Source organism: Chlorocebus sabaeus, chromosome 2 (assembly GCF_047675955.1).
Source record: "Chlorocebus sabaeus isolate Y175 chromosome 2, mChlSab1.0.hap1, whole genome shotgun sequence".
Lineage (NCBI taxonomy): Eukaryota > Metazoa > Chordata > Mammalia > Primates > Cercopithecidae > Chlorocebus > Chlorocebus sabaeus.
Genome location: NC_132905.1, coordinates 96,200,521 through 96,340,402, shown reverse-complemented (window position 1 = coordinate 96,340,402; position 139,882 = coordinate 96,200,521). Strand labels below are relative to the sequence as shown.

The window sequence follows — 139,882 nt, the reverse complement described above, 5'->3', positions numbered from 1 at the left end:
GAGCAGTGGCTGGGGGTTCTCAGAGCCCAGCTGGTGTGTGGCCTGTCCCTTCTCCCCACGGTTCCCCAGTGCCCAAAAGGCAGGCTTTCCCCATGACACCTCGTAGCCGACTGTTTCCTGGCTGTCCACCATCCATTCCTTCCCTTCTTTCTTACCTAATTTGCACTCTACAAAGGAAGGGGGAAAAGGAGTTCACTTTTCTAGCCCCGCTTTTAGCCAGAAATGGCCATGCAATTCTATGTGGCCCATGAGACGTAGGGGGCATCTACTTGAATGTGAGACAGGCTTCTCCCTTGATGATTGAAGAGCGCCCTCTGGCTTCCTGGGCCAGCCCCTACAACCTGCCTTTGGGTATTGTGGAAGGTAGGTGTGATGTAGTGTTGCAGTCAGCCATTCTGTGATAATGAGGTAAGAAGGCTAGAGCCTTAATAACTCTGAGTTGCTGATTTGAGCCCCTCAACCACCTCCAGACATCATGTTAAATAAACCTAAGTGTGCTTATGGGTTAAATCACTTCCGGTTTGGTTTCCTGTTACATTTCAGTGTATTACCAAGGCCCATATCTTCCCTGTACCATAGAGCAGTGAGCCTATGACCCAGCCACGATGGCCAGGAACAACTGCTCTCACCACGGACTGCAGGTAGAGCCAGTTAACAAGGTGAGTCACTGCCTTCCTGTGGTTTCCCTGGGCCTCCACCCAGTGGAGCCTGGGCAACAGGGCAAAACTCTGTTTCTACTAAAAATAAAAAAATTAGCTGAGTGTGCAGTGCATGCCTGTAGTCCTAGTTACTAGGGAGGCTGAAGTGGAAGGATTTCTTGAGCCCAGGAGGTGGAGGCTGCAGTGAGCTGAGATTGTGCTACTGCACTCCAGCCTGGGTGACAGAGTGAGACACTGTCTCAAAAAAAAAAAAAAAAAAAAAAAAGAGGCGCCCTTCCACTCAGATCTGCTCAATGGAGTTACATGTCAGTTTACACTTCTCTTATAAGCTGCTCCTTGGCTTGCAAGCAGCATCCTTGTGCTGCCTCTTCCCATACTTGTCTGTCTGTCTGTGTGTCTGGGGTCTGTGTGTCCAAATGTCCCCTTCTCATAAGGACACCAGTCAGGTTGGATTAGGGCCAACCCTAACAACCCCATTGTAACTTGATAAAAGAAAAACTTGACCAGACACGGTGGCTCACCCCTGTAATCCCAGCACTTTGGGAGGCTGAGGTGGGCAGATCACCTGAGGTCAGGAGTTCGAGACCAGCCTGACCAACGTGGAGAAACCCCAGCTACTAAAAATACAAAATTACCTGGGCGTGGTGGCACATTCCTGTAATCCCAGCTACTCCAGAGACTGAGGCAGGAGAATTGCTGGAATCTGGGAGGCGGAGGTTGCCATGAACCAAGATTGTGCTACTGCACTCCAGCCTGGGCAACAAGCATGAAACTCTGTCTAAAAAAAAAAAAGAAAAAGAAAAAAAAAAAAAAGAAAAGAAAAGAAAAAAAAAGAAAAACTTCAGCTGAATTAAATTTAAAGAAGTTTAATTGAGCATCGAACCATTCACGAATCGGGCAGCCTGCTGAATCAGAGTAGGCTCAGACTCCAGCATGGTCATGTGGTGGAAGCAGATTTGTGGACAGAGACAGGAAAGTGACGCACAGAAAACGGATGTGAGGCAAGGAAACAGCCGGACTGGTTACAGCTCCGCCTTTGCCTCACTTGAACTAACTTCGGACAGTTGGCTACATTTGATTGGTCAGAACTCGATGATTGGCACAAGTGTAGGCTAAGGTCAGTTTACGCCTCCACCCATTATAGTTCACGATGTACAGAGAGACCTTTAGGTCAAAGTTAAAATATGTAAGGGGGCAACTTCAGGCTAAACTTGATTTCACAATTTTAATCACCTCTTTAAAGGTGATTAAAGACCCCTTTTCCAGATATGATCCCATTCTGAGGTGCTGGGGGTTCCGGCTTCAACATAGAAGAACACAGTTGGGCCATAACAGTGGTATTTGTTACCTGCAACCAAGGAGCCCCGGCCAATGCAAATAATTAGAGTGCCGTCACCATTGTTCACCATTGTTCACCACTGTGTGAGGCGAGGCAATTCTGCTGTGGGTGACAAGAAAACAAAGTGAATTTGGGGAAACTGGAGGTGTGTTAAGTGCATACGGGGGCACACATTCGTAACGAATGTTCAAGGTGGACAGTGAGGGAGTGGTCCCCCGTGAGAAATGCTATGTGATGAGAAGGATGGAACCAACAAGAACGTCAGTAGGGAGAGAAAAGGACAAGAAGGCTGCATCACAGGGAACCGATGGTGCACTCTAGGCTGACAACTCCTTCAGCCCTGAACCAGCATCTCATGGTAACCGCCCTGTGCGCTTGGCCCTGGAAATATGCAGTAAATATGGGCTGCTCTGAGGATCATGTGGGGCTGCAGCCGGACTCAGGAGCCCTCACCCAGAATCTCTTAGAAGAAGCAAGAGCATGTGTTAGCCCCAGGCTCCCTCCACCTCCTGGTCCCCAGCTGAGATCTCCATTACCATGACCCTGGTGGAGAAGGTGGAGAGAAGAAGAGGACGCACGACTGCCTCGTGGCCAGAATTCAGGCGTGCGGTCCTTTTACCCTCCCACACCTCTATGAGGTGTTCACCTCCTCTTTCCCTCATTTTCCACTACATGCTGTCAATCAATTTAATAAATAGCAGGTTTCACACCTTAATTTGGTCTGCGCACCCCTTTGTTCTACCACTGGCCATGTACTCGGAGACCACAATTGCTTCTAGATAATTTCCCACACAATAGGGTTCTGTTCAGGGCATGTATTGAACTAAAGGTCAGACCAGGAACTAATTCTCGAAGCCAAGCTGTAGCTTAAGTTCATATTTGTAGGGTCGTTGGGAAAGATATTGTTAAGAAAACTCCCTCACCTTTCTTTGCAAGTAGAGGGAGGGATGGTTTGTTGCAATATTTTATTTTTATGAATTTGATAGGAAACATCAGCTCATAAGAAAGAAACATATGCCTGGCAAATCCCAGTCCTAGTAACGTACCAGAAGGAAGGGATACCCATGAGGCTCCCTGACTTAAAGGTCCAAGCAGACAGAAGACACCAGTTGGTAACACAAGAATAAATAGTATTATTTTTAAAGGATTTCTGACTTGTTCTCTTCAGCTCTTAACAGTGCCCTGAGCTGGACATTTTTGAGGTAGCAAACAGACTAAATTAGATCAAACCACACGTGCCCACACATGCCCACACATGCACGTGCTACAAGGGGACTCAGTGAAGCTAAAGGCAAGTATTGGAAGGATTTTCTACATTTCATCTAATCTAGTCTATCAGTGTCGAGAAGTTGGAAGGGCTGAGCTTATTTATTTATTATATCTTATGTGCAAGCTAATAGGTGAGTCTGCCACAATTTCCTGTTTCCAGAAGACAGGAAATTCCTGGTTCAAAGATAAATGACTTTATTACTCATGCTACAGCAAGCAGCATGAAGAAAGGTTACTTGTGTCGGTTCTATTTGCCTCCAAGACCCCCAAGGGACTGGGACCGGGAATGCGCTCAGATGGGTGCCTGCACACACAGTGGGTTGCCTTGTGGGAGAGAAGCCCTGGATTTAGGGATCTAAGTGTTTTATAAGGGACAGTGAGCTCACCTGCTCTTTGCTCCACAGGGAGACACCTTATCCAGTTTCCAAGATTGTTTGTGACCCAAACATCCTTGGAGAGAGAGTCTGGAAGAAAGGACTGTTTTCATTGCCTCCTGTGCATCTTGTTGGTGACGGGGGGATTTCACCCTAGGACGATGGGATGGCTGAACACGCCACCAACACCGCATAGGTGAGAACAATAGCAGTCTGTGGGTCCCATATCCTTATAGCCCAGGGGCTGAGGACCTTGTGCCATGTGGGACCACACAGAGGTGGCATTCAGGGGCAGAGAGAATAAGCAAAGGTTGTGGGAAGCAGGCTTTGTAGTATCAAGAGGGCGTGGTGGCCAGTGGCTCCCACATGAGGATGCAATTGGCTTGTTTAAATAATTCTGTGGGCTGGCAGAAAACTGAAATCTGCTGCTCATGGATAAGCAAGCACAGTGCCTAATCCCTTGATAGGCAGGGTTGTTTGGCTAGGGGACCTTATCCATGGGAGTAGAGGTGGGAGGGGAACTTTTGGTGAGGCTGCTTGAGGCCCTCCCTGTTTCACTAGATGTCAAGGCAGCACTTAATATTGTGCCTTAAGTTTAGGTCTTACGCCATAAGGATAGTTAGTTTCTTATTCACGCGATGTGCAGAAATGTGAGAAATTTATGGAGAACTGTCTCCCAACCACCAGTATACTAAATATCTTATTTTCAGGACAAGATTATAGAGGGAGGAAAAAGGATTAAGGCTCATTTCTGTAACATTGTATTAAGAAAAATAGAATGCAAATATTTCCCTCCATCGTTATTTTAAAATTTTATTTTTAGACAGCTTAAGACTATAATATAGGGGTATGTGGATTTTTTTTTTTCTTTTTTGAGAGTCTTGGTCTGTCACCCAGGCTGGAGTGCAGTGATACTATCTCGGCTCACTGCAACCTCTCTGCCTCCTGAGTTCAAGTGATTGTTCTGCTTCAGCCTCCTAAGTAGCTGGGATTGCAAGCATGAGCTACCATGCCTGGCTAATTTTTGTATTTTTAGTAGAGACAAAATTTCACCATGTTGGCCAGGCTGTTCCTGACCTCAGGTGATCTGCCTACCTAGACCTCTCTAAGTGCTGGGATTATAGGCATGAGCCACCGCACCCGGCCTGGATTTTTTAAAGGGCTACATAGTAAATATTGTAGGTTTTGGGGGCCTTGCAGTCTTTGTCACAATGAGTCAACTCTGCATTGTAGCTGGAGTAGCCATAGATAATATGTAAATGAATGGACTTAGTTATATTTCAATAGAATTTTATTTAAAAACCAGGCAATTAGACCAAGAGCCATCATTGTCCAACCCCTACTGTCGTCAACCATTTTATTTTGACATGTGATAACCTAAATGGTTAAAATACTTTTCAGGTTTAAGCCTGGTCAGATCATGTCTTGTCTGAGCATAGTCTTAAATAAACAACCCATTCAGATACTAAAGAGACATTTAAAAGTAATTTACATCTTGACTAAAGTCTTCTCAAAAAAGTGCAAAGAGGGCTGGGTGTGGTGGCTCACGCCTGTAATCCCAGCACTTCGGGAGGCCAAGATGGGTGGATCACGAGGTCAGGAGATCGAGACCATCCTGGCTAACACGGTGAAACCCCGTCTCTACTAAAAAATACAAAAAAAATTAGCTGGGCAAGGTGGCGGGTGCCTGTAGTCCCAGCTACTCGGGAGACTGAGACAGGAGAATGGTGTGAACCCGGGAGGCAGAGCTTGCAGTGAGCTGAGATTGCGCCACTGTACTCCAGCCTGGGAGACAAAGCGAGACTCCGTCTCAAAAAAAAAAAAAAAAAAAAAATTAAGCAAGATTTTTTTTCCTGGATAGGGACAACACCATTTTCATTTTAGAGTCTAGTTAGGAGACAGTTGTAGTGAACCAAGTGAGAAATCCTGCAGACTGGACAGGGTTGTAAACTCGAATGCTGACAGACACCAAGCAGGGGCCATAGCTGAACAAATTCAGCCAGGTGGGAACTGGCTGGAGCAACCTAGAGAATTCATGTTCTGTGTTAAGGGATGCCTGTAACTTCAGCCTAAAGCACTTTTTAATTTTCTTTAAAGTTCCTTGAAGAGCAGATTTGCAAGTGAGAGCTTCTCTAAACTTTTGTTCACCTGAAAAATTGTTTTGAAAGCATATATTCAGAGTGTAGAACTTTTCCCTAGCACTTACACATGTTATCCCACTGTCTTCCGGTTTGCATTATCAGATAAAAAGAAATACTTGATCAAGAATGCATATTGAGTAAATAGTACTGTGTTATCAAGTCATTATTGTCATTATGTTCTCCTCCATGCTGTATGTCTTTGTCTTAGCCCATTTTCTGTTGCTAAGTTGAAACTGGTGATTTATAAGAAATGAACTTCATCTCTTACAGTTCTGGAGACTGGGATGTCCAAGGGTGAGGGGCTGTGTCTCTTGAGCGCTTTCTTGCTGGTGGGGACTCTCAGACGTGTCCCAAGGCAGCCCAGGGTATTCCATGGAAAGGGCGAGGATGTGTCAATGTGCTAGCTCAGGTCTCTCTTCTTACAAAGCCACCAGGTCCCCTTCCACGATAACCCATGAACTCATCGTCCCATGAATCCATTAATTCACGAGTGGATTAATTCATTCATGAGAGCAGAGGTCTCATGATCTAATCACCTCTTAAAAGCCCCACCTCTCAATACGGCCACATTGGGGATTAAGTTTCGACATTAGTTTGGAGGGACATTCAAACCCTAGAAGTCTTTTTCTCCAGCTGCTTTAAGAATTTTTTAAATCACGGGGTTTTCAACAGTTGAATCATGCTGTGCCTTTATGTGATTTTTTTTTTTTTTTTTTTTGGTATTTATTTTCCTTGAAATTCTTTAAGCCTTTAAGATTTGTAGGTTTATACTTTTCATCAACTTCAGAAAAATCTAATGAATATTTACTCAATATTCATTCTTGATCAAGTATTTCTTTAAAAGATTTTTTTCTCTCCTCTCCTACTAGTACATCAATCCCATGTATGTTAGATTGCTTGAGATTGTCTTACCAGTCATTGGAATCCTGTTTATTTGTTTAGTCCTTTTTCACTTTATGCTCTAGTTTGCATAGTTTATCTTGCACTGGCTTCATTCAAGTAAACTGACCATTCCTTTGCAGTATCTAATAGTATCTAATCTAAAACCCACACAGTGTATTTTTCATTTCAGATGTTGTATTTTTTATTTCTAAAATTTATACCTGGTTTTCAGTTTCCATCTATCTATTGAGATTTCTTTTTGTTCCTTTATTATATTACGTTCTTCTTTCAATCTTTGAACATTTTATGCCACGTCTAAGTCTGTTTTTGTTCACTGATTTTTCTAATGACTATGGGCCATGTTTCCTAGTTCTCTCCACACATCTAGTAAACTTCCGAGTTTCTGTTAGACATTAGGGATGTTATGTTGTGTATTTAGGTTTTGTTGTCTCCATTAGTAAAGTGTTGGAAGCTTTGCTCTCTCAGGTAGCGTCATCAGTTGAATTATTCCTCCCAAATTCATATATGAAGCCTTAAATTCCATTACCTAAGAATGTGACTACATTTGGAGACAGTGTCTTAAAAGGGGTAATCAAGTTAAAATGAGGCTTTTAGGGTGGGCCCTGGTTCAATCTCACTGCTGTCCTTAAAAGAAGAGAGACACCAGGGATGTGCGTGCACAGAGGAAAGACCATGTGAGATATGGGAAAACACAGCCATCTGCAAGCAGAAAGAGGCCTCAGTAGAAACCAGATGTGCTGACACCCTATCTTGGACTTCTGGGCACCCGAATTATGAGAAAGTACATTTCTGTTGGTTAAGTCACGCAATCTGTAGTATTTTGTTATAGCAACCTAAGTGAACTAATACAAGCAGTTAATTTAGTTGGAGGTTAACTTGATTCTTGCAAGACTTGTTTTAAAGTTTTGTTCAAATGGGTTTAGAGTAGCTTTCCTCTAGAAAGATCAGGCTTCCTTTTACGGCATGGCCTTTACTGAATGTTTGAAGCGGTCAACACCTCTAGCTGCTCAGAGCTCAAATGCTTTCTGGCCCCACGAACCCTGCACTAGTCATTTAGTCAGCCTCCCCAGTGATTGTTCTGTCCCCAGGAGCTGTTTAGCCTGGCCTTGTGGGCACGAACAGCATAGTATTTGACGAAAAGCTTAAAGGACCCCCATTTATATTTCTGGAGCTCCCTTCTCTTACCCTGATAACCTGCCTGCCTCAGAAGCTTCCAGTTCCGGCCTCTGTGTCCTCAGCCCGGTGGGACTGTGGCACTATTCGGGTTCCCCTCCCTGTGCTGTAGTCTGGAGAGTGTCTCCGGGAAACCAAGGCAGCTGTGGGACTCCCCCTATTGTTTCCCTTCTCTCAGAGATCTGGCCCTGCCTGCTGCTCAGCAACTGCAGACAGTTACTCATGTAGTTTTAGAGTTTAGCCTCACAGTGGGAGGCTAGCCTGGTAGCCATGACTCCACAGTCAAAAGCGGAGGTCCACACGGGTGATATTTGAGGTGGTTCCCCTTTGTTGACTTTCTATGTGAACTGATAGAGAGTATCATCCCCAAAGCGTGCAGAATGGAAGTGAGCAGGGGTGGAGAAGGACAGACAGAAAGAAGGAGGGTGCCAGCCCTGAGTGCCTGGATGGCGCTGAGACCATGCATTGAGAGTGACAACAATCCAAGGCAAGCGTCGGCCATGCTGGGCAGATGGCGTAGGCACAGAGACAGTGCGAGACAGCAGTGAGGAAGACGGTGGGTGAAGAGAGCACCATGGAAATCAGGCTGGAGAAGCAAGAAGGAAGGATAGACAGGAGGGGGCTCACGTGGGGGTAGGGGATTGGAGGGCTTCAGGATTCAGACAAAGGTGTGGTGGCAGGGAGAGTGTTAGGAGATTAGGACATCCTGGGCAGAAAGGACATTTGCATACCGTCTCTCAGAGGTAGAGCTTAAGTTCTGAGTGTGGTCATGGGAGGCTGGCAGAAGTGGCAGAAGTGGAGTGGAGATGGAAGTTCCTAGAGATGAGGAAAAATAAAATCTGAGCGACTGCATTTGGATGAAACGTCCACCGCCATGTTGAAGATGTCTGGGATGTGACCAAGTCTTAGCATGACAAGGAACACGGTGAACTCAGTGCTGAAATTCTTAACAAAAGGGACAGGCTGCACCAAGGTCGGTAGATGACAGCAAGGCAGGGACTCCAGACATGGCGCCCTTCCCAGCCTGCATCTCCAAGGAGGATAGTTTTTGCATGAGGGTGAAGACTTGGGGCTCAAAGTCAATGTCCAGTTCCCCAGTCTGAGCCCATGTGATGGGGAGGTGGCCAAGTACAGTTGTGGAGGTTGTGAGCAGCTCCACTTTCAACCAGCAATGCCACTCTATTGCAGATGTCCCATCTTATGTAATGGTTTCCCAATTCTGTGGGCACTCAGTGTCCCTGCGTGGGGGCCTGAGCAGGATTCCAGGGAAGCATCCCTAGGACAACACAGGCTTCCGCCAGGGCCAGGAAAGTGTGAGAGGCTGAGAAGTGGTCTCTTTCGCATGGGTCAGGTGGTTGCAGCAGCAGGAATCCTGAAGGGGCTGCAGCGAGTAGTGGAAAGTCGGGTTGATGGGGAGGAAGCAGAGAGGAGAGGTGGGTGGGAATATGAGAGAAAACAATGACTTATGAAGGTGAGTAAAGTGACCTGCCAGAGTTTTCATGGATTGAGTCCCCGTGGCTGCCCAGTGGTGAACAGTCAGTGGCGAGCCTGGAGGCACTTGACCCGGATCCAGAGGAGACCTGGAGGACGAGGGCCTGGAGGACGGGGACCTGGAGGATGGGGGCCTGGAGGACGGGGACCTGGAGGATGGGGGCCTGGAGGACGGGGACCTGGAGAATGGGGGCCTGGAGGATGGGGGCATGGAGGACAACGGCCTGGAGGATGGGGGCCTGGAGGATGGAATCTGGAGGATGACGGCCTGGAGGATGGGGGCCTGGAGGATGGAATCTGGAGGATGACGGCCTGGAGGATGGGGGCCTGGAGGACGGCAGCATAGAGGGCGGGGCCTGGAGGAGGGGGACCTGGAGGACGGCAGCAGAGAGGGCAGGGCCTGGAGGACAGGGGCCTAGAGTATGGGGGCCTGGAAGACGGAGCCTGGGGAACGAGGGCCTGGAGGATGAAGCCTGGAGGATGGGGACCTGGAGTACGGGGCCTGCTCTCCAGACCCTGAGGACAGCCCTGTGGTGGACCAAGAATTTTGGGTTTCCTGTGTCTCTGGGCCCCTGACCACTCAGCCATCAGAAAGAGACTGGCAACCCCCTGCCACTCCCTGGGGTGCAGAACTTTGGGTCCCCCTCTGTCCTTCCCACCACAGCTTCCCCTCTTTCTTTCCAGGTGTCTCCCCTCTGGTTGCTGTCCTCGCTGTCCAGTCCACAGACTCCTTCTCCAGCACATCCTACCCCGGGGAGGCCACGGACGGGGTCCCAGGTGCCATCTTTTAGGAGATGCAGAGCGTTCCCATGGAACAAAAATAACCCATTTCAGGGGTTGGCTGAAAATGAACTTATTAAAACCTGCCTGTCACAGGCTGCTCCGCTGACCCTGTCCGTCTCATCTCCGTGGAGAGCAGCTCCTCCTGCTGAAGCTGAGACAAAGCACATGGTGCTGTGGCTGGGGAGGCTCTAACCACAACACCGGAGCAGTCTCTTCCCTCCTCTGAGATGCTTCCCTTCCTCGGGGAAGGGTCTTTTCCATGCTGCCTGCTGGCCTGTTCATTTCCCCCAGTAAACTTGGCCCTAATATTTTCTAAATTCCTGCGGTGCCGCCCACTCTATCAGCAGAAATGCATGGCTTATCCGTTCCTGGGTGTGACCCTGGGTATGCCCGGCCCCAGACCTGCACGTGGCTGGTTTTTCACGTTGGCAGCCTGGCACGACCCGACTCCCTGGCCAGGGCAGGAGGAGGCCTCACCGAGCGGGGAGTCACCCTCGCCCGGAAGCCTCGCCTGCCCGGAGCACGGCTGCCCCTTGCCTCCTCTTCGCCTCCACGGTGGAAGGGCTGGGGCCACAGGGAAGAGAAGAAAGGTTATCAAAGGGCTGGGGCTGTGGTGCAGAGAAGAAAGGTTATCTGTGCTTGTTGGACAAACAGAGAAGAGATTATAAAACACACCTGGCAGTGGGCGCCATGCATTCTGCAAGCCGTCCTGGGTTGCAGCTGAGCTGGACATGGGACCACGAGACGCCCAGCTCCTGGCAGTGCTCCTCGTCCTGGGGCTGTGTGCCCTGGCGGGGGGTGAGAAACCCTGTAAGTGAAGGAGAGGGTCTCTTTACGTGCTTGCTTTATTTCTCTTAAAGAAATGAATTTACTTGAGAGGGGAAGAAGACATAAAGGCATCTGGCCATGCGTGTTGTTCACACGGGATTTCCCGCTGCTCAAGAGGGTGGTTCCAAGAAGGATCTCCCTCCTAGGGAAAGGCTGAGTGACGGCAGGTGTCAGTGGACCCCGGGTCAGGCTAGGAGGGCATTCCCACCAAGGGTCCTTGGAGTCCCAGAGCACTCACCTGTCACCTTGATCTTAGCCTCTGTTCATCCTCCTCTAGAAGGGATTTTTATTTTTTTTGGTTTTTTAGACACGATCTGGTCTGCCACCCAGGCAGGAGTGCAGTGGTGTGATCTTGGCTCACTGCAACCTCTGCCTCCCAGGCTCAAGTGATCCTTCCACCTCAGCCTCCTGAGTAGCTGAGACCATAGGTGTGGACCACCATGCCTGGCCCTTTTTTTCTTTTTTTGGTATTGTTTGTAGAGATGGGGTTTTGACATGTTGCCCAGGATGGTCTTGAACTCCTGAGCTCAAGCAATCTGCCCATCTCGGCTTCCTAAAGTGCTGGGATTATAGGTATGAGCCACCATGCCTAGCTTTCTTTTTTTTTTTTTAAACTAATATAACAATTTCAGCAAAGCCCTACCAGTTTCTCAGGAGGAAACTGCATTGCTTAAATATGGGCAAGATAAGACTTTGTGTTTCTCTGTGTGGCAGCAAGACAGTAGAGGCATCCCCTAAAATCCCTGAGAGAAGGAGCAGTGTGGTCTGGGATACCAGCGCGGGGCTGACCGAGGGTCTTTCCACAGCCCCCTGCCAGTGCTCCAGGCTGAGCCCCCAAAAAAGGAAGAACTGCGGCTTCCCTGGCATCACCAGCGACCAGTGCTTTGACAAAGGATGCTGTTTCGACTCCAGTGTCGCTGGGGTCCCCTGGTGTTTCGAAGCCCTCCCGAAGCAAGGTAATCTTCCAGGGAAGCTGCACCCTCTTCCTGGGCTGCCATAGCTTCACAGGCAGAGATCAGAGCAGGGGCTGGAGGGAGCCCAGTTGCTAGTCTAGGGTTAGCCTGGGTGGGTTAGTCTGGAGCTAGCCCAGGTTGGTTAGTCTGGGGCTAGTCCAGGTTAGTTAGTCTGGAGCTAGCCCAGGTTGCTTAGTCTGGGGCTAGCATAGGCCGGTTAGTCTAGAGGTAGCCCAGGTTGGTTAGTCTGGTACTGGTCTGGACTGTTAGTCTAGAGGTAGCCCAGGTTTGTTAGTCTGGGGCTAGACCAGGTTGGTTAGTCTGGAGCTAGCCCAGGTTGGTTAGTCTGGAACTAGCCTGGACTGTTAGTCTCGAGGCAGCCCAGGTTGGTTAGTCTGGGACTAGCCTGGACTGTTAGTCTAGAGGTAGTCCAGGTTGGTTAATCTGGGACTAGCCTGGACTGATAGTCTAGAGGGTAGCCCAGGTCAGCCAACAGTGAGATGAAAATGTTCCACCTATCCTGTTTCTACACCGTTATTTCCTTCAGCAGACATGTATGTGTAGAGACATCAGTTTTATTTTAGTTGAAAAAAAGAAAAAAAACAATAATAGGTTTCCTCTAGCTTTTGAAGTGTGACTTCTGAGGAAGCTTCCATGCGGAAATGAAGGTTATTTAATAGGACAGTAGTAACATAAGGGCTGAGAGACCTCAGACGTTAGGGAAGGCAGTGAAGCCTTCTAGGGTTCTTTGGGAGTTAGTTTTATGTCAGCGCAAGGGATCAGGACCCAGGTCGTAACCACCGAGGATGCTCAAAGGAAGATTGCAAGTGTGCTGTGCACCCGTGTGCGTGGAACCGGGCACGTCCTCCGGAGAAGGGCGATTCTTCCCTCAGATTGTTGCTGGGAGGCTTGCTGGGCCCGGCAGGTAAACCAGGCAGATGGTGGATTGTTCACAAGCGCCCACTGAATGGCAGTGTCTTTGGGTATCAATACCGTGTCCAAACGCTTTCCATCTTTCCAAGGTGCCCACAAACCTTTTCTCATATTGGTCAGGGGGACCACCCCATTTACAGAGGATAACACTGAGTTCTGAGAGGCAAAATGATTTCCCCAAGGTGGGGGACTCCAGAGCTTCCGACTGTGACCACCCCACATGGGCCCCACCTTCGGGGAGGACAGGCCAACCAAGCGTCGCTGGGGCGGACACTTCCACAGTCCCCGGGGGCGGCCGTCCCAGGGGCCGACACTTCCACAGTCCCCGGGGGAGGCGGTCCCAGGGGATGCTGCACCTCACTATCCACGGAGGCTGCAAACCAGCGCTGCTCTCAGAGGAGGAAGAGGTGGAGCTTTCCAGGGCACGGCAGGCCTGACTGGGTCTCGGTGTCGTGCCTGTCCCGTGGCAGACTCGGAGCAGTGCGTCATGGAGGTCTCAGCCCGAAAAGACTGTGGCTACCGGGGCATCAGCCCCGAGGAATGCGCCTCTCGGAATTGCTGCTTCTCCAACCTCATCTTTGAAGTGCCCTGGTGCTTCTACCCGAAGTCTGTGGAAGGTAACGTGGCTGTGGGACGCGCCGTCTGGTTCCTGGACACCATGATTCCTCCTCCGTCCCTAGACGTGGGGTGCGGGGAGGGCAGCTGCCTCGCTGCCTCAATGCCATCGAGGCCAGGGCCCCTGCCTCCTATGGGATTCTGAAGGCAATTCCAGAATGTTCTTGGCAAAGACAGCGTCTTTTCAATAAGTTTATAACCTCCAGCATTGCCACTGTGTCATCTGTGATGGTTCTAGAAACAGCAGCTCATCCCTGTCGCCTCCCCAGGTGTTGCAACGTTCAGGGGGGTTGCCTATTTTATTGCAATCTGATCTGTGTGTGGAGGCTACTGAGTGTCTTGCGCTCTGCTGGGTACCAGAAAGGGCCCAATTCAAGCAGACCTGGCCCCTCCTCCGGTGGCCTCCCCGTTCTCCCCCACATGACCCCGAGTGACAAGTGTCCCCCACAATGTCCTGCTCCGGGCAGTCCTGGGAGGGTCCCGCCCACAGAGGGGAACGGGTCCACTTCTCCCAGCCACTTAGTGACAGCGTGTTCCTGACACAGAGTGTAACAAGATAATAAAAAGACCAAGCAGATCCAGGAAAACGGGGAAAGAGCGTGCTGGTCCTTGAAGGATGCCTTTTCTTAGGATATGAAAGTATTCCAAAGAGCAAAATATTTCATGTTCAGGATTTTCCGAGTGATTTTCTTATGTGACCTAAAGGTCATAAAAAAGGTCTGGGGAGAATGCGCCCCACAGAGGAAACTCTAGCCTGGGGTGGGGGGATTTGGTCCCCTTACATCCCCTCCCCAGGAAAGGGGCTCCTTCTTCAGTAGGAAGCTCCTGGGCAAAGTGACGTGGCCCACCCCAGCTTCACAGCCTAGGCACCCCCATTTCTGGGGTTCCCTTACCAACCGTCTTGCATTTAAATTTCTAGACTGCCATTACTAAGAGAGGCTGGTTCCAGAGGATGCATCTGGCTCACTGGGTGTTCCGAAACCAAAGAAGAAACTTCAGCTCCTTGTCAGCTTCGTGTTTCATGAAATCCTGGGTTTTCTTAATCGTCTTTTTATCATTTTCAATGGTTTAACATACCATTTCTTTAAATAAAACCCTTAAAATCTGCTAAATTTCATTCTGGTTTCATTAACGCAGAGGTGGTGATGGTGGTGTGCATGTGTACACATGTATGGGTGTGTGTACACATGTATGGGTGTGTGTACACATGTATGGGTGTGTGTACACATGTGAATGTGTACATGTGTGAGTGTATGTGCAGGGGTTTTTTGTTTGTTTTGAGACAGAGTCTTGCTCTGTTGCCCAGGCTAGAGTGCAATGGTGCGATCTTGGCTCGCTATAATCTCCTCCTCCCAGGTACAAGCTATCCTCCTGCCTCAGCCTCCCGAGTAGCCGGGATTACAGGCGCACACCATCACACTGGCTAGTTTTTGTATTTTTAGGAGAGATGGGGTTTCACCATGTTGGCCAGGCTGGTCTCGAACTCCTGACCTCGAGTGATCCACCTGCCTCGGCCTCCCAAAGTGCTGGGATTACAGGCGTGAGCCACCACGCCTGGCAGTTTTAATGTCCCTTCAGTTTTTCTAAGAGAAAAAATTCATCAAATACATTTAGGTTTCTCTAAAAGCAATAAAAAAGTATTGCACGTAAGTACATTTCAGAATTCACAATCACTTTGTACCTCCCATTCTCTGTCCTTTTTATGAAAACTCAAATGACTAGCCCTAAAACCCTCTTGGAGTGATACATGACTTCAGATTGCAATTGCAAAATCCTTTCTCTTTGACCAAAGGCATCTCAGACCCCTTGCTTTTGAGATGGGTGTGCGGCAGCCGGTCGTCTCCTATTTCTAAGGCAAGCAGGGAGGGGCCTTGGGCCAGGTAAGCCCAAAGATTCTCTCTCAACTCTTTGCTTCTGTGTTTTCTGGCCTCTGCCTGAGGGTAGCTTTGGTAATGTGCTAACATTTGAGGATACTCAAGGGAGGAAGTTCACAGCGTTTCATTAAGACAATGCCGACCGTGGGGAGATCACCGTGTGAAAGATGCTTATTTACCAATTATTATTATTATCATACCAATTTACAGGGTACATGTGCAGTTTTGTTACATGTGTGGTTTGCATAATAGTCAAGTCAGAGCTTTTAGGGTGTCCACCAACTGAATCATGTACACTGTACCCGTTAACTAACTTCTCATCATCCACCCCCTACCCCCGTCAGCCATCCACATGTCCATTGTCCACCACTCCTCTCTGTGTGCATGTGGACACATTTTTAGCATCCACTTACAAATGAGAACAGGTGATATTTGACTTTCTGTGTCTAGTTTGTTTCACTTAACATAATGACCTCCAGTTCCATCCATGTTACTGCAAAAGACATGATTTAATTCTTTTTATGGCTGAATATGATTTCATTGTGTGTGTATACCACTTTTAAAATCCATTTACCTGCTGGTGGACACTTAGGTTGATTCCTTATCTTTGCTATTGTGAATAGTGCTGCGATAAATGTACAAGAACAGGTATCTTTTTGATAAAATGATTTCATTTCCTTTGGATAGCTACCCAGTAGGGATTCCTGCATGGAATAGTGGCTCTATGTTTAGTGGAAAGATTCTTTTGCGTCTCCTTTAAGGGGTCCTGGTGTCATTTAGCTCGGTGGTGGGAGTGCAGAGTGGATGACGCTAGGCCAGCCTTTCTGTTGCATCCCCCGACATCCCTCTCCCACCCCAAGCCGATTGGCTTAGCAAATGTGTCACCCAATAGCCCACTCCTGTCACCCCAGAAAATCCAAGGCGTCGGCCCTCCAGGGTGGGGTGGGGCCAGTGCCACTAGCTTCCTATTGGAAGATGGGAGTATTAGGAGATAGGATTATAGGAGAGGGGTCGGTCAGTTTGCTGGGGGTGGGAACACCAGGCGTCGTTACCATGTGTGCGGGTTGATGGCCCAGGTGGGTCACCGCAGGGAGGTTTTTAAAAATCTCTCAGATTCTCAGGCTTTCTGTTTGTAAAATATGAGTAATGATTACTTCCCTAGCAGGAGTCTGGTGAGAATTAAAAATAATGTTTGTGGCTGTGCATGCTGGCTCAAGCCTGTAATCCCAGCACTTTGGGAAGCCAAGGGAGGAGGATTGCTCGAGCCCAGGAGTTCGAGACCAGCCTGGGCAACATGATGAGACCCCATCTCTACAAAAAATACAAAAAGTAGCCGGGCACACCTTTAGTCCCAGCTACTCAGGAGGCTGAGGTGGGAGGATTGCTTGAACCCAGGGAAGTCAAGGCTGCAGTGAGCTGTGATCACAGTACTGCTCTCTAGCCTGAGCCACAGAGCGAGACTCTGTCTCAAAAAAAAAAAAAAAAAAAAAGAGAGTCAGAATTTTTAAAAATTAAAAAAAATATAAAGTAAAAATGTTACAGTAAGTTGAGGATAATTTTATTATTGAAGAAAGAACAGTATTTTTTATAAAGGTCATGTGTTTATAAAGTCTGTGGCATGACAGTCGTATCCTGGGCCTTCGAATTCACTCCCCACTCCCTCCCTGACTCGCCCGGTCCTGCAAGCTCCATTCGTGCTAAGTGCCTACTCACTGTCCCATTCTTCATCTTTCACACCATGTTTTGACTGTATCTTTTCCTTTTTCTTTTGTTTTGGAAAGGAGTCTCACCCTGTTGCCCAGGCTGGAGTTCAATGGTACCATCTCGGCTCACTGCAACCTCTGCCTCCCGGGTTCAAGTGATTCTCCTGCCTCAACTTCCCAAGTAGCTGGGATTACAGGCACTCGCCACCACACCTGGCTAATTTTTGTACTTTTAGTAGAGATGGGGTTTCGCTGTGTTGGTCAGGCTGGTCTCAAACTCCTGACCTCATGATCTGCCCATCTCAGCCTCCCAAAGTGCTGAGATTACAGGTGTGAGTCACCGTACCCGGCTTTGGCTGTACCTTTTCTATGTTTAGATACACAAATGCTTACCACTGCGTTACAGTAGTTCCAGTGTTCAGTTCCAGTGTTCAGTCCAGTCGCTCTCTGCACAGGTTTGCAGCCTGGGAGCCAACCAGGCAGCCTGGGTATGCAGCAGGCACTGCCCTCCAGCTGTGCGTTAAGCACACTCTACCGTGTTCACACGACAAAACCCCTCATGACGCGTTTCTTGTAACATTTCCCTGTCATTCAGTGCTGCATGGATGTATGTGTACAGGCACTTTAGTGCTGATTTATAGTGGGTATCTATACAGTCTGTTCTGGCATTCATGTAGTTAAGCTCTATGAAGTCGCTGCCAGTACTCACCTAGTGAATCTGGAACCCTTGCTGCTGAGGAAGTACAGGGTCAGGCTTCTGCGAGCTTCTGGAAGCATTTCATCAACCAGCCATACGTAGCCAGGCTCGAGTGTGTTTCCTGTAGACACCCTGCGGAGGCACACAGTGGTTTCATTAACACTGAATTCCAGGCTGACATCCTGTCACCCAGTCCCACTGAGGCTGCCCTGACCCTGGTGTATTCCCCGTATCCATATCGCCTCATGCTCAGGACACCAGACAGTTCCTCACCACGGCACGTGGGGGCATTTTAAATGGGAAATCACCAACAACAGGCATAAAAACGTGGCACTACATAGACCAAGAAAAGGACACTTGTTCACAGTATGGATTGAGGCAAGAAGGCCAAGTGTGGCTGGGTGCAGTGGCTCACGCCGGTAATCCCAGCACTTTGGGAGGCTGAGGCGGGCAGATCACCTGAGGTCAGGAGTTTGAGACCAGCCTGGCCAACATGATGAAATCCTGTCTCTACTAAAAATACAAAAATTAGCCGGGTGTGGTGGCAGGTGCCTGTAATCCCAGCTACTCAGGAGGCTGAGGCAGGAGAATCACTTGAACCTGGGAGGTGGAGGTTGCCGTGAGCTGAGATCGCACATTGCACTCACCTGGATGACAAGAGCGAGACTCTGTCTCCAAAAAAAAAAAAAAAAAGAAAGAAAGAAAGAAAGAAAAAGGACTTGTGTGACTGTGTGACTTCAGTTGGGAATGTGCATGCCTGCAACCCAAATTTGTCACCACTTTGTACATTTCTGCAAATGACCTTGAAAGCACCCCAAGTATTGATTTAAGGGTTACAAATAAATTTTAATGAGTAGGTAAATTTGCAAATAGAGAATATGTAATGAGAATAGACTGCATATTCATTACATGCATTTTATATTCATTATCTTTAGTTTGGAGTTGTGGTACACGCATACATTTCTCTAGCTATTGCTTCAGAGGTCCAGCCCTGGTGTGATGTCCGCCTCAACCCACCCAGCCTTAGAAGCCCAATCTGGTCCCCCCGTGGGATGCTGGGCAGGTAATTGGAGTCAGGGGGCTGCAATGAGGGCATGTGAATCAGATCTCAAAAATACCTATCACACTTCTGCTCTACAGCAATTTCTCTCTCAGGGTCACTGTGTGGCCTTGGACAAGTTACTTAGACTTTTTGACCCTAGTTTTACTCACATGCCAAGTACAGATATTCATAACATCTTCCCTTCTGGGCTTGTGGTGAGGGTTCATGAGTTGAATCAGGATGTGCTAAGAACTGTTCTTGCTGTGATTGTTCATACATGCACATCCCCATATCCCAGGCCCATTCATCGGGTAGACGCACGTGGTCCTGGTTGTCTCACAGTGACTGTCCCAGTGGAGGGCACCCGGCTATCAGACCCTCAGCACTCCACCTGCTCACACAGGAGGCCAGTGCCTACCAAGCCCCCTCCATGAGCACATGGGGGCACCTTTCCCACGGGCTCTGCCTCGCTTCCCTGTGGCCCTGGCTAATGCTGTGGTCCTGACACACAGCCTCCCCACCCCAAGCTGGAACTCTGCTATTGCACCTCTCCCGGAAAGCCCTGGGGTCTGCCCTCACCAGTGAAATAGGTAGGGGTGGTGCCTCCTCTCTTGCTGCACTTGGCTGGGTGGGCCACGGCAAGGATGCCTGAGCCTTGGAGCCCCCGGGTGTGGAGCAAGCAGCTGTCTCTTACTTGTGGAAGCAGCATGCACTCTGCAACCCACAAGGCCACCGTTTCAGGGGCATGCATGCAGGAATATACAGCGTGTGGCTTCTGGGTATGGTATGCAGTCACTCGGCACTGGCTGGGAGGGAGCAGCCCCCTCCTTCCTCCAGCTTGTGGAGGGACCAGGCCACAGGGAGGTGCAGCCTGGGCACAGTGGTGCCCTCTCAGTAACTAGCAGAGGCCCAGCGACCTCCAGGAAGGCTGGGCCAGGGCTAGTTCCCATGTGCAGGACCGCAGCTCCCTGACAGCCTCTGTCTCCTCTGACGCCCCATCTGTCCCCCCCCCCCCCCCCCGCCATCTGTCCCTCCCCCACCTGTCCCTCCCTGCTGGCCCATTCCCCGAGTCAGCCCGTCTCTGCAACAGAGCTTCCCCCACCTCAGCCCCTACCAGGTCTGTGTAAAGAGTGGTGAGAGGTTTTCGGCACTTTCCTGGGAACTTCCTCAACTTCCAGGGAAACCAGGGGAGAGAGGAGTCGTCCCACTCCCGCTGAAGGGCTTTGATCTCAGCTCCAGCCCGGCCTCCAGCAGCGCGGACACCACGGCAGGACGGCCGCCAGCTTTCCACAGGGCCCAGTGGTTGCAGCCTCTGCGTGTGTTTTCTGTGATCCAAAGACTGCTCAGCACTTAATACTTGTGTGACTTAATGTGGCGCAACCAGAAATGCGGCTTAGAGGAAGGAAGGGCCCTCTAGTCAACCTTCTGAGAGCGCAGGGCTCATTAATTTAAGGTGTTTCCGCGTGAAGAATCTTACAGGTCAGTGATGCCCCGCAGCGCCCTCTGCTGTCCATGCTGGGGACAGACTCGCAGCCTTCCTGCAGCCTAATGGGCAAGTGGGTTCAGCTTTGGCATCTGATAACACGCAGCTTCCTGATGTCTGGAGAGAGACCTCAGTGCCTATCACACGTTGCAAATTGCCCCGTCATTTCATCAACTCACTGTCTTCACATTAGTCATGCTGATGATGGCAATGCTCACGCCTTGAGATTTTTTAAAAGTTCGTTTCTCGGAGGTATAATTCACATATAATAAAACTCACCCATTTTAAGTGAATCAGTTCGTTGAGTTTTGACAAACGTATACAATTGTGTAAACACTACCACAATCAAGATGTAGAACATTCATTCCCTCCAAGAAAATCCCCTCGTGCCCTTTGCTGTCAGTAGCCTCTCCCTAGCGCCAGAAAACCAAGAATCTGCATTCCTTTGCTTTAGTTTCATTTCTTCTAGAATTTCGAGTAAGTTTAATCACACAGGGCACACAGTTCACAGTCTTTGGAGTCTGTTTTCTTTCCCTCAGCACACAGTTTTCTTTGAGATTCTTCCAGGTTGTTGCACAGAAGGGTAGTTTGTTCCTTTTTCATGGCTGAGTAATATTCCACAGCAGGACACACTGCAATTCGCTTACCCGTTCACCAGGTGATGACATCTGGATTATTCCCAGCTTTTTACTATTATGGATAAAGTTACTATGAACAATTATGCACATGTATGTGAAGGGATTTGGGTAAATGCTTGGGGAAATGCCTTTTTTCTTGGATGTGTAGCTATGAGCAGATTTCTGGATAGTACGGTGTTATGTTTAACTTCATAAGAATCTGAAAAATTGTTTTCCAAAGTATTGAACCATTTTGCCTCCCCAGCAACAATGGAGGAGAATTCCAAATGCTTACTACATCTTTGGTTTCCTAGTCTTTCACGTTTTAGCCATTTTGGTGTGTGGAATGTGGTATCCCGTTTTCATTTTAATTTTCATTTTACTAATCACTAAGGATGTTGAACATCTTTTACGGACTTTTCACACATCTTCTCGGGTAAAGTATCTGTCTAAATCTTTAACACGTTTTAAGTCAGGTGTTTTTTTCTTCTTTGTAATGAGTTGTAAAATTCTTTATATATTCTGCATACAGCCCTTTATTAGATATATTTTGTGCAAATATTTTCTCCTAGCCTGTGACTTACCTTTTCGCTCATTTCCTTAAGAACATTTTTCAAAGAGAAAATATTTTTAATATTGATGAAATCCAATTTTTCTTTTATGATTCAAAGTTTATGTGTCCTACCTAAAAGTCTTTGCCTAATTCAAGGCCACGGACATTTTTTATTATATTCTCCTCTAGGAGTTTTATAACTATAGTGCTTATGCTTTTGTCTATGACACATTTTCAGTTAACATTTTTGTATAAATGTGTGCATTTTCCTTTGTTTTTAAGTCTCTGAAACAATTTTTGCAGCATTGGGTCTGTTAGGTACTTGACGCTTGGCTAGAATTTCCCTGTGAGATTATCTGGACATGGAGATTCGTACGGCTTTTTTTTTCTGTGAACCCCGAAAGAATCAGTCCTTCAAGGTGGATCCCGGGGAGCCAACTGGGGCTAAATTCAAAATAGAGCCTAGTGGCCATTTGCTGACCAGACGTTGCACACGTACTCTGCATTCCTGGAAACCCACACCTTTGCTTCGCTCTGGGACGTTCACAGCTGTTCCTGCTCACGCCTGTATCAAGGGCCCCCGGAGCTCACCAGAAGAATATGGCCCACATCGACCAATCAGAACTAAACAAGCGTCAACCAATCACAGCTAAGCAAGTCTGCACCCTCATTTGCATAGCAGACCAGAGTGGGAACCCAGGGGGATCTTTCTCTTTAAAAGACAACCCCTCGGCCGGGCGCGGTGGCTCACGTCTGTAATCCCAGCACTTTGGGAGGCCGAGGCGGGCTGATCAAGAGGTCAGGAGATCGAGACCATCCTGGCTAACACGGTGAAACCCCAAACCCCATCTCTATAAAAAAATTAGCCGGGCGTGGTGGCGGGCACCTGTAGTCCCAGCAACTCCGGAGGCTGAGGCAGGAGAATCGCTTGAACCCGGGAGGTAGAAGTTTCAGTGAACCGAGATCGCACCACCATACTCCAGCCTGGGCGACAGAGACTCCGTCTCAAACAAACAAAAAACACACAAAAAAGACAACCCCTCTCTTTGTTGTCTCATATCGCACCTTTGTTTTGCCCCGAAATGGGTGTCTCCCTGGTTTGCAAAATGTTTACTGGAATAAAGTCTCTTTCTTTAAAAAAAAAAAAAAAAAAAAAGCAAACTCCTTTTTAGTGATTTTGTTGACAGCTCCTTGATAACGTTTTTCATGTCTTCTATGGCTGATTTCAGCCCTACGTCTCTATTGGACGCGTTTTGTTAAACTGGCATTTTCCTAGGAACTTACGCATTTCATCGAGATGTTAAAAATTTGCATAAAGTTATTCAGGGTAGCTCTTACCGCTTTGAAAGTCTCTTCTGTTTCAACAGTTAGTTCCTTCATTGTCGATTCTTATTTTGCATATTTGCGGATTCCTTTTTCATTTTTTTTTTTTGATTGGGTTAGCCAGTGGTTTGCGTATTTTGTTTAATTTTTTGAAAGAACTGGGATTGAATTTGTGACTTAATTCCACTCTTTTTCTCTTCTGTACTTCATTGATTTCTTTCCCTTTGCTTTCTTTCAGCCTTTTTTCAACAAGCTATTCTTTTCCTAGTTTTCTGGTTTGGGAATTCAATTTATGGATTAACGGCGTGTGTTTAAAGCTAAGCACTTTCCTCTAATTACCATTTTTAAATATTGCCCACAGATTCAAAAATGTGGTATTTTTATTATCATAATTTCTAAAATATTCTATAATTTTGGTTAGTAATTTATCTTTTAGCCACAAGTATTTAATAGAAGATATTTCAATTTCCAAGAGCAATAATGTTGTTAAGATTAGAAGATATTTCAATTTCCATGTGCAATAATGTTAATATTTTTTAGTTTTGTTGCACTTGATCATAGTGATTATAACATTTTTACTTTTCTGTTTCTGAGACAGAGTGTCACTCTGTTACCCATGCTGGAGTGCAGTGGCATGATCTTGGCTCACTGCAACCTCTGCCTTCCAAGTTCAAATGACTCTCAAGCCTCAGTCTCCCAAGGAGCCGAAATTAAAGGCGTGCACCCCCACACCTGGCTACTTTTTTTGGGTAGTTTTGGTAGAGACAGGGTTTTGCCATGTTGCCCAGGCTAGTCTTGAACTCCTGGCCTCAAGTTATCCCTCCTTGGCCTCCCAAAGTGCTGGAATTACAGGCATGAGCCACAGCACCCAGCCAATACTTTTCCTTTATGGAACTTACTGCTTTTTTGCATACAAAGGTACCGTTAAATTTCGTGAATATTTCATGTGCCCTTGAGAAAAAGTTGTATTGATATTGGGAATTAAATTTTGACATACGCATATGTATATATACATACACAGTGTATATGTCTATTCATAAGATCTGCCTTATTAATTATATTCCTTAAGTTCTATTTTTTTACTGACTTTTTTCTTTGTTCACTTGACTTGTCTTATCCACAGAATGATGTTCTCATGACCAGTTATTGGTTTTGCCTATTTCTGCTTGCATCTCACTGTTTCTGGCTTATAAAATAAATATACTTTTCCTATCCCTTTCTTGGTACAAAAGTATTTATAACTGTTATTGCTTCATTGTGAACTGTGACCTGCCAAGTGTCCGTCTTCATCATGTTTGATGCCTGCTGGCCTGAATTCTATTTTGTCTGATGTTGAGATTGCAGCTCCTGCTCATAGCTCAAAGTCTTAGCAGTTGCATCAGTTTTGATCATCAAGTGATCAAAACTCTATGGTTTTAGCAATGTATTGATTAATTTTTCATCAGAATAGCTGTTGGTTAACAGCAGAAAGGAAAAGAAATACCAGCCAAGAAATGTAAGGGGCTGGGCGTGATGGCTCACACCTGTAATCCTAGCACTTAGGGAGGCTAAAGTGGATGGATCACTTGAGGTCTGGAGTTCGAGACCAGCCTGGCCAACATGGTGAAACCCTGTCTCTACTAAAAGTACAAAAATTAGCCAGGTAGTGCATGCCTGTAATGCCAGCTACTCGGGAGGCTGAGGCAGGAGAATCACTTGAGCCTGGGAGGCAGAGGTTGCAGTGAGCTGGGATTGTGCCATTGGACTCCAGCCTAGGGGACAAGAGTGAAACTCTGTCAAAAAAGAAGGAAAGAAAGAAAAAAGAAAGCGAGAGAGAGAGAAAGAGAGAAAAAGAAAGATAGAAAGAGAAGAAAGAAAGAAAGAAAGAAAGAAAGAAAGAAAGAAAGAAAGAAAGAAAGAGAAAGAAAGGAAGGAAGGAAGGAAGGAAGGAAGGAAGGAAGGAAGGGAGAGAGAGAGAGAGAGAGAGAAAGAAAGAAAGAAAGAAAGAAAGAAAGAAAGAAAGAAAGAAAGAAAGAAAGAAAGAAAGAAAGAAAGAAAGAAATAGAGAGAGAGAGGGAGGGAGGGAGGGAAACAGAAGAGAAGAGAGGTGCTAATGAGGAAGAGGATAAGAGAATAATAAAAATGACAATAGTGTCAATTCATCTTACGTTTTTCAATAGGTAAGTTATCTGATAGATTGGTTTAAAAGTCTTATAGAATACACCAAAGTTTCTCTAGAATTAAAAATAAGGTTAAAAAGGAAAAAAAAATGACCATAATCTGAATTATTGCATTTTTGATGAAATGCTTCTCTAAAATAAAATAGTTTTATATCAGTTCACCTTATCTTATGCCAGACAAGGTTTACTGCAAATAAGTTTTTGTAAAATTCCAAACAAGATGGGTAAGATGGGTTTATTTTCCCTGTGAAATGTGTTCACAAGTCAAAAAAGGTTGGGGGCTGGGCGCAGTGGCTCATGCCTGTAATCCCAGCACTTTGGGAGGCTGAGGTGGACGAATCACTTGAGGTCGCGAGTTCAAGACCAGCCTGGCCAACATGGCGAAACCCCATCTCTACTAAAAACACAAAAATTAGCTGGATGTGGTGGTGCACACCTGTAATCCCAACTACTCAGGAGGCTGAGGCAGGAGACTCACTTGAACCCTGGAGGTGGAGGTTGCAGTGAGCCAAGATCATGCCACTGCACTCCACTCTGGGCAACAGAGCGAGACTCTGTCTTAGAAAAAAAGGATGTGTGTGTGTGGTAGGGGGTTGGGAACCGCGACCCCAGTGCTTGCTTCTGCATTCCTTGTCACTCACAATAACCCCATGAGCTCTGTATTAGCTCTGGATTTCTCTGAACTCACCTGCTTTATGGCTGTGTTCTTTTGCAAACTGTACCTTGGCACTAAGTGTATTGAATTATGACCAAATAACCCTCATTATGACAAATAAACAAGCCCAGGGTCCCTGCCTCTCTTCTTACCTTTGCTTTACCTGGAATCTATAAAAGTCTGATGATCAGCAGGCACTCAGCCTCCTCTGCTGAAGGTTTTTAATCATTTAGCCACCAGAGCCATTCAATTTGCTGGAAAACTGACTTCTGGTCTCAGAGGTTAGCACTGCACTGCAAGGCTCCAAACCTGTGAGCTTCAGGCCGGGTCAAGATAGTTTATTGTCTTCATTTACCCATCCTACTTTCACACACACCCTACTGCAATCAATGACTTCCATCCTCCTGTAGCTGGGGTAGCAGGGAGCTGAGCTGAGAGCCACTCCCACCCAAGCAGAGGAGCTCGAGAGAAGAGCTGGAAGGGATGGCGAAGGCAAGGATCTGCTCCAGGAGTGAATAGTCACTCAGGTCATGAAACCCCAAGGGAGAGACAGCCCAAGAGGCTGGCCAGTGAGTTAGATCAAGTCAAACTGAACAGAATCATGAGGGACTGACTGAATATGTCTTCAGAGTTTGCATCTTGAGACGGTCACAACCACAATAAAGTAGTCATTGTGTGTTGACCTCTTATGACAGCAATGACATCTGCTAACAGCAGGGGGACAGTGCTTCACCCTTCAGGTTGCACTGCCTACCATTGCTTGAGCCTCCCACCTACCTTGGGAGGGTAGGCAAGGAAGGCATCATTATTATCCAGCAGGAAACTATGGCTGGATGTCCAATGACACCCATGAAACTTGAATTCCACTTTTCTGTCTCTAGACCCTATGGGGCATCACCTGTCAGTCTTCCTGCACCTCAGCAGAGATGAAAGCGAAGCGGATCAGAATTGCTATCCCCAAGATATGCCAGTTTGTAGTAAGAATTGTTTTGAGATGAAGACAATGAAGAAGCATCAAATGCAGAAAGAGCACTTTTCCCTCCTTAATCTGCCTCAAAGCAGGACAAAAATTTTCCTTTGTGAAGGTGTTTCTTCCTTTCTCCCCTACCAGGAGACTGAAAGTTGGCACTGCAATGGGTCTGCACAAATGAACTTTACTAAAATAACCCTCATCTTCATTAGTTTCCCTCAGATATTTACCTTCCCACAATTTCCCACCTCTAGGAGTCAAAATTTCTTTCCCTTCCCCTTATCACTTCTCCATAATTTATTACCTTTTGTTAAAATGGTATATTAACCCCTAGGTCTAACCACTTCTTGGGATCTTCACTTCTTTTCTATGAAGGTCTCTATGCACATAAAAATTAATATATCAACATCAAATCAAGTTTGTTTTCTGTTTCTCCTGTTAATCTTCCTTTTTAACAAGTTTAATTTGCAGGCCCCAGCTGAAGAACCTAAGAGGGCAGAGGAAAGTGAAGAGCCCAGGTCATGGCCACTGTGCCTTGGGTTCTTGAGCAGCTGCTATCTGGAAGCCAAGTACTCTTCTGCCCAGGGCTGTCCAGGACATCATCCACCATTTCTACTCTGAATCTCAGGACTATCTGGCCCTGCCCTGCTGCCCTGGAGAAAGGCATTTTCTTTTGCATCTCCATTTATTATCCGCTTTCTCACCTCTCAAGTAATACATCTCCAAGGACTCCGTCAGATCACCTCTGCCTGGCAGAGCCTAATTCAGAGTCTCCTTTCCCTTTAAGACTTCTTCTGTTAGGAGGAGTGTTGTGCTAACATTGAGGCCTAAACACCACATATTTTTTTCCTCCCTGTTGACTGTATGTGTATCTGTGAATTGATTTTTTAAATGACCATACTTACCTTCTCAACCCCTCTTAATATGTTGAGCTGCTAGAGGACATGCCATATTGATACGAATGTTGCATGGATTTCATAATGCTGGGGGCTGAGTTGGAGTTTATGATGCCTCCACGACCACAGTTTTCTTATCAACACTGATCATATCATCTTCTTCTTTTGTAACCTCCCACAGCACCTGGACTGAAGGCTGTGCACACAGTGGATGTTAAATAAATATTGACTGATATTCTTTGTTCAATAATATTTATATCTACAGGAATTCAACAGATTTTAACACTTTGGTAAAACTCCTTCAGACATTGAGAAACAAGATATCATGTGAGTGCCACGGAAGTATGAATAATGTATTAATGAGAGTTGGTATTTAGCTTCTTGCCATTTGATACGGAAAACAGGGCTATTATGAGTCTTGAGAACATGGGTTGCCTCTATAATGAAGAGCCAAGGGGAGGCATTGGCAATTAAGGCAGGCTCTTGCCTTAAGATGTTGCCATACTTTGTGATCTCATACTTTGCTTTCAGTTCCCGGATGGAGTAAATAGTTAATAAGGTGAATACATTACAGCAGGGAAAAAGCATCCTTTGAAACATGGAGGTGAGTAGGAAGAGTCAAGTGAGAAGCATGCCTGCCACAAACCCAAGAAATGTCCACAGGGCACTTTAGCACAAACCACCCAGAGTCCTGTGGACACCACCCCTGGAAAGGTGGCTGACTGTGAGGGGCTCCTCCTCCACACAGGAAAATCATCCTTTTCTCTGCACAAACAGGGAAGCCCCAGAGTGAGGTTCCAGAGGTCATGTGTGGTTTTCATCTGGGCCATCTCATACAGTCACTTTGTAGTTCTGATAGTCCCACCATGTTTTTGTTTTGGTAGACAACATATTTCTGAAGGGTGCGCCCTGCTTTCAATTTCTTTTGAATTACCTAAAAACTACTCTCTAGTCATCTAGGCTAACAACTGCAGAGAACGTGGTGGGATTAGGCACCAGCTATGGTTGCATTTTATGAGACGTACGATACTTTCAATTCTGACCATTCTATTTCTACATTCCCATGAAAAATCAAAGAGACCATTTCTTCTCCTCTAGTGGTGAGCAGCCAACAATGACCCTTCTTCTCTTTGAATAAAGCAATGGTCATTTTCCAGAAGTCAGAAAAATAATCTTTAGTTTATGTTCTCTGACATACTTCGAGGGGAGGGATGAGCTGGGGCACAGCATGAGTGACACACCCATGGCACATTTGATCCAGGGATTATTTGTATTAAACATCGACTCTTTCTAGTGCTTCCCCACTGGGATGCTAATTCCCTCTCTAGTTTGAGCCCCTGCTTGCCCTGAACACAGTCAGGCACTTACCCTCAGGTGGATCTGTTGGCTCTGCTAATATAGAGAGAAAGTTGAGGTTGCACTGCAGGGGTCCAAAGACCTGGGAATTAAAATTTTAAAATGTGAAAGGACTTAAGACTTTTATTTGCCATCAAGCTGGATGCTGCTGGGATTTAAAAGTGGTTGTAAGAATTAAAGAAAGATGAAAGAAACGCAAAGAGTGGCTCAACAGTCAAATACAGGTTTATTCTCCAAAATAAAGAGGGGCTTCTGGATACTTTCCGTCAGAAGTGCTCTGTCTTACAGACTAAGAGTATTTATTGGTTTTAGGATGAGAGAGAGCTTATTACAAGCTTGGAATGTTTCTGTGTTGGGGACAAGTTTATGGCAGGGTTGGAATGTCTCTGGCTGGAGGGGAGGTGCCTCTGGTCGGGGAGGGGTATATTTCTTATGGTTGGAAAGTTTCTGGTCGGAGACGTCATTTGTGGTTTATGGTCATGCTGACCTTAGCCTTAGTCATTAGGCAGTTTTTGATCAAGGAGAACTTTAAAATGGCAGTGCCTGTCCAAGACAGTGATGGTCCTGCCCTGTCAGTGGTCCCTTCCCCATCCCTGGCCAGATAAACCCCTGGGGTATTGGCCAGGCAACCAGGATGAAGCATGAGAACAGCCCCCAAACCAGGACTCATGTGCCAGTCCCAGCCTCAGGGCTGGCTTCTCCCAGCCTCTCTCACACCCAGCAGCTGGGACTTGCTGCCCCACACCACCTGCGTTATTTGGATTTCTTTAAATAAAAATTTAAACAGTCTTATGTCAAATGCCTTTCCTTGAATGATATCTAATGTAGTGTCATCTATATACGTGCTACCCAGATTCATCAACTTGTCAGTTATTCTTGCCTTGATGCCTCTCACTTTAAAAATGCCTCTCATTTTAAAAAGAAATAAAATCATAAAAGTGTTCCCTTAATCCATCCTTTTTGCTCCCTCCCCAGAATTAGCCACTCTTCCTAAATCAGTGGGAATTATTCCCGTGCACACCCATAAACAATACATGGTATTATTTTGTTGTTTTTTAAAATAATCAGAAATGGTATCCTAGTATGCAGCCTTTTCAACTTACATCTTATTTTTAACTTTTGAAATGTATTTGCATTAATACAAATAGATCTGCTTCATTCATTCTGACATGTGTATAATATTCCATGGGATTCAGTCTCCTATTGATAGGCAACTAGGTATACTGTTGCCAATTTCTTTCTATCAAAACAATATGGACTTCTTCAATTTACTGGATGTTGTCAAAATGCTTGCCAAAGAGGGTGTGTCAATTACCCTTTTGCCAGATTTGCATAAGAGTTCCTATTTCTCCATAATTTGTCGACATTTGGTGATCAGCGCAATCTGATGTTAAGTAAAGTGATATTTTAACATCGGTTTATTTGTAATTCCCTGACTTTTTGTGAGGTTGAGCTTCTTTCCATATCCTTATTGACTACCTAGCTTTTGTTTTCAGTGGCAATCCTATTTGTGTATTTTAAAAATCATGTTATTCGTCTTTTTCTCACTGGTTTGAAGGAGTTCTTTACCTATCCTGTATAGCAATCCTTTGTCAGTTATATGGGTTTCAAATATCTTTTCCTAGTTCATAACTCGACTTTTTTTTACTTCTCTGTCATGTCTTGATGAATAGATATCCTTAACTGTAATTGAGTCAGATTTATCCACTGCACCTTCATGATTTGTGCCATGTTAGAACATCCTTTATAAAATCTATTAAAAATTATTTAAAACACGGTTACAGGAAACAAAGTTAATATACAAAAATCAATGGTGTTCATATATTAGCAACAGGCAATTGAAAATAAAATGATCTTCCCTGAATAAAAACAGTTTTCCTTCTTCCTTTGTGATCTTTAGGCCTTTTATTCCTTGCTTTATTACAATTGCTAGAAGCACCATTACAATGTTAAATAGAAGTAATGAGAGTTGGAATTCTTGCCTTGGCCTAGATTTTAAGAGGAGAATATTCAACATTTCACCATTTAGTATAATGTTGTATTTTTTGTAGATTTCCCTTATTAGCTTAAGAATGGTCTCTTTATTCCTAGTTTTCTGAGAATTTTTATCATGTATCAGTGTTAATTTTGTTAAATGGTTTTTACGCATTCATTGAAATGATTACATGTTTTAAAACTTTTTCTGTTAAACTGCATTGATTATTTGATGTTAAAGTCTACTTTGTTTTTCTAAGAAAAAAATCTATATCTTGACATATTGTTGTTGTTGTATCTTGCTGGATTAAATTTGGTAATTTTTTATAAGTATTTTTCAATCTATGTTGATGTTGCTCTTTCATTATTCATATTTGTCAAGTTTTGGTATTAGGCTTATGATGGTCTAATAAAATGAGTTGGAAAATATGCCCAGCTCATTTGTTCGTAGGTTTATACAGATTAGAGTTCTTCATTTGCATTTGGTAGAATGCAACAGTGAAACCACTTAAGCCTGCAATTTTCTTTGTAGGAAGGTTTTTGATAACAACTTCAAAATTTTTAATAGACATAAGACTATTTAGGTTTCCTATCTTTTGTCTGTGTCTATTTTGGTAAATTGTGTTTTACAGGGATTTTGTTCATTTCATATTTAAGTTACCAAATTTGTTGGTATTAAGTTACTCTAAATGTTATCTAATTATCCTTTTAATGTCTGTACCATGATAGTAATAGCCTGTCTTTCATTCCTGATGTTGGTAACTTGTGTTTTCTTTATTTTTTTCCCTGACCAGTCTAGTTAGAGGTTTATCTTTTAAAAAAAAACTTCTCAAAGATTCAAAATTGTTAAATTTTTCTCTTGCTTTTTTTTTTTTTTTTTTTTTGCTTTTTTTTTTAAAGAGTCTCACTGTCACCCAGGACGGAGTGCAGCGGCATAATCTCAGCTCGCTGCAGTCTCCGCCTCCTGGGTTCAAGCGATTCTCATGCTTCAGCCTCTTGATTAGCTGAGATTGCAGGTGTGTATCCCCGTGTCTGGCTAATTTTTTGTATTTTTAGCAGAGACAGGGTTTGTTATGTTGGCCAGGCTGGTCTCGAACTCCTGGCCTCAAGTGATCCTCCCACCTCAGCCTCCCAAAGTTCTGGGATTATAGTCATGAGCCACTACGTCTGGCCGCTATCTTTTTTTTTTTTTTTTTTTTTTTCTGATTTCACTCTGTCAGACATTTTGATATTGTACCATAGGTGCTTGGGGCTATGTTCATTTCTTCAACCTTTTTTCTTTCTATTCTTCAGACTGGATAATTTAAAGTGTGCTATCTTTTATTTTAATTGACTCTTTCCTCTGTCGTCTTCATTTTACTCTAAGACTGTTCAATACATTTTACTTTCATGTACATATTTATTATTTATTAATTTACTTATTTAGTTTATATTCACTGTAGATTTATTATTCACACATACACTTCTCAGTTCTTTTTTTTTTTTTTTTTTCTTGAGACGGAGTCTTGCTCTGTTGCCCAGGCTGGAGTGCAGTGGTATGATCTTGGCTCACTACAACCTCCATCTCCTGGGTTCAAGTGATTCTCCTGCCTAAGCCTTCCAAGTAACTCAGACTACAGGTGTGCACCACCACACCCAGCCTCTCTCTCTCTATATATAGTATTTTTTAGTAGAGATGGGGTTTCGCCATGTTGGCCAGGCTGGTCTCGAACTCCTGACCTCAAGTAATCCACCCATCTCAGCCTCCCAAAGTGCTGGGATTACAGGCATGAGCCACCACATCTGACCCCCCTCAGTTCTATACTTTCTACCTGGTTATTTTTATACAGTTTTTAAATTTCCTTTTTCTGGGATTTTCTATTTTTACACACACTATAAGCATATATTTCTTTATTTCCTCAAGCATACTTTTACTAATTGTTTTAAAATCTCTATCTGATCACTGCAATGTCTGGGTCATCTCAGGTTGATGCCTTTTTTTTTTCTCTTCGGAACGCATGACACATTTGACACATTCCTGTTTGTTGTGCGTTTAGTAATTTTGGATTGTGGCCAGGACATTTTATTGTTATGTTGTGGGGAATGCAGATTCTGTTCTGTTCCTCTGAAGACAGTTATGTTTGCTCGTTTATTTGTTTTGTATGTTTGTTTGAACAGGTAAACGTCTCCGTTGGATTCAAACACCAAACTCTGCTTCTTGGGTGTCATTCAAACTTCAGTTTCTTCATCTTTAGCCAGAGTCTGTCCTGTATGTGGATCGTTCACGGGTCAGACAGAGACATGGGAAGGGTTTTCACACAGAATTTGGAGCTTCTCCTCTCTGGCTTTCTCCTTTCTGGGACTCCTGCGCTTTCCTGAAGCTGGGTTCGTGCTTTTTTCAGTACAGTGATTCTGCAACCTAGAAGGACCGCAGGTTTCCACTGGTGTTATTTTACCTGCAACTATACAACAACCACTGTGCCCTACCCTCAGGCAAAACCCCACACAGAAGTAAATTCGCAGCATTCCCTCTCCTTCTCCCAGGGTCAGCTCCCCTCCAGGAGCTCAGACAGCTGTGCTTGGTTTGTTTTTCTCACTCTCTGGCGCCATCAGGCCCTTGCTTTGTGCTTTTTCCAGAGTTTTCATTGTTATATCAAGAAGGGCACGGTCTAGTACGAGCTGTTGACTATCTCTACTTTTAGCGACTTAAAGTTTTACTTTTCCCTTTGGACCTTTAATTCACTTTGAACACTGTGGGACTTGGACAGAGGGAGGAACAGGCGCTCCCCTAGACAGAGGAACAGGCGCTCCCCCAGAGGGAGGAACGGGAGCCCCCCCAGATGGAGGAACAGGTGCCCCCCGAGATGGAGGAACAGGCGCCCCCCCAGACGGAGGAACAGGCGCTCCCCCAGAGGGGAGGAACAGGCACTCTCCCAGTTTTGGGCACAGAGACACAGACAAGCAATCCCAACACAAATGTGGCATACTGTCATGCTCTGACATACGTGGTCATGCACAGATGGTCATGCACATACATGAATGCATGTGTGTGCATCTGGCCCTGCAATGGGTCAGGAAGCTGAGCAGCCACACAGCACAAGCAGGACCGACCGCAGTACTGAATGTCCTGGCTGGGGGGCGCTGAGCACCCAGGCAGAGCTCGTCCAGCTCCCCAGGAAGCCAGGCCAGCAAGAGAGGAAAACTTGTTAAGAGGTTCTTAAATTGTGGTTCTAAATTTACCTTTCTCAATGTAGATAATTAAAAATAGCTTAGCATCATTAGGTGAGGATCTAAATTTGTCTTTTTAAAATACGGATAACTGTCGTGGTACCATTTATTCAATTGTCCTGTTTCCCCATTGATATCAAATATATTATCCACATTTTCTTACGTGTGTGGATCTATTTCTGATTTTTCTGTTCTGTTCCAGTTGTCTGATTTTATCCCGGCACCCATACTTCCCTGCTTTAAACACACTAGTTTTGTAATCAGTCTTAATGTCTGATAAGATAGATATCTTCTGACTCTTATTTTCCTCTTCCTATGAACTGTTCTTTAACCTTTTACTAGGTATTTTTGGTGCTTTATCTTTTCATTTAAATCCTAAAGTCAGTTTGTGACATTTAATCACAATCTCCCTTTGAGACTTTGATAGAAAATACGTTGAATATATAGTTTATTTTGAGAAAATTACCACCTTTAGAATCCAAGATCTTCTCATCCATGAATAGGCACGTCTCTGCTTCCTCAGTTCTTCTTTCAGGCCCTTCGGTAAAGTCCATAATTTGTCTGCACATCTAGTCTTCCCTTGTACTCCGAAGTCTCTCAGGGGAAGGAGCTACAGGTTTTTTTTGTCTTTGTTCTCTCTCACCACAGTCTGTCACAGTTATCTGCCCAGTAGGAGCCTTCAAGAAACAAATCTAGACCTCTGTCTTTGGGTTTTATATCTAAATACGGAAACCAATTGTCAGAGGCATGTGGCCCAGAGCAACTCCATCTTAAATAGGAGCTGGGTAAAATGGGGCTGAAACCTACAGGGCTGCATTCACAGACGGTTAAGACATTCTAAGTCACAGGATGAGATAGGAGGTCAGCACAAAACACAGGTCATAAAGGCCTTGCTGACAAAACAGGTTGCAGTGAAGGAGTGGGACAAAACCTGCCCAAACCAAGAAAGATGGCCACGAGAGTGACCTGTGGTCATCCTCACTGCTATACTCCCATCAGCACCATGACAGTTTACAAATGCCATGGCAACGTCAGGAAGTTACCCTAGACGATCTAAAAAGGGGAGGCATGAATAATCCACCCCTTGTTTGGCATATCATCAAGAATAACCATAAAATATGGGCAACCAGCAACCCTCAGGGCTGCTCTGTCTATGGAGTAGCCATTCTCTTATTCCTCTACTTCCTTAATAAACTTACCTTCATTTTGCATTGCGGACTTGCTGTGAATTCTTTCTTGCCCGAGATGCAAGAATCCTCTCTTGGGGTCTGGATCGGGACCCCTTTCCTGTAACACGATGAACAAATACAGTGAGAGCTCTTGGTGTACTGGTGTTGGAGTGGAGGTTTAGCTGAGACATCAAGAAACAGTAGAGGTTATGTTTCAAAGTGAGACAATAGACCATGAAACATCAAAAACAATTTGGCTGAGAATTGTTAGATGACTCTTCAATATTTTGCCTCTACTGATGCTACAAAAGGTTTAAGGGAAGGGAAGTTTGTAGAAAATGCTATGTGTGAGAATTTTTAAGGAGTTGCTGATATGCTGTGAGTCTCTCTCACTGTCATCTTGCCCCAAGGGGTGGGGGGGGGGCGTGCCTGTCTCTAGACTCAGGTCTTAGGAATGAGGTCTTAGTGGGACCACCAAGAGAGCTTGGTGTGTGTTCATCATGGTTGGAGGTTACAGGACACCAGTTTCTGACTCTTGGGGACTCTATATCTAGTAAGGAACAGGACGAACCGTTAGGATCTGCCTGCATCCAGGAGTGTGTTGGGGTGAAGGATGCACGAATGTGTCCAGTGAACCACAGGGAAGCTATGGAGCTCAAGAGAACTGTGTCCATCATCCAAGATTTTGTACAAGAAAGAGCAGACATCTTCTCAGAGAAGCCAAAGACAACACCACGTTCCCGGGATGGGAATTGATGAGCTAGTGGGAAGTGCATCCCCAGCGTTAAAGGATCTGCAGGTGAGGAATCCCCGAAGAGCCTCCGGAAGTAGCACGTGAGATAAGGCGTTTGTTTCAAGCACCTGATGGGTCCAGAGAATGTGGAGCCAGCCTGGAAAACACCAGTCCAGTATAGGAAGGGCTTCTGTTCCCTGTTCCCCTTACTCCCCCCGCCCTGCCCCTGCCCCTGCCCCTGCCCCAACCACTGTTCCTACCCCTGGAACAGCAGGCAGGGAGAGGGAGAGGGTTCAACTTATTAATTATGGCAAATTGCAAACATATATCAAAGTAGAGATAATAGTATGATGAACCCCCATCGAGTTTCAACAAGTATCAACTTACAGCCAATCTTGTTTTATCTATACTTACTATCTCTAATTATCCTTCCTGAATTATTTTGAAGGCAATCCCACACATTATATGTAATATTTCAGTCTGTACCTTGAAGAGATACTGATACATGTAAATATTTACATCCGTATGTGTGTCATATACATAGAGATATATACCCAAAGATCCACCCCATGCTAATAATGATCACTAATTCCTTTATTGCATCAAATGAAAACATCTAATTTTAAGTCAAGCTCAGAATTTTGATTGTCATGTGGGACTGGACATGTCAACTCCTAAATGGCAACTATGTTTTGTGATTTTGGAGACCATAAGATTATCTGACTTTTCTTTCCAAAAGAGAAGGAACCAATCCCTACAGAATAGGAGACAAAAATAAAGACACTCAGTGCTGCTGTTGGCCCCGTGAGTGCTGTGTGGCTCCTCAGCTCCCCAGCCTGTTGCAGGGCCAGGTGCACACACATGCATCCACGTACCTTCCCCGTCTGTGCACGACCACATATGTCAGGGCATGACGCTATGTCACATGTGTGTTGGGATCACCTGACGGTGTCTCTGTTTCCAAACCTGGGGGAGTGCCTGTTCCTCTCTCTGCCCTAGTCCCACAGTGTTCACGTCTCTGGAAATGACTGCAGCCCAGTAGAGGGCTGTGGAATGCCCTCTTGGCAGGGGGTACTGGTCCCAGCTTGCCAGGGACACTCCCTGGCCACACCTATTGTCCTGGCACCATTGTTCACAGCACCCCCACTCACTAGTCTGAAAAGTGTCCTGGCTTTGACAACCTCTCCCAGGGCTGCCTCTCTGTTCGCCTCTGCCCTGGGCATGAGCTGCCACGTGCCCTGCCCTTCACTGGGCAGAGCCCAGCCCAAGCCCCACCAGGAAGTAAGAGTCCCTCAGCCCTCACCAGCCAGTGTTGTCTTAGCCTCCCCTGAGACAAGGAAATGGGAACAAAAGACTCCACTGGGGATAATTCTGGTGACAGGGGAGTTTGGGAAGGGATCCAGTTCATGTCTGGGGATTGATGATAGCCAGGGACTTGCGGAGACCAGCAATTGGATGGGTGACCAGCAATTGGATGGGTGCCGGAAAGGACAAAGGCCGAGGCCTGGCGATGTGTGGGGTCAAAGGCATCCAGGTGGCCGAGTGGACCCATGGTCCTGGCTGGGGGGGCACTGAGCACCCGGGCAGAGCTCGTCCAGGGCCCCAGGGAGCCAGGCCAGGGCAGGAAGGGAGAGGTCATCGTGAGACAAGCCATTGGGGTCTTTCAACGTGTCCTTACTCTGCCCCTCCCCTCACACCAGAAAGCACAAGCTGAACAGACCATGCTGCCAGGTGCCCCTTGTGTGTGAGGGTCCTGGGCCACCATAACCAACACTGCAAGCTGGGTGGTTTCAACAACAGATGTTTATTCTTGTTTATTCTCTCCCAGCTTTGGAGGCCAGAAGTCCTAGGTCAAAGTGTCACAGGGCCTCCTCCCTCTGAGGGCTCCAGGGAAGGGTCCTGCCTGCCTCTTCCAGCTTCTGGGGGTGCCGCAATCCCTGGCCTCCTTACCTTGCAGGCACATCAGTTGCCATCACCACGTGGCCTCCCCCCGCGTCTGTGCTCACATCTTCACCCCTGTATGTGTCTCAGTGTTTCTTCTCTTCTTATAACGACGCTAGTGAGATTGGATTTAGGGCCCACCCTACTCCATCTAGACCAGGCCAGATGGCAAGCAGATCCGTCTAGACCAAGGTGTCCAGTCGTCTGGCTTCCCTGGGTCACACCAGAAGAAGGATTGTCTTAGGCCACCCATCAAATAGTTATGAGCCAAAAAAAAAAATTGCAAAAAATCTCATAACGTTTTAAGAAAGTTTACGGGTTTGTGTTGGGCCGTCTTCAAAGCCGTCCTGGGCTGCATGTGGCAGACAGACCTCATATTGAACAAGCTTGATCTAGACCTTATCTTAGTTTAATTACAACTGCAAAAACCTTATTTCCAAATAAGGTTACATTCCGAGGTTTCAGGAGGGACATGAATTTTGGGGAGGACACCCTTCAACTCAGTGTACTTGGGAATCACTTGGTGGCAAAGGCTTGGCTCACAGGTATGAGCCAAGTCTGAAGGCCGAGAGCGGCTGTGGCTTCCCAGCCTGGTGGTGGAAGGACCTGGATCCCCACGGGGTCTCCTGTACTGTCTGGGGCTGTTGAACTTGGCTGCCTGCACCAAAGCAATCAGGGACTGTCCGTGAGAACTGCATGCCATCAGCCCAGGTCTGGTACAAGACGGGCTCCGTTGTCAGCCCAGGACTGGCTCAGTGCAGGACTGCAGATTGGAGTGCATCACATGGAAGGTGAGGTGACACCGTACCTCTGGTGCCTGGGCGAGGGCCTTGCACCTTCCTCCCGGGCTCTGTTTCCTGGTAGAGCAGGTCTGGCTGCTCAGGAAGGGCCCGTCCGGGTCCAGCACGTGGGACTGTGGGTGAGGAGGCGCTCCTGTCCACGGCGGTCAGCTGAGTTATTTCTGGCCATCGGTCCACGCCTTTCTGGGAACCCTTCCTGTCCCTTGCATGTGGGCTGATGCAACGGTCCCAACCCCACAGACGCTCTGGGTTTAGAGTGACTCCTTCTCAAGACGAGTGGTTGAAACATCACCAAGTGCTCCTTGAGCTGCGCAAGGGAACTCTGGAGCCCACGCCCCCTCCCGAGCCCACTGGGCCACTCTGTGTTCTCACCTTCCTGTTCCACACTTGGTGGTGGGATTTGCGCTGCTCCTGGTCCCCCACCCCCATTTGTCCTCAATGGACTGTGGGTCAAGACACCCTGGAAGGCAGGGTGGGCCTCCCGTGCCATCCTCTGTTCCTGTACAGAGGTCACTGCGTTTGCCTCCCCAAAGCACCGACATTCAGGTCGTGATGACTCAGGAAGGCTCTGCGAGCCTCTCTCAGTGAGGCAGGAGGAAGTTCTGTGCAGAGGGAGGGGCGGCACCCGCGGCAGCTGCAGACCGAGAGACAGCTGGGCAGCAGGGTGCTCCTGGGAGGCGTGCGGCCTGGGGCCACCCGGGGTGCTGATTAGCACAACTTCCTACCTCCTTCCTCCATCGGACTGTCTGCTGCGTGAGTAACTGAGTGGCAATACCAGAAAACCGAGCAGTGATGCAGACCCTATAACCTGCACGTGCGACATCGACTCCGAGTTTCCCGTGGGGCGGTGAGTTAGTAGTGCTGAGTAGTCTGTGTTATGGCCTTACCTGCCCCTCTGCACTTTGGGAGGCTGAGGCGGGTGAATCACTTGAGGTCAGGAGTTCGAGACCAGCCCAGCCAACATGGTGAAACCCCGGTCCTACTAAAAATACGAAACTTAGCCAGGCGTGCTGGCGCACCTGTAATCCCAGCACTTTGGAAGGCCAAGACCGACGGGTCACCTGAAGTCAGGAGTTCGAGACCAGCTTGGCCAACATGGTGAAACCCCGGTCCTACTAAAAATACGAAACTTAGCCAGGCGTACTGGCGTGCGCCTGTAATCCCAGCTACTCGGGAGGCTGAGGCAAGAGGATCTCTTGAGGCTGAGAGGTGTAAGTTGTAATGAGCTGAGGTCGCACCACTGTACTCCAGCCTGGGTGACAGGAGTGAAACCCTGCCCCAAAATAAAATAAAATAAAATAAAATAAAATAAAATAAAATAAAACAAACCAAAATAAAATAAAACAATGTGCTGACCTTCACGCCTCCCATCTGGTGAACTTGTACTCATCCCTCAAGACCTAGTCAGATTTCAGCCCACTCTGCCAGCTCTAATCATACTGCACCACAATTCATGCTTGAAGGCTTGTGAGCTCTGAGGGCAGGGGCTCTGCCTGATGTTCCGGGGCTCCCGCATCTGCAGGCCGAGTGCCTGACCTGGGACCCAGGCTCAGCTTGTGCTCCTTCCATGCATGTGACAATGACCGTGTGTCCGGGAGGGGAAAGGTTGCAGCCCCGGCATGGGGGACCAGACTGTCCTCTTCTTGGACCCATCCAGGAGCCCCTGCCCTTCCCTCAGACACCAGTGCACAAAGCCCAGGGCTGGAGGGATTTGCAGGGTTCTCAGGACGGCCCACACCGCACACGGCTGAAGAGGCTGCTGCAGGGATGCGGGATGCAGCTCCCAAGGAGGAAGGGGAGAGTCCTGCTCACCCCCAGGTCTTGGGCTGTCCAGGGCAGCCACCTGTCTGGGTGGGGCCCGACGCCCAGTGCCCCACGGCCTACAGCTCTGACAATAGCTCTGCTTTATCTCTGGAACTTGAACTCCCCCCAGGGGAACAAGGAGGCTGGGGAAGGCGAGGGGAATGCAGGCTCTGGAAGGCAGGGTGGGCTCTCCCGTGCTATCCTCTGTTCCCGTACAGAGCCCAGGGCTCCTGGGGAGGGGCCTCCTAGAACAGAGAGAGGGGACACACACGGGCCTCTGCATCCCCCTTTCCAGAGGCCCAGCCCGAATCCCCCGTCTCTGAGAAACCTGTGCGTCTCCACCTGCCGGGACCCAGCTCTGGCCCCCTCGCCATAGCCGTTGCTTCTACCAGGAATCCGCTCCTCTGACGTCGTGGCTGATCCAGCACACCCGGCAGGCGGTCAGTGTGTGTCCCAGGCACCTGACTGGGCTGTGCAGCACCACTTCATGCTGTCCTGTGGGGTGAGCACCCTGCGACAGGTAGGGAAACTGAGGTATAGATGGGAAGTGACTTGCCCGAGGTCAGGCAGTACAGGACTTGGGACCCAGTCTCGGCTTCACCATCTTAACTCTGACATGATCCCGTCTCCCTTTGTGGGGAAGACTTTTCGAGGACAAGAATGTGTCACCTTTGTTATTCCTTCCCAAGCCCTAAACCCTGGGTGTGGGCAGTAGGGGCTCAGTCAACATTTACAGAGTTAATCCAAAGCAAACCCCAGAACGGCTCTCGGTGCTGGCCGCAGAGAAGAATCACAGGCGGCAGAACCACCCTTTGGGGCAGGGCCCAGGCATTGATATTCTCCCCATTCCTGGCAATTTTGAGTGCAGCAGGTGGAGACCACAGCACCTGCAGAAGCCCCTTGCAGGGGTCCTTCCCTGCCAGATCATGGCCCGGAGGGACAGCAGTCTGTTCCTGGGGTGTTTGCACCCTCCTGGAACTCGGCCCTGCACCACGACCTGGCCTGGCCTCTGGGTATTATGAGCAGTGGGAAGGCAGAGAGCTCTCACCAGATCCCCCAGGATTTCCCCTACAATGACCTTTTTAATAACATGAAAATCCTGCTGTCCATGGATGAACCTGGGTTCACTGTCTCCCAGAAAAAGTGAGTGCCCTGACAGCAAGGCAGACAATGCTCTTTCCTTCTTCCTCCTTCACTGGCCTCAGCAGGGGCGGCACACCAGAGGTGAGGGGCCCTCAAATCCATCCACAAAGGGCTTGCGGAACACAAGGCGGGGCCCGGGAGTCACACGGCAGGACACATCCTGGTGTCCAGCACATGCGCCTTTGGGCTCCCATGGGTCACTCAGGGAAGGGTAGTTTGTGGACGCACCCTTGGCAGCGCAGAGCCGCCCTACACACACCACCAGGGACCCCAGTTGGAGGCTGAATCCGAGCGGCCAGGCGCTCCCATTTCTCGGGGTAATAAACCAAGTCCACCCTTCAGACAGAGGCTCCTGGAAGGGTCAGTGGGGGTCATCAAAATGCCTCCCTGGAAAAGAAACACGGAGAACACAAAATCTAGGAACCCGTTTTCCTGGAATGAGATTAGTCTCTTGCCCACAACCAGCCAGTGCACTGCAGGAGGTTAGGGGGTTGGGAGGTGCTGCGGATGCCAAGGGCGGAGGCTTAGGGTCCCGGGAGTGGGTTAAATACCAGCTATACCAGGGATGCTGGAGTAACCTCTGACAGGCACCGGAAATGCTGAGTCTTAGTTTCTTCCTCTGGAAAATGGATATAATCATTGCCGTCTCATCTGATATGTTGTTATAAAACAATTCTTCAGATGTAGTCTTTAGTTTTTAAAAGAGCACGCTGGGCAAAGGTGGAGAGTCAGTTCCTGTTTGTGTTAAACATGTGGCCGGGTGCAGTGGCTCACACCTGTAACCCTGACAGTTTGGGAGGCCAAGGAAGGCAGATCACTTCACTCCAGGAGTTTGAGACCAGCCTGGCCAACATGGCGACAGCTGGTCTCTAAAAAAAACACAAAAAATGAACTGGACACATGCCTGTGGCCCAGCTACTTAGGAGGCTGAGGTGGGAGGATCACTTGAGCCCTGCGGGGGCGGGGGTCTCAGTGAGTTGAGATTGCACCACTGTACTCCAGCCCGGGTAACAGAGCAAGACCCTGTCTCCCCCCACCCCACCCCCCAAAAAAAGTGCTTAGATCCAGAGAGAAAATCTCTGGAAGGATACCTAAGAAAGTTCACAATAGATGCCTCTGGATAGGAGAGGCTGTTTTGTATTATTTGATTTTAAAAATCAATTATGTGTGCCATGTTTTTATTAACATATTTTCAATCAATTCATTTCATCCACTTATGAAAATGTAGTTAATAATTTTTAGGGGAGAAAGCAAAGAAGAAAAACAAGAAATCTCTGTGTTTCAGGAGTTGTGAGAGAGCTGTAGGGTCCTGACTCACTCAGAGTGCCGTCTCCAAGGCTGATCTGGGATGGAGCAGCCCAGGGCTCTCTTGTCGTGGGACCAGGGGTGTTCTGAGGGCTCCTGGCTGGGAGGCTGAGACGGACACCGTGCCCTGGTCCTGCGGCCCCACATGGCTCCCGCACCCTGCACCAGGCCAGGCTAGCAGGGTGATTAACACACATCTGCTCCCCAGCAGAGGACCCGTAACCTCTGGAATCCGCCCTCACTGCTTGCTGCCAAAACAGTGGAGGCTGAACTGACCTCTCCCCTTTGAGAGAGAAGAACTGTCTGGGAGCTTGACAAAGGCATGCAGGAGAGTCCAGGAGCAGCCAGAGCCAGGAGGGAGAGCCCTCCCCAAGCAAACAATCCAGAGTGGCTGTGCAAACACCGGGGCATAAATGAGGCCTCCCGGACCACGAAGTGTGTCCTGAGCTGCATCCCAGAGCCCACGGTAGTCATGGCGGCCAGAGCGCTCTGCATGCTGGGGCTGGTCCTGGCCTTGGTGTCCTCCAGCTCTGCTGAGTACGTGGGCCTGTGTGAGTACTGCTCTGACTGCCCCGGTAGCAGGGTGGGCGGGAAGGGAAGGGATCCGGGATAAGGAGGGATTCTGCATTCATGTAATAATGGCCACCTGTCACATATACACATTTTCCTGCACTAGCCTATGAAGTGGGTGTTTATTGTCCCCATTTCACAGACAAGGAAACCGAGGCTCAGAGAAAGTTAACAACTTATCTAAGGCAGCTCTGCCCAGTCTGTGTTGCAATCAGGCTTTGAGCCTGAGCCCATCCCCTATGACCCCGTAGCCATCTTTGCCGGAGATTTCTAAATTACAGTATAGGTCTTTATGCATTGTTTCCACATTTACAAAGAAAAAGGAAAGATGCAGGAGAAAAACCCTGACTTCAGAATACTGGCAATACCTACCGGCACAAGGTTCATTTAGCCATTGCATAGCAACCCTGCAGTGGGGGCGTGGCTGCTCCATTAACCCAAGTTTGAAGGAATGAGGGTACGGCTTTTATCCGGGTGTCTTCTGAGCAGGGTCAAAGGCAGGGGTTCCCGAACTTGCAGCCCATTAGAATCACCTGGAGAAAAATCCTAATGCCTGTGGCACACCAGTTACGTCAGGGCATCTGCGGGTGACAGCCAGGCCTCAGTTGTTTTCTTTCCAGACAGCCTCGCTTTGTCACTCAGGCTGGAGTGCAGTGGCACAATCTCAGCTCACTGCACCCTCTGCCTCCCAGGTTCAAGCAATTCTTGTTCCTCGGCTTCGAGCAGCTGGGATTACAGGCATGCGCCACCAGCTAATTTTTTGTATCTTTAGTAGAGACGGAGTTTCGCTATGTTGGCCAAGCTGGTCTTAAACTCCTGGCCTCAAGTGATCCTCCTACCTTGGCCTCCCAAAGTGCTGGAATTAGAGGCATAAGCCACCACGCCCAGCCAACGTCAGTCATTTCTAAAGCTCTGCAGCTGATTCTAGTGTGAGCGAAATTTGGACGCCGTGAGGATAAGCAATTACAGACTGGGAGCAATAGAAGGGAATTTAAGAGACCACATGATTTCTATTTTCCTAAGGAAATACCCAGTTCATTAATGAAACGAGGTGAACTTCTGCTGCACACACAGACATAGAGGCTTGCCTGAAAAATGAAAATATTGGGGACTGAAGGATGTCCAGGGAGGGTGGGACATGCTCAACAATTCGGGGAAGGGAGATGCAGAAAAAAATGAAAAGCAGGCAGCATGCGTTGCAATGATCTCTATGGCATGTGTGTCTCCCATCACGTTTTTCATGTAAAACAAAGGGGCAAGGTTTTGTTGGTCAAACAGTGAAGGGGAACTTTGTTTCCGGGTTCAGGGGCCCCTGGTTTCCCCAGGGGTTCCTGCCAGCTGGAAGGGACCCAGGTCCGTATGTGACTTCCTGAGAAGGTGATAAGAGCGTGCCAAGGAGAGAGACGCTTAGGCAAATGGCCCGAGTCCCCAAGTTTAGCATTTAACAGACTGCTTCTCTTTAAATATTCACAGGGAAAGCCCATCTTCCTAAAGGCAAGGGTTTCAGCTGTGGTTGAACTCAGGCGGTGGGAGCGGGAGGATGCGAATACTCACAGGAAAAGCCTGTCTTCATTGGAGTGAGGGTTTCAGCAGTGGTTGAACTCAGGAGGTGGGAGCGGGAGGATGCAAATATTCACAAGGAAAGCCCATCTTCCTAGGAGTGAGGGTTTCAGCTGTGGTTGAACTCAAGAAGGGCAGCAGGAGGATGCAAATATTCACAGGGAAAGCCCGTCTTCATTGGAGTGAGGGTTTCAGCAGTGGTTGAACTCTGGAGGTGGGAGCGGGAGGATGCAAGCTTGCAAAGTGAAGCAAATATACTCACCGCAGCCCAGTAAGGGCTCTGGCGGCTGACAAGGCTTTGTTTGGGACAGCTGCAAACCAGTGTGCCGTGCCGGCCAAGGACAGGGTGGACTGCGGCTACCCCGAGGTCACCCCCGAGCAGTGCAACAACCGGGGCTGCTGCTTTGACTCCAGCATCCATGGAGTGCCTTGGTGCTTCAAACCCCTGCAGGAACAAGGAGGTAAGGCCTGAGTGACAGCATCGTGGTCTGGGCCTGGCCCCATAAGGCCGGGGGTCTCAGGGCCTCCCTGTCCTTTCTGGGCTGGAGATGGAGGCACGAGGTCCCCGGGAAGCCACACACACCTGCACCAAGGCCTCAGAGCAGAGGCTTCAAGCCCAGGGCAGCCATGGCCAGGGGCTGTCTTCTTCTGTCCCCTTTGTGTAAAACATAAAAGCAATCATTTTAAAAAGGTGTTCAAAATGATGGCAGTACGTAGAGGAAACTAATTTCATAACGATTCTTGAGAGAGGTGGAAACACATAGGTGTGGAAAGCCAGGCCGACTTTCAGGCTGTGTTTGCAAACCGGCCCCCCACCAGAGTCCTGTCATTTGTGGCATCCCCTCCACAGATGGCAGGCAGTGCCAGCCCTGGGCGTTGGGCCTCGGTGCCACACCCCACTTCCCCCCCTCTGCCCCCCACAAGAGCCATCTCCTCTCCCTCTCTCTGCCATGGTGGAGGGCAGGTGCAGGGCAACCACCCTGGGGGTTCCCTCCCCAAGGGCGGAGAGCCTGCGTGCTGTACAGGTAACAGATGGCCCTGCACACGGGTTTGCCGCCCTGGCTCCACCAGGCTCAGCTGCCCCACGTTGTGGGTGGGGCGATCGGTTATAAGCCATCTGCCGTGTCCAAGTGCCAGCTCAGCCCCCACGAAGGCCGCACCTGCGCGAGGTACCTTCCTGGAACCAGCATCCAGAGGGGCCTCTCTTGCCCTTTGTCCCAGGGTGAAACGCGGGAGGCTGAGTCCTGCTGGCACTGGCTGCCTGATCAATGATGGACCCCTGCCCTGCCCAGGGCCTCCCTCCACCCTCCCCAGCAAGTCCAGGCTGTGGGTGGGGGTCCAGAGAAGGCCAGGAGAGAGAGGGGTCTGTCGACGGTCCACTGCCAGTCCTGTTCCTTCGGCTCCTCATCCTGGAACTACATTGTCTTCTCTGAGTGCCAGCCACGGCCCTGCCAAGGCCCATCTCACTTGTTATCTGCCTGACCCCTGGGTCCCACTATCTTGCTTAGCAACCCGAGGTGGGAATCTTGGCTATTCCCCCATGTGGTGGGGACTCAACACTCCCCGGTGACTCAGGGGAGGAGGCAGCACTAGGCACTGGCCTTGGAGCCTGCCTTGACCTTGGGAAGCTGGGCAGCGTGGGTGGAGAGAGACTGTTCACACAGGCCTTTGCTCTGTTTGCAGAATGCTCGTTCTGAGGCACCTCCAGCTGCCCCCGGCCAGGGGATGCGAAGCTCCGAGCACCCTTGCCCGGTCATGATTGTTGCCGGGCACTGTTCATCCTAGCTTTTCTGTCCATTTGCTCCCGGCAAGCGCTTCTGCTGAAAGTTCATGTTTGGAGCCTGATGTCTTAATGAATAAAGGTCTCATGCTCCGCCCGAGGACAGTTCTTGGTGCCTGAGACTTTCAGTAGTTGTGCTTTATTTCTGCTGCGTCGTGGGAGATGGTGGGAGGGTGTCAGGGGAGGGTCTGCCCAGGCCTCAAGGGCAGAAACAGACTCCCTAAGGAGATGCAGTGCATGCAAGGATATTCTGAATCCCAGACTGGCACCCACGTCACAGGAAAGCCTAGGAACACGTAGTGCCGCTTCCTCGGGAAAGCAGAAAAAATACCTTTCAAGTAGAAGTTTTCAAAAATCACAAATGTCTTTCTTGGTGAAGACAGCAAGCCAATAAAGTTTTCAAAAATCACAAATGTCTTTCTTGGTGAAGACAGCAAGCCAATAAAACCATCTTCCAAAGTCGTCCTTTATTTCACACCCGCTCTCGCTGCTGTTGGATACTCATACTGGTCCTGGGTTCTTGTTTCTTTGTCCAGTAAATTAAACTGGCACTGTTTTGTATTTGTTTGCTAATTAAGTTTAAACATCTGTGACACATTGGGTGGCCTTCTTTTCTCTTTTTCTAAAAAAATGGATGCAGCTATAGGAATGAATGAGCTGGTGGCAGTGGGGATTCCATCTCATGTCCTCATGAAACCTTATCCACCTCTGGACCTGAGTGTGGCTCTCTCCCCACCGCACTGACGTGGGACATGGCAGCTCTCCACTCCGACCTAGACGGTTTTGGATGCACAAAGGCCCGTGAGTGCTGCTGGCTGGGCCTCCTGTGCTGCTCCCACTGCTGGGGCTCTTTTAGGGGCCAGATCCACAATTCCACTGCAGTGCGGTCACAGCGGTGGGGTTCTTGTTCTGAGCTATTTCTTCCCATATGAAAAGAGACAACTGCTCCTTTAAAACAGCAGCCTTTGTTTTTCAGCTTGCACTTGGGGCCTGGTCCCTAGAGCTCACAACATCCCAAGAAGTGAGGTAGTACTGCCCTTGTCTTACAGATATGGAAAGAGATTTTCTTGAAGTAGCTTGTCCAAAAGTCCCTACGGAGAGGGGACACTGTCAGGATATCCTGGTCTCTGAATCGGAAGCCCTGGGTGTCCCTTCCAATGCCCCGAAGCATCAGCTGACCTCCCTGGAGTGAAACTTCCAGGACTATCCCAGACCTCAGAACACACGCCAAGCGTGGCCTCACCACTCCAGGGCTCTGCTACTGAGAGCTGCTCTGGCCTGGACGTCCTTCTGGGCGGGGCTCTGCATCCCTCTGCCTCACAGACCATGTCCGGTCTTTGAGGGCTAGAGGGGATGGAAAGGCTGGCCCCAGGCCCCCCGGCCTCAGCCTCGGGCCACCTTGCTGCTGGCTGGATGACCAGCTCCATTTTCCTCCTACCCTGCCTGGTGCCCTCTCCCTGGGGACAGGGCTCTGCTGCCTCCTTGCCTGGGACCTCACTCATGGGCACCACCCACCTACATTTCCAAAGAATTTCTTGACTTGCCCCACCCCTCCGTTCCCAGCATTGCCTTCTGCAGTCAGCACCTCCCACACTGCCATACCCCCTCCCAGACTCCTTCCTGCTGTACCCCTGAGAGGGAGGGCTCCCCCAACATCTGAGCCAGGTGGGACCCCTCCTTCACCCACCACAGAGCTGCTCCCTGTCTCCAGCCCGAGCCTGTGCCTTCCTCAGACAGGACAATGTTTCATGCACATTCTAGAAGCTTCACCATTGACTCCTGCTGTCCTTGTTGGGGGGGATCAAAGTCGCTTCCATCAAATGAAACAGCATCAGATGGAGAGATCTGCTGGTAGGACAGAGAACCCCCATAATTCAGCTGTGCGGGGCAGGCTCCAGTGAGGAAAGGAAAGGGGCTGAGGAGGGCTGGGGTCCTGGAATGAGCTGGACTGGACCCCCATCCTTCTCTGTCTCCGGGGTCCTGCCTCCGTCTGTCTCTGCCTCTCTTTCGCTTCGGCTTCAGTTGCTATGGGGACCTTGGAAGCTCCCTGCCTTCCTCGGGAGCCCCAGGCAGGGTCTGGGGGCTCTCAGAACCCCGGGTGGGGTTTGTGCCATGAGAAAGAGCGCACCGCCCCTGACAGCACCCACCGCCCCTGACAGCACCCACCGCCCCTGACAGCACCCACCTGTGACATTCTCATAAGAGATCACAGACACCAATGAGGGAGCAAGACCCAAGGCAGCCCACTCATCCCCCAGCCCGACGGCAGAATGGAAACCTGGTCCAAACACAAAGTGACTAAACCGCGCCCTCTGCTGACCGCTGGAGTCACTGCGCCTCGCCACCAATCACAGCTGTGCCCTGCCACTTCCAGATACAAATTAAGATACCCAGTCCCAGAATTACCCTGGGCTTCCCGTTGGTGAGGAGGATCTGGGCCCCAGGACACATGATCGAAGCCGAGGGTTCCCAGTGGAGGCTGCTGCCACGGGGATGTTTCGGAATCTGTGGCCGTGTTCATGAATCATATGAACGCGGGCGTTGAGTGGACACAGGCCAGACGTGGCAGGACCCTGTGATGTCCCCAGGTGTCCTGAACAGACCACTGCCTCCACCCGATGGACGTCCTAGCGTCCTGTTGGACACTCATGGTGGCTGCAAACCTATTCATGACGACTGAAGCCCAGAGACTACTTCTGTGTTACATCTTAACACGGTTGTTTTGGTTGTTGGTTGTTGTTTCAAATGGCTTGAACATACCTGAATTTTCCAGGAGTGTATGTCATGTAAATCAAGAAAAGACTGCATTTGTTTGGTTTGCAGCGTTAGCCGAGTCGTTCATTTCAAGCATGTCAGTGCTGGGGCTGCCTGTGTTCGTGGGTGGCCCATCCAGGGGAATTCAAGCCCTGGTCTCCTTCATCCTGTCCTGTGGTGTGGACACGGGGAGCACGATGCACTGAACAGGAGTGTACTGAACATTACTCTCCTTTTATTTCTTATATTTTCATAGGGCCTCATGCATATTTAATTTCCATCACTGGGCATCAGTTGACCACAGCTGTCCAGAACCCTAGTGGCCTCAGTGCCACCTGCTGGGCCTTCCCACCTCCTGGTCTGGGCACATCTGAAACCGACATCTGCCAGCAGCCCAGGGTGAATTCAAATAATGAATTGTGACCCATAGGACCCAGGAACCATTTTTATGTCAAACACCTTCATCACTGACTTGGAAATGGTCCATGTTTCCAGAACCTTCCAGAATGAACACTTTGATTGCCAGAAGAAGCCAGAACATGACTGGGCTCCTTTGCTGCTGGCGTGTGCTGCTGGTGGAAAGGGGAGAGAAAAACTGAACTTCTCCCCACACTGCAGCCATGACACCCCCGATGGTTTTCCGTGGCATATGCACACCTTCCCCCTCCGCTTGAGTTGGTGGTGAAGGGTGTGGCTGTGGCACTTTTCCACAGTCCCTCCGGAGTCTGCTGGAAAGTTCTACATTGTTCCATAATACATTGAATATTCACTTGTATTTATCACTGTATTCTAAGGATTCCTAAATTTCCAATGGTGAGGATTTTGGCTTCAAGCGGAGACACCCATGCAGGCTTCCATAAGCAGCAGACGTACTGGGGAACCCCTTAGGGAGGAAGAACAGGCTGAGAAGTTGCCAGCCTTGATGTGGGTCTGATGCCTCCGAACTGAGTGGGGGAAGGACTGGGGAGGAAGAGCCTCCAGCAGGCTGATGGGGAGTCCCCAAAGCAGAGTGCCCCTCAAGGGACCCTGTGTCTGGTGGGAATGCCCTGGTTGGGAGCAGCCCCAGGGAAGGTGGTCTGGCGTGGATGCCATGCCGGACGCGGGGCTCTCGGTGACCTGGGTCCCTGCAGCAGGTCCTCTCTGAGGGACAGCTGAGTGGTAGGCGCATCTCCAGGCAGCCAAGAAGCCTGCCTGCTCACTAGGTTTTTGCTCTGAGGCCCTGCAGTGCCCTGGGCTGTGACACAGCTGTGGAGGTTGGAAATTCTCCCCTCAGTCCTCCTTCATGGGGGCTCGAGGGGCACATCATGTATTGGAAAGAGTTAGAGACCCCCGGGGCCTCCAAGTTCCTATCAGCAAAATGGGACAATTGCAGTGGCTGTATTGGAGGGTTGCCGATGGCTGCGGAAGGAAGGCGTAGGCTGAGAAAGTTCATTCCTGTGTGAGCTCAGAGCCGCACCCCCTGGTTGGCCATTGTTTTCTAGTGCATTTAGAGTTCATGCTCCCTTTCTTCCTTAGGTTCTATTATTTTGTTTTCAGCAACACTGAAGTGTGTTTTATGCTAAGCGAAAGAAGCCGATCACAAAAAGCCACATGTTGTGTGATTCCATTTATATGAAACGTGCAGAATAGGGAAACCCATAGAGACAGACAGTGTTTCATAGTTGCTGGGTAGGGGTAGGGATGGGGAGGGGCGGCTCACAGGGAAGGGGTTTCCTTTTGGGGTGATGGAAACGTTCTGGAGTGGCGTATGGTACTGGCTGCACAATTCTGTGCAATATTAGATACTAAAAACAACCAAATCATACACTTTACTAAAACCCACTGAGATGTATCCTTTACAGAAGTCAATTCTGTGGCGTGCGAATAATATCTCGATTAAGTGCACATCTGTACATGTGCTGATACCTCTGCTGATTTGCCCATTTAGACAAGGCCTGAATTTTTGCCCTGAGAATTGAGTTTATTTCCAAGGCCATACCGAGCACCTAGGTGTGGCTGGCACGTCTGATCTTCAATGGGTCCTGCCAGGTGGCTGCCAGGCAGCCTTGTTCCCTTCCAGGTGGCTCCCAGGCTCAAGGGTTCTCTCCACCGTTCCAAGACCACACTCAGGCCCAGGAATCATTCGCTGCTTCTCGCTGTGCAGCTGTCTTTGCCCCTGTTGGCCTGAGCACTGCAGCCTTTCCCTCTTGGGTTTTGTGGGGTGCAGCTGACTCCCTCCGCTCCCCCATCCCACCGACCTGTCTCCCTGGCCTCTGTCCTCCGAAGGGGCAGGTGGGCAGGCCTCCTGGAGGAAGCCCCTGACACCCACATTCATTCATTCACTGCTCTGAGCCTCCCACCCTAGCCCCAGCCCTCACCAACCAGAGGAATTGTCTCAGTCCTGGGGTGTGGTGAGATCCCATTTCCCTCTGATACCTACTCTCAACTATGGCAATCTGGCTGTTTACAGATGGGGACATTAGGGAAAACGAGGTCCCAGAGCTCCCAAGATCACAGAACTTATAGGTTGCCCAGCTGTGGTCCCTGCTGTGACCATCCGGTCCCCTGGTTGTGGCTTCGTTAGTATCTGCAGAGCAGAGCAGCAGGAAGCACAGACCGACAGCTGCTTGCACTGGGGAAAGGGCAGAGAAGGGAAATAAAATAGCGGGGGTGGGCGTGAGGGGATCTGTTGGTTCATCAGGAAGAGTGCCCTGCCACAGATGTACCTGTCTGACTTCACCATCTCTCTGCAGAATGAAGTTGTTAACAAGTGGCACCTACTGCAATGCCAGCCACAGTGGTGCTGGGGGAAGATTGGCCCCCTCATGCAGGGGTGCAGTGAATTTGGCTGGCAACAGTACTGTGGCCTTCTTGTCCAAGAAGCTGCAGCCTTGGGAGGGTTCATGGCACCCCACGCACCTGATGTCCCCAAGAGTCATCTCTTTTTGTAAAACCCGGAGGCCCCAGGACTGGAGGCAGAATGTCAGTGCTGAGTGGGACGACCTGGGCACGGTGAGAGTGGGGGGTGCTCCGTGGGATTGCAGGCCCCACCATTTTTACATTTTGGATATTCTTCAGCTTGGGTTTCCAAAAAGGTTTCTACAGCTTGAATGGTGGGTTGTAAGGATATAAATAGAAGGATGTTTTCCAAATGTTCAGATTTACGAAGGCATGGCCTTTTGCAGAAATAATCTCAGGGTCCTTTGGAGGACTCTGGCCGCACAGATTCTGCAGCGCTCCAATAACCATGGGCCAGGCACTGCGTGGATTCTGGAGCGCTCCCGGTGTGGGGTGCTGCTCGCTGCATGGATTCTAGAGCACTCCGACTAAGGGGTGCTGCACGCTTCATGGATTCTGGAGCACTCCGACGAGGGGGTGCCGCGTGCTTCACGGAGTCTGGTGCACTCTGGATGTGGGGTGATGCTCTCTGCATGGATTCTGGAGTGCTCCAATGACGGGGTGCCCCGTGGCTGCATGGATGCTGGAGCGCTGGGACAAGGGGATGCCGCACAGCCGATAAGCAGGAGTGGGGAACAGTGCGCCTCTGGTCTGCAGCGCCTGCAGTGATTCCGAGCCAGGGAAGGAGAGCTGTATGGAGTGTGGGCGGTGCCCAGTCCTTTCCCAACAGTGGAGGGGATAGGTCAACAAATTGTTACCGGACACGGTGGCTGACGCCTGTAATTCCTGCACTTTGAGAGGCTGAGGCAGGCGGATCACGAGGTCAGGAGTTTGAGACCAGCCTGGCCAATATAATGAAACCCTGTCTCTACTGAAAATAAAAAAGTTAGCTGAGAATGGTGGCACGCGCCTGTGGTCCCAGCTACTCAGGACGCCGAGGCAGAAGAATGTCTTGAATCCGGGAGGTGGAGGTTGTGGTGAGCCAAGATAACACCACTGCACTCCAGCCTGGGCAACAGAGCGAGACTCCGTCCCAAAAGCAAAGCAAAACAAAACAAAAACTGTTATCTGGTTGTCAACTTGAGTGACCTCATGGGGTGGGTGGGGGCGAGATTATTGCGCTGGGTGGATGGGTTTTTGGGGCATGGGATGGCATCTAGGGATGGAGAAACCAGGGCGGGAAGGAGGGGAGTGTGGGGGACCGTGAGTACAGAGGCAGCTGTTGTCATCAGTGGATCACCGTGCAGGTGGGAGGGCCGAGTCTCCATGCCAGGTCACCAGGCAGCGACTTTTCACACTGTCCCGTTCCTACCCACACATGTACACCTTCCTCCTTGCCTACAAGTGGGGCCCAGTAGGGCCATGTCCCAGGTGATGGTCCCAGATGACACCTGGACTCAGGCCCCAGCGCTGACTCACAGGGGCCTTGACAGCATATGGACCTCAAGGCCGAGCGCTGGAGATGCTGGCACATCACCTGGATCGATGTGTCTGGGAGGAGAAGTTTCCACTGGTCATGAGGGTCAGACCTGCCACACCACTTCCTGTACCATGTGGACTCTCCTGCGCAGTCTCAATTCCTAAATGCCTCTCCCTGAGGAAGGGAGAGCCATGGAGTGGCCAGGAGCCCTGGCTCCCTGGCAGGATGGCCAGGGTCTCACTTCTGCATGCACCACCGACCAGTTCTGTGGCTTTGGGAAGTTGTGTAATCTCCCTGAGCCTTGGTGTTTTTAACCTGAAAAATGGGGCCAGTTGTGGCTCTCCAGCACTGATGATGACGGTTTGATGAGATTGCACATGGAAAGGTAGGGTACAGTGCCACTACGCGGTGCTCCATGGAATCCGGAGCTGCAGGCATCCTTACCGTCACTCTTATTTGTCTTCCTCACTGGAATCCATCACGACACTGAAGAGAGAACTGCTCCATTGAGAGCAAGGGCGGGTAGGGGGAAAATGCTAGATGCTCTACCAGAACTGACTCCCCCAGCAGGTCTGAGAGCTGGGGCTGTTGAAAGCAAAAGGAAAGAGAAGCAGAAATCTGAAAATAATGATGCTTTATTTGACTGACATCACATCATCATAAATGGCATCTAATTTCAGAAAACAAAGTTTAAGTCTGCAAAAAATGCATGTACAAATCTCAGGAGATAGGTCTACAGAAATAGACACGTGACTCTTTGGTCTGTAAGGTGGAGTCAGGAAACTCACATTCTAGGGTCTGTCCAGGTTCAATGTTCCAGTGGTGTGAAACAACCAAGGAAACAGACACCCCAAAGAGCCTATGTTATTTTTGAATATATATATATGTATACACATGTACATATGTAAAGATGTTGCCTTCATCTGTAACAGTGCAAACTTCTCACAGCGTGCAAAGCAACAGTGTTTCCTATAGTCAAGTAACTAAATCAGTGTAAAGTTATCCACACAGCATTATAAAAACATTATATAATTACATAGCAGATATACAGATATATGCAGGCGTTTGCACGCTGATTAGAGTTACTTGCATTGACTTTTGCTTTAGAAGAAATAACAAAGGAAAATCTTTAAATAGTTCTTCATCAAATAAAAGGTAACAATTCGTAACAGATTCAACTATGAATAGGTATTGCATCAATATGTCTACAAAGGAAAAATATACATATATAAAAACAAAGGCAAAGGGGTCAGCTACACATATTAACTTACCAAACATACATGTTCTATTGAAAAACTGATCCCCATTCACACCCTGCAGGTGGGAGGACAAGACTATAAAAATGGGAAGCCCCCAATGTGTGAGTGTGGTGGTCTATTTTATTATCAATTTGGATGATAGGAGGTTTTGCTACTGTTTTTAGTTGGCCAATGACGTAATAGTGAGATATTGATTATTAAGCTTGGGAAGCTGATAGGTCACGGAAAAGAGACCCCAAGATGCACAGTAACAGACATGTAAAAATGCAAAGGTGTAAACATGAAATCGCTGCCATGGTTACTATTACATTTTCAGACAAACCAAATTGTGTTACCACTCAGATTAGGTGGCATTCAGGGATCTCCAGGAGTCCATGAATATGGGGCTGTCAACCCTAAACCCACGTACTTCTTCCTAGCCTTCCCTTTCAAGGCCAGATGCATTTCAACCCACAGGAGGGGGCACATTAGGGACCCCTAAGAGGGGAGATTGTTTGGGTAACTTCCCAGAAATGGACACGTCTGCTTCTGCCTCAGCTGCAGCACTCTCATTGGGCAAACTGTTTTCTAAAGGCTTGTAGGCAAGTGCAGTGAGCAGTGAGGAGCCAACTTAATTCTGAGTGCCGGCACTCAGAGCTTCAGAAGCCTCCTTAAAGGGAGATTTGCCTGGGAAACTAGAGGACTGGCCCCCACACAGGCCACCAGGGAGGGTCCTGCCTCACTGCACGGGGGCTCGCCAGCCAGGCCTCAGCTTCTCTGCCCCACTCACCGGCCCTCATGGTAATGGACCACATGAGTCAGAGGTAACAGCAGGTGGCTTACACGTTTCCAGAGATTGGATCTCGGAACCTTAAGGACCGTAAAATAAAAAGCATTTCTTACTGTGTGCCGTGTCAGGGCCATGTTTAAAGTCATGTGCAAAGTTTAGGCCAAAGGCACCCAAAGTGATCATCCAGATTCTCTCGTATGTTTGTTCAGTGCAGACACACAGAGGATGGTGGTGCTTTATCGGCAGAAAACCGCTGAATGTAATAATTTTGAGTTTTGCTCCTTTTTAGGTTTGTGACTTGAGATCATGCCTTTCCCGAGATCTCGGGGGCTAGAAGACTGTCCCCAAAACCATGAACCCCAGTGAAACAAACACATATGTGCCCGTGGCTGTGTCCTCAACCTGGACCTGAAAGGCCGGTGGCCATGGGAGTGGCTTTCTGGAAAAGGGGAGTGGCTTGGGCAAGCTTAGCCCACAGCTGTAGAGGAGCCCTCAGCGCATCCAGTACGCCCTCAAAATGCAGAGCCCTCGTCCAGCCGGCAGCCCCTGCCTGTTTGCGATGAATCAAGGTGCTTTTGTGCTTCTGTTCCTTTCTCTTCAGCTTTACAATGGTCATTCTACATGGAAAAGCCCTCAAATGGTGCCTCTATAAACAGTAACCCTTGCCAGGCTGGAATGTGGTAGCCAGTGGCATGGACCGTTTACTCCTTTTGATGCCAGGAGACAATTTCTGAGAACAGGGAAGCCTCAGGGTCCTAACCCCAGTCTCCGCTCACATGTGTGACATTCACATCAACCCCAGGCAAAGCAGGGTGGGCCTCGGGCACACTGGGGCAGGCCACACGTGTCTGTGTGATGGGTGATGCCAGGTTGGTCTGTTCAGAGGTAACACAAAAAACTGGGCTAAGGCTAAATCCTTCTGTTTCCTCAAGTATGGAAAAAGGAGACAGGCAGGATGTAGGATATTTATTAGGAACTTTAGGCCAGCACAGCAGAAGGATGTGTGTATGTGCCCGTCCCCACATTTCCTTCCTGCCCAGGACACGTGGATTTTAAGGACAGCCTGAATTGAGCTTCTAAGTGAAAATTAGACTGTGCCATGGGGATGCAGGGTCTCCTATTTCTTCCCTGCTTCTGGTCCCAGGGAGGTTCCCTAAAAAGGTCAGCGCCACACGTGGACATCAGAAGCCCGTCTTTGCAGGGGGCGATTATCTTGGAGGAATCTCCCCGATGGGACAGGCCAAGCACAGTGGCTCGGAAAGGACCGTGACTTTAACGTTACTGGGATCCAGGGCGGCCGGGCAGTCCAGAGAAGCAGGGATTACCAAGGGGGAAGCAAAGTGTGCATTGTGAGCTTATGTGCACGCCTGGGGCAGCCTCCGATTGTGCTTGCCCGCCATGAGAGGACTGCAGGGGCCGCTGTGGGTCGATTCTGCGACCTCACCCAGCCCAGCTCTCTACTCTGCATCCCAGAGGTGGGAGGGAAGCTGGATCTGAAAGCCCAGTTCTAAGCCACCACTGTCCCAGGAAGTCCTCACTCTGAGGGTCACTGCCCGGCCGGAGCTCGGGGAGCCATGGGCTAATGCAGCACATGACACCGAGCAACTTCTAGGCCCTGCTCACCTCAGCTTCGGGACCAAAACCTCCAGAAGGGCTGCTTTCCCCACTAGCAGCCGCCTCTACAGAGCTGAGCCTGGGAAATGGGCTTCCAGCAAAACGGAGTAAGGAAGATGTGATGTCGCCCTGCCCGAGCTACCACCCCAGAGCCCGGGTTGAGGGAGCCCCTGCAAGGGTGGAGAGGACCAAAGGGAAGGTGTGGCCCAGAGCCCTCCTGCTAGCCCTGCCACGAGCCTCCTCCAGCCATATTTCGAGGTCATGGCCAATATCACGAGGCAGGAGGATATGGGTGAGGATTCTGGGAGAACAGGAAACACAAAACTTTAAGACAATTCAACATAAAACATGAACATCATTGAGAACAGGCTTATCTACAGCCAGGTCTTGGACCAGAACATAAGTGACAAATCGGTGCTCTTCCCAGAGGAACAACAAATGCATTCCAGACACAGCCTACGAATCCATCGACTTAGAAAAATGCAAGCCAATCACTTAAAGCATCTGACGCCGAACACAGGTAAAAAGTTTTATATAAAATATTTTATTAGAGTCTTTATTCCTTAAAATTATCTAACTTTATATTTATACAGTCTGCGCCTCCCCCGCCTGCCCGGTCAGGTTGTCTTGTCTAACGTTCGTCACGTTCTAATTCAGCTGGCATTTGACTAAAGCCTTAACAGGTTTTGACTACACATTTCCCATCTGCACCACAGACCTGGAAGGAGAGAGGTTTTCTTTTCTTCTTGAAGTAAAGGCTGATTGAGGATTCAGAAGCTAGTATTCTATGGAGATGAGGGAAACATCATAGAATAACACTATCAGACACACGCCTGGAGCCAAGTCTGCACACCTGCATGTATGTGTGCATGTGCGTGTGTGTGCATGTGTGCACATGTGCTTGTATGTAGACACACACACACCATACACACACACACACACATACACATCAGCCCCTCTGGAGCCTGAGCTAGTCCACAGGACTGTTGCAATAGGAGGAGCAGGCAAGGGCGGAGGACAGCCCCTCTCCATGGAGAGGTACCTGTCACGGGCGCTCCGACGCAAGGCCACTGAAGGGCGTTAGGCTTGGGTTTCCCTCTCATCTCAGCCATCTGTTTGGTGACAGAAGGAATCACTGAACAATCAGTCACTAAGCTAGTATTGCACTTTATGCCTTACAAAGCATCTCAGATACATTCATACGCCATGAACAGGAGGCAGTAAACAAAACAGGGATTTCGGGGTCCAAATGGGCGGGAATCCCAACTCTGCTCCTTCCGCGTTCTGGGGCCCCGGGGACGTCACGGAGCCTCTCCCCGCCTCCGTGTTCTACGTCTGCACCATGAGCAGGGCTAAGCCAAGTGGCCACGCGGGTCCCTCCCACCACACTGGAGGGCAAACCCATGTTGGAGTCCCCTCCGTCTCACTCCCAGGGCCTGGGACAGGACCAGGCGAGATGGGAGGGTCAGTAAGGGTTTGAGGAGTGGGCAGGGGACGGGGGATTCTGAGGGCGTTCAGCCCAGTGCCTGGAAACAGCCACAAGGGAAGGTGCTCGGTGCACCAGAGTCGTGCCTTCTCTTCTCACTGCAACAACCAAGCCCGGTGTCTGCCCCATGGGTGTGGTCTGTCCCTGATGTCGGGCTGGGGAAATGACTTTTTGTGGGTTTCTAAGATAAGTTTTCACCTCAAAGCTCCATGTCCTATTTCCTGGTCCTGAAGGCGCCTCCCCCAGTGATGTAATCCAATTCTAGCGTCGACTGTGTAAAACTTTGCACAGTCACTCCCCTTCCTGGAGACAGCTTCCCACTTCACCCAAGCAGGGACTTTGAGAGAATTCAATCTCCAGTGGATATTCAGCCAGAGGAGAAGAAAGAGAGGCACAAAATGACAAAACACTCTGGATGGGGACAAAGGCAAAAGGCCCCAGCAGTTTCACTGAAACTTTCATTTTCACCTCTATTAACCACTGGGGCAGCTGCGAATCTTTTATCCAAGGTTTAATCGTTTAATCCTTCCTTCTAATGAAAGAAACTCAATCAGAGATGAAAGGAATATCTAGGTCATTGCATTCAGGAATTACTGAAACAAATTAGATTTGGGGAGTTGGTCCGGGTTTAACGTTCAACATGTGAAAGACAGCACGTTGCCGTGCGCCTCTGAACCACAGCTAGTTAGAAAAGTAAATCAGTGAGTTGCTTGATGTTATCTTAGGTCATTGGAATAAGGCATTTTACCAAACGACCTTAACACAAAAAGCAGCGGGGAAATATCTGGAAAGCTAAACAATGGCATTTGAGTCAATGCTGCCAAAGGTTACGAGGAAAATGCCCAACCAGGGGCTCTTGCTGAACCTGGAAGAGGGAGGCCGGCTGCGCCTAGGACAGACGCATCCTCTCCTCCTTGGCGGTAGGCTTTCCTCCCGTCTACAGGGGAGGGCTGAGCACAGCCATCCTGGAGCAACGACGGCAGAATCCTCACCTACTCCAGTTCACCCTTCAAAAAATAAACCCACGTGATCTCACATATCCATTCCCTTCTTGCAGCCTAACAGCCCTCACGGTTCCCAAGCCCTTCCCCCTAGAAGTACCTCCATCAAACTCCTACAGGAGTCGTTCCGTCAGAGGGCTTAGGTGCTCTCCGAAACCGGATTTTAAATCTAGAGGCATCTCACTGTTTCCTCCTGAAACTGATGAGGTACAGCAAGCGGTCTCAGCAAACGAGACCAAGCTGCTTCTGGGGCAGGGCTGTGGGTCCACGCAGTGCAGTTCCTGGCAGACACACCCGTATTAGGGCCATGAACCCCCGACACTAATCCACAATGGGAAAGGCTCACCTGGAGGGGAAGGGCGTTTTCAACACCAACCTCACTCCATGTAGTTCTGAGCCATGAGCAAGGACTTTTGCCTTTTTCCAATTCTGCATTTCACCCAGCTATTTCTAGGTAGGTCTTCCCTATGTGCGATGTCTTACAGGAAGATCTATTTTGAAATTAAATGAGGACTTTTTATAAAGGCTAAGTTTGACTCTGGTTAAAAACTTAATCTGGAAGGCAATGCCATATTTGTATAGAACAAGTACACTTAAAATTACACTTTAATATCTATCTCAATTGTGTTTTACTAAAAAAGATCTAGCACTAAAAAAGGAATCTCTAAGAATTTGCAAACTAAATCCATGTGTAAATAAAATTCAGACCCTTTTCGTTCTTTCAAAGTGGGAATAAGAGCTTCGGGGACATCACCAAGGAATCCAACGCCCTTTGACCCCCTTTGAGCTGGCATGGCCTTGGGCATGATGTACTGTAACTATTTACAGATGACGAAAAATGTAGCTCAGAAAGGTTCACTGATTTGCCCACAAAAACACAGCCTTTCCATCGGAAGCCTGGATTCTTGGAGAATGATATTCTAGAAGGAGGAAACAACGGCATTTTCCTAAAGATGGACTTCTTTGGCCAGAATCACCTTCTCCGCGTGTAGTCAAACTGCCTCTGAGAGCTGACAAGCACACGGGCAGCCTTGTTATGAATTCAAAGGCCACTTGACCTCCAGATAGGCACCTGTTCCTGCCCTAGTGGGATTTGACCTACGTGATTCAGTCGTAAGAAAGAAGCGGTTTCCAAAATGCAAAGTTTACACAAGCCTAACACTGAGGTGGTGATGTGGCTGTGAGATCACAAAAACCAGAGATGAAATCCCCCACCACTCGAAATGCATTGTTTGATCAAGTTTCAAATGCCTCTACACACTGAAGTCTACTGACTTTGCCCTAAGCCCTTGGATTCTGATGCCATCTTGTTGGCCTCCTCCCCTCTTGCACAGTTAGCCCACCTTTCTCTGCTGGCTGCTCCTGCAGAGACAACCCTCAAAGGTCATGCCTGAATTTCCCTAAGCCCTGCTCTTCCAGGTTCAGTGGAGGTAGCTGAGGTGATATAGGAGGAAAGGGATGCTGTTTGTTTGTTTAAATCAACCTAGGCAAAATTAAGGTAGTCAGAAAGTTAGGAAGAAACAAACAATATATTTTGCTTAAAATAAGAAGCACGTGGAAAATAAAAGACTTTGAAAGAGTTGGCCAATGTCTTCTTACAATGTTTTGTATAGCTTTTAAAAATTTCTGCATGGCTCAGTGGAGAGGGTGTCCACGTCTTCCCTCCACCTGGAACCTGCATTCAATCCTTCACGAGTGCTGTCTGCGTATGAGACCAGCTAGGTGATTCAGTTAAACCCCTTGGCTCTCTAAACAAAGTACGTGATTCACCCCGAATCATTCTTCAGCAAGTACTAAAAAGGTACAGTTTCTTCAAATGAATGCAATTGATCAACTTTTGGCTTGCAAAAATGAGTTCTCACTGGAAAAGAGACACACCTTAGAAAGATGAAACTATGAAAAACAACAGTCAAAAAATGGAATCGCTCCGTGCTCGGCGCCTCTGCCCCGAGACATCTGACTGTGCAGCCAACAGCCGAGAGGTTGCTTGCGGTTCCCCATCCAGGACCCACGGTGCCTGGTACTAAGGAGCAACTGGACTGAGGAAGCCTCTCATCACCAGCTGTGTTGCAGTTTTAAATTCTGCCCCAGTTGTGGTATTTAAAATTCTGTATGTAAAAAACAAACAAAAAAAACCACCGACCTTCCTACATCTTCCTAGTTAAAGCTAGAAAGGGGAATGGAGAGAACCCAACCCAGCTGGGCGGAGCGACTGAACACGAGACACCCACAAACCCAACGCGGTTCTAGGGGTTGGATCAGAAGAGTCTCTGCATCATCGGTCGGGCACAGGCTTGCCTCCTCGATTCTAGACGTGCCCTTGGCCACAGTGTCTAATCTTCCTCTTTCCTGGCATTCGGGTGTTTTACCTCTCTGCCCGGATTTTGTACCTGAGGACAAAATAGGCAATGAGGCGCAGGGAGATGAAGAAAATCCCGAGTACAATGAAGTCCAGGTACAGCTTGGCGTTTTCCACGTCCAGCTCCCGCAGGATGGCCTCCGACTTCTGGAAGTGGCATGTCTCGTCGATGTCACAGTGCAGATCTTCTCGGTCTAAGCCGTAGATGGAGAGGATGACCCCTTCGAATCCATACCTAAGAGGAAAGGCCGGGCATGAGGGAGGACGCTCTCCCAGCCAACCACGCCGTTGGCTGAAGGTCGATGTTGTTCACCCTCCCTGCGATTCCCAGCCTGGCTGTCCTCCCGTCCCAAAGGGCTGCCTTCCCCAGAATACTTCCTCACCGCCCACCATCTTCTTAAGATAAACATGGGCAACAGCTCCACTCTGTTTTTCTTCCAATTTTGTTTCTTCCAGGGCCCCGAGCAAAAAACCAAGTTGAATGAACAGTACATATTCATTCACTGGTGAAATGCACTGAGAAATCTTTTGTTCACTTCTGAGGTTACGTGCTTTCTATCGGTTGGAGGGAATCATGGGCTGGCCAACTTGCAAGGACTTGAGAACATTTATATGAAACATTCCTGCCCCCCCCCTCTGCTCCAGCCGTGTCCTGTCAGAACAAAAGCACTCATTTTGAGAAGAAAGATGTCGGTTTCTGATTTCGTGGTGTTGGAGCACACACAGATTGTTGTAACTCTGTACAAGGGCTTTGTTTTCATTCTGTTTTCTTGAACAATATACCTGAGTCTGAACTGACATTCTAGAAAAGAAGAGCTTGTTCCAAACTTTGGATCTTTGCATCACGTGGAACTTCTGCAGCTCGGAAGATGGGTGCTGCCCCTGGTGGGGCCAGCGTGCCAACACCCCGCTCCGCAGAGGGCACGAAACCCTGTAGCTAAGGACCTGAGGCACTGGGCATTCTTGTTCCAAGATATTAGGATGTTTAAAAGCTTGTTTAAAAATAACTTGTTTCCCACCAGATTTCCTTCCTTCCTTCCTTCCTTCCTTCCTTCCTTCCTTCCTTCCTTCCTTCCTTCCTTCCTTCCTTCCTTTCTTCCTTCTTTCCCTCCCTCCCTCCCTCTTTCTTTCTTTCTCTCTCTCTGTCTCGCTGTCACCTAGGCTGGAGTACAGTGACACAATGTCGGCTCACTGCAATCTCTGCCTCCCAGGTTCAAGAGATCCTCCCACCTCAGACTCCGGAGTAGCTGGAATTACAGTTGCGTGCCACCATGCCCAGCTAATTGTTTTGGGTTTTTAGTGGAGACTGGGTTTTGCCATGTTGGCCAGGCTGGTCTCGAACTCCTGACCTCAAGCTATCTGACTGCCTCGGCCTCCCAAAGTGCTGGGATTACAGACATGAGCCACCACACCCAGCCCCCACCAGATTTCTTATAAAGGTTTTACAATCAGCATTTGTTAGGAGCACTGTTCACTTCGGGGAGGAAGAACGTTTCTAAAAAATGGAAGCGCTTCCACCAAAGGCAGCTCTTGGAAACACCCAGAACACTTGGGCCTGCCATGGCCCTTGGGGTGCGAAGCGCTGGTTTGTGTGGCCTCCTTGTTTAGTGTGTGTGTGTTGGCGAGGAGCAGGTGGAACTAGCAGGAAGATGGAAGGCATGGATCCTCAGATGTGTGATCTGCACTCGGCCGGCAGCCCAGAGTGGCTTTTGTGAGCCCCTCACACCGCTGGAGGCAGTTCTTCCCTCGTGACCCTCGGTCCCCACGCCACGTGTGCCCTGCGCCCGCTACCTGACATAGGAGATGTAGGACATCCACTGCAGGTATGTGGGGATGGTGTCGAAGCTGACGAAGAACCCCGAGAACAGGAGCACTGGGATGGCTGTCACCGGGCCCACGAAGGTGGCCACCTGGAGTTGGGGGCACATGGGACAGATGTAGCAGAACCTGTAGCATGGCCTCCTGCAGAGGAGGCTCGCCCATCCCAGCTTCCCCCGGGGCAGGGCCAGGGCACCTTCTGGGCATGGTAATGAGGGTCCTTAATGGGGCAGAAGGTGCAGCGTCCCCGAGGTGTGGGGTCACCATCTCTGAGGATCCCCCAGCTGCCCTGCTGCAATGTGGCAGCCCCAGAGCCTCCTACAGCCCAGGATGAGCTGGGACCTGGTGGATGTGCCGGGACCTGGTGGATGTGCCCAGGCCAGACAGATGGGGACACACCCTCCTCAACCGGCTGCTGCCTGCTCCTCCACAGCTGTTCCCGGGGGGCTAAGGCCAGTGCCTGGCCCATGGCAGGTATGTGATGGGCACCCCCACGGTCGGGGCCCAGTGGAAGGACTGCAGCCTCCATAGGCGGGATGGATGCCTGCCTGTCGGCCCCTCCGGGAGAGCAGCCCAGAGACGGAACAAACCGCCCTGACTCAGGGTTCACAGTGAGCACAGGTCCAGCCAGGGCGCTGTGTGTATGGGGGGGTAGGAGGTTGTGTAGAGTGTGTGTGGTGTGTGCAGTGTCTGCTGTGTGGTGTGTGGTGTGTATAGTGTGTGGTGTGGTGTGTAGTGTGTGTGGGGGGTGTGGTATGTGGTATGGACTCTGTGATGTGTGTATGTAGTATTTGTGTGTAGTGTGTAGTGTGGTGTGTCTGCAGTGTGCAGTGTGATGTGTGTGTAGTGTGTGGTGTGTAGTATGTAGTATGTAGTGTGTAGTGTGGTGTGTAGTGTGTGGTGTGTGGTGTGTAGTGTGTGTGGTGTATAGTGTGTGTGTAGTGTGGTGTGTCTGCAGTGTGTAGTGTGATGTGTGTGTAGTGCGTGGTGTGTAGTATGTAGTGTGTAGTGTGGTGTGTAGTGTGTACTGTGTGGTGTGTGTGTGGGGTGTGGTATGTGGTATGTACTCTGTGGTGTGTGTATGTAGTATTTGTGTGTAGTGTGTAGTGTGGTGTGTCTGCAGTGTGTAGCGTGATGTGTGTGTAGTGCATGGTGTGTAGTGTGTGTGGTGTGTAGTGTGTGTGGTGTGTAGTGTGGTGTGTGTAGTGTGGTGTGTCTGCAGTGTGCAGTGTGATGTGTGTGTAGTGCGTGGTGTGTAGTATGTAGTATGTAGTGTGGTGTGTCTGCAGTGTGCAGTGTGATGTGTGTGTAGTGCGTGGTGTGTAGTATGTAGTATGTAGTGTGGTGTGTCTGCAGTGTGCAGTGTGATGTGTGTGTAGTGCGTGGTGTGTAGTGTGTGTGGTGTGTAGTGTGGTGTGTGTAGTGTGGTGTGTGTAGTGTGGTGTGTGCAGTGTGATGTGTCTGCAATGTGTAGTGTGATGTGTGTGTAGTGCGTGGTATGTAGTATGTAGTGTGTAGTGTGGTGTGTCTGCAGTGTGTAGTGTGATGTGTGTGTAGTGCGTGGTGTGTAGTGTGTGTGGTGTGTAGTGTGGTGTGTGTAGTGTGGTGTGTGTAGTGTGGTGTGTGCAGTGTGATGTGTGTGTAGTGCGTGGTATGTAGTGTGTAGTGTGTAGTGTGGTGTGTCTGCAGTGTGTAATGTGGTGTGTTTGTATTGTGTGGTGTGTACTGTGTGTGGTGTGTAGTGTGTGGTGAGGTGTGTGTAGTGTGTTGTGTCTGTGTGCATGTGTGCCGTGTGTAACCGTGCAGACAGGGGCATCCCAGTCCTGCTCTGATTAGTGACCCCTGCAGAACCTGAGCGCTCTAGGCAGGAGGCCTGGGGGTGGCTGAGCAGGTGCGCTGGGGCTGGCCTTGGGGGACATGGGTTGCTGCAGCTGGTGTGGGCCCAGCACCTTCCTGCCGTGTCATCTTTGGTCCCATGGCAGCCTTGTGAGCCGGGCTCCGTGGCTATCCTCATCTAGGGTGAGGGCACCTGGGCCCTGGGGGCCAGGCAGCCGGCTCGTGGTGGACTGGAGGTGACCCGGGAATACACTGCAGCCAGCATGGGACCCTGGGGGCCTCGAGAGCAGTGCTTTTGTCCGGAAGGACAGGCTCAGGCCGAGTGTCCCGAAGCCACAGAGGTAGAGAACCTGCAGGTGCACGTGGGTGGCAGGTCGGGGGACAGGGTGGGCGATGGGAGGAGGAGGGGACCATGGACAGGCCGAGGGTCCCCGCAGAGGCAGCAATGTGTAGGTGTTGAGAGCTTGGCTCCTGAGACAGCTGTGTGACCCCCTGACAAATCACTTTGCCTTCTGGGCCTCAGTGCCCCCCTGTGAAAAATGGGGCCAGCACAGCACCTAAGCGTGGCGGTGCTTGGGGCTACAGGAGCTCAGATTTGGGAAAGGCTGGGAAGGGCGCCCAGCACGCAGTCGGCACACGTGAGGCTGCCCGCTCTGCGCACTGTGGAAGCCAGCCGATCCTGACCCCCGACAATGCGGGCCCTTCCTGTGGGAACGACCCCATCTAGGGGGGTCAGGGCAGAAGTAGGGGGAGGGGTGGCAAAGCCCCCTAGCTCAGGCCAAGATGGTGCAAGGAAGCCCAGCCCTCATGCCCTCACTCAGCGCCTCCTGGGCTGGCACCTGCAGGGACGTGGAGGCGGCTCCGATCAGCAGGCCCAGGGACTGTGCCACCAGCGAGGTCATGGTGCCCAGCGCAGCAAACAGCACGAAGCGCACAGCGTCGGACGGCTGTGATGTCATCCAGTACACGATGCTGCAGTAGGCCACTGGGAACATGATCTGGAAACAAGGGCCCATCAGCCTTGGGCTCGGCCGCTTCTCACTACCGCAGGCCAACAGCAAAGCTCCTGGGCAGCCCGCCCTTCCCTGTAGCTCCCGCCAGAGCTCCCGACGTCGGGTCCTTCCCCACTCCCCACAGCTCCTGCCAGAGCTCCCACCAGAGCTCCCGACGTTGGGCCACGCCACCCTGCATCCTGGCAGGCCCTCTTACTCAATATAAAGGGTGTACAGGAGAACTCTTGCCCTCGTTTCCTATTCCAGCCCCTGCCCTGGCTAACACACCTGAAAGGGCACGTCCGCCATGGTCTTGGCTAGGTAGTAGGCCTTCAGGCTGTACCAGTAGTTCAGGTGTTCCCGAAGAAAGACTCCCATCTCCAGGGGAACTAGGAGATAGAAAAGCAAAAAAAGAAGGGTCAGGGACCACACGCAGCGAGTCTGTTTAACATCCCAACCGGCGATCTTGAGCTGAGCGGCTCATAACCCAGCTCTGGCCTAGGGCACTGAGAGACTGAACAAGCAGAGGACGTATTTTGCTAGCCTGGAAAACTCGCCACCTATGCGGATAACCTGAAGAGTCATCGGGTGGAGAATCAGGGTGGGGAGCGTGTCTGCGAACACAAAGCATCATCTTAGTGATGAATGCAAGGATTCGTGCTTGGCCTTCCTCTTCCTGAGTCAGCCTCTTCTGAAACTCCGCATCAGCGTGGTCCCTTCCCGTGAGCAAGGCTGCGAGCTGCTCTTGGAAATCAGGGGCGGCTTGGGGAGGAGGTACCTAGGGAGGGGCTGTTTATGCTGAAGTTCCGGAGAAGCAGCAGCTGTGTTCACTGTCGCCCAAAGTGACCAAAGGCAGCCTCCTTGTGAACAAACTGGAATTGTGTGGAGATCCATCTAAGAGAGCTTCTCTGCTCCTGAAGTGGGCTGTGCAGAGCTAGCTTAACAATTGAACTAGGTAACGCTTAAGTAGTAGAGTTGGGGGGCTCCTAATCAATGAATCTTTGAGAAATCCCCCTCCCATCAGCCTTCCACCATGCTTAAAAGTCTTCCATTCGGGATTCATTCCTTTAGCTTAAGTATTATATTTTCTTATCTAACAGCAAATACAATACAACTTGCATCTGTCAACAAAGAAGATGATATTTTAAAAAACAAAAACATTGTGTTTAGAAAACTCATCCATTGGTCAAGGCATGACCTCAGGCCCCCCATGCTTGGGTAGGAATTGAAAATAAGGAAGAAGGGGTCTGTGGTCTGTCACTCACATGTCAGAACAGTGGGCATGAGGGCCGCAAACATGAGGAACAGCATGGAGAAGAAGAGGAAGCCGGAGTTGCTCAAGACCTTCTTGGCTTCGTTGCCGATCCCCAAGTACAGCAGGCCGATAAGGAGGCCGATCCCAATGTGCGAGGTGATGCGCAGGTGCGTCAGGACCTGGGGGCAGACCCGCGTCTTACCCGGTGCATGCGCAAAGCTGTCCTCAGCCCAGAGAACAATCTGGCTGCGGCCTTTGGAAGCATGGGAACCTGAACTCTGTGAGAGCAGTTCTTAGACTTTATCCTCTCTTCTCCTCCAGAAAAACAAGCCAAACCCTAAAGCAACTCACATACACACACACGCGCATGCTCGCACACACATATGCACACATGTCAGGCTTTTGTTGTGTTAAAACAGACATAATTACTATCCTTTGTTAAAGATTTAAAAATGGAGAACAAATGAAGTCTACCCTCAGAAGAGAGGAAAGGTAAAAACAATGGTGAGGGAAAAGTGGCCATATCAGAGGCTCCAATAACTCTGGCGTGGGCTGCGGTGAGCCTCTCTGTCTTTCAAATTAGGTCCCAGAAGCCATGGCAGGCATTCAGCCGTTCCTAAGCAGGTGGCCAGATTGTCCACTTCTCTGGTGGAACTATGGTTCCCGCGTATTCATCACCTCCTTCCCTATAAGGAATTGTCCAGCCCCCCACCCCAATCCTCATAATTCACAGTGCTTTCCTGAAGGAGAAATGGACTTGCCTACAGCCCTGGTTTCAGGCTCGGCCATGTGACTTGTTTCGGCCAATGGCAAGTGAGTGCAAGTGACAATTTGCCACCTCCAACTGGAAGTTTTAAGGGTTGTCATTTGGTTTCTCTCTTGCACTTTTCCTTTGACATGTTGCAGAAAGGCATGTCCAGATAGGAGCTGTCCCAGGATGAGAAGACTTATGGGACGGAGCCATGATACAACCCACCGTTGCCACCCCAACACAAGCAGGACACAAATATCAGTGGAGGGAGACACGTACGTTATGGGAGTGTTTGTTACTGCAGCATTACAGTGAACGCTGACTATTGCAAATGGAAGAAAAGTAATTTGAAAGTTTGGTGGTATGGTTTGGGTCTGTGTCCCTACCCAAATCTCATGTCAAATTGTAATCCCCAATGTTGGAGATGGGGCCTGATTGGATCATGGGGGTGGACTTCTTTGGTTCTGTGCTTGTGACAGTGGGTGACTTATTGTGAGATCTGGATGTTTAAAAGTATGTAGCGCTCCATTCCCCTTCCCAGGGGAATGCCGGCCCCTCCCCTGCCTTCCACCATGATTGAAAGTTTCCTGAGGCCTCCCGGGCTATGCTTCCTAAGGCCTGCAGAACAATGAGCCAATTAAACCTCTTTTCTTTATAAATTCCCCAGGCTCAGACCTGCCTGCCATCCTTCCTTCCTGCCTGCCTGCCTTCCTTCCTTCCTCCCTTCCTCCCTCCCTCCTTCCCTTCCTTTCAGATGGGAGTTTCGCTCTGTCACCCAGGCTGGAGTGCAGCAGCACGTTCTTGGTTCACTGCAACCTCTGCTCCCTGGGTTCAAGCAGTTCTTCTGCCTCAGCCTCCTGAGTAGCAGGGATTACAGGCATGCGCTACCAGGCCCAGCTAATTTTTGTATTTTTAGTAGAGATGGGGTTTCCCCACGTTGGCCAGGCTGGTCTGAACTCCTGGCCCCAAGTGATCCGCCTGCTTTGGCCTCCCAAAGTGCTGGGGCTACAGGCATAAGCCAGTACACCTGGCCTCAGACATTTCTTTATAGCAATGTGAGAATGAACAAACACATTCCGTCAGGATGAGTCTATGAGAAAATGACACACGACGTCCCTAGCCACGGGAGAAGATGTGGGGCAGCCTTACCGAGTCCCTCATGATGCTGAGGAAGGTCCTCTTGAAGAGGATGCAGAACTGCGTGAGGCAGCTGGCAGAGAAGCTGTGGCAGCCTTCCATGGACGAGGAGTCCTGAGGACACACGCAAGAGGGGAACGGGTGAAAGCCAGTCAGAGCCGCCGCTCCTTCTTGCTCGGAAAGAGCTCTCATGCAGCGGTGCACAGTGCCACATGCAGCCTTCCCCAGGGGGCTTCAGGATTTGCATTACCTTTCTCAACCCCTTTAATCGTTTTGCCTGCTTTACCTCTTCAGAGGGCCGGTGCCAAAGAAAAGGGTTCACCTCGGCATCACCCCCGAGGTCTCTCTTGTGGTCGGAGTCACACATGCCCTCCCGAACCGCTCTCACCAGGCGACTGTTCTGATCGCCGTACTCGCCAGATGCAACCTCCATGACTGCAGGAGACACAGACGCAGGGTCAGCCCAGGTTCCAGGAAGGACGGCCCAATCACCCAGATGCGAAAGTCGTTATTCAAGTGGGAATGTTTTAAAGTGATTCCATAGATACTGCCCGGTGGTGCTAATGGCATGATGTCAAAGTCATTTATCAACCAGCGTGCGGCTCTCAAATCCCCCAGCAAGGCCCTTTATCACGTCAGGAGACTGGAAACGCAAACACACACTGTGCTGTCGGTGGTCTGAGAGGTAATGAGCTCCTGCATCTACCGACTGCTCATCCAGCCGGTACTTACTGAATGCCTGCTCTGGGCCAGCCTCCAAGGTGGAGCTGGGGAGGGGAGCAGAACAAAGGGCTCCTCCTTGAGGGACGCCTCCTTGAGGAGCTTGTGGTTTGGCAGGGTATGATGAGAGCCACAGCAGTTCTACAAGACGGCAGAGAAGGACATGCCCATCGCCACACAAGTGGCTGGCACCCTGGGGACTTGGAGGTCCTAGGACTCCACCTGTACCTCTCAGATCCCGGTGAGTGTCTCCTGCACAGGCTCTGCCCACCTGCTCCTTCCTCCCACATCCCAATTGTCACCTCCCCACTCTGCCTGCGGACTTGCTCCCCTAAGGTCTGCCTCCACCTCGACTTCCTCTGCAGCCTGCAACTCCTTCCACACTCCCGCGGAGACTGGCCTCCTGCCCTCTGCCTACCTCTGCTTTCTCCCAACCCCTCTGCCCTCTCCTGCCTCCGTGTCCTCCTGTGCGATGCCTCGCCTCCCACTCCAGTAACGTTCTTGCTAAGGCCCAAAGCTCATCAACGCCCCTCCCTTTTCCGCACTTCCCTCTGGCAGAGCCAGCTACTTGCTTCCTCCCAGCTGGTACGGGGGCCACCACACCCCCTAGATCAAGCCACAGACCAGGACACATTGGCCCTACCAGAAAGTCACCCTCAAGGGTTCTAAACGAGCCCATAGCACCGCCAGGCAACGCTTCCAGACCCCTCTGGTCACCCACACCTGCTACAGGGGGCCACACTCCCCCCATCTCCCACTCACTGGTCAGATGACACTGAGGAAATGGAATCCCCAGAACACCCTCATCTCTCCAGGATCTCTCCGCATCCCCACGTGCCGTGTTTCCTCTCCTTCCTGCCCGCTCTTCCCTCCAGGTTCTCACCTCCATGCAGGCTTCACACTTCTCCTCCCTGCCCGCCCTTCCCTCCAGGTCCTCACCTCCATGCAGGCTTCACACCTCTCCTCCCTGCCCGCCCTTCCCTCCAGGTCCTCACCTCCATGAAGGCTTCACACCTCTCCTCCCTGCCCCACTCAGCAGCATCCGTTACTGACCCGTTCCTGATCTGTTCCTCTCCCTTGTGAGCAAGCGCGAAGCCAGAACCACAGCCCTCCCAGGTCCCGTCCCCCCTTAAACCACACTCCCTGCACCCTCTCCCTCTCTCCTCTCCATCACAGCCTACTCCTTGTGAGTGAGAGGCACTGCCCGTGAATGGCGTCCCATGGAACACAATTTGGGAAATAGTGTGGTAGAAAATACAAGTCCTGGGAATTGCACGAATCAAATATTTAAAGAAAAATGACAGATTAAGGCTGATGGCTGGAAGGCGAAGGAGGAGGGAAGTCCACCTGGACCGTCACCGTTCACCCTTATTTGAAAAAGGGTCTTTGCAGAGGTAATTAGGATCTTGAGATGAATCATCCTGGACTTAGGGCGGGCCCTGAATCCAATGACTGCTGTCCTCAGGAGAGGAGGTGATTAGGACACAGAGAGAGGAGAGAGGCAAAGATGGGCTGGTCAGATGGTTTTACCTAGAGTCTAGAGGAAAGGGTACCTATTTTTTTTTGTTCTTTAAAAGTTTTATCACTGGATGACACTTGAGCCATTTGTGGAAAAGTCAAGTGGTTTCTGAGTTGGGGGCATCTGCACTTTTCACTAAAAGTGAAACCTACAGAGGAGGAAAATCCCCTTTCCGTCCCCCGAGCTGCTCAGGGCTCCGCTTACCAAAATCTGCTGGGTTGTGGTAGGTTGGGCAGTTCAGACCCAAATCCCTCAAATATGGCACAAGATTGCAGACTTTTCCCCGGTACACACATTGTCCTTGACTCAGGACATAAAGCTGGAAAAAAGGAAGGAGAGAAAGGGATCAAGCCCTGCCTTCCACGGAAAGCAACTGGAGCTCTCAATCAATCCATCAACCATTCAATTGGTCAGCTCAATGCTCAGCCACTTCCTCTCCTGAGAGCTTTACATCACCCCCAAGGGTCCTATTAACATGTGAAGGGAAAGCCGTGATAAGCCAGGGAAGAATATCGACGGCCAGGGATGATTTGATTATATTGCTTGCTTTTTATTTTTCATGCTAACCCCCTGCTCAGAAAAAATTTTGGAGCTATACACATTTTATCCCTTTGTGACTATTTTTCCTCAGACTAATATCAAAACCTAAGTTGTTCTTTTGTTGTTGTTGTTGTTGTTGTTTGTTTTGTTTTGGATACAGGGTCTTGCTCTGTTGCCCAGGCTGGAGTGCAGTGGCACGATCTTGGCTCAGTGTAACCTCCATCTCCTGGGCTCGGGTGATCCTCCCACATCAGCCTCCTGAGTAGCTGGGACTGTAGGAGTACGCCACCACACCTGGATAATTTTTGTACTTTTTTTTTCTTTTGTAGAGACAGTGTTTTACCATGTTGCTCAGGTTGTTCTTCAACTCCTGAGCTCAAGTGATCTGCCCACCTCAGCCTCCCAAAGTGCCAGGATTATAGGGGAGAGCCACCATGCCTGGCCAAAACCTGAGATTTATAAACCAAATGATACTGTGCAAATGCTGTAACCCGTTATTAATTCTGGAAAACAAGTGTATCCCCCGCCACCCCGCTTTTTAACAGGGGAGGTGATGAAGTTCTACAATGCTGGTGACACCCAGGATCCCACGACCGACCACCAGGACCGAGAGAGGACCCTGCTCAGCATCTTCCACTCCCCACGCCCTTCGCCGCATGCGGTTCCACAAGTCTCACAAAACCTGGCACTTAAACGCTCTCAAAAATGAAGACGCCCCATGAGCTAACAGAAGGCCGAGGGTACCCAGGGCTTGGTGTCATTCCGACTGACCTGAGCGCAGCGGTGATCTGGTGGGGAGGGCCCGGGGCCCACGTACCTGGTCGAACAGCTCGAAGAGTTTGGCGCTGGGCTGGTGGATGGTGCAGATGATGGAGCGCCCCCCTTGAGCGAGCCCTTTCATCAGCGAGACCACCTGGAAGCAGGAGGCGCTGTCCAGGCCGCTGCAAGTCAAGGGGCATCGTGAGACGCCCGTGGGCGGCAGGAACAAGCCACTGCCCCAGGTCCCAGGGGCCCAGGGAGCTCCCGTCCCAGAGGGCTTGGCATCAGGGGCCTGTAGCTGCAGCTGCCCCGTCCCAGGCCGGGCTCTGCTCTTGCTGTTTGTTTTGCTGCTTAGTGTCAGGGCACACAGTGGGGCTTTGCATGTCACATTTTATTCCTGGCAAGAATGGAGGGACCCCAGCGAGCCTTCCTGCCAGAGTTCAGGACTGGGGGGGTCCCCACTCATCTAGGCGGCTGGGGAACTTCACAACTGTCCAAGCAGGACAGAGGTTGGGGGGTCCCCACTTATCTGGGCAGAGGGGACTTCACAACTGTCCAGGAAGGCAGCTGTGCTTCAGGTGGTCTAGTGCTCCGCAGTCACCACCCCCCACTCCCCACCTCCCATCTATGGGGCTGGCGATGGGGGTGTCACCCCATAGAAGGCAGCCTTGGTGCAGCCCAGGTGGGCTTTACTCCGGCAGGTAATTCACTGTACAGTAGGGTCCTTGGGGGGACCTCTCTTCTCTCTTCTCCTTTCCTGGCTCCTCACATCTACTCCTGCTCCCATCCCCTCAACTCTGAAGTGACAGGCCCAGGGGACAGTGTGTGCTGGGCAGTCCCCGAGCCCGCCCATCTCAGGGCATTCAGCCTGCAAGATGCTATTCAAGGGTTCACTGTGGTCTGTTTTCCTGAAGTATCTGACAGACACCGTGGGCTGCTGCTGTGCAGGCCCGGGAGAAGAAAACAGGTGAGCCTCCCCTCCCGACCCCAGAAGGTCACTGTCACGTTGCTGTCAAATCTAGCCGGACTTTGGAGAGGTGAGTGAGTGGCAGAAATGAGACAATGGAAAGTCTGGCTTCAGTCATTTCAGGAGCAGCCCTGTTCCTGGCCGCACATCCTCCCCGGGACAACTGAACGGGACACACACAGGAGTCAGGCGAGCTCAACCTGCGGCCGGGGGCACGAGAGCCAGGACTCCACAGCAGCAATTCCACAGGGGAGCCCCGAACGTAAAGGGCATCACCCAGGACAGGGGTCAGAGCGCCCGTGGGTATGGAGAGCTGGCGAGCAACCGAGGCAGGATTCTGTCCTGCAGGCATCTCTGAGCCTCTGATGTGCTAAACTGCAGGACGTTTCCAGAACACACCTGAGGACAGACCGTTTCCCAGGGCGTCCCATGACCTTGGCCTTCAGAGCGGCTGAGCCATGAGGAACTTGGTGTCATGGAAAAGACATGCATCATGAAAGGATGTTCCCCACTGCCCCGATGACGGGGGACCCCCCCCGACCTCTGTCCTGCCTGGACAGTTGTGAAGTTCCTCCCAAAGCCATAGCCCCAGGGTCAACACATGCCACGCAGGCCCGAGCACAGGGATGTCTCTGAGTGAGGGAGGGAGGGGGTATAAGTCAGCTCTTCTACCCAGTGGTCCCAGATGGAAGGAGGAACTGCTGGGTGAGCTCACCCGCTCTGAGGCTACATCAGGATGTCAGGGTCACCTGGAAGAACTGCTGAATAGAGGGGGTTGTTCCTGCCCCTGGACATCAGCCCAGATGCTCCTGACTTACCTGGTGGGCTCATCGAAGAACATGACTGGAGGGTTGTTCACCAGCTCCAGCGCGATGGCCAAGCGCTTGCGCTGACCACCTGACAGGCTCCCGGTCCGCGTGTTGGCACAAGACAGCAAGCCCAGCGCTGTCAGTATCTCCTTGACCTGGGGCAACAGAACCGGAGACATTGGGAACTGCCCGCCAAAGCTCACCACCTCCACAGCCCACGAAGGAAGACCTGACGGCCGCCCTCAGCCTGCTGGACACATGGTGCCCGGTCCACATGGAGGCTGCGGAAGTCGAGCCCACCCCAGGCTGCCCAGTGCCAAGTGGGGCAGGTGCCATTTCCACATCAGCAGTCCTGATGAGGGACAGAGACTGCCCAGAGGCTCTGCACTGCCCAGAGGCTGTGCAACAGTGCTGGGGTCAGACATGAGAGCCTGCGTCCTCATCAGTCATATGGCCTCTGGCACTCTGGCAGGTGCCCAAGGCACGTTCCTCACTGCTAAGCCTAGCCCAGTGCCCCATACGGAGGAGGTGTCCAGTCAGTGGCTGATGAATGGACACATGAGAGGATGCACGATTTCTGGTGGTTTCTGCCCAGAACGAAGGGGAGGGTCGCTGTGACAGTTACTTGAAAGAGTGAATGCAAAGTGCGGGGGGCAGCGTGGAGTCCGCAGGGGGCAGCGTGGAGTCCGTCGGGGGGACAACGTGGAGTGTGTGGTGGGGGGTAGGGTGGAGTCCACAGGGGGGCAACCTGGAGTCCGTCGGGGGGGGGCAACATGGAGTACGCGGTGGGGGGCAGGGTGGAGTCCGCGGGGGGCAGCGTGGAGTCCGTCGGGGGGGCAACGTGGAGTGTGTGGTGGGGGCAGGGTGGAGTCCACGGGGGGCAGTGTGGAGTCCGCGGGAGACAGCATGGAGTGCGTGGTGGGGGGCAGGGTGGAGTCCATGGGGGGCAGCATGAAGTCCGCGGGGCTGTTCCCAGCACTCCGGTCATCGGTGAGGTAGGCGTTAAGGGCAGGAACACAGTCACACATGCCAGGGCTCTCAGGAAGGGGGACAGAGTCACTTTTGTTCTTGTAAATAGGTTTGACTTGAAAACAAGGTCTCTGAGGTGCCAGGAAGGCAACAACACAGATCTGCAGTGCCCCTCAAAGCAGTTATGACCCACGGTAGCCACACCACGGCGTGGGCTCCGGGAAGCAGGCTACACACCAAGACATAAGCAGGGCACTGTGCATGGAGTTCTCCCTGTCTGCTCCGGATTATTGATCCTGTATTGACTCAGGGAACACAAAGGTCAGCAGATTTCTGTGCCGGTTTGGTGTTGCTTTCAGCCCCGGCATCGTCTCAGAAGCAGGCCCTGGGTCAGCCGCTGCCATCCCTGCCTCCCCACCCTGGGGACAGCCTGCCTGTAGCTCCCTCCAGCATTCACCCAGCTATCGTCCCCACCCCGCCAGGGCAGCCCTGTGGTGGCCGGCCCCTGGCGGCCATAGCAAGTGGACCATACTCCAGCAGCTCCTCTAGGGAGATGAAGTCATCCGAAGGGAGGAAGAACTCTCAAGGAAGAAAATTTCCACTCCGAGCTTTTGAATTATTTATACACGGTCAGTACAAAGTGCAGCTTTGGTGACAGAAAGAACCAGGGCATGGCTGCTGGACAGGCCGGGGCAGGTGGCAGTATAGGGTCAGCTGACCTGGGCTCCAGCCCTGTCCTGAACCTCCTTACTGATGCCCTCACCCCAGCCCTCGTGCCTCCCTTGGATGCCTGGCTCTGAGGGCCGCCAACCCAGAAACAGCTTCTGGGAGGCTGTCTGGAAAAGGCTGGTGTGTGGGGGGCGTGCAAGGTGGGCAGGGCCCTCTTCCTGGCCGGCATCGACTGCTGGTCTTCCCAGGACAAGGCTTCCAGGTCTTCTGGGACCACTGGGCGACGCTGCCAGCCGACTGAATGGCTCTGGTGCTTCCAGGCTCACTGTGGGGGCCCCACACATGCGGCACGTCTTCTCTCTCTCCACCCTCACGGAGGGGATGCTGGAAGCGGAGGCTGCTATGGGTGCCTTTCCCTCCGCACCCCTGCCCATGAGCTGGGTCCACCCCATTTTCTCCAGTGTCCTCTCAGGAGTGATGCCACCCAGATAGGTTCTGTTTTAAAGACTAGTCAGAAAGAACTAACAATGATCTCAGTCATTTATACATTTTTCCTAAACAAACCAACAAAAAAATTGCAAGGCTGCTTGTAGCTCCAGCCCCTCTGGGCTTCCCAGTGGGCGCTCCAGGGAGGGTCTCGGCAGCCCAGGCTGCTCCTGGAGACCTCACTCCTGAGGAAGTGGCCTTGCTGGAGGGCTCTGGGGGATTGAGGCTGCTTTGCTGAGAATCAAGGAAGGCCATGAACAACACAGCAAAATTCCACGATCTTCTAGAACATTCCATTGCATTTTGTTTCCATGAGACACAGAGAGAACGTTGACCTAGGTGCACATTGGGGGTTGGAGGGAAGTGAGTGAAGCATGAAGTTGCTGCCGTGATCTGAAGCAATCCTGATGGTGGGCCCATCAGGGAAGTGTGCACCTGCACCATGGTGGGCCCATCAGGGAGGCACCTGCGCCATGGCTGAGGAACAGATGGGTCTGCTGGTGAGAAGCATGTGCAGGATGCAGTGTGACCTCCAGCTGCGGGGAGGGCTCTCTGTGTTGTTCCATCCAGCCGAAGAGGAATCTGAGAATGGCGCCAGGGGCTCACTCCTCAGGGATGATTCAGCCACGTGAGTTGATATTTTTGCCCTTGTAAACCCAGTTGAAAATAGCTGGAGGCTCTTGTCCGGGCCGTGTCTTAGGCAGGGCCCAGGCACCATGAGGACACACACCTATGGATGCCATCTGCCTTCGAGGCACCAGGGCTGGGGTGAGGGCATAGCTACTCCTGGGAGGCACCTCCATTCTCCACCGAGATGCTGGCTTGTTCTGGGTCTTCCGGCTCTGGCAGTCCAAGGGCCTGGCTTGCTGTGTCCTCGGCATGGAGCCTGCTGAGCAGCACTCACTGTGTACCCAGCCCTCGGGGAGGGCAACTTTTGCCAGCTATGCCAGAAGAGGCTGGTGGCTGTCGCCTTATGCTGCAGGGAAGCAATCCCACAGCTCCTTCCATATGGATCACATGGGCTCCATCGAGCTCATTGACCTTAAAGAATCCATTCAATTCAGGTTGCACTGCCCCAAAAGGCAGGTAGGGCCTGGTTTCCTGTCCCTACGTTATAGGTGAAGCTCGGCTCAGGCACGGCAGGCAGTGGCTCAAGGCCATCCGGTGGGTTCCAGGAGGCCAGGTGGAGGGCTCCCCTGTGTGCTCAGCTCCACGTCACCCCAGGGCCTCTCCGTGTTAGCAAGTCTCCCCGCCCTCTGCCTCCTGCGTCTGCTCCCCTGCCTCCGGTGATCCCGGAGACCCTCTCCACCGTCTGCTCTGTCCTTGGGCCTTTGGTTTGGGTCAGCGAGACAGAATTCCCTCTCCAGTGCCTCCTCCTTCAGAGCTCTCGGCTCCTCCTCCATGCTGAGCATCAGTGACCACTTCCACCGTCTCTCCTTGGAGCCCCCACAGCCGCCCCTGAGCTTGCAGGCCAGCGTCTGGAGGGGTCTTCGGGACCTTGATGGAGGGCTATCCGAGGCAAAGAGATCGGATTGTGCTTCCGACACCCCATGAAAGCAGGGAGGCTGGGGGATGGGAAGGAGGGCCCCGAGAGGCGGTCCCAGGGGCACTGCAGTCCTCCAGGCTTCGGGAGGAGCAGCTTCTTGTCTCCGGATGGAAAAGCCTCTGCTTTGTGGGGTGCTGCACACTCTTGCCGGCCTCTCCTCTTGTCCTGCAGCTGATGGCAAGGAGGGCCCAGGACTGGGGGGTGGCAAAGCTGACCTTAGACAGGGAGAGTGGAGGTCACCCTGGCTCAAGCCCAGGGCCCCGTTCTGTTGATTTGGGTTCATCTTCCGTGGGAGACTGCGAGACTCAGCTCTGACACCTGCTTTTCTCTGTGTTCTTCTGTGTGCCTGGAACTAAGGCTTTCATTTGTTATGGTCACTGCCATCTCAGTCAGCACGAGCTGCTGTAACGAAATCTCCCACACCGGGCAGCTTCCACAACAGAAATTCCTGTCTCAATTCTGGAGGCCAAAGTCTGAGATTGAGGGCAGCAGGGCTGATTCCTGAGGCCCCTCTCCCGGGCTGGCAGATGCCACCTCCTCCCTGTGTCCTCACGGGGTCGTCCCTTGGTGTGTGTCTGGGTTCTCTTCTCCTCTTCTTACAAGGACCCAGTCAGACTGGACTGAGGCCCACCCATATGACCCCGTTTTAACTTCATTACCTCTGTAAAGACCCGATCTTCAAATACAGCCAATTCTGGGTTTCTGGAGCATAGGCTTTAACATATCATCTTTTTGGGGGGATTCAGGCCATAACACTCATCTTCCATAACTTGGAATAAGTAACACTCGGGCGTGGGAGGTGGTGTGTGTGGGGGTGTGTGTCTATGTTACACTGTTTGGAAAACACTGTCCAGAGAGGGCTCTTGCTTTTCAGCCTAGAAAATAAACTCACACGGCTGGGTCTTCTGCCCCCAAGAAGGGCTAGGAACACCTGTAATTTCCACATTTTCTCTCTTTTGGGTTCTGTTCATCCATTTTCTTCTCAATTGCAGAATAAAAGAATTCCACACAAAATGTTTTGTGTAGCAACAAAGAATTGTTTTCCTTCTCTCAGACACTGGGCTCTTTCTACCTGCACCGGGCATCTCACCCCCCAGCCCTGATGACACGGGCTGAATCCTGAGTTTCGAAGGGCACAGTTGCTGGGGGAGGAAGAGCATTAAGGTTATCCAGCTCTTTTTTCCATACCAAAGTGGTTTACATTTACTTAATATTAGCTATTACAGATGACAGGAGAGGGGGAAATGCCGGAAATAGAATTGCTGTGACTATTTCTCAGCATGTTTGACTCTATCCCATCAATCACTGCATTTTATGCCAGAACACAAAGGACCATGTCAAGCCATTGGCACTAACCCAGCAAACCTCACTCTCAGCTGCCGGACTGTGGTCCTTTAAGGGTGTTAGGAGAGAGAGATAATCTTATAGAAGGGGGATTTCCCCAAATTCCATCTCATGCTGAAAATCCCACCAGCACTGGCCACAGTGGAGAGGACAGTGGCTTTCCTGTGGAGGGTGTGTGAGTCCAGGCTGCTCTTCCTCTGTGTGGTTTTCTATTGCTCCCCCTGGCTCTGCCCAACTGCACCTGTCCCTGCTCCCTGGGTTTAGGAAGCCAAAAAAAAAAAAAAAAAAAAAAATGGCTAAAGGGATTAGAAAGCCTTCACCATCCTGGAAACATATTTATTTTCTTTTTTAAGAGGCTGGTTAATAACACGTAAGAACTAAATTTCTTCTTGCAAGTGTAGGTGGGTGGAGGGTGGTTATTTTTAAACGAATGACTAACCATCTTCATTGTTACTGTCTTATAAAAAAATCTAGTATTGATCATATTAAACACTAAAAGGGGCAGCACTCTTAGTCTAACCCTGAAGCTGGCATCTTCTGGCCCCGTGAGTGCCAAGGTTGTTGTCCCTCACGTTACATTCTGACTCCTGCATCAGAGAATCAAAGCCATGAACGTGTGCACCAGATCTGCCTCTTTTGGCCTCTGGCTGCCACAGGCCATAGCACTCCCTGAAATGTCACCTGTCCCACATATGGAAGGCAAGGCAAAAACAAATCAACAAAGAAAAGCCAGTGCCAAAATGCCCCGGCAGGCACACCGTCCACATGCACTTCTTGCACTTTCTGGGCCACTTGAGGGCCCCGAACAACCCACTTACCATCTCCCTTCTGCCTTCATCCTTCTCCTGAAGCTTCAGATGTGCCGACACCTGCAGGGGACAAGGACAACAGTGTAGAAGCAGAACAGATGGCCATTGGCAGTGTGAACCTCATGCCCGCACTGCGGGCCACGGTACAGCTAGCCAAGATGCAGCTAGCCACGGTGCCACTAGCCACGGTGCAGCTACCCACAGTGCAGCTAGACACGGTGCAGCTAGTCACAATGCCGCTAGCCACAGTACAGCTAGACACGGTGCTGCTAGCCACAGTGCAGCTAGCCACAGTGCAGCTAGTCACAGTGCAGCTAGTCACAATGCCGCTAGCCACGGTGCCACTAGCCACGGTGCAGCTAGCCACAGTGCAGCTAGCCACAGTGCAGCTAGTCACAATGCCGCTAGCCACAGTACAGCTAGACACGGTGCTGCTAGCCACAGTGCAGCTAGCCACAGTGCAGCTAGCCACAATGCCGCTAGCCACGGTGCCACTAGCCACGGTGCAGCTACCCACAGTGCAGCTAGCCACACTGCAGCTAGCCACGGTGCAGCTAGCCACAGTGCAGCTAGCCACAGTGCAGCTAGCCACGGCGCAGCTAGCTGATCACCATGGAAAACCCAGGAGTTCTTGGCTTCCAATGCCCCCTGCTTTAATAATGGGAGGATGGCAGGAGAGCAGTCCATGTGCTATGCTTCCTGCTGTCTCAGTTGAATTCTCTGCTGTACCCAGGAGAGAAGTCAGATGTGGGCCATTCAGAGGTCAGAAAGCCCCAGGCGTCAGGGGCTTGGCGACCAGCCTGGGCAGAACCAGTGCTGCGAATTAGGAATTCCACAAACCGCCTGTTAAACTGCTGAGGCTTGAACTTATCCACAGGGAGAGTCTTTACAACACAGGAATTTCCGAGGGCGACACACCAGGATGCTGCATTTTGTTGTTGTGTTTTTTGAGATCCCATTTGCTAACACAGCACTGGGCTCCTGGCCCTGCTTGGGAAAACCTAGAGTAGGTCGCCATGTGCAGGACCAGCCTTGCTTCCACCCTCCTGCCTCCCGTGGCCACGGGCAAACATGTGGCCTCCGTTTCCTCACAGGCACAATAGTGAGGTGAAGCTCTGTCCACCCCATTAGCTAGCAAAGTTGCTGTGAGGATCAGAGGAGAGGGTGAGACGCAGGGTGGTGGAGGGGGCGGGGGGTGGCAAAGAGGTCTCAGGCTCCAGAGTTGGACCAGGTCAGGCCCGCGCTCCTGGGCACGGCCAGCTGCCTGCCATGTGCCACTGTCTGCCATTTCTCAGTCTGCCTGGTGGTGAGGGTGAAAAGCATAAAAATGCACAACTGTGTCTGATGTGGGATTGGGACTCCGCAACAGGTGGCCAATGGCTCCTCCTTGTGAGACAGGACCTTGAGTGGTAACATGTACCATAGCCTCAAAGTACTTCTTCAGGGCCTCATGAAATTCTTAGAATCAAAATCGAACTGAATTTGATTCTGGAAATAGATCATTTCACAGTAGGTTCAGTGGCGAGGTTGGGAGAGGACAGCGGGAGTCCCTAGTCGCATGTGCGGAGAATACAGCCATTGAGCTGGGGTCCCAGCGAAGAGTCTCGAGCACATGGCCATGGGGTTCACTCAAGAACTCACTGAGAAGCCAGACTCGGGCTACCCAAGATGCAGGAGCTGCTCAGGAATCAATAGAGTGTGCATGGAGCTTGCACTTAAGGCATACAAGGAACAGTGAACATGAGGGTCAAGAAAAACTTCACGACTGCTTTGCAGCTGTTTGCCAACTCCTCAGAGACCCTCTGTGCCCCACCTGAACGTCCATTTGGAGGCCAGATCAACAGTCAGGGTTCCACGGGGCACACACCACCCAGGGAGGCTGGGTCCAGGGGAATGGCGTCCGCTTACCCACAGAACACGCAGGACCAAGGAATGTGATTGGGAACAGTCCCACAGGTTCTTCTCTTCCTGTTTCCCCACAAAGAAGCTTAGGGAGCAGATCATGTGTCTGCAAATGTAACCTGCTTCTCTTTGCTGAGTTAAGAACCCCTTGGTATTGCCCTTCACATGACACGCTGGGCAGCTGCCACCCTCAGACACCATGGGGAGAAAGCTTTGCCCAACCCAAGTCAGGAATGCCTAACCCAAGTCAGGGTCTCTCCAGGTGGAAAACCAAGGCGAACCCCCATCTACTGACCAAAGTACAGAGCAGACCAAGCTGAGGATGTCCCCCTAGGGTAGCAGGAGAGACATGAAGGCTGAGGACTCTTTTTTTGCAGCGAACAAGGAGGAAGCCGAAATGTAAACAGTCCCCCACACAAAGCCAGCCATGATTGGCAACTGGAGCTGCACGCTGATTTTCAATCTCCTCTTAATGGGAGGATTCTTATGGCTGCCTCTGCTCACAATTAGGTCCATGCAGTATCAGTCACCATGAGTTAGGCCTTAAAAAAAAAAAAGGTCCCCGCTGGGAGTAGTGGCTCATACCTATAATCCCAGCACTATGGGAGGCCGAGGTGGGCAGATCACGAGGTCAGGAGTTCAAGACCAGCCTGGCCAACGTAGTGAAACCCCATCTCTACTAAAAATACAAAAATTAGCCGGGCATCGTGGTGGGCGCCTGTAGTCCCAGCTACGTGGGAGGCTGAGGCAGAAGAATCACTTGAACCTGGGAGGTGGAGGTTGCAGTGAGCCGAGATCGTGCTACTGCATTCCAGCCTGGGTGACAGAGTGAGACTCTGTCTCAAAAAAAAAAAAAAAAAAAAAAAAAGGGCCCTGGAAGCCCAGAGGCATGGCACTTGGCTGGGTCATGGTCTGTCCAAGGAGCACAACCAGCTATTCCAGAAACCCAGGCAGAGGATATCCCCTGGACACTTCTGTGGCCCCGAGAGGGAAAAGTATTTTTAAACTTCCCCAGATAATGGACTTATCCACAGAGGACGTAACTGAAGACACTATGGGGAGGCTTATTAGGAGTGAAAAGAAACAGTAACCAAGTTGAACTGATTAGGCACCAACTGTATGCCAGAATTGTACTCCACCTTCCCTGTATTTTTCCTTTCAATATTTACACCAACCCCTTACGGTCTTGCAGATGAGGACACTGAGGCTGTGAGGGTAAAGCAGGTGTATGGCAAGGAAGCCGAGTTGGCAATTAAAGGTGCGCCTTTGGAGGCAGACAACTCTGGCCACGTGTGGCCATCAGCAGTCGTATGACCCTGGGCTCCTGGCTTGACTGGGGGAAGCTCCATTTCCCATCCACTTTCTTGGGATGACCTATCTGGTGTATGTAGAGCTATGAGCGCGGGGCCTGGGACCCAGGAGATGCTTGGCCATTGCTGGTTTCATTTTCCCACCTGGGAGGCAGGTGAGTCAGAGGAATAGACCCTTGGGGTCCTGAGCAAGGCACCAGGTGAGTGGGTGCTTGGGCCAAAGACATAGAACTCAAGGATGGTTGACAGGAAGGAGAATCCCAAGCTCTGGCCTGCAGGGGAAATAGGATGGTGGCTGCCCTGGATAGGATCACCCAAGCCAGCTGGGTTAATAACCTTCTGAGAAACTTGACCCCAACCCTGCCAAACAAGGTCCATTGAACTCACAGTCTTGGGGGGTTTTGGGACGACGCTACCTGTCCCAGTAGCAAGTCTGGTGTTAGAACCCCAGTAGAGGGAGGGTGCTGATCCCATGCATGCTGTGTGGCAGAGCCCTTGGGTCCCTCACAGGTGGGCACTTGGCCAGTGCTGTGTCTAATGTGGGGACTGGGGGCAGGTGGCAGGGGCGGAGCGGGGCGGAGCGGGGCGGGGCGGGGTGGAGCTCACCATCATGGCTTCCTGCACAGTGAGGTGTGGCAGCAGCATGTCATCTTGCATGATGTAGCAGGACACCTTCCGGAAGCAGCGCAGGTCCCGGGGCAGGCCGTTGATGAGGACGGCCCCCTTCATGCCCGTCTCCCTGCAGAGCCAAGGACAGGAGAAGCTGTCAGCCGGGGTCCTACTCCTCCTCCACCTCCGGGGGCAGGAGAGGAGAGCCAGAGAGCGGGGCTTGCCTCCCAGCATCTTCCCAGCTGAACCACTGGCCACAGGGACCCCGAGCAGCAGAAAGGTACCGGACCTCGCTAGCACTGCAGCAATCAGGAGGAAGAAATTCCACAGAGAAAGCGCCCGGTGGGAAGAGAAAGCTGCACACAGGCCTCTGTGGGATGGCATATTGATACTAGGGTTAACGGCAGCACTTTCTTGACCTACCAAACAAAGATACGCAGGGATGGTCCTATACGCAGCCGTGAGGTCAGGATGTACAGACCCTGGATTTGTGGGGGTTTGTAACATTGTTCATTGGCTTCTGAACAATTCTGTGTGTAGCTCAGGCTGCACCCAACTGCCCAAAGGCCAGACCTCTGCAGACTTCAGGCCTGGGAAGGAGCACCAGCAGAGAGGGGCCTGGACTGGTTCAGCAGAGTGCATGGCCCTTCTTCACCAGGGAGAATTCTCTCTGCTGAGCAAGCTGAGCACCTCCCAGGGGCTCCTGTGAGGCGGGCAGTGCCTCACCAGGCACACTCATTCACTAGCTGGTTCACTGGCTCACTGCAGACCTACTGTGTGCCTCTGCCACACATCGTCGTGGGAGCATCAGTGCAGCCCGGGAGCCGGTGCATGCCACAGGCAGTCTACACACTACACTTCTGAGGATCCAGTCGTTCCAGCCCTACCTCCTAGATGTTATGGAGAATAAAACAGAGGCAAATCTATGGAGACTAATGAAAGCATGTCTAGCTTCCAACTTTACTCAGTTTGTTACTATGACTGTGGGCCTGCGGCCGGGTCCCTCTCTCTTCTGGGCACAGGGTGGGGTCAACTGGCTTCCCCTGGATCCCCAGGTCTGAAGGCTCTGTCCTGAGTGGCCTCCACAGGTCCGGGATGCCAAGCACCCATACAGGCTGCCAAGAGCTGTGGGTGTATTGACGAACTGAGAAACCGCCACGCCTGCAGGAATACTCACTCCCCTCTGGCCCTGCATCACTCTGAGAATCCAGCTTTAACCTTTGGATGTGACTGTCACAGGCAGGAATTTGCCATAAGTGAGATTTTTTCAAATCCCAATTTCCAGCATTAAGGCGTAATTCAGAAGCTCTAAGGAAAAGGGCGATATTTGCCATTTTTTCAGTAAATGAAATTGTTACTATTATTACTATTTGCCAAAGTTAGTAAATAAAACCAATCAGACACGAAAATAACTGACTTTAATAGGGCATTTCCTAAACACTTCTAAAGATTCTAATCTAAGTTTTCTAATCATTTCCAAATGGATGACATTGGACACAATGGTCGCCGAACTTCTTTGTTGTTGCTGTTGTTTGTGTGTTTTTGAGAGGGAGTCTTGCTCTTGTCACCCAGGCTGGAGGGCAGTGGCACGATCTCGGCTCACTGCAACCTCTGCCTCCTGGGTTCAAGTGATTCTCCTGCCTCAGCCTCCTAAATAGCTGGCACCTGCCACCACGCCCAGCTACTTTTTCTGTATTTTTAGTAGAGATGGGGTTTCATCATGTTGGCCAGGCTGGTCTTGAACTCCTGACCTCAGGTGATCCACCCACTTCGGCCTCCCAAAGTGCTGCGATTACAGGTGCGAGCCACCACACCCAGCTCAAACTTCTAAACAACTAAGACCACCACAAGCCTCAGCCAAACAGTTCTCATCCTCTTCCAAAAATGCCTTGTCTCTCTTCAACTTGCGTTCACTCCTGTTCTCTCCAAGTTCTCTGGCCACCCCTCTCCCTGACCTTGACCTTCCTACCTCTTCCCGTCTCTTTGGCTGGGTCGAGCTCATCCAGGGTGCTGCTGTGGCCACTGTGCCCAGGGACCCCTTTCTGAGTGTGGGTCTCCACCCATCATGTGGCCCTTGGCGGGTGCAACCTCTCAAGGTCACTCTCTCCCCTGGACCCAGTTTCCTTCACAGATTCCAGAGCTTTCTGATCCGAAACCCACCTTGTGCTCCGCTGGAGCCTGTGTGTACAGAGCGTTAAGAAGTCACTGCCGTAGACCACAGCCTGCTCCAGGCGATGGAGCTGACGGAAGGAGCTCCACTACCCCCATTGCTGGCCTGACACCCGGGCAGGGCTGCTCACCTATATCCGGCCAGGATATTCATCAGCGTGGACTTCCCGGCCCCGGAAGGGCCCATAATGGCCACCAGCTCACCACTATTGAACTTCCCGGAAATTCCTTTCAGAAGGGTCTTGTATCCTGCAAAAACCAGATCATATTCATATTCGTTTCATTTTGTTTTCTCTCTAATGCAGTAAATATGCAGATGTTCAAGTACACACGACTGAGGCCGAAGGCAACCTTTGACATGCACGGTAGAAAAGGCTGCATTCCAGGGAAGAACATGAACTTCGTGTCTTTCGAATTCCCTGGTCTATGTCTTCAATTGCATTTCACGGGTTATAATAATGATGATAACCAGCACGGGTGTAATGCTTTAGAGCTTACAAAGCACTTTCCCACTCATCGTCTAGTCTGTAAGGAATCCACCATTCCTGTCTCAGAGTGAGGAAGCGATGTCCAGTGGGCCCAGGTGACTTGCCCAGGCCCTCGGCCAGTGTGGGCAGAACCCAGCTCCAGGCTGCAGCACTACCAGCTTGCTCCTGTCCCGATATGCTATGCATGTGTCTGTATTAATTAATAATTCACTGACTGCATCTACAAATTATTTATGCTTTATATATTTACATAAGTATAAATTATGTATGTATGATTTATTTAGAAATAATCAACATATAATTAAATAATCAATATATTATTAATCCCTTAATTAATAATTAAGAAAGTTTGTCATTTTGCAGCCACACCAAACTGCTTTGGAATTTCTGCCAAGTCTCCATCTCAGAGCTTTATAAAAGGAGAAAAGCTACACATCCCAAGCAGAGCCACATTAATTTTTTTCAGCTAGACTGTTTAAAAGTGCTGTAAATAATAAAACGAAAGCAACTGGAGGCACAGATAATGACTCCCAATCCAGGGGCACTTCTCGGTGTAGTACCAGATCAGAATCCACCGTTAAATGATCAAGAATCATGTGAATGCAACTTTAGCTCCCACGCATTTCAGGGCACCTAATGAGACAAGGACCCGTGGGGTCCTTGGCCCAATCCCATGTTTTTGACTTTCTCCCGGTCCCCAGCTGGGCACACAAGCCTGTATGTTTCCATGAGTCTGGCCCAGGGGAGTTTGCTTCCTGCTGTCTTCCTGTCTTTCGTAGATAGGACACCGGAAAATGCCAACCTGTCACCAGGTGCCGCCTTAATTTGGATGTGGAGTCCCTGAGGCCTTGTTTAGGGGAGTCGGAGAGCTGCGGAAGCCAGTCAGGAAGCTTGGGACTGCCACTCATTACAGAGAGGGCGGTTGTCGCCCCAGGGAGGGCCAGGAGAGTCATCCCAGCAGGGGTAGGGGCACTGGAAGAAAGGGCGGGGGCTGGAGAGCAGCTCAGAACTGCAGGTGAACCAGCTCGTACAACAGGACTGTGAATAACAATGCTTACAAACACACAGCACTTGAGGCCTAAACAGATGAGCAGGGCTGGAGGAGGAACAGGAACCCCAAGAACAGCCCTTATGCTGAGCTACGGGTACCCCTCAGTGGACAGGCAGATGGAAGAGCTGGGGACCACAGAGATCCTTCCTCCACAGGAGCAAGCTCCCTGCACCACCCCCCTGGGGACTCACGTGATATCACCGAGAAAGCACTATATGCTGGGTACCTGCTAATTACTGCCTCTTGTCTATTCAGGGTGGAAGTGAGGCTGCTCCCCAGCAAACCTCCCTTAGGTTGTGTCCTCTCAAAGTTACGAGCTGCCTGAAGACGCCCGGTCACTGAGCTCACCAGCAGCCATCGTCTGACCATGGCCATGCCTCAGATTCTCAGAAGCCTCTCTCCCTCCATCCAGGGCAGGCAGGGCCCACGTCTCCTGCTGGGCACAGCCTCTGAGCTCTCACCTGTGACAGTGCCTGGGGCTGACCCTCAGGGCTGGAGTACTGGATGGTCACCCTGGCTGGAGGAAGCACACACAGGCTGCGATGACCCCCAGGACCCCAGGAACAGAACAGGGTGTGGAGGCGGGAGCATTCGGCCCTCTCATGGGAAAAGCAGGACAGGTGGTCTCAGGCTGGTCTTGCTATTGGGAACCACCAGACTAGAATTGCAAGAATATACACCAAACAGAGAGTGCACACAACTGGGGCTGCAGGTGTCCTCTCCACCTGGTCCTCATGGGGTCCAGCAGTGGACCCAAGGCCCAATTCGGGGATGTACTTCTCTAATATTAGAAACCTGTTTTTCTTTCTTTTTTTTTAAAAAGTCATGCATTTGGGATTGAAGAATCTTAAAAGTGGCTCTGGAAGCAAAGTCCAGTAAACATTAGTCTGCCCTGCTGTGGGACAGCCCGGGCGCAACAGTGACCCTGTGCAGGTCTAAAAGTGAGTCCCAAGCTGAGGGGCCCAAGAAACACCAGTCAGAGGCTTCCTGTCGTAGTCGGGTTTCCTGAGTATCCAGCACACACACACACACACACACACACACACACACACACCCCTCTCTATTTATGTAAGGAAATCATCCTCCCTGCAGAGCTCTGCATTTGGTTCCTCTTATAGAAATATAAAGCGAAGATGGGACCATCCTGCCCCGCCTGCCCTACTTACCCACCCCGAGCTCTGCTCAGCCTACTTGGCATAACCGACATGCGCCTGCCTCCCTGTCCCTGTGGGCTCTGGTTCACAGGGCGCGCGGTCTTCCACTGTTTTTCTGGCTGGGATAAACGCCCAGGATGACAAGTGTGGAGACTGCCAGAGCCAGGCCCACCGAAGGCCCGTCAGCCCCGTGCAGGATGCCCAAGTTCAGTATTTGAAACAGACAGATGCTAGCCCAGACCAGAGTTTAGACACAACCCAGACCAGACCAGAGCCGCAGATTGGAACAGCCTGACCAGAACTTAGAACCCAGACCAGACTCAGACAGAACTCAAATCAGACCCAGAGAGAATCCAGAGAGAACCCAGACCAGACCAGATAGAACCCAGACCAGATAGAACCCAGACCAGACCCAGACAGAACCCAGACCAGACCCAGACATAACCCAGACAGAACCCAGATCAGACCCAGACAGAACCCAGATCAGACCAGATAGAACCCAGACCAGACCCAGACAGAACCCAGACCAGACCCAGACAGAACCCAGATCAGACCCAGACAGAACCCAGACCAGACCAGATAGAACCCAGACCAGACCCAGATAGAACCCAGACCAGAGAGAACCCAGACCAGACCCAGACAGAACCCAGACCAGACCCAGACAGAACTCAGACCAGACCCAGACAGAACTCAGACCAGACCCAGACAGAACCCAGACCAGACCCAGATAGAACTCAGACCAGACCCAGACAGAACCCAGACCAGACCCAGACAGAACCCAGACCAGAGAGAACCCAGACCAGACCCAGACAGAACCCAGACCAGACCCAGACAGAACCCAGACCACACCAGATAGAACCCAGACCAGACCCAGACAGAACCCAGACCAGACCCAGACAGAACCCAGACCAGACCCAGACATAACTCAGACCAGACCCAGACAGAACCCAGACCAGACCAGATAGAACCCAGACCAGACCCGGACAGAACCCAGACCAGACCAGATAGAACCCAGACCAGACCCAGACAGAACCCAGACCAGACCAGATAGAACCCAGACCAGACCCAGACAGAACTCAGATCAGACCCATATAGAACCCAGACAAGACCCAGATAGAACCCAGACCAGGTCTAGAGAAAACCCAGATTAGACCTAGACAGAACCCAGACTGGACCCAGACAGAACCCAGACCGGACCCAGATAGAACCCAGACCACACCCAGATAGAACCCAGACCACACCCAGACAGAACCCAGACCAGACCCAGACAGAACCCAGACCAGACCCAGACATAACTCAGACCAGACCCAGACAGAACCCAGACCAGACCAGATAGAACCCAGACCAGAACCGGACAGAACCCAGACCAGACCAGATAGAACCCAGACCAGACCCAGACAGAACCCAGACCAGACCAGATAGAACCCAGACCAGACCCAGACAGAACCCAGACCAGACCCAGACAGAACTCAGATCAGACCCATATAGAACCCAGACAAGACCCAGATAGAACCCAGACCAGACCAGATAGAACCCAGACCAGACCCAGACAGAACCCAGATCAGACCCAGACAGAACCCAGACCAGACCCAGACATAACTCAGACCAGACCCAGACAGAACTCAGACCAGACCCAGATAGAACCCAGACCAGGTCTAGAGAAAACCCAGATTAGACCTAGACAGAACCCAGACAGAACCCAGGCCAGACCAGAGCCTCAGACCAGAAACTAAATGGAACTCAGATAAAAACTGCAGACCAGAACCCATGAGAGCACTAGGCGGGGCAGGGCTGGCCTCTATGAGCCTGGGTGGGACGAGGGCTCCGCTCCCCATTTATTCCACTTTAATCATACCTGTTTCCCCTGCTTCCCTAGACTAACCCTAAAGTCTTTATCAATTGCTGGATTGTCTCTGAGCACTGCATGCTAAGAAGAAGTGATGTAGCTTAATCTCTTTTTTAAGGGCCAAAAATTCATAGTCAATTAAGGCAAAAACAAGCCATAAGTTCAACCAGACTTCTCTGGGAAATGGAAAGAAATGGGAGGCAAGGGCCATCGAGGACCAGAGGAGAGAATGGGCTCTGAGCAGGGCCACAGGCGCCAGACACCTGCTCAGGAATTAATTCCTTAAGTGACACTGGCAGTCTACGTTTCTTCTTGGGACCCTAACGTCAACATCTTTAAAAACAGGAAACTGGACAAGATGGTTTCTAGTGTCTTAATTACCCTAGGAAGGAAGCAAATGCTCTATGAGCCTATGAAAATCCTTGCTCCCTAACACAAAATGTGGGAGCTTAGCAAGGGGCACAATTAGCAGTGCCCGGGGCTGTGGTCATCGCCCGAGGACAGAGATGGGAGGATGACAGAAGAGTGCTCCAGATAAGGTGGTGACGGACTGTCCTTGGAGCCGCAGACCTACATCATCAGAGAGGAGCAAATCCCTTGGGATATTCCAAAGACAACCCAAAGAATCTATCTCTGCCGCTTTTATGGTTTGTTCGGTAAGGTGATGCATACTTGGGAGAGACGGGGACAGAGTATGCTGGTCCTTCAGAGCTACTCACTGTAAAAGGAGCCGTGGAAGCCCCGTGATCCCAGACCCTCCTAATCAGACTCACCTTGGCTGAATTTCATATTGCAATTCTTTTATTTTATTTACTATGTATTTATTTCATTTTTTAGTTTTTTTTGAGACAGAGTCTCACTCTGTCACCCAGGCTGGAGTGTAGTGGCGCGATCTCAGCTCACTGCAAACTCCACCTCCTGGGTTCAAGCGATTCTCCTGCCTCAGCCTCCCAAGTAGCTGGGACCACAGAGTCTCACTCTGTCACCCAGGCTGGAGTGTAGTGGTGCGATCTCGGCTCACTGCAAACTCCACCTCCTGGGTTCAAGTGATTCTCCTGCCTCAGCCTCCCAAGTAGCTGGGACTACAGGTGTCTGCCACCACGTCAGGCTAATTTTTTTGTATTTTTAGTAGAGACGGGGTTTCACTGTGTTAGTCAGGATGGTCTCGATCTCCTGACCTTATGATCTGCCCACCTCGGCCTCCCAAAGTGCTAGGATTACAGACGTGAGCCACCGCGCCCAGACTCATATTGCAATTCACAAGTCCACTGTCAAAGCAAAACCAAGAGCAAGCCCACTTATCCAGGCTGAAGAGAGAAGAACCCTGTCCAGGAAGGGGAGGCCTGCAGATGAATCTCTCAAGCCACGAGGGGCAAGCTATGGCAGCGTGCTAAGGGGCTGCCTCGCTAAGGGGGTGGCCAGGGCTGGCAGGACGCCACTGACTGTAGAGGTGGAGAAAAATGTCTCCAGGCCATCCCAGCCTGCGGTCCTGAGCCAGCTCACAGTCTGGTGTAGTGGACCACAGGTGCACATCTGGAAAGCCTGAGAAGTCAACAGTGGTCAGGCCGCCCTGTGGTGTGTTAGAGCTGACCTCTTTCCAGGGCTCATCCTCTCACAGCCCTGGAAGTTGGAAGTCCGCACTGGAAGTGTCCTCAGGACCGTGCTCCCGCTGAAGGTGCTAGGGGAGGACCTCCCCTGCCTCTGCCAGCTGCTGGTGCTCCAGGTGTTCCTTGATGTGTGGCTGCCTCCCTTTGATCTCTCCTCTGTCTGCACATGAGCCTCTCCCCTGTGTGTCCGTGACTCTGCGTCCAAATTCCCACCTTCTTATCCGGACAGCTGTCATATGGGATCAGGGATCTACCCTACTTCAGCATGACCTCATCTTAACTAATGCCATCTGCAGTGACTGTTTCAAGTAAGGCCACATTCTTAGGGAGCAGAGGTTAGAACTTCAACATATCTATTTGGGGGACACAGCTCAACCCACAGCAGAGCACAATGCTAGAGAGAAAGCGCCACCCGGGGCTGTGGCACTGGATGCAGCCTCCAGGAGGAAACGGACGTGTGGGTGCCGGAATGAGGGCCGCGAGGGCCTGAGCACTCTGGACTCTGTTATCAGGGGTGCAACCCTGCCCAAGCACAGCTGCAGCTCCTAAGAACCCCTATGCGCACTTGGAAAGATGGTATGAAGCTGTCCCGTGTGGGGATGGGGGGCCAGCACGAGCGAGCGTCAACAAGCTGGCTCTGGTCCCAAGGAGCTCAGCCAAAGGGCCCAAGAGGTGGGCACCCAAAGTCCCTCACACAGTGACTCCAGAAGACGGTGGCTCCATGGAGCCTGCTCAGACCTGACTGTACTCAAGGAGAGGGGTGTGAGCCCAGGCTGGCCGGGGAGCATGGCACCCTCCCACCTACTGTCTGCCACCTCAGGCAGAAACCATGAGAGCTAGTGGCCTCAAGGCCAGAGATGGAGTCCTGGTGTTGTCAAGGCTTCCTGAGACCCAACCCTCCCTGTGCACGTGCCCCCAGTCAAGACCCTGAGAGAGCTCCCCAGAGCACACCAACCAGCACCCCAAAGAGCGCTCCTCTATCCCACCTCTCCGGGTCCTCCCCCTTCCCCCATGTGGCCTTCTGTCTCCCACCTTCTTCCCTCTCTCCTCTGTCTCCCTCTCTCTCCTCTCTGTCTCTCCCTCTCTCTCTCTTTCTCCCCACCTTCTCTCTCTCACCCTTCACCTTTCCTTTGTCAGCATCCTCTGAGAAGTAGAAACCTCACCTTTCCATCTCTAAACATTCAGCCCTAGCCCAGTGCAGATACTCAAGTGTCACTGAATGGATGGATGAATGGATGAATGGATGGATGGATGGATGGATGGATGGATGAACAGTTGGATGGATGGATGGATGGATGGATGGATGGATGGATGGATGAATGGATGAACAGTTGGATGGATGGATGGATGGATGGATGGATGGATGGTTGGATGGATGGATGGATGGATGGATGGATGGATGGGCAGATGAGTGGATGGATGGATGGATGGATGAATGGATGGATAGATGGACAGATGGATGAATAGATGAATGAATGGATAGCTGGATTGATAGATGGAAGGATGGATGGATGGATGGATGGATGAATGAATGGATAGATGGACAGACAGATGGATGAATAGATGAATGAATGGATAGATTGACGGATGGATGGATGGATGGATGGATGGATGGATGGATGGATGGATGGACAGATGGATGGATAGATGAACAGATGTTTAAAAACCATGCAGATGAAGCATTTAGTAATGTTTAAAATTAGGTGGATACTAAAGAGTTTCCTGAGTTATCCCCTCCCTCAGAATGAGCCACTTTTAGCACATTAGAGATTCAGAGACAGCCTGTGCACACGTCCCGAATTCCAGTGATCATGAATATAAAGAGACAATGTTGGAATGAAGCTGCTCCTCCTAAAGGCCAGCTGGCCAACCCCAAACCAGGCACCCCAGATGAGCCGGGCATCCGACAGCCGCCATATGACGCACGTCTTCTTTTGCTTCCGGCTCTGTCGCTGCCCTCGAGGCCCTGAGAATGTCAGTTCTGTGAGGATGTGAGCAAGACCAGCTTCTTGATTATCATACCCCATGAGCCTGGAAAGGAGCCTGCACAGTGGTTACTGGAAGGAAATGTTCGTGGAGCTCACAAGACAGGAAGGGCTCTTGGCACAAGTGAACCTCGAGCAACATCCCATCTCAGGCAATGCTGTGGCCTTGTCGTCTCCTCCTACACCTCCCTTCTGAGAGGACAGACCCCTTTGGGACCAGAGCCATCAGGCAAAGTCCAGAGGCCACTGCAGGCCCAGCTGCCTGGCCCCTCCCCACAGTGTAACGGCAGGATCAACCTACTTCAGGCATTTTTATGGGGTCACTGGCTCCCTCTGTCTTGTGTTACATAAGCACAAACCCCTCCCCAGTGGACAGGATAGAAATCATCAGGAAGCCCGTAGACAATGGCCATGGAAACATGCCTGCTGTGTTCACTTCTGAGTAATTATGTTTTGCTGTAAATGTTGCTGAGGTGTAGAAAACATAGAGAAGTGTGCAGACCGTAAACACATAGCTTCATGCGCTTTTCCAGATCGAACACAACGGGGTCCCAGCCCCCAGATCAGAACCGGGACATGGCCGGCTCCTAGGAGCTCCCTCACACCCCCTTCCTATCGTTTCAAGGATAACTGCTTTTAAATCTAAAGTAAAACCCCCAAAGGTGTTGATTTTTAAACAAAGTAATACAACTTTTCCAAAACAAACAATAAAAAGGACTGTTTCCTCCCTTGGAAATGAAGGCAACATTCCTTTGCCCATGGAAAAATCAAGGCACCTTTCTGAGATGGAGACTGCCCCCCAGTAATCCCACGAGCCCTGTTAGCTGCTGTGGCCGGGATATACCGCTTGACAGACAGCCCCTGGGACAAGGTGATTCCGGCCTAGAAGGAATTTCAGGAAGGCACTGAACGTTTACATTTCCCACATTAGCTAACAGTGCTTCACAAAGATACCGATACCTGTCAACTGTGAAAACCTAGGAAGAGTCACGGGACACAGCAGCATTGCTGGGGGCTGGGAGACCTTTCCTCTGCAGAAATGTGCCCTTGAAGGAGGCATAGGCAGGGCCAGCCCAGTCCCCAGGCAGAGGTCATGAGTCACAGAACGGGCCTTGCCGGGCCAGAGCTCACTGGGGTGGGCACGGTGCCAGCCTTGCTCCTGTCACTCTGCTTAGGCCTCACAGCAGCGAGTGCTGCATCGTTCTCCATCTTTTACAGGTGATATACAAGGGCTTGGAGAGGGTTAATCACCTGCCCAAGGCCACGCAGTAGGTCAGCAGAGGATCCAAGATTCCAACCCCTTCTGCCAAACCCGGAGGCGGCTCTTGCGCCCGGGGCCACGAGTGCCTTTGCCAGGCCCCGCAGAGCGGTTCCCGGCCCTTCCCCTCTTCCCTCCCTCCTCCTCCGAGTGGGCACGTTCCCATTGAATCAATAGGGTCAGCTCAATCCAGAACTGTGCATTTAGTCTGATATCGCAAGAAATATTGAACAGAGGATGAGAAGGAATATCAGGCCTTTCCCCTCATAAAGAAGAAACCCCGTGGGTCACCTGAGGCTAAGAATACCGCCCAGGTGTCGCAGGATAGCTCGCAGCACTGATGCAGTGAGACGCTCTGAAAGCTACGGCCATAAGAACTCCTATGCTCATTCAAAGAGATCTTCACTTGTGCAACTGACCTTTATCTTTCAATTTATGTTTCATTCCACAAAACATCCTCAGAAAAAAGGAGAATTCTTGCCAGGGTGTGGGAAAGTCTCCTGTCCTTCAGGGAGGACTCAAGCCCTGCTTACACGAAGGACTCCTTGCAGCCCCTGCTAGGAAGCATGCTTCCCCAAGCCAAAGGCACGCTCCCAGACCTTCGTGTGAGAAACACCTCTCCTGCCACCTGCCCAGCAACCAAGGGATCTGAGCCCCTTGGGAACCATGAGGCCCCCAGTCCTGGTTACCTGCAGAAAATAATAAGCAAGTGACTGGCTCACTCAGGTTTCATTGAACGAGTTGCGGTTTGGAAAGCGGCCTGCTGCTTCTCGAGAGACCCTGGGGGAGATCGGTCATTGGGTTTTGTTTCCCAGCAGCACCAACAAAGGCGTGTTGTCCACCTGCCCTGGGCTGGGCTGGGACCAGGTGAAGTGGGCACCCGCAGAGAATCAGGGCCTTGTTTTGTGGTTGTCCAAATGTCAAATGTCACTCTGATAGCTCAGCGTTCTGACCTCTCCGCGAGTTAAGTACGCCATAAACATAACTGTGGATAAACAGCAGGGACAAGAGGCCATCCTGTGTTTACGGAGCTCTGCAGCCGAGGTCACAGCGTGTTTCGCCATCCTTGTCTTGTTCACTCACCCACCAGCTCCCCGAGGGGACCGGGCCAGGCAGGACATTGTTCTTCCAAGCCAGGGTGAGGCAAAGCATCTCCTCACAAGCGGGCGGTCCCTGATATACAGAGGGACACTCAGGGTTTCAGTGGAGAGAGGGGGCGGGGAGCTGCCCAAGCTTCCCCCAGGCGCCTGTGGATTCTGTGCCCCTTCAGCCAGGCCAGGGAGTCTGCAATAGAGTTTCCTATCCTGCCCGTCTGTTTTCTCAGGAGTCATCCTCTCTCATGGGAGAAGACGCCATGTAGACAGTACTGTTCCCACCGGCCGCTCCCATCGCCCCACATCCAGGAGGTCAGCTTTCTAACCGCAAACATCAAAATGCTGTCACCCTGGCCTGAGCACAGCAGGGGATCTGAAATCCCCTCACAAATGGCTGTTTAGTAAACATGCAGCCAGTGGGACTCCAGAGCTGCCTGGGGTGGCGAGGTTGGGGGGCAAGAGCACCCCCGTACTAGAAGAAGAAAGAGGGCAGAAAACAGGAGAGCGGGAGGCGCACAGCTGTGGGGCTGTGGGGAAAAGTGGGTAGCTCATGGGGGAACAGAGGTGGGGTTTGCTTTCTGGGTCCTTGTTCAGTTTCTGGGATGCCTCTACTCTTTCCTTCCTGCTAAAGGATATTTTCCTCTCCTTGGCTCCTGGGCAGCAGCTGGGTGGGGCTGAGTGCAAAGACTGAGAGGGGAAGTGAGAAGTCCATCCTGCTCCACTGTGACATCTAATGCCACCAGCTGGTGTGTGTTTGGTGAAGGGGGTCACTGGGGAGTTTGGGCCCTCTGACATGGCTCCTCTCCTCCTTAAATAACATGGTTTCAGATACTCTGGTGAGCTCTTTTGAAAATCTTTTCAACTGCTAAAGAACCCAAACAAAATCCTGCAGAGGGAATGCTGGGAAGGAAGACTCGGCCACACTCAGTCTCCCCGTTTTCACAGGTGACGAGCCCCCGGCAGGAGCAGCAGCGTCACAGTCTCAGCATCTCAGGACCCCTCCAGAGGAGCCCTGGCCCCAGCCTGGCCACCATTCAGCCCTGCGGTGGAAGCTGGGTCCTAGAAACACCCAGCGCCCAATGCCACCTGCAGGGTTGAAGTGAGCATCTACTCTGAATGCCTTTAGGGCCCCGTGGCCAGTTTCACTCGAGAAGCAACACAACGCATCCTCACCTTCCTCCGTGGGATCGCCAGGAACACCCCAACCATAGGCCCTTCCTACCCCATGAGCCGCTGACAAGACTTTGCCACTGATAGAGACCACCCCCAGGTGATAGGGCCCTCCCTGGACTTGGACTGACCACATGTAGGATGCTGCACTGCCCTGAAGAAGCCAGCAGGAAAGGGGAAGACCAGGCCAACACCACGGTCCAACCCACCGCTGCTGAGCTTCAGGGCCGCTCAAGCCTGGGAGGAACATATGGGGGGTCTTCTTTCTCCTGCTGTGCCCCTTTGCCATAGGCCTCTCTCTCCCTTGCTCTCTTCCTTTCTTCCATCCAAAGGGAGGAGGCAATGGGCTACTGAGAAAACACCCCAACTCTGCCTCTTCCTAAACTGTGAACTGCGGCAAGTGGCAAATCCGTGAGCTGCTTGCCCTCAGGTAAACACCCATTACCCAGTAACTGCATGGATTAAATGCACGTGCAAATGCCCACTGGGTTGCAAACACATGGCTCTAGCAGTCCTGCCAGTTTTTATCAAATGAGTGGCACTTAGGAAACAAGGTAATGGCCAGCTCCTCGGAAGCAATGCCACTCGATTTGCCTCCATAGTCTGAGGGCCCATGTGATGACTCCAGACAGGGAGCCTCAGTCAATGCACATTGAGTGGACGGTTGGATGGGGGCATGATGACAAGGCTTGAGCCCTCTAGGCCAGACATCGGACCCTTTTTCCCTAAAGAGCTGAATCGCAGATATTTTAGGTTTTGCAGGACACACTGTCTGTCATAACCACTGAGCTCTCCAGTTTAGCAGAAGCTAAAGCAGCCATGTGCATGTGCATGGCGGTGGCTACTGCAACGAAACTTCACTTACAAACTCAAGCAGAGCACAGAGCTCGTCTCCAGGATGTGTTTTGCTGACTCTGCCCCAGAACTCTGGAGCTGAGCCCAGCACCAGCGACATCTGGGAACGTGATGTCGTCTCTCTCACACCAAGTCATGTCTCCCAGGTAGGCGCATGTGCAAGGTGGAAGAAAACCCAGCTAAGGCTGGGGATGCACCCTGTGCTCTTGGGGGAAGACAGGGTATGAGAACAAGACAACTGAGGCGGGTCTGAGAGAAAGGCAAGCTTGGATCACTACCAGGAACAAGGGAAAGGACTATGTCCTCAAGGAGCTCTGAATCCTACGGTTCTCCAGAATTCTGGAGTGAACGATTCAAACTCCCCTCACATGAGAAGGTTGATTTGTCAGCTGATAAAGAAAGCTCTGGAGCAGCGCTCTCCCGGATGCTCCTAGACACCCACTGTGCCCTCCTAATTAGGGAACAAAGCTGCTGCTGGGGTTACCACCCAGAGCTGCAGCCCTCAGAGCCACCTGCAGGGGGCAGCCCTCATCCCGAGTCTTAGAGCAGCTGCCAGCAGGCGCCCTGCTCCCCTGAGAGGCAGAAGAAGACTGACCTTGGCTGTTCTCTAGTAGAATGCTCTAGAGGAGACTAATGGAGGGATGGATGGAGAGGCGGATGGAGAGGCTGATGGAGTGGATGGATGGAGGGATGGATGGACGGATAGATGGAGGGATGGATGGAGAGGCTGATGGAGTGGACGGATGGAGGGATGGATGGACGGATAGATGGAGGGATGGATGGAGAGGCTGATGGAGTGGACGGATGGAGGGATGGATGGACGGATAGATGGAGGGATGGATGGAGAGGCTGATGGAGTGGACGGATGGAGGGATGGATGGACGGATAGATGGAGGGATGGATGGAGAGGCTGATGGAGTGGACGGATGGAGGGATGGATGGACGGATAGATGGAGGGATGGATGGAGAGGCTGATGGAGTGGATGGATGGAGGGATGGATGGATGGATAGATGGAGGGATGGATGGAGAGGCTGATGGAGTTGACGGATGGAGGGATGGATGGATGGATAGATGGAGGGATGGATGGAGAGGCTGATGGAGTGGACGGATGGAGGGATGGATGGACGGATAGATGGAGGGATGGATGGAGAGGGAGTGGACGGATGGAGGGATGGATGGACGGATAGATGGAGGGATGGATGGAGAGGCTGATGGAGTGGACGGATGGAGGGATGGATGGACGGATAGATGGAGGGATGGATGGAGAGGCTGATGGAGTGGACGGATGGAGGGATGGATGGAGTGGATGGAGATGTGGGTGTTTCCAAACTTCAACCAGGTACACTAGGAACATGTTCAAGGCAACCCCCAACTGCAAATCCCAGAGTGAGTTTCAGGAGTGCAGCACTGGGAACTCGGGGTGTGGTGAACTCCGGATGGAGAGAGGGATGCATTGAGGGATGGAGGGAGGGATGGAGGAAGATATGGAGGGAGGGATGGGGGGATATGGAAGGAGGGATGGAAAGAGGGATGGAGGGAAAGAAAGAGGGATGGAGGGAGGGTGGAGAGAGAAATAGATGGAGAGATAAAGGGAGGGAGGGGGGATGGGTGGAGGGAAGAATTAATGGAGGAACAGATAGAGTGATGGTTGGAGAGGCTGATGGAGTAGATGGGGAAATGGGAGGAAGGATGGATGGAGTAAGTGGGGGGGTGAGTGGAGGGATGGATGGAGAGGCTGATGGAGTGGATGGGGAAATGGGTGGAAGGATGGAGGGAGTGGATGAAGGGGTGAGTGGAGGGATGAGTGGAGGGGAGGATTAATGGAGGGATGGATGGAGGGAAGGATCTTCACGAAGCCTCGCTCTGTTCCTGAAGAACACCTTTTCTAGCACAGGCCTTGTGGTGCAGGGATACCTCTTGGGACTGTGTATGCAGTTCAGTGTCCAGTGTAAGCACATCTTCAAGTATGACATTCTTCTTTGCCACACATTTCAACACATTCTGATTTCTGGAATATTTCATCCACTGTGGAAGGCGGTAAGCATCATGCAAATGTGTTCAAAGTAAGGAGGCTGGCTGGAGTCTGGAGCTCTCAGCACAGCACTTCCCCAGGGTCACCGCCATACCCTACACAGCTGTCTCAGCAATATGCTTTAGGACAAGAACGCTTCAGGTGGAGGGGGGATGGCCCCCAGCATGTCCACTCCCACTGCCAAATGAGCTCCAAGTACATCCTGCTAACGCTGTTTGTGTTCACCAGTCTTGTAACTTTATTATAGGACCAGGCAATGGGAAGAAAAACTCAGGCCAGATGCTGCAGAGGCTGCGGGTGCCATGATACTCTACATAGACTCCAGCCCAGCTGGGTTCCCAAAAAGTTGTCTGCACATTGATTGACTGGAATCTCCTGGGGAGCTCTGAGAAACACGTCTGATGGAACGAGCCTGGGGCATGACCCAGGTGATTCCAATGGGCCCTGAAGTTTCCAAATGGGCTCTAGAGTTCTGCCTCTAATTAGCCATGTGATCTTGGCCAAGTTCCTTGAGTTTTTAAAATGTGTTTTCTTCATCTGGTAATGGGCATGAATGGGTACTTAACCTTAAGGGCGTCTGTGAAGACCAAACAAGAGAATGTGTGTGAAATGCCTCATATTGAGTCTGGCATATTACAAGTGTTTAACAAACACTGGCTGCTGGAGTTGCAATTAGAGACAAAACATCACAACAAAAGGCATGCTGGAAAATGCAAGCAATGTGAGAATGATGGCAAGAGGGGTCTCTCTTCATTTCAAGGAGACAGCTTGAAATGACAGCTGCGTGGACACAGCCACGTGAATTAAGAATCGTGACTGGCTTTGGGAGGCCGACGCGGGTGGATCACAAGGTCAGGAGATCGAGACCACGGTGAAACCCCGTCTCTACTAAAAATACAAAAAAAACTAGCCGGGTGAGGTGGCAGGCGCCTGTAGCCCCAGCTACTCGGGAGGCTGAGGCAGGAGAATGGCGTGAACCTGGGAGGTGGAGCTTGCAGTGAGCTGAGATCACGCCACCGCACTCTAGCCTGGGCGACAGAGCGAGACTCCGTCTCAAAAAAAAAAAAAAAAAAAAAAAAGAATCCTGACTGGGTCCTGGAGCCTGGGGAGGGCATGCGCTCCCACCAAGGAGAGTGAACCTAAGGCTTAACATTGCAGACCCGGATCCTTAAGCTCGTGATCATTTCTGAAGAGCCAGAGCTTGTTCCTGCAATGCTCCCAGATCCCTCTGAATGCAAAGAAGCCGTCTCCCAGTCTCTGGGAGGAGCAGAAAGGGCTGCCTGGTGGGAACCCTGTCCCCGGCACCTTGAGAGCTGACCTGTGCCTGTAAAAACTGTGAGAACTGCTTTCTCCTCATGGGTCGGTGTCCCAGAGAATGCAGACGGGATATTTGTTGTGACATTATTTTTCATCGCCCAGGCACACAGGTGACCTGGAGCCACAGCCACCTGTAGCCAGTACACCCAGCCAGGGTGTGGATACTCCGGGTCCTCTGGATACTCTGGCAGGAAGGTGTGAGTAGGGACCAGGTGCAGACACCACAGTGTGGCCAAGAGAATGGTGGTACAGACCAGCCTCTCCTGACCATGGCCCGGAGCCCCATCAGAGAGGGCCCACCCTCTGTAGACTCGGCAGCAGCTTGAAGACCACTTCCTGGCGGGAGGGCAGGCAGGTAAGTGTTCTGCCTGTGACACTGCTAGCATCTTTCTTGTATGGGAAACCACTTATGGGGCCTCTCAGGGTTAAGCCCTGTGCCTGTGTAATTAATCTGCCTAAATGATCACAGCAGCCCTAAGAGGGAGGTATATCACACGCAGGTTTCACAAGACAGGGGGAGGCTTGGGAAGGCTACAGGGCTCGCCCAGAGACCCCTGGAAAGAAAGTGTGCACACCTGGATCCAAGTCAAGGCACCGGACTCCCAGTGGCTCCCCACAATGGCTGCTACTGCTCTAAGGGCCCCCTGGCTCCTGCTATATCACCTTGGGGACACAAAGAGATGGGCTAGAAAACAAAGTGGACATTTGTCTAATAACAAAAGTTCCCAAAGACTACACTATCAACCATAGCCCCATTCTCTGCAGAACTCACCAGTTAAGAAGGAGAAGGGCTCAGGGCGCTGTTCCCCGGGAGCCCGAGAGGCCGCAGCAGGAGAACTAGAGAGATTTTCGTTGAAAGTAGGGCCACGTCCCCTCTAAACAGGTGGGGCGCTTGAGCATGGATTAAAGGGAAAGTCAACACACATAAAACCAGAAGAAACAATGAGTGTGGTCTCTGAGAGCTGCTCTGTGATTTCTGTAAAAACATCCCAGCCCCAAGTGGGGAAGAGAAGAGCTCAAAGCTGAAATTCTCACTGGCGTTTCCTCCTGCCTATTACAACTGAAGGGGCCCTCAGACAGTGCGTCTGCCCTGTACACATAGTGTGCGCACACACACCATGATACACACCCATACCATGCACACACCATGTGCACATAGGCACACGCGCATGCACACACACCCACACATGGACACGTGTGCACTCACACCATGTGCTCACACATACACATCCACCCATACACACACATGCACATCACGTGCACACACACCATGCATGCACAATCATATGCTGACACGGACACATCATGTACACACATCCTGTGTGCACGCACACATCCCCTGCACACCACGCCCCACAGGCTGACTAGTTCATCAGATCACTAGCAACGGGGCCCTGCCCCTGCGCAGGTACTGAAATATAACTGGAAATCATTTACATCTGCCTGTCAGGCATGAAGCATTTTCCATCCCTGCGGTATTTTTATACTTCTAAAAGCAGAATTGGTCTTTTTCCAGGCTTCTAAACCTGGCTGGAACTATTAAGAATAAAATTCTTCCCATTATTTAAATTATGTCAATAGCATCAATAAGGTTGCCAAATGATCTCCAAGTCTCACATTAACCTCAATCTGAAAACTACACAGGAGGACCCAGCTTCCCCACCCAAAGCCGTGATTTTTCTCTGGATGCCAACATTGATGGGATGAGCCCAGCTGCGCTGCACTCCCTCCCCTCCCCCTCACTCCCCATTCATCTCAGCCCTGAGCTGAAAGGGGCTCCTTCTCAAACGGACTGTCTTGTTCTCCCAGACCCCTCTTCCTCCCTCCCCAAGAGCAAGCCGAAGGCAGAAAGGACAGAAATCCACATTCTATGACATCCAGTGACATTTCCTTTTTATCCTACTTGTTTCTTCCCCCTAATGCCCAAGGGCCTTCTCATCAACCGCCTCCATTTTCGTGATCATGTGGCAAAGCCATGCACTGATCAATCCTCTTCTTGCTTTTTGCACCTTCTGAAACAGCAAGGGGGCTTTTGTGCCAACAACAAGAACAGGAAGAAGGTCTGGGAAGTTGGGCTTAATAACATCAAAATGGATCTGAAAACACACGAGGGATTCTAAGTCACAGGGAGCAGGAACTGCTCATAAAATGAAGACAGTATCATTTGCCCACTAGTGTGCAAAGAACAGGCCACCCCTCCCCACCACCCCTCAGTGAGTGTGGGGCAGGAAGCCCACTCTGGCGCCAGGAGAACAGCTGATTTAATTTGTCAGACTATGAAAATCTGCCACTGGATTTCGAACAGATGCTGTGCTCTGAAGTCAACTGGATGACAGGCAAAGCTGCAAGCATCTATGCAGTTTCTCCAAGCATGACTTTAATGGCCTTAACATGGTCACCTGACCACAGCCAAGGATTGTTTTCTTGCGTCATCCTGGTTCTGGGGTCTCCCTCACATTCAGCATTCCCCATCCATCCTTCTGTCCATTTCTCCATCCCTCCACTGCCCCCAGTCCCTTTCCTTCACCAGCCTCCTCATCTCATGGGTTTCATCCCTGCCCCTAATTCTAAGCCACAGCAGCTGTCTCCTTCCTGTCTGCTCGGATCGGGTATTTTGAACTGTGCTACGCACAGGTCAGCATCCCACAAGTGATGGGAGTAATAACATCAATAAATATCGTGCAAAGGGAGTAGTGATATCAATAAATATCACCAAAATGATGTTCAGTCTCCCTTAGGCACCCCAAGGAGGCACTCAGACCCCAAGGAGGCACACACGACCTCCTCACTTCCCTATAATCCCAACAGTAACGGCTGGCAGGTCCATTGATCTCATCCCCAATCCTACAGAGGGTCCCCTGACGCTCCTTCAAAGCCAAGTTACCCTGCAGACAAGGGGCGCAGTGGCACGGTGACGTCAGGGGTCCCTCAGGAACCTGGCAGGCAGAAAGGACAGAAATCCATATTCACCTGCCGTTTCCCTTTAGGGTTCCCTAGGAACCAGAGTGTCATGGGGGTCACAACAGGCCTTCCAAGACCCTCTCTCTCTAGGAGGGGCTGCTTGCCTGGGGGTCCAATGGCATCGTGACTGCCTCTGCCAGATGGATCTGGCCAATAAACTCGTTTCTCCATACCAAGATCCAAAGTGGCTCTTGACAGAGGCTTCAGGAGAGAAGCAGAACCCACATGATGGAATGCACATTCTTCTGTACCTTGCTGAATTGTACCAAGCAGGGTCCTAGCTTCCCCTCAAACCACATGATGGCTGGGATGATCCCCCCACCGACACCGGTGCTGGCTCATCTCTGGTCTTGTTCTCTGAGCTGCTCTGGGCATCCGCCTTAGCTGCAGCTGTTACTGACCAGGTCTTTATGTTTCTGCCCTTTACCCCAGCTCTGCCAACTTCCTGCATCTCCGGCTGAAAGGATCCTCTCTAGATGCAGGCCCAGGCAGGTGCCATCCCTGGGAACAGCCTTTGTCCCACCAGCTGCTCCAAGGCTGGCAATCTGGATCTTAGACACCTCGCCCACTGCATCCCGAAGCTCCGACCATGTCCGTCCCCGCGTGCTAATGTAGCATCCAGGTGTGCCGGGGCTGGGAAGGTGTCTCTCCTGCCAGGTGCTCTGCGGAACACACAGGCGGCAGCCCCTGCCACAAAACTTCTTTCCACTGCTATCCTCAAGCAGCAGCTTCCCCAGGCACCAGAACCTCACTCACCCCAACAGCACCTGGACTGATGACATCAGGGAGGAGGGCTTCCCTCTGCTGGCTTTCCTAAACCTGCTGTCAACGGGGGTTAAAACCCAAGTAGGGAATCCTCAAAACGCCAAACCCCAGAGGTGGTTGCTCGGGAAGTAGGAGGGAAGGCCAGGCAACGGGAGGGTGACCCCTGACCTGCAGTCACCGGGCCAGGAAGGTGTCGCTTGTCCTTCCAAACACCTTTTCTGTGATTAAAGGTTTATGTGGGACACATCTCCAAACTGAATGACACAGAGTCACCCCCACCAAAGAAAAATCATAGTCCAAAGCCAACCAGAAGCCAGAGACCCTCCAAAGCTGCCATGGCTGGGTCTCGAACAGGGCAATGAAAGAAGAGTCCCTGACCTGCCGCAGCTGCCCAGCGGCCCTGGCTTTGTGTCTCTCGGTGCTCTCGGGCATCCCAGCCCCACGCACTGGCTCGCACTTGGCCCAGCCACACACAGACAGGAAGCAGCTGGGTTCTGCTTAACGACAGCCATGACTGCTGCTCTAATATATCAAATTACTCTCCTCCCAAACCCAAATTCAAACTCTGAAATAAAAAGGAAAAACAAGCAGAAATCCAGCATAGGCACAATGGTAGGTGCAGGGAGATCTGGACAGCTTCCAGAAGCAGGAGTTAGCTGACAACCGCGAGGTCTTATCGCTATCCCTGAACATTTACATTACTGAGATTTCTGGAGAGAATGGCGGCCAACAGCTCCTTCTCGTCCAGGAGATGGCACAGAGCTGGAGATGCTCTCATCAAACACTTGACCCCGTGCAAGGCCACATCCAAGAAGCACTGCAGGGACAGCTTCAGAGGCAGCAGTTCCATTTCCACCGCTGGGGTTTCCAGCAACCCAGTGGCATGGCCAAGGGGGCCGCCAAGCAGAAGGATGACTCTGAACCCAGCTTCCTGAGCTTCCCTGGTCCTTTCTGATTCAACGGATACTGAGAGAATGCCACATGCAAGCCTTGGGCCTCGGCTCTGCACTTGTCTTGTAAAGCAAAGCAAGGACTCTGGGCCTGCACATGACTTGGGAGGCCCTCCCATGCCCAAGGCCAGTGCTGGCGTGGCCTGCTTGGGAACAGTAGGGGCTCCAGTGGATTGTGATAGTCTGCCAGCTCTCTCTGGGTGGGCCCCCACTGTCTCCCTCCAGGACTGACTGCCTAGGCCTGGGCTTCAAGGCCGTCTTTCCACAACTGGGCCCTTCCAGACCCGTCTCCGATTCCCCCCGCCTCGCCTCCACTTCCCCACACCAGGCTGGTCTGGTCAGGGTCTCCCAAACATGCACTGGCCGCTGCCATTCGTCCCATTGAGAAGAACTACCCTATCCTCATCCCAACCTTGTCCTGCCCGCTCATCAAGCCAGTTTTGTGGCCCCAAGCAGCAAGTAAACTTCACAGGATGACTGGCCACAGCTCAAATCCTACCTCGAGTCCTTAGTCATCCTTGGACCTAAGGCAACTTAGCATATCTCGCTGAGCCTCTGTTACCTCATTTGTAAACTGGGGTAACAATACATACATCCTTCCACCCGGCATTGTTGGGGAGACAAAATGAGATTAGGACTGTGAAGCATTTGCCACCTGGTTGGGCCTCCATGAACACAGGCCCTCCCTTTCCTGTCCAAACCTAAAGCAAACCTCCTTCCTCCAAGCACCAGGGCCACTCACATCTATTTGTTCAATTTGCAGACTCATCATTTTACCATCAGGAGAGTCAAAGCAGTAGGGCCTGGAGGCAAACTAGTCAGGTCCGAATCCTGCTTCCCTCCTGGGTAGGTCACCCACGTGGGCCTCTGTTACCCAGAGGAGACAGTGACAGCCTGAGCTCCTCACAGGGCTACGGTCGGGCAAGTTCATGTCTGCTGGGTGCTGAGCTGCCCCTGTGTTCGTTTCTGTCATTGCCCTTGTGTTGTGATCCCTGCCGTTCCTGCCAGCAATGCCACTTAGTGCTGCTGTTGCTTCCCTTCATGTGTCTGGTGCATCTCTCCCAAGCCGATCCCTCCGGGGTCTGGGGACTACCTTACTATACCCTGCACACACCCCTCATTAGGCTCCTGACCCAGCCTCCATCCCAGCAGCACAGCATGCCAGGGAGGAAAGGGGTAAGTGCAAAAGAGACAAAGCACATTTGTGTTATGTTCCGATCAGTGAAAATGAGACTCAGGAATAGCCCACATGGAGGATACCGCCTCCCAGGTTCACGCCATTCTCCTGCCTCAGCCTCCCGAGTAGCTGGGAATACAGGTGCCCACCACCACGCCCAGCTAATTTTTTTTTGTATTTTTAGTTGAGACAGGGTTTCACCCTGTTAGCCAGGATGGTCTCGATCTCCTGACTTCGTGATCTGCCCGCTTCGGCCTCCCAAAGTGCTGGGATTACAGGCGTGAGCCACCACGCCCGGCCTTTTTTTTTTTTTTTTGAGATGGAGTCTCGCTCTGTCGCCCAGGCTGGAGTGCAGTGGCACCATCTCGGCTCACTGCAACCTCCACCTCCCAGGTTCAAGTGATTCTCCTGCCTCAGCCTCCCAAGTAGCTGGAACTACAGGTGCGCACCACCATGCCTGGCTAATTTTTGTATTTTCAGTAGAGACGGGGTTTCATCATGCTGGCCAGGCTGGTCTCAAACTCCTGACCTGGTGATCTGCCTGCCTCAGCTTCCCAAAGTGCCAGGATTACAGGCGTAAGCCACTGTGCCTGGCCCTCCCTCTCACTTCTTTACAGCTCCATACCGTCTTTTTACTTTTTTGATTTCAAACTGCCTTACATTTACAAAATGATGATGCTAATGATGACAATAGCTGATGCTTATATTGATCCACTATGCCTCTGGCACGATTCTAAGCTTTCGCATGCATTAACTCACTTAATTCTCAATACATAACTCAGTTAATTCTCACCAGAACCCTGCAAGGTCCATATTTCAATACACCCAGATGAGAAAATTGAGGCGCCAGAAACCTAAAATAACCTTCCCCAAGAGCCATAGCTAGTAAGCAGAATTGAAACTGACCAGAAACAACCTAAACTGAGCGGTCTGGCTCCAGAGTCCACACACGACATGACACTTACTCTCTGTGCAGATCACTTGCTTGTGAGATGCGAGGAAGAAAAACAAATGAATAAATCAATGAAAAATAAATGTGCCCACAAGCCAGCCAAGCGGTAATCTCAGCAAATCTCAGCAACGCTCCCCAGGCCCGGCACCCCTCCCTCATCTCAGTCCCCGGCCTTCACCAGATGTTCTCACTCTCTTGAATGGTATTATATCCTTGTTTTTCTCTATCTTGCACCACGTTCATATTTATCCTTTAACAATTTTGGTGACTTCTGAATGCTTTGAAGTTTTTAGAAATGGCATCACATGGCATGTGTTCTAGGAATTGCTTTTTCTCCCTCCACATTATCTTGTCCATTAGATCTGTTCTTGTTGATGCCTGTAATTGTGCTTCATTCATTTTCTGGGCTCTGTAATATTCCACTGTGGGACCCATCACAGTGTGTTTCTTCATTTTTCTTTTTTCTATTTTTTTATTTTTGAGACGGGGCTCGCTCTGTCACCCAGGCCAGAGTGCAGTGGTACAATCATGGCTCACTGCAACCTCAGTCTCCCTGGCTCAAAAAATCCTCCCTCAGCCTCCCAAGTAGCTGGGACTACAGGTTGCACCACCACGCCCAGGTGGTTTTTAAAAAATTTTTTAATGTTTTTTATTTTGTAGAGGCAGAGGGTTTTGCCATGTTGCCCAGGCTGCTCTCGAACTCCTGGGCTCAAACAATTCACCCACTTCAGCCTCCTAAAGTTCTGGGATTACAGGCGTGAGCCACCGCACCTGCCCGGCTTATTCACTCTTCTTTCAATGAACATTTGGGTCGTATCCAGTCTTGTTGTTATAAACAGTGCTGCTGAGAGCGCTGTATTCAGGTCAAAGTGAAAGTGCTGGGCCACAGAGGGTGCCCATCTTCAACTCAGCTTCATGAAGCCAAACGACGTCTGTGGCAGCTGCCCCTGCACCCCCACGGGTGGTGTCTCACAGTCTTCCTTGCTCCAGGGTTATCTAGGTTAGATAGAACTGCACTTCTCTTCGCTTCTCTCCACCACCGCTGTCTGGACAGGGCCCCAGGAATCCTGCAACAGACACCTCTCCACTCTCACGCCCATCCTCTATTGCGGCCCCTCAGCAACTACTGTCTTTCCAGATTTTACAGAGGAACTGGCTGGGGGATAAATCAGATGATGATGGAGATCATGACAATCTTACTGCAGCTTAAACAGGTTTTACAAATAAGCAGAAAGAAACCTAATCATCTTTATCCTTCTCTCTATGCCTCCTACCACTTTTCTTTTTCAAAATGTTGCTCTCTCATGCCCATCTTTGCTTCCTTTACTTTTGTATAATATTAGTGGCCTCAGGTTGCCACAAGAAAATACCACAAAATGTGCTGTCTCACCATTCTGGGGGCAGAAGTTCGAAATCGAGGTGTCTGCAGGGCCACACGCCCTCTGGAGGCTCCAGGGGAGGGTCCTTCCTTTCGTCTCCCAGCTCTTGCTGGCCCCAGGCGTCCATGGACTGTGGCTGTGTCACTCCAACAGCTGCCTCCATCTTCATGGGGCTGTCTCCTCCACATGCCTCTGTCTCCTCTCTCCTGCATCCCTGTGACTTTTTCTCCTCTTCTTCTCTTGTAAGAACATGTCCTTGGATTTTGAATCCATCCTAATCCAGGGTGGCCCCATCTGGAGATCCCTAACTTGATCACTTCTATCTGAAAAGACCCTTTTCCTGAATAAGGTCACACTTACAGGTTCTGAGAGTTGGGACATGTATGTACCATTTTGGAGGGTCACCATCAACCCACTACATCATAGTCACCATTCTAGTCCAAGATCTGCACCCAAATGCTTCCCAGAAAGTCTATGTCCAACACTGCCCATCACCATACTCTCCCGCTACCTAAATTCTAAACACCACACCCACTCAGTTCTCCACCAACTACATTTGTGCTCCCGGGTTCTGCCCCTCCTTGTGGCCTTTCCCAAAGCAAATCTCTGATTTCTCCAGAGATTCTCAACTCTCCTCCAATTCCTATAACCCTTCTCTGGGCATTATTCACTGTCTTAGAGAACCCCTGCTCGATAGTGAGGGCTCCTTGTGTCCCTGTCAATTATAAACTCATTGAGGGACATGTTCTCTTTACCTTTTCCTCCCGAAGATGGAGCAAAAATACTTTGCTCATAACAGATAATAAAAGTTTGCTGAATGAAGAAAAGATGCTTTTTCCCCAGAATGAAAATAGAAAAAAGAATTTCAAATATCTTTATCCTGAAAATTCCTCAGAGAAAGACACAAACTCACCGAGAAACAGAAAGAGGATCAGCTAGAAATTGTTTCTCGGAAGTCTATAATAGTTCATATATCTTACCTTAGACAGTCACGTCTAACTCGAAGTAAAACAAAGTTTCTTAAAAGAGTTTTAAAATCGCGGTCAAACTCTAGTCTTGTGGCTTCATTTTAATTGTGGGATTTTTTTTTTTTCCTTTTAAAAACTTATCCCAGTCTGGTTACCTGAGACTTTTTAATTGATGATGGAATCAAACCTTCTTGCTCAGAACAAAATAAAAACAGGCATAGAAGATTCAAATTTAGATGTGGCAGTACCAGAATTTAATCTCAAAAACTGGTTTATTTTAAACTAAAAACTCTCAGCCTGGGCCTTGGGTTTCTAATTTATAAAATGTGGAACGTGGACTATATGAATCTTTAAGGTCTTTTCCTGACTTAAAAAGTGCTCTTATTAAAATATAATCACACACGTATGCCTTTATGTATAGAAGCATAAATGCATACATATTCATATATATACACATACGCTATTCTATCTTGAAATTACATTTGTTACTTTCTGAAAGGTAAAATGATGAAGAAACTTAAAAGCTCATGAAATGATATTCCATCCCTTTACGTCAGTGAGGAAAAACTGGAACTGAGAATCTCTTTCTTTTAGCCATCAGAGCAAAGCAAGCATTATTTATTATTTTTGCACATGGACTGAGATTATTTTGTGAAAATATTTATTAACAGGTAAATTATTAGAACAGTGTTATTGTTTTGCCAGTATCTTAAAGAGTGACAAATACCTCCATCATCTTTCCTTTTCAAAGCTATCCTATATCCAATAACAACTATCATTCCTCTTGAGAAACGGCTTTATGTCTGCAGCCTCTGTAAAAACTGGTGCATTTATTATCCTAAATGTTTTGATGGCAAATTCAGGCACTGCCCCATTCTGCAAATCCAAAAGCTGGCATCTGTAGCTTAAATGAGTTCCCCAGATGTCAGTGTGGATGGGTGGAGAAGAGACCTCCCTCCCCGTACTCATCAGCTGGCTCTTGCCACCTGCCCGGAGTCACCACTCCCTCCCTCTCCATGTCCCCTGCCTGCCCCCACCTCTCTAGGATGCTCCCGGGGCTGCTGTTCTTGATCGAATTCCAGGCCATTCCGAGGGAGAAAGGAAGCCGGCCATGCGGTCTTGTGCTGCTGAGTCAGCACTTTCTGCTGCCTGGTGCCCCACCCGTCCTCATCGGAGTTGCACCAAGATGCTTAGCTGTGCAGATGATTTTCAGAAAGGGTGGCTCTCAGGAATAGATAGGGAAATACTTCCCCAATTCTCCTGGTCTCATCTCGGCCGTGAGCTGGGCTCTCTTCTCTGTTTCTGATGCCACTAATGTTTGCAGAGCCAGCCTTCTGGGCCATTCCCTGCCTCCCTCACACCACATGGGAACCCAGCTCAGTCCTGTCTCTCCTGTGCCCTCTGTCCTTCTTCTTCCTGTCCCCGTGGTTGGCCAGAGAGGTCATCATGTCTGTGCTGGATTGCAGGATATGTGGCCGCACCCGTCTTCCAAGAACAACGACAGCACCCACCCTCCAAGAACGCTTCACTGGGGTTAAGATGTTGTTTGGGGTTAAGCTGGGCTTTAGATGCTGCTTTTTTAAATTTCATAATCCTTGTATCTGGACTGAACGCCTAAACCAGTTGGAGAAGAATGCAATTTTCTGGTTCCTGAATAATTTTTGTAACTGCAAAACCCGCAACCCAACAAGTTTCTTATAGATTAGACCTATATGCGAGCCAGTGGAGAGGCTCGTCCTTCCAAGTAAATCCTGTTTTCTTTGGCTCTTCCATCTGTGGCTTTTCAGAAGTCCTCGGATTCAGAAGTTCACGTCACCCTATCCACTCCCTGGTACAAAGCGTGGGGTGTCTAGAGTCACTGGAGAAGCCCCCTGAGGCAGCTCAGGGGATACAAGGTCTGGCAAACACCACCCTTCACTCCAGACACTCAGCTCCCACTGCAGGCCCGAGCTCGTGGAACGTGTGGGGCCAGAGCTGGGACATGACTAGGGAAGGAGGTCCTCTTCCTGGGGGTCACTCTCAGCAGGTGGTGGATTCCCACATCGAGTTCTCACTTGTGGTTTCAACTCACCCCCTCCAGGGATGGCTCCAGCCAAGTCAACAGCCCTCTCTGAAGCTCAGGTTCCATCAGCAAGCTGGGGATTTCATCTGCCTACGGTCGTTCCCTTTGTGGGTGTGCCTCTCCCACAGGGAAGGTCACTGTCAGCTCTAAGCTGGTGTTTCCCAAGCTTTTTGTGGCTAGGAAATGGATGTCATGAAACAGTCCTGTCCTTGAGTGTCAGTGACAAGGTTTCGCACCTCCCAGCTCATTCTCAGACCACCACCGCCATGTCCCTGTTCCAGGTATAATTTTTAAAATTCACGAATTGTGATCCTTGCAACTAAAATCTGCCATCATTTTAGATGAGGAAAAGCTCAATTACTTCACCAAAAAAAGAGTGGGGATTGCAAAGTAAGACAAAACTCTAAATTAGACTGTAGGAAATGCAGTGCAGAAGAGAAGCAGCTTTTGAGGTCTTATAGCTTTATCAACTTATATTGGCAAGGCAATGGCTGTGTTAACTGCGTTTCTAATCTGGTCCTGAGAGCTGGCACAGAGGACGGTGGAAATGGACGACCTTCTTCTCTTAGGATCGAGTGTTACTAAATACTGAGAGACGGGCTCAGGCAGGCTCTTGTGAGAACCTTGCACTGGGAGTGGACAAGAGAAGTCTGGGGTCTGGATGCCCCTTCTGAATCCCTGTGAGCCCCCATGTCCACTCCTAGGATGCCCTCTCCACCCCCAACTAACCTCACGTTCCAGTCTCTGCAAATAATTTTGTCACTTACAGTGATGTTTTACCAAGTGGGAAGCAATTTAAAAGAATCTTTTTTTGTAAGCCAAAGATAAAGAGGGTTTACAGAAGAGGAAAGAAAATTACTAGGTTAGATAGAACTGCACTTCTCTTTGCTTCTCTCCACCACTGCTGTCTGGACAGGGCCCCAGGAATCCTGCAACAGACACCTCTCCACTCTCACGCCCATCCTCTATTGCGGCCCCTCAGCAACTACTGTCTTTCCAGATTTTACAGAGGAACTGGCTGGGGGATAAATCAGATGATGATGGAGATCATGACAATCGTACTGCAGCTTAAACAGGTTTTACAAATAAGCAGAAAGAAACCTAATCTTCTTTATCCCACCCAGGTGATATTGCAAACCAACACACACACACACGCGCGCGTGCGCGCGAGTTATTAAAATTCGGTTCTGTGAAACAGATTAAGATAAAAATAAAATCTGCACCTCTTAAATAATAATATAAATTGCTGAATCCAGGCACTTCTGCCCTGTTCCCTGGTGTGCAACAGTCCACTGTCCCTGAGGAGGTACCCTGGAGGACATGAGCTTTTACTCCCATCCTTGCAGAGGAAAGGGGCCAACGGGCTCCCCAAATTCATAGTGCGACTCGTGAGACACCACCTGGCCCTGCTGTCTGCATCTCTGTCTGACCACCCAGGTTCACAGGGAAAGCTGACTTTGAAGGCCTGGGAGTGGTGAGATGCTGAGGCCGCCTGACTCTGGGAGAGCAGGCCCCTCACTCCTGCCTGCAGTGCAAATGTGGATGACGCCACCTCTTGCTCCAGCTTTCCCAGGGCTCAGGGTGGCTGCCACGTGGCCATCAACTCCTCTTTACTCTTAATTCAGCAGTTCTCAAAGTGGGATCCCTGGACCAGCAACAGCAGCATCATCCCGTACTTATTAGACATGGAACCCTGCCCGCCCCAAACCTGCTCACTCAGACCCCCAGGGGTGTGGCCCAGCCACGGGCATTTTCACAAGCCCTCAGGGCCACGGTGGAGCTCGCTTGATTGCCTCATTGCACTTCAGCCTCTGAAGGCACAAAAACCAAAAAACACAACAAAGAACTCTGGGTCACTGTGCCGCTTCATGGTCTGCTCTAAAGGACTGGGATGTGGAAAGTGTGAAATAACACAAGAGCCAGAGCAGAATGAATGTCCCCTAATAGCCAGTGTTCTCCAGCAGCCAAGTCACCCGGCCACCTCTCTTCATGCTCCTTCCGCCCTCCTCAGCGTCACCGCTTGGTTCCAGATACCACACACCTATAATACAGCTCCCTCCTCCTCTCTCATTGTACAGTTTTTTTGTTTTGTTTTGTTTTTAGGGACAGGGTCTCTGCTGTCACTCAGACTGGAGTATGCAGCAGTGCTATCATAGATCACTGCAGCCTTGAACTCCTAGGCTCAAGCAATCCTCCCTGCTCAGCCTCCTCCGTGCCTGGGACTACAGGTGCACACTGCTATGCTCTGCTAATCTTATTTGCTGTAGAGACAGCATCTTGCTATGTTGCTGAGGCTGGTCTTGGACTCCTGGGCTCAAGCAGTCCTCCTGCCTTGGCCTCCCAAAGCACTGGGATTATAGGCCTGAGCCACTGTGCCAGGCCCATTGTATAGTCTTTTTAAAAAGCTAATATTTCCTAAAGGAAACTCAGAAAATCAAAATACAGTAGTAAGAATTGCACGTGCTTTGTAACTTTGCTTAAAATAAAATGTACTGGAGTCTACTTTGTGGCTGGCCCCATGTGCTTTAGAAAGGGATTTCATTATTTTGTGCTTTCAGTGGCAAGCACGTTTGTAAAACAAGTAACCAAAAACACCACGGGGAGTTCTTTTTTTTTTTTTTTTGAGACAGGGTCTTGCCCTGTTGTCCAGGCTGCAGTGTGGTCACGTGATAATGACTCACTGCAGCCTCAACCTCCTGACCTCAAGTGATCCTCCCGTGTCAGCCTCCCAAGTAACTGGGGCCACAGGCATGCACCATGCCTGGCTATTTTTTTTTTTTTTTTTAAATAGAGATAGAGTCACTGATACCCAGGCTGGTCTCAACCTCCTGCCCTCAAGAAATCCTCCTGCCTCAGCCCCCAAAGTGCTGGGATTACAGGTGTGAGCTACTGCACCCAGCAGGGCATTTTTAATACAAGAGAACCTCTTAGGAAACAGTATGAAATTATAAACACCCTATGGATTTTTTTTTTTTTTTTTGAGACAGGGTCTCACTCTGTTGCCCAGGCTGTGAGTGCAGGGGTGCGATCTCAGCTCACTGCAACCTCTGCCTCTCGGGTTCAAGTGATTCTCGTGCCTCAGCCTCCTGAGTAGCTGGAATTACAGGCATGCACCATCACGCCCAGCTAATTTTTGTATTTTTAGTAGAGATGGGGTTTCATCATGTTGGCCAGGCTAGTCTCGAACTCCTGACCTCAAGTAATTCACCCGCTTCAGCCTCCCAAACTGCTGGGATGACTGCCCTGGGGATTTTTAAACTCCCCACAGAAACACACTCTGATGCATTTCCCCCTTTCCGTTTACGGTGAGCTCACAGATGTCACCAGGAAAAAAGCATCTCCGCTGTGCACTTGGTTTTTATGATAAATGGACGCTGAAAGGTGGCGGCCCAGCCAGGGTCATCTCCATCAGAATCCCAAGAGGCAGTCACATCTGGATGTGGCCAGTGCTCTCACTATGTGTCTGTGACAGTCAGAAGGATAAGACTCCCGGAGACCAACATGCTGTTCACCAGGACTGCTGACCGTCAGGCTAGAGTGTCCATTCCAGATCCCAAGCCTCCTGAAGTCCTTCAGAGGGTCTGCCCATGCCCTGAATTCCCTCCTAAGTCCCCACCTGAGCGCCCTTGGTCCCCTGGGTGGTGCGGGAACGCACATCTGGTGGGTGTGACCAAGCGTGGCCTGTGCTGATCATGCCATTTACTCTCCCAGAAGACAGACAATAGGGCTTAATCTGGTCCAGGCCATGAGAACTGGCTGGTAGTCTCCACCATTAGACAACCTCCCAAGCTCATCAGACTTTTCAACAATGCGGCTTCATTCTCATTAAAATTAACTTTTTGGCTGGGCACGGTGGCTCACGCCTGTAATCCCAGCTTTTGGGGAGGCCGAGGTGGGTGGATAACCTGAGGTCAGGAGTTTGAGACCGGCCTGGCCAACATGGCAAAACCCCGTCTCTACTAAAAACACAAAAATTAGCCGGGCGTGATGGGTGCCTGTAATCCCAGCTATGTGGGAGGCTGAGGCAGGAGAATCACTTCAATCCATGAGGCGGAGGTTGCAGTGAGCTGAGATCGCGCCACTGCACTCCAGACTGGGTGACAAAGTGAGACTCCGTCTCGAAGAAAACACAAACGACTTTTTAAGCCATAAGTGTGAAGGCAGTAAACATTTTAATGTTTCAAGTTCACGGAAAAGGACTATGGCCCTAGGCAGTCACTGGCTGTTTCATATGATCTCGAAGAGCAAACAGGAGGAGCCAGGTGTCAGCTGGGCTAGGCTTGGTCCTGGGGTCCACCTGTTGGCAGCAGGAACTTGAACTCATCGTCCACCTGTCTCCAGGCCACGGTTTCCTCGCTGATAACACGGAAGCAGCACCTCGTGTGGCTGTTGGAGACCCAGCATGGCAGGCACCATGGCCTGGCATAACACTGTGTGACCTGGAGGCCGCAGGCGCCCTCATCCTGCCACCTGCCCTCCTCTCCTGCCTGTCCCAAGATGAGCACACACAACGTTCTCCAGGGCCCTGCAGAAGGCACCACGGGCTCCCACAACCACGGCCCAGGGGATGAAATGACATCATGATCCTTTTCTGGGGCTCCAATTTGAGTGGTGAGACACTGGAAGCCTGGCAATCACCAGACACCCAAAAATGACCAAAGGGGAACCTTCTGGAGCTTCAGCCCCTTGCCCAGCTCGCTGATTCTGAAGAGACCACGTGACAAAGGCTCATCACCCAAGTGGTGTGAGCTTCTGTGACACAGAGTAGATGAGCAGTAGCCATCGTATTAGTCAGAGGCCAGGCCCCGGAAACTCTTCTGCCCCAACCGGAAGCTGGCTCTAGGAGCATGGGTCACCCAAAGACACACAAAGGCAAGATGTAGCCCAGCCAGGGGACCAGTGTGGGGCTCTAGAAGCAGCTACGTGGGTCACCTCTTAGCTCTGCTACTTGTAGCCCTGTGACCCCGGACAAGGCTCCTCCACCTGCCCTCGCCCCTCCCCTCTCAAAGGGCAGCAGTGAGGCTCATGGGAGCATGTAGGTGTGAGGCCTGAGCACACTGCCCGGCGCCTAGGAAACGCTAAGTCAACAGTGGCCACCAGTCAACAGTGGCCACCAACTAAATCCTTGCTCTTTCCCTTTCATTTCTAAAGCCTAAGGTATCAAGCCACACTTAACATTTAGAATGAGAGCTAAAAGGCTTTGATCCATCTTAGTGATTCTAAGAGATTATGATTTTATTACATCACATATAAGAAGGGTAGCCGTGGTTTATTAAGTGCCACATGCTGGTCACAGTGCTTCATAGGTATCAAGCTATTTGATCTAATAAGGTGGATATTTTTATTATTAATATTTCCTTTTTACAGGAGGGATAAGTCACCAGTTGCCCTGCTAGTGGGTAGTGGAGCCAGTTCTGAACCCAGACTCTCTTACCGTGGAGCCCACATTCCCAAGCTCTGTCCTATACGGCCTCCTCCTTTACTGAGGGCATTTTGCTAAAAAGTGCTACACCTGGAATCATTTTATTGAAATAAATAGGGGGAGAAAGAAAATTTTAACTAAGCTCCACATATAGTTCAATTCATCTTAACCTCCTTGTTACATATTAATTTAGTATTACCGCAAAGGAGAGTAAGTGCATTTTCTATAAAGCTACAACATTAATGGATTTACATTAAATATTTGCAAATCCAAGAACAACGTTCACACCTTGCCAATGGGTGTGAGACAGTGGCTCCCACCAACCCCAGCACTGCTGCTACCTCTCCCTGCCACGAGCTGAAAACCAGAGCAGTGGGCACGACATCCTCAATTTTCAGTCATGACCATCTAGCCACAAGACTAAAACACACAGGAGCTGATAACATCTCACATCCTCCTAAGATAACCTGCATCAACCTTGCCAATGAGCCAAATTCTGAAGTGTAACGTTGCTTGCCAAGCTTTGTTTCAATGGTGGAAATTTCCATCCAGTAACTCACAAATGTAGAAACTGAAATATAAATAGTTCAAAGATGCAAAGCTTGTCACCCAGCAATCTGAAAGTACTTGAGAGAGCTCTCAGAAATAATAGGACTGTTACCTGTCTTGTACACGCAAGTACACAAGTCTCAAGATAGAGGGATTTAATATGTCTGAACTTAGTCATAATAGGAGCCATGAGTAAGAAACCAGGAAAAGTCTCAGAAAAGGAACCACACAAAAATTCTCTAGGAGGACAACTCCAGGGAGCATGTAGCCTGTCTTGGGAAAAAGCAGAGAGCTCAGAGTGTTGAGACTTGAAATCCCCATTTTGTGTAAGAGATGGCACTTTCCGTGCTGCTGGGGCAAAATTCCTCACTGCTCCCGGCCACAGCATCTTCCTCCCTCAAAGGGAATGGGGAGAAAACCTGACCGCAGGGTTGCTGTGAAGACAGAGTAAGTTACTGCCACAGACTAATAAATACCAAGCTAATACTATTATTACTAGAATGAGAAGTGTTTGGCTTCATGAAACCAAGAACACAAAAACACAATTTTTAGCAAAATTTGACCTGTAACATTAAAATACCTTGAGTACTATTGTGGGCCAGCCCTGGCTATAGTGATGACCTCTGCTATTCCTCACTCCAATCCTCTGAGTGTGGCACTCGGAACAGCCCTGTTCTGTAGATGAAAAACTGAGGCCCAGGGTCACATGGTTAAGAAGAGGTGGAGCTGGTATTCAAGAGCAGGCTGCTTGACCCAGAATCCAGGCTCTTACCATTCCCCAACCGCCCCTCCGCCCATCCACGGTGCTGTAAGTGAGGCCAAAGAAACAGCCCTCAGAAACCACCTGCATGAAGCTTAGTCAGAGGTGGCTCATGGGTTTGACACAGTAAGGGAAGATCAAAACAGCCCAGCATCTCAAGGCTCTTGTTTTTCCTCTCTACTTCTCCTCTCTACCAAGCTGTCTTTAAGGGTAAAAGTATATGCTCTTGTACTGTGATTTAGCTTTTTGTGATTCCATTCATTCATTTGCAGGCCAGCTCTGAGCCAGGTGCTGGCTGGGCAGCTGAGATGCAGGGGTAACTTTGGAAGTTCAGAAGAGAAGCACAAAATCCCACGGTGAGCGCCATAAACCCATGATCATAGGGGCAGAGGAGCACGATCATAACCAGGAAAGACTCTCCTGGCCACGGAGGTAAGGGTGAATGAAGGAAGGCTTCCCCTAGCCTGGGGAGATGAGGTGGGTTCTTGGCAGAGGGTGTGTCCCAAAGAAAGCACAAATGCTAGAATGACAGGCAGTTCAGCCTGGCTAGCCCATGGGGAGTAGCTGCAGAGATGTGAAACTGGGAGAGAAAAAGGGCTCCAAGGGAGCCCTGCTGGCCAGGCTAAGTTCTTTAAAATTCATATTCTAGATAGAGACTTAGCCAACTCAGAGATTGAGGGATAGTTCTCAAGAAGCACAGAACGCCCCTGGGAAGAGAGAAGGTGACAAATTGGCACTGCCCATTTTCCTCTCTAAACCAGAAAATTCAGAGAAAGGCTGCTGGGTTTGGGCCAGGGCACATGGCACATTTATGACAACTGAAGGGGAGGAGGCCTAGAGGCACAAGGCTGGATGGCCTCCTGCTCACACCATTCAGGACACAGCCATTTTCTGGACAAACTCATTTGCAGATCTTCAGAAACAGGAAACCTGCAGCTTCTGCCTGTAATTCTTAATGTGAGCGCTGATAAATATGAAACTTAGTGAAAGGGCTCTTCCCTTTTTCAACAGACTTTTGTGTAGAGTCCATTCTCATGTTAGTGACACACATCCTTACTGTAACACCATAGTTATCGTAGATGCACCCTTCCTTCTTGTTGCAAAGATTTTCATCCACCACCATCTCTGGTTTCCTGTGTCCACCCATTGGCTTAGTGGGCTTTGGCTTGGAAACTGTCATTTCTATATGGGCTTACAGAAATGCGAGCTCCACAGCCACAAAATCCAATAAGCAAGCAGGCAACGAAAACCCAAGACTTCAAGGAAAAGCAAGTCCTTGGGTCTCTTTGCATTTGGTCAGGAGCCCAAAAGGTTGAGCAAAGCATCTGAAAGACGATGTTTAACATTTCACAAAACACCTAAATTATGCCCGAGGGAACTAGTCCCGCTGGGTGTCTAGAGAATGCCCTGGTCTCAAAAAACTGTAATAGATGCCCTGGAAAACACGCCGTAAAGTTCAGCTGTGATCTGTCCTTGCCTCTAACCTGCCCAGGGTGGAAGTGACTCGTCAGGCAGCCGGGAAGCGTGACCTTGCAGCATGATCTCCGGATTCCAGCCGGCTTAGCGGAGCCAACGCTGCAGATTCCCAAGGGCAATTCCAAGGTTCCAAACCCCATCCTGGCCATTTTTCAGTGCTGACCCCAGAGAAGCCTCAGACATGCTTGGACCCACCCCAGGAGGCCCTGGCTCCCTTACAGCTCCACCCTACACTGTCAGCTGAAACCAAAACCAGCACGTTTTATAAGGAATCAAAAATCACCTGTCTCTTAGGAAAACTGTGCCACCTGAAGACCTGTAAATCAAAAATAAAATTCAAAGGCAACCATCCCCTGCAACCACGGGGATAGACTCCCTCCTTGGCCATGGCACTCTAAAATTTCACCTGAAAGACTGCTTCAGGACATGACAGGAAGTGGGGGTCCGTCCGACATGCCTTATCATACCCTAGAACATTAACATCAACACACACCTTAAGTCTGATATGAAGCATTTACGGTCTGTTCTCGCTCAAGCCTGCTGCCTGAAGGCCTCATCCACATGATAGAGCCTAGGTCCCCACAGCCCCGTATGGTAATCCAGACATCCCTTTCTATCGATAATAACCAATTAGAAAAAAATTTTAAATTTACCTATAACCTGGAAGGCCCCCTTTGGGCTGTCCCACCTTTCTGGACGGAACCAATGTACATCTTAAAGTACTGATCACTGCCTCACCTCTCCCTAAAAGCATGAAACCAAGCTGTTCCCGACCCTTTTGGGCATGTGTTCTCAGGATCTCCTGAGGCTGCGTCACGGGTCATGATCACTCAGGATAAATCTCTTTAAATGTTTTAGGTTGACTCTTTTCGTGGACAGACCTCTCTGATTTAAACATGAGTCTGGAAGATTCCCGCAGTTCCCCGACGCTGCTGAAGCCACAGAGGCGCAGACCCCACACACCGGCGGGCCGTTTCCCTGCGGACGCCACACCAGCATTTGCGCGTCATTTCCATTCCCGGGGTCTCCCAGTCACTGCTCAAGCCTGAAGGGACCGCAGGCCGCCCCAGGTGGCAACATCTCACCCTCAGGTCCACACTGGCGACTCTTCGTACTACCAGGGCTCTCGGGCTTCCTGGCCCGGTGTTCCTGGACCCAGGGAGGGGAACACGAGGACGTGCGGGGCGCTGAGATTTGCACTGCCCGGGTGATTCCCTAGGCATGGGGCCGCCCCTGTCCCAGGGAGGCTGCGACCCCTGCTCAGGGCTGCAGCTGCCTCCTCCCGCTTGGCAACAGCGCCCGGCGCCGGCAGCCAATCGCGCAGAGCGCCGCCGCTCAGCCGCGGAGGTTACTAGCGAGCGTTGACCGGGAGTAACCCCGGCGCGGGCGGCGGCGGCGGCGGACGGGCGGACACTGCGCACGCGCGGCGGCGCGCACCCTTCCCGCCCGCACCTGCGCGAACGAGGGGGCTCCGGCAGCGCTGTTTTCTCACGGGCGTTGAGCTCCGGCAAGAGCGCGAACTTCACCCTGCGTCCACAGGCCTGCAGAGTCAGCACCCGCACCAGCCAGAGAAAGGACGGGCTTTTATTCAGTATGGAGAGCCTGCGTTAGAGCTGCCACTCAGTGGGCAGAACATCACCACGGGCCAGGATGAATCCTGCCCTGGGAGGGAACGTCTGGGTGGAGGCCAGGTGGCCTGATAACCCCAGGGCCAGGGTGGGCAGAGGTGTCCAGTGCAGCCCCCAGCCAGGTGCGGGGAGCTCGGGACAAAGGACAGAGGCCAAAGATGCCCCCATACCTGCATCTATGAAAGAATTCCCGAAACACGTCCCCCAGGAGGCCTTTTGTAGCCCCTCATTGTCAGCAGGCTTTGGGGTTTATGTCTTGGGTAAGGAAAACTCAACACAGCTCATTTTATTACCTGGGTCTGAGCAACTGCGAGAGATGAGTTCTCAGTGGCGCTTATAGAGGCAGGGAGTTGGGACCCCAGGTGTTAAGTCCAGTGCTGGACCTGCCGCCTACCTGCCAGCGGTCCTGGGCAGGCCCTTGTCCCCCCTCCACCCTCCTTCCCTTCTGGAGAAGATGCCCATACTGATGTGTGTCCCATGCCGCTCCCCTAAGGCTTAATGAGGCAAATCGCCAAATAAAGCAAACACGATTTGCTCAGTAAACACCAGTTATCTAAAAAAAAATGAAAATGAAAATAAAAACAAACAAACAAAAACCTTCTCCCAAAACTGTGGGAGGAGAGAAATAACAACTGAGAAATCCCATAAAACTCCTGCCAAAAGGTTCACTTTCAAGATAGGCAGTTGAGATATCAGAGAGGGGGACTTTTTTGGTTGGAAGGCACCAAGTTGCCTTATAAGAGTAAAAGAAACAGAAAGAACGTGACTCAGGTTCTGCCCTTCCAGCAAGTTCCATCCCTATCAGTTTATAGACAGCAAGAACCTTCCAGCAGGGACACCTACCCACTGCCCTGCCCCCTGCGGATGCTGCTGTGATGCCCACCTCCTGAAGCAGGACTCTGATCTCATTTCCTGCAAGGGCCATGTACTTCTTATTTCCTTCTCTTGAGGTAGCCCTGGATTGTAATGTATTTGGTTATTGTTCTGTACTTGGCTGGGCTTTTCCCCTTCATTTGTGAGCTCATTTCAAGACCAAGATTAACTTGGTCTGCAGAGTTTCAAAAAACAGAACCTGGATCCACAAATGAACATTGCTCAGATACAGATTTCAGCTCAACAGACAGAAGCATTTTCTAAGAATGAGAGTTGTGCAAACATAGCCCGGCTGCCTGGGAGGTGTCAGTTCCTGGTTGCTGGAAGTGCTCAGACAGAAGCTGGCTGTCCCTTGTCAGGAATGGTATGAGAAGGCTCCCTCCACGGGGCAGGAGGGCGGGCTACGGCAGCACAACTCCTTTTGGCTACAAGATTCGGACTCTAAATATAGGTCTCAGCTGGATGTAATCACAGCCCTGAAGTCACCCTGGTGTGTCTTACTTTTGACACCAAGTGCCATTTACCCCACAGAGCACGGTGACAAAACAGCACACAGCTGACAAAGTGGGAAGTAAAACTCTTGGCTGCAGGTCAGACTGGATCCCTGCAGGCCCACTCGCCACCACTCATGACGGAAAACCCATCTTGTTGCCTTTTCTCACAACGTGAGCAAAAACAGTCGGCACTGGGGACATTTTATTTGAGAGTAAGCTTTCCCATGCAGGTGTCAGAACTTCATCCACATGAATTTGATGGAGAATGCACCTCCATGACAAATCCCTAGTTTTACAGTTTAGTCCTTCAAGATGTATTTAATCTGACCTACATGGCTTTCTTTGTTCATTGCTAATCTGTTGATTCTAGAACTGAACTCAGAAAGAGCAGGTGTATGGTTCTAAACATTTTTTTTCCTGCCAATTTATAAACAAAAGAAACGGTGTCGTGTTCAGCAAAATGTCACCTTTGGTTATTTCTTGGACTGGTGGATTAGGTTCTGGTTTATAGGGAGGGCCTCCATTTGAGAATGTGAACTTTTCAAGATACAAGCCTATTCAAGGCAGTAGAGGAAGGCAGGGGGGCACCCACCATGCAGGTGAAAATGATCGTGGTAAGAACATCCTTCAACAGTTAAACAGTGACACCAACCCCCACGGAGCAGAGCTCAGTCCTACAGAGTCTCACTGAAGGGGCCAGAGGGTTCAAGAATACGAGCACTCTCTGGGAAAATGACAAAGTATTAACATGTCCAAATAAAGAACCTGCCAATCCGAGGGTGGCAAAGAGAAAAGGAGACCCCAAGGCCAATGTTGGCAGAGCCATCCGAGCCTTGTCCAGGGAGGCTGCCACAGCTAACAATGCCACACTAAGGAGTCACACACCCAGATCCCAGGTCCCAGCTGGTGAGGGTTTGGTTTCCCATGCAACATGCTCATAGGGAGAGAATGTGCGGGCTGGAGGGGAGCATCTAGGCCCCTTGGATGTGAAGCTTGTCCAAGAAAGTAGCAAACCCCTTTGGACTTGCACATAGTGGCTAAACATTCATCTCATATGAATCTGCTGTGAGAGTTGGTCCATTCTCAACATTTTTCAAAGCCTCTTTGGCGCCCTGTAAGGCAGAGGGGTCAGAACTCTGCCGGAAGACCTCATCACCAAAGGAATGCTACCCCTCAGGGCCTGAGTGGCAGCAGCCCGCCTACCCATCCCGGTGACCACTAAAAGCCTAGGAACTGGCCGCAGCAGGGAAAAGAAGGGTTTTTCCAGTCCTCTGAATTCCCCAAGGCAGACTCAGGCATTGGGCTCCTCTTTGTCAATGCCCCAGCCTCAAGCAAGCCATCCCTGCAAGTGGCCTGGGGCCACCACACCGTACCAGGAATCAGCTGTAGCCTCCAATAAAGGTGAAGGACTGAAAGAAATGTCCTGTGGACCCACGAGAAAGCCCACCTTAGCATAACAGCCTTGAAGAGGCACAAAAGTAACTCACTCATGCCAGGGAACTATCAATCCCCCTTCAGCCTGATCACCTGCCCCTCTGAAACCCCCTAGCGACAGGATCTCCACACTCTGCCTTTCACTGGGCTGCCTCCCCTCCCTGTTCTAGCAGGTTGGATCAAGTCACCAGCACTTGGTCGGAATCCAGTCTTCCCTTAATGGAATTCCTGAAAGGATTTATTAATGGTGCCTTCCATGCACTTGAGATGGTCCGTCGTTACAGGCCTTGTGAAATGGCTATGGAAATTATGAGAAAGCAACCCTGAATTTGAGAAAGGTGTCCAAATGCATTTTTATAACTTAGGAGCAAACCAATACAGATAATCGGACTTGGCGCTTCCCGGAATATTTAACCCCTTCTGGTTTTTGGCAAGGATGAGGCTGGAGGGTTGGGTTCCAAAGCATGAGGTGACATGGCGTTCCATCAGAGCATCACCATGTGGAGGCCACAGCCTGACTGCAGATAGGAAAGAAAACGCTCTAAAGCCCCAGATATGGCTACGTTTGTTCTCAACCTGAACTTCGCCTCTAGGTAATCTTGGGAGGTGAATTTGATTTCTGAGAATCGCTTCACCTGTTGGAGAGAAAGCACGCCATGCATATCAACCTCCCCTTCCTGGTGAGCAGAGGGAAGCTGGAGCCTCTCCAGAGGGACAGGAAATCCCTGTAAAGGGCCAACGGCCACTGACATCCAAGCAGGCCAATTAAAAGTAAAATACATCAGTTTACAGCCAAGACAACCCCAAACCATTTCATAACATGGGGCTGGGCACAGCTGTGCCTTGGTGGTCCAGTCTTGTACCCACGTCAGGGCTAAGCACTTGCTATGCTCCTTTTTGGCCTGAAATCACACAGACCTGGTTCTGAGTTCCTTCCTCCCCAGCCCTATGACGTTGGTCACATCTCTGAGCCTCATGTCACAGCTTTCCACAGGGAGAATACGCAGATCCTTCCTGAATCGGCCCCGTGAGCCAAGTGGATTGAAGAACGGCTCTCATTCAGTCAACTATGCCTGGAAACTGCCGGGATCCCCTGGGAGATGGGCAGTGTACGAGTACCCAAGCATTCCATTTGCTCACTGTGGCCAGTCACACCCTAATAAAATGAGACCCTTGTGTGAATGGGCTCTGAAAGCAGCTTACAATAAGATCTGCTCATCCCTGTCATCTTTACCTAAGAAGAATTTTATTCTGTGAATTTACTTTTAACCACATTCCTAAATATTCTCAGCATAGTGTCTACTCTGTAGGAAGCAAAGGCCGCTAAGGGTGAGGAGGAACAGCTAAACCAGATCACTCTGATCTGTCCCCAACACAGTTTGTGTGGCAACACCAAAGATGATATTGTTCCGAGCCCTTTGTCCCATTGGCACAAGCTATGTGAGTGAATTCCTTGAGGGAGAGTAATTACTGTATCCGAAGCCGGGGAAATTATCCTTGGGGTGTACTCCTCTCTCTTGAGAATAGTTCATCTCACAATTACATTCTTTGCTAGGAATCTATTATATGATCTAGTTTTCCCTCCAAAGACATCATTAATCATATGGTGAAAATGTAACTACAATTGAAAATACAAGATGTTTTGTTAAAATGCTATATTCAATGCTTAGTAATCGTCAAGCTCAAAAATTTTAAAGAATCAGTGCCTGGCATCTCCTCCTTAAAAATACCGCTACTGTTTCCCGCATGGCCTTTCTCATAAGAATTGTAAAGTTCTCCTTCTGTAAAATAATTACATAGGACTTCATAAAGTTATTCTGGTCACAATGCCCAACTTTGCTATGGCATTCTATGTTGAGTTTGTATCGCAGCACCATGTTTTGGGTGAAATCACGTGAGAAAAAGTCTTTCCTGGAAACAACTGGAGTGGTCCAGTGTCTTTGTAATGGGAAGGAACTTGGACTGTGAGTCAGAACAGCTGGGTCCCAGCCTGGCTCTGCCTTTGAGCGAATCAGCTCTGTGCCTGAGCTCCTGTTTCCTTTGCCCTACTGTGAAGCATGGGACCAGGCACTTTGTTTCTTTTTTTTTTTTTTTGAGACGGAGTCTTACTCTGTCCCCCAGGCTGGAGTGCAATGGCACGATCCCGGCTCACTGCAACCTCCACCTCCCGGGTTCAAGCAATTCTCTTGCCTCAGCCTCCCAAGTAGCTGGGATTACAGGTGCCTGCCACCACGCCTGGCTAATTTTTTTGTATTTTTACTAGAGAGAGGGTTTCACCATGTTGGCCAGGCTGGTCTTGAACTCCTGACCTTGTGGTCCACCCACTTAGGCCTCCCAAAGTGCTGGGATTACAGGTGTGAGCCACCGCACCTGGCCAGAACCAGGTGCTTTCAAAACTCCTTCACTTCTTATCTTCGGAGACACCTCCCCAGCAATGTCAGGACATCCAGCCTCAGCGTGATCATTACAATTCGCTCAATGCATCAAACTGAATTTTTAAAAGGTGAAAACAATGGACTTGATACAGACAGCAAAATGAATACACTGAGAGCAGTCAGAGAAGTAGCCCCTGACCCAACATCACACTTGGGGTCGCACAGAGATGATGCCAAATACAAACTCCGCCACCATGAGAAGAGAGAAATGCAGAGCAAGGCTGGGCTCTGACTTCTCGGCCTAACCTAAGTGTGGCTGGGACTGAGACCACTGCCAGCAATCAGAGGGACAAAAACAGGAGAGGGAGGAGGAACCCATCTATGGGAGGAGCAAAAGAGGCCGACTTGGAGGACCAAGAGGCGCAGAGGCCGACCAGGAGAGTGGCGACCCATGTGGGTGAGGTCCAGTGGGATGCAGCTCCTCCTGCAGCCCCAACACAAGATCCACATTTAATGCGCACTGTTATTGATTGTCCTGGCTTTTAGTTGGGGAAATATGGTACCCAAGTTGGAGCCAACTGGATGCAGCACCCAAGAGCAGGCTGGTGTTGGGAGAACAGTGGGCACAGAGAGGACTTCTGCAGCTAGCACGCTTTGGCAGGAAAAACTCTTCAGCAATGGCAATCGAACCACCAACAGCAGGAAACCCTATGGGCACCAGAGTCTTCAGAAAGAGCTCTGCTTCCTTTCTGGCTGCATGGATCCTGGCACCCCATAAGGCCCTGTGCTAGGCAAGGTGTAGCCACCGTGTCGGAGTGCACAGAGCTGGAAATTGCTGCCTTCATCCCAGGCTTGCCCCTCTCAAGCCCAGGAGCATGGGCAAGTCCCTTAACCATTGTTGCCTCAGTTTCCTTTCTATTCTGTGTGCTGGAGTGATAAACCATCCAGACTCTGAATTGCAGGCACCAGGAACAAAGGATGGGGCATGCAGGGGAGGAGGAGCAGGGAGAGGGAAGACAGACACAGGTGCTGCTGTGGCTGGGGAGGGCAGTGGGGAGGAAGCCAGACAGCAAAACTACCCTTGGCCCCCCCGCGCTGAAGAAACCAGCAGCTGGAACACACCAGATACATCCTGTCTGTCAACCCCTCTGGCTCCACCCATTTCTGACTCATGGGCAGGTCCCTTGGGAGCCCATTTTGGGCTCTTCCTCTGCCCGAGCCCACAAGGTTACTGTAGGGCAAGTCTCTATCTGGTGGCCACCCCACCCAGGCTGCGCTTCTAAGAATGGACAGTTGGGGCTCCTCCCTCACTAAGAGCCATTACCAGCTGGCTAACTGTGATGATTCATGTGATCAGTTTAAACACTTAGAGAATATAGGGGTGACAAGTCACATACTGGGTGATGTGGTTTGGCTCTGTGTCCCCACCCAAATCTCATCTTGAATTGTAATCCCCACGTGTCAAGGGAGGGACTGGGTGAGAGGTGATTGGATCATGGGGGCGGTTTCCCCCATGCTGTTCTCATGATAGTGAGGGAGTTTTCATGATCTAATGATCTAAATGTGTGTGGGTTCTTTTGCTCTGTCTCTCTCTCTCTCTCTCATGCCACCATGTAAGACATGCCTTGCTTCCCCTTCACCTTCTACCATGATTGTAAGTTTCCTGAGCCCTCCCCAGCCATGCAGAACTGTGAGTCAATTAAACCTCCTTTCTTTAGAAATGACCCAGTCTCAGGCAGTTCTTTATAGCAGTGTGAAAACGGACAAACACACTGGGTAGGGGAGTGATACTCTTCACTTGCAAACACTGGCTACAGCTGTGTGCCAGGCTTATGCCAAGACATTTCAAGCCCAGATGCCACCAGGCTTCAGATGTCTACATTTCTGCATTACAGCCCATCTTCACTTTACAAGACACCGTTCCCAGCATTTTCTACCATCATGACAACACTTCCAAGGCCACACATAACAGACGGACAGGAATCACTCTATGTTGCTCACTGCTTTGCCACAATTTGTCTATATGGACAAATGAGGCCAAAACATGACATGGTGTCCTGGTTTCTTGATACATTTTCCTATAAAAAGGAAGAAGGAGAAGGCTAGAATCCTATGTTGAAATTTCAACAGGATCAAAGGAGTGGGCCCACATCTGAGCCTGCCACAGAGCTGCTTTCTTAACAGAACAGGCTGGCATGCTCTGAAAATGCAAGTATCGCATCACAATGCTTTACTGTTGTCTGTTGAGAAGGTACTGACTCTGTTTCTGGTTGTGCAAACATAGACATACAGTTACCCAGCCACCAACTGGGCTTGCAGGTCCCAGGGACCAGTCTGTCAAAGCTCTAAAATTGTGATTGCAATGAAAACAGGACTGCCAGTGCCAAGGGTCTCAAAGACTTAGCTTCAAGAGGGTAGAAAAACAAAAAGAAGATAATAAGGAAAAGAAGAAAGACAACTAAAAATTTAAACTGTGAGTCTTGGTTGGTCTTCTTCAAAATGAAAGAAGGGCTGAATCCAGTTTTAAGTTCAAAGTCCTAAAATATTACAATATTCCAGGGGTACCTGGAATATTTGTATTGTTCCAAAGTCCTCCTCCCAGATTTTCAAGTTGCTTTCCATGATTTGGTAGAAACTAGGGACCACAGTTTCTTGATGAAGTCTGACACGTCCTCTGCCTGTCAGCTCCCCCATCCCACCTGTCTGATCCACTTAGGAGCAGACAATGGGTGCATGGAACAGAAGGAGATAAAGGATAAATTCCACAAGAAGAAACAGATCAGGCTGGAAAGAAACACACCAACCCAGGGTGGCATTAGCTCCACAGACTCTGAAACTCTAGAGCCAGGAAAGATTGCTGAGAAAACGCAAACTACCACTCATCAATTCCCTGTAACATGCAACAAGCTAGTGGCAAACTCCTGCATTGTGTGGCATTCCAGACACCTCCTGAGCTGAGCTCCATCCTCTCTGTTTTTTCTATTTTTATGTATACAGCTCATTTCAACAGTTTAGTTTTCTTTCTAGCCCACCACGACCACCCACAAAAGAATCCTTTCAAGATGGGTCTCTGGAGAGGTCAGTCTAGGTCGCTGGCCACTTTTTAACACTTCACATTTGGGAGGGGGCACCTGTCTCCCATTTTGCTCTGGGCGGTTGAAAAACAGTTCCATCTTGAAAGATGGACATGAACAGCATCCACAAAAGAGGACTCTCTGAGCATGTGCCAGATACAAGCACACTTTGACACCCATCAATCTTTGTGAAATTCTCCATAATGACATCGCAGAATTTCAGAGCAACCACGAACTTTGAGATCACCAAATCCAACCTGTTCATTTTGTAGGTGAGGAAAATTCAGGCAGAAAGCAATAGAATAAATTGACCACCGCAGTGACAGCGTCGGGAAGAGAAGCTCAGCCTTCTAACTTCCAGACCCCAGTTTTGCCCAAACAAGGTGTTGCCTCCTTCAGAGGCTCCTCCCAGCTTGATACACAAAACAGCCGCCCTCCCTACCTTTCTTCCTCCACCAGGGTCCTTCAGGAACCGAGTAGGAAAGGTCCCTGAATTCAATGTTCACAGCTGCCCTCCGAGGCAAGGAGGAGAAGCGCTGGGCTTCCGTGAGGTTGTTATCTACTTTTTTCAGATGCCCATTCAGCAGGTCCGTCTCAGCGGTCTCCATGCTGCTGGACACCACCTCATCCACCGAGACACACACCGACTTGGGCTCCGTCATCTCTGCAGAGTAACTGCTGGCATTCTAGAAAAACCAGAGGAAGCAACAAGACCTGTTATAAGTTGCATCAAGAGAAAGAACATGAGGAGATTCACCATGAGGCTCAGGGTCATTGATTATTAATAGCAACACTTTTTCCACTGCAGGAACGCCTTTGGCCCCAGGAGAAATGTGCCTACCTACAGGAATTTGTCATCTCTGTCACATTTTCTTCTATTAAAAAATGCTTAAGGTAAAGTGTTACGCTGATCTACAAGTCTTACTTTGGAATCATAAAATCTAATCATAAAACTATACTCGATGAATCATCCATTGCCTCAAAGAAGAAAACACTGGCCACCATAAGCAATGATCTGTTTACAGTCCCCTCATTTTAAAAACCTCCATAGAGACACACCAGGCACCTAAGACATAAATAACCGAGAAAGTTTTATTTACACTGAGCTGTTTTGTGTCTCTCTCGCGTAATCTCATAAAAATGTCTCAGGAGCAATGACATCACCTGAGCTGCTGAGTTTTGTGGGGACTGGCCTTTGTATTTTGCATTTAAAATTTCCAAGTCACTTACAACTCTACTCTCTTGCTACCTCTTCATAAAAGCGCTGAAAAGTCGGAATGGTTAATATTTTTTAATCTGTTAGACAAACAAGGAAACAGATGTAGACAATGTAAGGACCGTGTTCCAGGTCCCACAATCAAGTGAGTAGCAGAAGTTATCCCAGAATCTGAGTCATAAAAAAATATATAGGTATTCATTTCATTGCATCATAAGAGTACCCAATCGTTTGTAGCTACCATTGGCTTTTAAAGCTTCCTCTGGGAGTCAAATGAAGTATCACCGACTGCCAAGAACCCAGAAGTATCCATGCAAAGAAAGGAATATCCTTTTTTAATGGCCTGGCAACCGTGAGCAGATCAATAAGCTTCAGGTACCTTCAAAACACAGGAGAACCTTGGGGGTGCAAATTGCTGTGCTTTTTCTTGCTGTCTTCCAAGTCGAGAGAGAACATCTCACAGTGCCAAAAGCACACACACACCCCTTCCGGGCATCTTCTACCTCTGAAGGCCTTCACGAAATCAAAACTTAGCTCCTGGGCTAGAATACTGTGTGGCTAAAACTAAAGGTGCTGAGCGAAACTCTGACAAAGCTGAGCTTGGTCTGCTGGTCCCGGGCATGCGGGATGTCTTGGATGCCTGCGTAAGTGGGTTCCCGCATCCCCAAGCAGAGCTGGGAGGGTGTATGTGTGTCTGACAAGGGATCCGCACTCCTCAGGGGTCTGGTGTGATGATAAGATGCAGACCCCGAGGGATCGACCCCGAAGCCTCCTCCCAACTGGTCCTGATGCCCCTGTGGCAGGGCCTCTTGGAGGAGCTGCTGTACCATGCCCCTCAGCCTGCCTTCTGGGCTCCTATGCTGCTGCCCCAGGTGTTTAGAGCTCACTTTGATTCCAAAAGGGCCCCCAAAGCCCCAGATCTGGGCCTTGGAGGGGGCATGTCGACAAAGCTGTGGAGAAAGACAAAGGGCTCTAGGCCTGGTTCCCTGTGTCCGTTTCCATCCCCACCTTGCTGCCCAAGTCAAGACAGAATGTGCTGGGTTCTGCCCAATCCTGCTGGCAGATGTGGGCTCTGCCCCACAACCCCCGATGGCTGTGTGTGCAGTTGAGGGTAAGGCCTACGGGGCTCGAGCAACTCCTCTCCCATTGTGGGTCCCCTCCACCTCCACCCCAGGAGGCCAGCCTCACACACCATCTGCTCCCTCTCCCCAGGCACCCATTGCAGGTATGAGCCCCTGCTGAAGCCCAGGGACAGGTGCTTCTTTCTTGTGGCTGAAGCCCACACTGATACAGGGTGAATGGCCACCACACCAACCATCTACATTATCATGAGGGCCTGACTTTCTCTGCTAGACTCACTCTCTGCTCACTCACTCACTCTCTCACTCCCTCATTCACTGGACAAACTGAGCACCAGAGAAAGCCCTAGGATCAGCAATCAGACAGACAGACATGGCCCCTGACCTGGCAAGCTCCAGTTCAAGATCCGGCCCAGGCAAGAAAACAGGCAACTAATTACCATAGGTCAAGGCGAGAGCCAGGCGGAAAGCATAAGTGCCTCCGGATTGTTGAGAAGCTCAGCTGTGCTTCTTGATGCCTTGGTTATTTTCCTCTGGGCAGCCGCCTTGAGGACTCTTGGTCGGTGCATTTTCCCCATGTGTGCCTATGATCTGCTTCTTTCATTTTGAAGAAGACCAACTAATTACAATAGGTCAAGGCAAGAGCCAGACAGAGAGCATACTATGGGTAACTCAGAAGGGATAGCTAATGCAACGCAGACCCTGAGATGGGGAGACGCAGGACAAAGTCTTTCTGCAGAAATAGAATCTTAGCTGAATTTAGCAAGGTGAGATGGAGGGGTGCTGGCTCCTGGTGGCCTCTGCTAGGGAACAGCATAGACAAAGTCCCACCAGCACAAGACAGTGAAGCGTCCAGAGACCTGTAAGAAACGCGGGGGCTGGAATGTAGATTTGGGCTGGTAGGGTGGGGGCAGGAGAGCAGGGGGCTTTAGAATAAGATGAGACTAGAGGGGTAAACAAGGTGCCCGTGGGGTAGGGCTTGCCAACTTGGTTAAGGGCTTTGCATTTTATCTAGAGATCTTTGGGGAGCCCTGAGGGAATAACAGGACTAGAACTGCAGAAGAGTCTCCTGCTGTGCGCCAGGTGGGGTGACGGTGGCCTGGATCCGCTGGTGGTAGTGGGGCTGAAGGCAAGGGGACAGGCTAGGAGGATAAAACTGGGTGACTAAACTGATTTGGGAGTAAGAAAGAGAGAAGCCAGAATCAAGTACTTGCAATGTAAAGTATTAAATAATAATGACTCCTGCATGCTAGGTAAGTGATTATAAACAATAGTGTTTATTGATCCAGCAATTACCATGTGCCTATTAAACTCTAGCCTATATAGTTTATGCCCCTTATTACCTCCACAGCTCTAACAGGGACAGGGGCCCCGGGAGCTGGGATGACCATCTCTAGTTCGGAGGAAGTATTGGAAGCGCAGAGACATTGTCTGACTTGCTTAAGACCCTGTGATTAGGGCGTGGCCGGGCTGGGGCCCTGCTCTGAGCGGCTTCCAAGTCTGAGACCACAAGCCTCTGTAACGGCCCTTGACTGTTGCTTAGCCTTCCCCGGGTGAGTTGTGGGTGTTTTGGCATCTTTCAGCCCTTGTCCATTATAAGAAAACCCACACCGGGGAAATCATGCAGCCCCACCCCCAAATAAACCAACAGCAAAGCACTGCATACAGTTGACCACCTTCCCTTCATGGCATCTAACAGCCTCACCCAATTAATAAAATCTTGAAAACTGTGTGATGTGAGGCAGTGGCCTGTCAGTCCGAAATAGACCAGCTCTCTGGAAACACATCCTCCGATGAGAGCTGCCGGCAATGTAGGTTACGGCGAGTTTCTCCTTAGCCTCCTGAGCTCATTAAAATTAAAACAAATGCGTCTTCTCTCTTCATTTTTTCCTTTCACTCTTCTGTTTCCCTATCCTACTGAAGCATTGTCTTTGACCTTCCCCCACCCCCGCACCGGGCCACATATGATTTGTGCCGCACAATACATTGTAAGTCATAGTAAGTTCATTCATAGATGTGGAATGCCAAAGAGACCCTGTTAGGATTGTTCCTGGCTGCTGTTCATGGGAAATTTTCCTGGGCGCTGAGCAGAGTGGCCTGTGATTACAGTTTGAACCCTGGGCAGATAGAGATGCCTATTTAGCTGGGGAGCGTCTTTAGCAGTCAGTAAGCCACCCACAGTGAATGGTGAGCCACATTCACTCCATTTCCACCAGGAACACAGAGATAGAAACTTTTTCTCCCAGCATTAGGAGGAAGTTGGGAAACAGGAAGAGGAGCCAGTCAGCAGCACAGTTAGCATGCAGCTGTCTGTCTTCTCTCTTTGGTTCACTGCTGCCAGCCTTGGTACCCACCTAAGCATCCTAAGCATGTAAGAGGAAAATGCGCTGACCAAGAGTCCTCAAGGCAACTGCCCAGAAGAAAACACCCAAGGCTTCATACCCTTAACTGAGCCAGAGACCAGATCACACTTGAGGGGGTCACTCGCAATCCCAGAACAGCTCCAAATACCACCCTCCCACTAGAAACATTTGCCACCCCTTGCCTGCCCACTGAACTCAGGGACTCCAGCATGTTCTCCCGAGTGCCTGGCTCACCCCTAGGCACCTCCTTTGACTCACAGCTCAGAGGATCCACACCAGGATGGACCCCAGAGCAGGGAGGTGAAGGAAAAGCAAAATTTAAGATCCCAGGTATCTCTGAAGGGCTCTTTGTTCGTGACTTGGCCAGAATTTATTTTCTTTTTAATTTATTTTTCTTTTAACCCTACAGCCCCCAGAATTCCCAGGTGATCTTTCATTCAAGGACTAGCTGGGCCTAACTCTGCTTAGCTTCTGCCATCAGACTAGTGCTTTCAGGGTGGGACAGCTGTGCGTGAATAGAAACGTTTAAACTTTTTTTTAAAGTACCAAGTTTTCAGGGAGGAAAATAATTTTCAAAACAAAATAATGTTCTCCAAAACAATGAGCCCAGCTGTGACTGTCTCCACGTGATAACAAAACAGTTGAGCTCTGGAGGCTGTATCAAATCATAATATAACATTATTTTTAAAATCTTGGTATTAAAAATCTGTACCTTAAAACATCGGATTCATTATTTTTCTACATGTCCATTATAGGAAACCCACACCAAGCCACCTTTGAAGCTCTAAAAGGAATTCAGGAGTTACCTAGCATCTAATATCAGATCAATAACTTTCTCTACCTGCAACTAACATCAATAATCTTCATTTTCCATGGTCAACCCCATTTAGGAATCCTAATAGATGAATAAGTGCAAAAGGCAGAATTTCCAAGTGTTGCCCAAAGATTCAACCAGAGAAAAAGCAAGTATCACCGGGAGGGAAACGGCTTTTCCGTTTTGTTCACTGCCTCTTGTACGTAGAAGCCACGCAGGGAAGACAGGGCAGCCCAGAGAGGGGAGTCAGACTGCGGGTCTCCCGCCCGGGCTCTCCCCTCCTCCACCCACCGCCTGGCGGTGTCTGCGGCCCCATTCTATGGTTTACACAAAATCATTATATAATGAGCTGGCGAGGCTCCGTATGTTCTACAGTAACCTGTTTGGAATCATAGGATGCAGTTGTCACAGCGGAGCATGCGCAGAAACCTGGCTACTTTTTTTTTTCTCTTGAGCTGAAGGCAAGAGGTAACTGTCGGTCAAATCCTGCTCAGCCCTGCTGACTTCAAATACAGGATGCTAAAAATGAAATACAGGGGAGGGGCGGGGTGAGCCCCGGAGCGTGCCATGCACTGTGGGCTTACAGCCTCGGGGAAGTAATATCAGGGTAGTAACTACACAGATGCACGGCGTGGAATACGGAAGACTTTCCATTTGTACTTTAGCTACCTATACGATGCTAGTGTGCTGGGCGTAGACATGAAGGGCCCTAGGATAAGGTGAGGTGGGTGGCTGGGGGCCTGAAGATTGGTTCGTTGTTTGTTCCTAATGCCAGAAAACCGGAAAGGGATATTCCTGACCACCCCTGGGAACAGCACTTACAGTAACTGTCCAGCAGTGAACTCGCCAACACCCCGCCATCCCTCTCCGGAGCTGGGGGGAAGTGAGATGCGCGTCCCTGTCACCACCGCGTCTCTCTCTCCGGGGCGCGCAGAAAGGCGGCCCGCAAGAATCCGGGCTTGCCCCTCGCGGGTCTCCCCGGGCCTTAGCCGCCCCTCCCCGAGTGGGTCCGGGAGAGGCTGTCCCTGGGAGTGCAGTCGCAGGCTCCAGCTCTCTGGGGGCAGCTCCCTCTTTGGTTCCCCAGACCTTGCCTAGCGTTCCTGGGGATGGCGCGAGAAGTCCCCAGTCCCCAAGCCCACAGCCGCGCGCGCGCGCGGGGCTCCCCCTCTTCAAGCTCCTCTTCCCTCCAGCCCAAGCTGCGGCCCTTCCCCAGTCCCTAGTGCACTCCGGGTCCCAAGCGCCCCCCGGCCCCCGCCTGGAGGCCATCAGGTCAAGGCCATCGGTCCACTTGTAGGGCTACTCGCTGCCCCCGCCCCACTCCCGGCCCCTTCGCCTTGTCAGTGCTCTTGGCCGGTGCAAGGGGCATCCCGAGGCTCCAGGTGGCCCAGGCGGAGGGGCGGGGATAGCGATCGGAGCCGGGCGCCTCTGTAGGGTGCCCTGGGTCAGCGCCCAGAGGACGCGCTCCAGGGAGGGGTGTCAGGTCGAGTGTGCGAGTCTTTGTGTGTTTCCTGCTCTCCTTGAAAATAAAACCGATCCCGGCGGGCGAAGGATGCGCTCACTCACCATGGCGGTGCCGACCGAGAAAGCGGCCATCAGACAGGCCATGCCCCGGGGGCGGCGGCGGCGGCGGGGACGAGGCTTGAGCTGCGGGGCCGAGGCTGTGCTGGCTCCTGGCTTGGCCGCTGCGCGGGGTGCGGGCTGAGCTCGGGCTCCGGCTGGGATCCGGCTCCGGCTCCGGCTCCAGCGCGCCCGGCCCCGCCCCGCGCGCGCAATTGGCTGGCACCGAGGGGGCGGGCAGGCCGGCAGGTGCGCGTGCTCTTGTTTTGCTCCTGCTGGGGACTCTGGACCAGGCCCCCTGAAGCACAGGTTCCGGGAGCCGCCCGAGCAGAGGCCTCGCAGGCGCCATGGGACCCCCCTGCCACCCCGGAAACCCCGGGTCCCGAACTCGCGGGGGCTGGGCCTGCACGGCTCGAGTGAGGCTGCCGGGACACCCGACAGACCCTGGGATTCCCAGGCTAGGAAAT

At 50.5% G+C, this 139,882-nt stretch overlaps 2 protein-coding genes across 4 annotated transcripts; one reads left to right on the top strand and one right to left on the bottom strand.

Moving 5' to 3' along the window:
* Positions 1–10,717: 10,717 nt before the first annotated feature.
* On the top strand, positions 10,718–14,573 carry TFF2 (trefoil factor 2). The gene is made up of 4 exons (XM_037985440.2): positions 10,718–10,942; positions 11,767–11,916; positions 13,317–13,463; positions 14,381–14,573. The coding sequence occupies exons 1-4, from the start codon at positions 10,864–10,866 to the stop codon at positions 14,392–14,394; spliced, it is 390 nt and encodes a 129-aa protein (XP_037841368.2). The 5' UTR covers positions 10,718–10,863; the 3' UTR covers positions 14,395–14,573.
* A 46,891-nt stretch (positions 14,574–61,464) lies between these two features.
* Positions 61,465–139,600, bottom strand: ABCG1 (ATP binding cassette subfamily G member 1). 3 transcript variants are annotated; one of them, XM_007969039.3, is made up of 15 exons: positions 139,422–139,600; positions 132,829–133,072; positions 87,361–87,478; positions 85,058–85,190; positions 81,249–81,299; positions 75,426–75,571; positions 73,699–73,822; positions 72,546–72,660; positions 70,353–70,537; positions 70,115–70,216; positions 68,225–68,393; positions 67,248–67,348; positions 66,807–66,965; positions 64,105–64,223; positions 61,465–62,548 (listed from the first exon to the last, which is right to left on the bottom strand). In XM_007969039.3, exons 1-15 carry the CDS (start codon positions 139,461–139,463, stop codon positions 62,320–62,322), a joined length of 2,037 nt encoding a protein of 678 aa, XP_007967230.1. In that variant the 5' UTR covers positions 139,464–139,600; the 3' UTR covers positions 61,465–62,319. The 3 variants fall into 3 exon arrangements, with proteins under 3 accessions (XP_007967230.1, XP_007967237.1, XP_072866907.1); XM_007969046.3 differs by having other exon boundaries at positions 70,389–70,537; XM_073010806.1 differs by lacking the exons at positions 132,829–133,072; positions 139,422–139,600 and adding an exon at positions 123,594–123,802.
* Between the last annotated feature and the right edge of the window lie 282 nt (positions 139,601–139,882).

What these genes read in the sequence shown, in the direction of transcription:
- ABCG1 (XM_007969039.3), bottom strand. Translation starts at nt 139,463, where the DNA reads ATGGCCTGTCTGATGGCCGCTTTCTCGGTCGGCACCGCCATG. An exon ending in TCTTCGAGCTGTTCGACCAG is followed by an intron (nt 72,661 to 73,698) that starts GTACGTGGGCCC and finishes CCTTTTTTCCAG; the next exon opens with CTTTATGTCCTGAGTCAAGG. An exon ending in CCGCCTCCACGTCCCTGCAG is followed by an intron (nt 64,224 to 66,806) that starts GTGCCAGCCCAG and finishes CCCCAACTCCAG; the next exon opens with GTGGCCACCTTCGTGGGCCC.
- TFF2 (XM_037985440.2), top strand. Translation starts at nt 10,864, where the DNA reads ATGGGACCACGAGACGCCCAGCTCCTGGCAGTGCTCCTCGTCCTGGGG. An exon ending in GGCGGGGGGTGAGAAACCCT is followed by an intron (nt 10,943 to 11,766) that starts GTAAGTGAAGGA and finishes GTCTTTCCACAG; the next exon opens with CCCCCTGCCAGTGCTCCAGG. An exon ending in CGAAGCCCTCCCGAAGCAAG is followed by an intron (nt 11,917 to 13,316) that starts GTAATCTTCCAG and finishes GTCCCGTGGCAG; the next exon opens with ACTCGGAGCAGTGCGTCATG.